This window comes from Cynocephalus volans, chromosome 1 (genome assembly GCF_027409185.1).
Source record: "Cynocephalus volans isolate mCynVol1 chromosome 1, mCynVol1.pri, whole genome shotgun sequence".
Taxonomy (NCBI): domain Eukaryota; kingdom Metazoa; phylum Chordata; class Mammalia; order Dermoptera; family Cynocephalidae; genus Cynocephalus; species Cynocephalus volans.
Genome location: NC_084460.1, coordinates 103,404,542 through 103,548,720, shown reverse-complemented (window position 1 = coordinate 103,548,720; position 144,179 = coordinate 103,404,542). Strand labels below are relative to the sequence as shown.

Sequence of the window (144,179 nt, the reverse complement as noted above, 5' to 3'; positions counted from 1 at the left end):
GGTTTGTGCAAGATATCCTGTTATTGAGTGAGTGGGATGGCAGGCACACAGAGGCCGTCCCTGAGCTGGGAGTCCTCCCATAACATCTGCGGCTGGTCTCGTGCAGCATTCCTGTGCGCTGGTCAGAGGAGGCTGTGGGCAGACTCCCAGACACAGAAAAACAGGAAGACTGTCCCTTGTCTTGCTTTCCCTAGAGTGCCCTTCTCTTTTTTCATTCAGGGCTTGACGGGTACTTTCCAGGTGGTAGCAATAAAGGCACAAGAGGGACCTAATTATTTGTTATTAATCACACATGTTACTTCTGAAATTAAAAATGTAATACAAAATCCTACTGAGAAATTGGAAAGAAAATTTGAAGTATGTTAAGTGTGCAATTTTAAGGTCTCAGATTTCATCTTTTGGGAAAACTTGAGATTTCAAGAATTGTTTTGGTTGAATTTCTCTCTCCACTGTTTCTTAATTAAGATTTTGGAAAATTACATAGGTCTCAGGTTAAGATAATCTAAACTGGTTTGCCCAATATCCCAAAGCATTATAATTTTTAAAATTAACATTTTTATTAACATTTTATTAACATTCCCTTCAACATTTGGTTTGTATATTATGGCATTGGCTCATCCTCTCTTGAGTTCTGTAGATGGAGAAGCAGTATAGCAGGTGTAAAGAGCATGGGCTTTGAGGTCAGACAATTAGACTCTAGCCTACAAGGTGTTTTTACCTTGGGGAAATTGCTTAATCTCTCAGTCTGTTTCCATGTCTGTAATTCTCCTTCAAAAGATTATTTACAAGAATTAAATGAGATAATAATGATTAACAATTTAGCATATAGTGCTTGGCACTTGGTTAAGTTTCAACAATTGAGAGCTAACTAGAGAAGTGTGTACAGATGTTTTCATCTTTACTCAATTACAAGCCCTTTCAGGATAGAAACCATGTCTTATTCAATTCCCACAATGCCTAATAGTAATAGAGGCTCAGTAAATGTTTGTTGAATGAATGAATGAGTGGGGGCTTATTGGATTCCCTGATATAAATGAATAACATGTAAATTTTTCAGCATTGAAATTTTTTCTGCATGGTTTCTTGTTTCCTGCAGTCATTCTGCTTGTTTGTTGTCATATAGCAAGATTTGAATAAAGCTTTAAATACTCTGGACGCTTCACATGCAAGCATTCCCTCCCTACCTTGGTGAGGAAGGCGATTACCATTTTCTCTTTCTGCTGAGTGATGGAGACTCAGAGAACACAGGGATTTATATGTCACAGACTTTGCAGTAAAATTAGCATTGGAATGTTTAGTCTTCACAGTAACAGAATTCTTTATTTTATTCTGCTGAGCCCTCTTTTCTTCTGCTTTTCTATTCAGGTGTAGGTAATCTATTACATAAAAATCACCTCTAAAGTTCTTACTCCTTCTCAAATAAAGCACTTCCCAGACAAAAAATGATATTCAAAATAAGAAGCATCAAAATAAATATCAAGGTGAGAGGCTGAGGGGGATGATAGATGGTGTTATTTAGCTTGCTCCACCTCCATCTTTTAAAACACTTTTTGTAAAACATTTCACATTTGTTTAGAAATGTGCATCAATTTATTTGCACAGTTTGATATTTGTAAGGCAAAAATCATGTAACTGGTACTCAGATTAAGAAACTGAACTTTGTGAACACTTCACTTTAATCCATGTAACAATTTCTTTTCGCCATCTCTATCCTCTTCCCAGAGGTAACATTATCCTTCTTTCACGTTAATCATTTTTCTTTTCTTTATAGTTTTACCACATCTGTGCGCATCATTAAACAATATTGCATAGCTTTTTGCCTGTTTTTGAACTTTATATAAATCATAAAGTATATATTCTTTTGTCTTTTTTTTTGCTCATTGGTTTGGTTGTTGAATGATATTCCTGCATGAATATAGTACAAATTTTTTATCTGTTCTACTGAAAACGGATTGCTTCTTATGTACATTTTCATACCTGTATTCTGGTGCATACGTATTCACATTTCTCTAGGCTATATGCCAGGAACATAATTGCTAGATCACTGGATACATACACATGCAGGAATATCTTCAACTTTACTGAATACTACCAATTGTTTTCCAAACGGCTTGTACCAGTTTACAACCTCACCAGCAGCATGTGAGAGTTCTGGTTGTCCTGAATCTTTATCAACACTTGGCATTTTCTTTTTTTCCTCTTCAATTATAGCTCTTCTGGTGCCAGTATAGTGTTATATCATCGTGGTTGTAATTGGCATTTCCATGATAACTAATGAGGTTTAGTATCTTTTCACTGGCAATTTGGGTTTCCTATTTTGTGAAGTATCAATCAGTTCAAGTCTTTTCTCATTTTTCTGTTGGATTGCATGCCGTTTTCTCAATAAATTTGTACTGTCTTTTAAGAGTTATGAAGATGGGCATTAACAGTCAGAGAGTGAAGCTCTGCAGTGATATCCAGCCTTTTTTTTTTTTTCTTGGCAGCTGGCCAGTATGGAGATCCAAATCCTTGACCTTAGTGTTATCAGTACTGTACTCTACCTAGTGAGCTAACTGACCGGCCCTGTATTCAACCTTTCAGAAAACTGCTAAGTGCAGTATGTTATTAGGGCGGAGGATGGGGTGGGAGGACTTGTGTTTAATGGGTTCTCCTTTTCAGATATTACTTCTAGGAAGTTCATGAGTTTTCTGTCTTGAGCCTGGTAAATGGCTCTCAGTAAGATTTGAGTAAGTGCCACCAAGGGGGAAGGCACAGGAAGATAAAAACCTGAAATCAGGAGATTATATAATAGGGATATCAAAGGATATCCATTGCTTGGGGAAGGTCTTCAGTTATGTACTCCCTAGAAGCAGAGAGCAGAGCATGGGCTGATCAATCCCCTAAACTGGTGAGTTCCCTTTAATCAGTGCTTTGACGATATTAAAATTCTCATTAGACCCATTAGCTCATCTGGAAGCTACTGTTTACTTGGAAGTGAGCCAAATGAGAAGGGGATTCTCTGGAACAATCCTCTGGAGAAATACATCTTCCCTTCCCTAAACAAAGCACATGAAGGTAAAGTGGAGGACAGAGAGGAAAGCAGGCGAAAGTTAATTGCAGTTTCTAATAAATAAGCTGCTAGAGCATCTCTGCATGTCTTTAAACATTTTAGGAGAGCTGATGGACTGACTCAAATATAATGACTGATAATTAATACTCTGAATACTTTTTCTAAACAGGGGATTTATCTTAAGAGTTTTTAAAAAATGTTTGAGCTGGTTGCAATTTAGCAAAGTATTATTTCTCAAACAAAACTAGAATTATAACTTTTTTTTTTAAAAGATGACCGGTAAGGGGATCTTAACCCTTGACTTGGTGTTGTCAGCACCACGCTCACCCAGTAAGCTAACTGGCCATCCCTATACAGGGTCCGAATCCATGGCCTTGGTGTTATCAGCACCACACTCTCCCGAGTGAGCCATGGGCCAGACCCTAGAATTACAACTTTTAATAAGCTGTGGAAGGGTAGAGATTTGGGTTTCTTATATTCACCATTGTTTTTTCAGAGGCTTGAGCAGTGCCTAGTACATGGTAGGCTCTCAAATATTAATTGAATAAATAATGAACAAATAATTTTTTGGCATTGATGGATATTGAATGCTAAGAGCCTAGTAACAGAAGGAAGCAAAGACAATAGTCAAAGGGTCCAAAGTTTCAATTGTGCAAGGTAGATAAGTTCTGGAGATCTACTATACAACATAGTGCCTATGGATAACAATACTGTATTATATACTTATAATGTGCTAAGAGGGTAGATCTTATGTTGTATTCTTACAATAATAATAATAATAATAATAATAATAATAATGGGTGGTAGGAAATCTTGGGAGGTGATGGATGTCTCTGTGGGCTTGATGGTGATAATGGTTTCACAGGTATATGCTTATTCCTAAACTCACCAGGTTGTACACATTAAATATGTACAACTTTTTGCATGTCAATCATACCTCAATAACGTTTTTTGTTTTTGTTTTTGTTTCTAAAGATAATGCTTGTTATTATGTGAACATATACACTACTTTAATTTGACCGTGTTTATGACTTTCTGAGGAAAAAGATGAACAATTTCTGCTCTTTAGAAGATAGTGTATATAAATAACTAATAAGCATGAAAATAGTTTTATAGCCATAATACACAGCAATAAACTTTAAGGTTAAGTCTTAGTTCTTGAGGGCAAAAACTGCTTCCCACCCCTTCTATTTCTTAAGGATCCTCTGGCTTAGAAATGTTTAAAATAGGCTCTGTACATAAAAGATTCTCAAAAAATATCCAGAGGATGAACATTGTTTCGAATAGTTTACCTGGAGTTGTAATTTAATTCATTGCACATCTTTTGCAGCATTTTTTGCCTGTGGGAAATAAGCTCCAAGGTGGGAAGTGTATGGGTGGGACAGCATCATAATTATCGTTGTATTCTAGGTGTATGGCACATCACCTGATATGTGGTAGGATTCAGTCATATTGATTGAATGTATGAATCAATCCCATAAAGAAGAGCTGAAGGAACTGTGAATAATTAACCTGCAGAAAGAGAAGTCTTTGGAGAGGAGACAAGATGCTATCTTTGAATATTTGAAAACCTAACATGGGGCAAAAGGAGAGCAGATTGGGGACACTATGTGGATACTTCCAGTCAGTGGATTTTTATTCATCACATATCAGCAGAGGAACAGCTTGATTTTTTTTTTTTTTTTTAAAGATACCCAGTAAGGGGCCGGCCCTTAAAATATTTTTCTTTTAAATACGACTTAAGGGCTGACCAGTTAGCTCAGTTGGTTAGAGCATGGTGCTGATAACACCAAGGTCCAGGGTTTGATGCCTGTACTGGCGGCTATGCACACACACGAGATGATAAACACAACTTAACTTTGGTGGAAAGGACTACATTTCACTTCAGCTATTGAAAATTCAGTGTCCTTACTGAGATGTGTTGGAAGTATAAAATATAAACCATATTTCAAAGACAGTATGAGAAGAAAACTGAACTATCTCAATGATTTTGGTATTGATTACATGTTTAAATGATAATAATTTGAATATACTGAATTAGATAAAATATATTAAAATTAATTTTACCTGTTTCTTTTTAACTTTTTAAAATCTGGCTACTAGAAAAATCTAGATTTTATATATGGCCCACATTGTATTCTGTTAGACAGTCATAAGCTAGATTCTCTCAATTACATCTTCCAACAGTAAAGACTATTATTACAGGAAGCTAGTGTGAAGGTTCAGCTCTGAGTGACTTTGATTATGAACTTTCAAAGTAGAGAGTCTGAATTATAACCCCCACTTGCTAGCTGTGATTTTGGGCAAGTTACTGAACCTCACTGGGCCTCAGTTTGCTCATCTGAGGAGTAGAGAGAAACACATCTACTTCATAGGGTTGTTGAGAGGATTAAATGAAAGAGCATGTGTAAAGTGCCAAACACATGCCTGTGACCATGTTGAAATAAGTTCTCCTCAACTCTCCCCATTTCTCTGATTGTGATTTTTAATACCCATGGGGACCAGAAGAGGCAACACGTACATGGGGGTTTTAGCACAAGCACCCATTCTTATAAAGGGCCAAGGTGAGAAGAGGTTTAAGAGATCATAGGCAGCCCATAGCTTCATTAATGCGAATCAGTCATGTTCAGGTTTGATCCTTGACTTGATCCAGATGCCCACTTTCTAGCCCTGCAGCTCATGTCTCTCCCTTCCTTTACCATTCCCCTTTTGCCCCTTTTATCTTTCCAATTATCTATATTCCAGGCTTTTGAAGTTTGCTGCTCTCAGGATGTAGAATTGCTGAAAGACAATTCAGACAGTTTGGGAAAGAAGACACGTTTCTTCTTCCTTCCTGGTTTCACTGATAACCATGGAAGTTCCTAGGATGCAGGTGAGAAAAAGCACTTCGTAGCAGGTGCTGATGTCATCTTACTCTGTGCAGGCTCCTCAAGTCCTCTCTGCTACCTCACGCCTCAACAGAGATCCCCAGATAGAATGATGAAAATCAAAAGGGTGAGGGACAGAACACTGTTTTTAGGAACTGGGACAACCCTAAGTGTTAAGGATAACAGATTTATGTCATGCTACATTTGACTTAATCAATATTTATTCATTGAAAATTTTGGTTTTATTTAATCAATATTGATTATTCATAGTGATATAAAGAATAAGCTCTGGGGTCAGAAAAATCTTGATTTGAATGTTAGTCACAACACTTATTTCCGTGTATTCTTAGACAAGCTACTAAACCGCTCTGAGCCCCGTTTCCTTGTCTGGCAATATATCTAATAGTGTCTACCTCACAGGACTGTTGAAAGGATTAAATGGGGCAATGCACAATGCCTAGGACATGGTGAGGGCTCCAGAAATGGTGGTTATGATTGTCATTGTTCTTATATTTATTTCCTTAAAATTTTTATTCAATTATTACTATTTTAAAAACATGTAAAACTAGTCCTTGTTTGAAGCAGCTTTTCATCTCTTGCCTGATTTCCGTTAAGGTTACTTCATTTCTTTGTTATCTGTGTAATCTATTTTCTTTGATACTTAAAACAAAGAATTATAAATCAGGAAAGAAAATATCCTCCCCTATGACTCGCAATGACCTTATCTCAGAGGGTACTAGTTTCACTTATGCTGCCCCTGTGGGTCATTGAAGGGGACTCTTCTGTGTGTCCCATAAGAGTCAACTAAGGCAACTGAACTCACGTGATGTCCTCAGCCCCCTCAGCAAGAATAGACAGGCTCAAAAAACCCTGATAAACTTGACACTAAGGTTTCCCCTCTAGAAAATGGAGAGAAATCACGAAAGAATTTAAAAAGAAAACTAAACGTGTAGCCACCTTTTAGTTTTACTCTTTAACACCAGCCAATCAACTGCAGGTTCCAAGGAAGAAAAAGCAAAGGGAATAATCAGTCGTGGATTCATGAGTCACCTGCACCATGGGCTCTGGTGCATCTGAGATCAGCGCCACATCTACCGCCTCACTACTGTCTGGGATCTGTGCTTTGGGAGCTGGCTTGGCAGCTAAGAAATCTCTCCTTGATCTGGTATTGCTTTCCAAAATTGCTTCCTGGTGCACAGGAACGCAGCATGTGGGAATGCCAGCAGGCATCTGAACCCTGGGCCTGCTGCTCCCTTCCCTTGAGGGAAGCTGTGAATGTTAAGCAGGATGGATAGAGCTGTTTTGTTACTTGACCAGGTTCCCATGGCCCCCCATACATACCTTTATTCCTGCACCTGTCTCACATAATTATTCCCGTATAGCTCTGTCACCAGCAGGAATTGGAATGCCTCTGCAGAGCCACCGTGTTGCACACTCCCAGGGGCACCATGTACATGGAAGTTTGTATGTTCATGTGGATAATGCCTTCTGCAGGTTGGCAGTGCACAGCCTGAGGAGCCCTCTGCAGTGGTTCTGCCTGGGGAGGGGCTAGAATGAGCGATTAGGAGATTGGCCTTGTACATCTTTTATCCTGGCTCTAGGTACATGGTAGGTGCTCAATGAATATTTTTGAATGTATGACACTAGCTTTACTATTTATTTTGAGTTGACTTGACCTATCTTTTTAATCTGTGGATCTTTCCATCTAGTCAATTATCCTATTATTATGAGATCTCCCCTCAGCCCCCTTCCATCCAAGAAGGTGCTTCGGCTCTAATAGATTTATGTTGTTGATGTTTCCTGTGCATGCAACAAAACTTCTGGAGAGGTGAGTTCACAGCAGCCCCTCATGTGGAGGGAGCGGAGAATATTCAGGCTGCTCACTGCTGGGGTCTTGCCGGTGGAGGTGACTGGGTCTAGAAGGTTGGTTTGGTCCACACTCTACTTGCTTTTGATGCTGGGGAATAACTCAGTGATCTTTCGGCCTCATTTTTGGTATCACAGATGTGGCTCTGAAAAATAAATCAAATTTATGTCTTCAGAATATATTATTGGATTTGGGTCACAGCTACAGCAAACCCAATCAGAATCAGATAAATAGTGTACATAAAGTGGGAAGAAATCAACCCATTTTCCTAATTTGGGATATGGAGCCTGACACTGAGGAATGACACTGTGGGTATGTTATCTGGCTTTCGTTCTTCTGATTCCTTGAATTCATACTTCAGTGAAGAGAAATTTAGCCCAGAATGCTAATGATACCAGAATAGGAAAGCCCCCTAATTGTGCCCTCACCTCTGAATTTTTCCTGTTCTGATGGACAAATTGTTTTTGGGCACTCACAATGTATCAAGCTTGAGGCTGCCTGGGATTTTCACTTCTTTCAGATATTTTCCCCTAAGGCGGCAGGGTAGAAGCCACATCCTCCTTCAGGTTCTGAAGAAATTGAGCTCCCCAGACTTGAGTTCTTTGATCTTCTTGAGTGTTAACAAACATAAAGCCATGTAGAAAATCCTTTTCTCTTGACAAAGCCTGGCTTTCAAACTCTATTGTGTTGCTGCAGACCCCAAAATCATATATTTGGGTGTCAGAGACTAAATATTGATATCCTATTGTAAAAATCCCCACTTCTTCCTGCCTAGGTGTCCCAGGGAGCTGTATGTCTCCATCTGACTAGAAAGAAGATCACACATGTGGAGATGCAAAAGAGGGAAGCCTCTTAGTATACTTCAGAGGTGTTACCCTGTAGTGCCAGAATTCATGTTGAGGCAAGAGGCTTCACAAACTCTCAGCTTCCCAGAGGTCAGAACATGTCTCATGGAGAAAACAGGAAGAGAGGCCCAGTCACAAGTGTTAGTCCGTGAGACCATGGTTCTCAGCTCAGGCGATCTGTGCTGTCGCCTTACACTTGACCCCTCACGCATAAGCAGAAGCAGTGGTCTAGACACAGAGCAGGGCACACACCAGGTCTGAGACATCAGCTTCTAGAGTTCTCTTCCTGAGGAGCAAGAGGAAATAAACTGGAGTTACTCATAAAGAGTTAGTAAGAATGACAGGCCATACTATAAAACATAATTTGGAAAACGGTAAATAGATCTGTGCACTTGGCACTTCGGATCCAGTTCAGGCTTATGACTTGTAGGATTTCTTTTGCTGCCTCTCTTTTTTAACTTGGCAGGGAAATATGGCGTAGATAGTTCAGCATGGATGAACCAGATGGGGTAATCCATGAAGTGGCAGATCGTTTTTTGCCCATGTGGTTACAAAGCTAGGCAAGTAATTGTGTGCTCTGGAAATAATCATGGTGTGACATGTCCTTAGAGGGAGGCCTGTTTCCTTGCTGCCAAAAGTTAACAAGTGTCTGATACTTTAACTTTGCCAATATTGGTAGGTTTTTTCAATTTATGATTAATAATTCATAATTAATTATGATTAATAATTCATATTCAGTTAGAACATTGGCTTTAATTTATGATCAATAGCACAAAGAGCAAATTTGATTTTCTAGCCTATTTATTCCTTCTCTAAATCATTTAAAGTGGGTAAATTGATGGGTACTTCTCTTTTTGTCATCTTCATGATGAGTATGTGACTAGATCATGTTTTCTGTACAAGGCAGAAAATAGGAATACTTACTTTAATATTTTTGTGAAACTTTCTTTTACCTAATTGGCTTTGGAATTGACTCTTTAAGAGACAGAGGACAGAAACCCAACTCCATCTAGCTTCAGCAAAAGGTGAATTTATTGACTCATGTAACAGGAAGTGCATCCAGCAGTGGATTCATGTCAAGCACCCTGGATGTAGGGTTCACCATCGTCATCCAGGCAACTTTTCTCTCTCTGCCTTTTAAAAAAAATATTATTAATTTTTATTAGCATATTCATTATTACACATTGTGATTTTATTTTATGCCCTTTACCCAACCTATCACTCCCCAAACCCCCTCCCTCCCTTCCCCCATTTCTGGTTTCCCTAGGTTTGTTCTCTCCCTCTGAAAGTTCAACGTATTGTTGTGGTCCTTCCTTCCTTCCTTCCTTCCTTCCTTCCTTCCTTCCTTCCTTCCTTCCCTCCCTCCCTCCCTCCCTCCCTCCCTCCCTCCCTCCCTCCCTCCCTCCTTCCCTCCTTCCCTCCTTCCCTCCTTCCTTCCTTCCTTCCTTCCTTCCTTCCTTCCTTCCTTCCTTCCTTCCTTCCTTCCTTCCTTCCTTCCTTCCTTCCCTCCTTCCCTCCCTCCCTCCCTCCCTCCCTCCTTCCTTCCTTCCTTCCTTTTCTTTCTCCCTTTCGCTCTCCCTCTCTCCCTCCCTCCCCCCCCCCCTCTCTCTCTCTCTGCCCTTGGCCTCTCATTGTTTGTCGTATAGGCAACTTGGGTTCATGTGGTAGGCAAGATGTGCAACTGTGCAACAACAGCCCTGGGCCAAATTCTCTAGTTTAGCAACCCTCAGTGAAAATAGAAGGTTTCTCCATTGTTCCTATATTGCCCTCAGAGAAAACTCATTTTTCCTGCTTGGGCCCTGTGTTCATCCTTGAACTATCTCAAGCTGGAGGGACAATACATGTGAAGTGGGTTATCTGGGTCAAGTACTCATCTCTGTGGTGGGGATGGCAAGGACGGCAATTGAGAGGCCCCTCGGGACACATGCGGTTAGGGAGGAGTTTCTCTAAAGGAATCCAAAGACGAGTGGAGGGATGGAACAAGCAGACAGAAGTCGTTACCAGAGTCTCGCCAATAGTCTTACAAAATAACTCCCTTCCTCTCATTCCACCGTATCCTGCCTTTTCTTCTGGAACAGTGTGCGTTTCTCTGGGAAGCTTTGTTTTATCCCCTCCCACCTCTAGTGTCTTCCCACACTCATGGGCCATACCACAAACTTAAAACTTAATCATGTGCTGCATCATATTGTTTTGAGTTAATACAAACATAAAAATTGTATAAATGATTTGATGATGCAGTTTACAGCAAAAAGTGACAACAAAATTAATACAAATAAAATCATATTTTTAAAAAGGAGGGTTGCTCACCATCTTTATAGAATAGGTATTTAATAATATTTATTGATTTGATTTGTGTTTTATTGTCTCTGAAAGATGGCCAGCTCCTGTAGGGCATGGATCTTGACCTCTCTGAATGCCTGGAGGGTCTGGAGCAGTGGCCCGCATGTGGTGTCTGTGTGCTGAATGCTTGAGGGATAACGCCAGGGCCTGCTGCCTGCATACTATCTGCTCTGGCATAAATTTTTCTGGTGCTCATATGACTTTATTCTGGTAGAATTTACTGAAACAGCATGTGGCAGGGATAGAAATAAAATACCTGAGTTCTATTCTTTTACTGACTTGTGCTATAAGGTCTTTGCAGTGCTAAGCCCAGGCCACCTCGCTGTGTAGATTGGTGTAACAGATAAGCAGGTCTGGAAAAAGTAAGGGATTTAAACTGGATTACATAAGCATGTGCATTGGTGGACTGGGAGAGGCCATTTAGAGAGCGAAGGCTGAAATATTTTGTTGGGGTCAGTGGACAAAAGAGAGAAGAGAGATTAAGAGTACCAATGGTACTATGTGAGATTGTATGGAAAGGGAAATGTAATAAGAATTTTTAGGACACATGCTGTGGACTATGATTTCCTTCCTCACCCCATCCCAACTCTGCTGGTAGTTCAAGTGAATCAGTTATAACTCACTTGTTAAAAGTAACAGAAAACACAAATGTTTAGAGCAAAAAAAGGGAATTTATGAACCTTGTAACTAAAATACTGTCAGGTAGCCTGATTATCTTGATTCAGGTATAGATGGATCGAGGATCTCAAGCAACATGGTCAAAATTCAATTTCTTTCCAGCTTATGACTCTGCCTTCTGCTGTGTTGGTTTCATTCTTGCTACTATGAGAAGGTACCAGATGTTCAGAGCTTCAATCTCAGTTTCAAATCTAGCGGAAAGAGTGTGTCTCTCTTTTAACAACTCCAGAAGAAGTTCCTTTATGTTCCATTGCTTCTGATTCAGTCACATGCTAACCCCTCATACACGTGACCAAGGGAACTGCTGTTCTGATTGGCTGGGCCTGAGCCACATGCTTCATTCACCCCTGGAGACAGAGATGTAAGATGAATGAAGGAGGGTGGCACCATAGGAAAGCTGGGCACTGGCAGGAGGGAGAAGCTGGCCAGCTGAAACAAAAATCATTAAGAGACTTTAATAAAAGTTTGTATTATTGTTTCAACCTTTTGAGTGTGGATTTGTTTTCTATTATATGTGACACTAAACCGAGACCTATGAAAACATAAGTTGATCCTGGTTACAAATACCTATATTTGTAGAGTGGTCTTGATTTTACAAAGTTCTTCCACAAGTCTTTATAATCCCATGAAGTTTGTGACTTTCCTCATTTTACAGGTGAGAAACAGAGAGGTATAGCTAAGGTACAGAGAGGTTCAATAGCTAACCCCACCCAACACAACTAGTAACTCAAGGAAGCAGCACTCAAACCCAGGCCATCTGACTACAGTCTTTGCCTCTTCCCGTCTGCCCTGTGACAATGAGAAAGAAGCCTCAGCTCAAGCAGTTCCAGTGTGAATGCAGGAGGGCAGAGATTCGAGAGAGAGTTCAGAAGAGTTATCAATAGACAGTGTGACTCATTGGCTGTGGGTGGAGGTGGTGGTGGTGAAGGAGACACATGTGACTCAGCCTTCCAGCCTGGGTGACTGATGGGTGCATGCTGCTGCCATTCATTAAGATAGAGAACACGGGCAGAGCTGATTCTCTGCTTCTCAGGTACATCCCTCCACCCTACTTCAGTTCCTGAGCCAGTCCTGTTGGAGTCCAAGCAATGACCACCCCCTCTGCTATGCTTTCCCCCATCTGGCGGGGCTCCTTTTTGTCTTCTTCTGTGTCTGCCTTCTTTGTCCTTCTTCAATGTCTTCTCTCAGAGTTCCTCTAGGACCTGGGCTTCTGGCTGCCAATTTGGACCCAGGGTTTTGTGTCCCTGTGAGTGAGTCTTGGTGCTTGGGTGGCCTGAGTTTCTGCACACCGTAAGCTGTTTCAGTTTTCCCTCCTTAGTCCTAGCATTCCGGTGCTGCTTTGAGGCCAGTGCAATGATTGGGCCCTGGTGTCCTACTCAAATCCTGCCATTTCCTTCTGTCTGGCTTTCTGGCATTTTGGTTAGGGCTGTACCTCACATGAACAAATATCCCTCAGTGATGAGCCATCATCCTGACTCCTGTTCACAGGCCACAGCTTGAAAACCCCAGAGCATTGCTCTGCTTGATGGCTTGCATGGCTGGGGGCTACCGAGCTGCCTCTTCCAAGACCCTGCTTTCCCAGCTTAGGTGGCCCTGCCATAGTTGCCAGGCCTACTCTTGTTCCCCTTGCTGACCAAACTTTTTCTCACCCAGAGTCTTTATTACTGGCCACAGCCTCTGCCTGCAATGAGCTGGTCTCTGGCTTGGCTAGCTTTTCCTTGCCATTCAGGTCCCAGCTTAAATGCCATGTTCCTATTAAATGTTGTCTGACCCCTTTCCATCTTCTTCTACATCATCACCTGTTTCTCTTTCTTCATCACACTAATATATTTGGATTTATTTTTGGGGGTTCTTGTTTGTTTTTTTTTTTCTTTTTAATTTAATTTAATTTAATTAATATATATTTTTACATTCTAGGATGTTGTTGCAGAGCAGTTGGGAGGGAGAGAGAGAGGGGAAAAGGGAAGGAGATATGATGGAAGGAGGAAGGAGAAGGGACAGGATTGAGGCCTGTGGCACTCCCCCCCTACACTCCCACAGGGGAGACCGGGGAGAGGGGGGCTTCCAGCAGTGGCTTGGTCATTGCTGGGCTGGTGCAGATGTCAGGGGGTGTGGCAAAAACCCTTGCCTCCCACCACCCCAGCTTGCAAACCTGGGGCCCTTCTTGCTGCAGCTTGGTGGTTGTCGCTGGGCTGGCTGCAGGTGTGGGCAGGGGCATGGCCGGGGCCCTCAGTGCCCCACCATCCCAGCTCAGGAGAGTCCAGGGCACTTCCCTCAGTGGCTCAGAGGTCGTCACTGGGCTGGTTGCTCGTGTTGGGGTGTGTGTGACTGGGTCCTTGTTTCCTATGTCTCCTCACTAGAATGAGAGCTCCTGGAAGGCAGTGACCTTCCTGCTTATGTTCACTGTTATATTTGAGGACCTACAAGAGTGCCTGCTACACAGTAGGTGCTCAAAAAAAACTATTTATAGAATGTCACTGAGTGATCTAGATTGCAGAGACCACATCATGTCTGGTCTCACCCAGCAAGGAGAAGGTGCGATGGATTTCGTGCTGGCTGATTTGGAGGGCTGTCTACCTGAAGCATTCCAGCTTTCTCCTTGTCCTCCTTGTCTGTCAGGCAGACTCCTAGATTCAGCACAAAAGATGTGTTCCCTCAAAAATCTTTCCTTTTCCTGACTCCCAAAGCAGTACCAAGCATCCCTTCTCTCTTGTAATACCTCTTTCCAACCAAGTATCCGCTTGTCACACAGCATTATATACTTGTTTGCTTATCTCTCTTCCTCCCCAATTAAACTGTGAGCTTTTTCCAGCAGAATTTTTTTTGGGCTTGTCTTTGGATCTCTGGTGTCTAGTACAGAGTTACAATTCAATTCCACAATTGTTTTTGTGGGGATATACAAGTTGAGTACATTCGTAAACTGAGGTATGAGTCTTGTATGCAAGACATAGATCAGGCTTAGTGATGCAATATAAAATGGATTGAACAGCCATTTATCCAAAAACCATGTCACTAAAGAAAGAAGCCTTTGAAACTTTGGCTAGGTATCTGCAAAAGAGTTCATGTCATCATTTTTGTGTCATGATCTTAAGTTCATCTGAGCCATTCTCCTATCCACAGACCATGTTTGCTAGGATAGAAATCCAAAGAGTTATGTGTCCTGAGCCACTCAGGATTACTCCAGATTCATAATTCTGACATTCTCAGCTCTTGAACAACTCTATTTTCATTTAAACTGAATTACAGTCATGAGCTCTTGTGAGACTAGCCTCATTAATCATAAAAGTGCTGTGCTGGGGTGGCCACCTACCTCATCTTGCCCATTTAATGACACACAACATGAAGGTTAACTCAGGCTCATTCCATTTGCTTTCAATTAATTAATGGTTTTATTCTGTGCATCCCTTGGCCTACTGTGTTATCACAGATTTGAAATCCAAAGACATAATTTATTCAGTAATTTTATATAATACTATCCCTGAGAGGAAATTTTAATTGTGAAAGAAAATTAGTTGTGTATTTAACGACCATTTATAAGTTGAGTATTACATTCCAGGCATTGTGTTAGGAGCTAAGGACAAGGATGAGTAAGATAATGTCTTTGAGGAGCTTATACACTAAAGGGTAATGCAAGACTAGAGGACAGAGGATTTCAGCCCAATTTGGGTTTTTTGTAAATTAAATTAAATTTTTATTGTTTTTAAGTTTATTTGTTAATTTTTTTTTACATTCTAAGATGTTGTGGAGCAGTTGAGGGGGAGGGGGACAAGGAAATGGGGAAGGAGAAGGGGGTGTGGGTGAGGCCTGTGGCACCCCCCTCATTCCTGCAGGGGAGACCAGGGGCTTCCAGTGGTGGCGTGGTCATTGCTGGGCTGGTTGTGGGTGTTTGCGGGAGGGTTGTATGTGGCTGAACCCTCGGCCCTCTCCCCTCCTGGTCTTGGGAGCCCAGGGGGCTTCTGGTCCTTCTAGGTTTTATAGGTTTTCTTTGGTGATATTAGACCTTTACTGGTTAATACCAAATGTTGTCTCTGGTCTATGGGAATTTTGTTTTTTCTTTCAGTTCTTTGTTGGATTATTCACTGTTCCTACCATTTAAACTCTGCACTGGAACTAATTTGTTGTCCTTTGCTTACTTCTAAAAATGAGAGAACTTCCTCTGGGGACCAGCACTTGAACCTTGTAGTTGAGCTAAATTGCTGCTTTGCTGCTAATTCTCTGGGGAAGGCTTTTTGTGATGCTCAGGTTTTAATGGTTGATTTTATAGCTACTTCCAAGTCTCATGATATCCGGTACATGTGGGTTGTGGAAAAACCTGGGTTGTGGTCTGGATCTGAGTCTTTTCAGCAAACTGCACCCCCTGCAGATTTGTATTCCTGACCAGTCTCCACTGAATGGTCCTGCACTGATTGGGTGGCAGATCAGCTGTCCATGCTGTGCCCCAGTATTTCCTTGGTGTCCCATCTCCCCCACTGCCCATGCTCCAAACATTTCCCATGAGACAGGCCATGTGCCGGTCTCTTGAGATGACTCACTGGACACTGAGTGGCTTCTTTTTTCAGTTGTTGTGGCTCCTTCCTCCTATGTGGGTCCGGGGAACCCTGTTAGTGGTCTTGCTGGCCTGAGGGCCACCAAGACCCTCTTCTCCTCTGCAGCCTCCAAGCAACTTCATACAAAGGGCACAGCTGTGGCTTTTGCCAGCTCCTGCTCCCCGTGCTCACCAGTTCCAGCCTTGAAGTGGCTGGGCCCGAAAGAGTCAGAGAGGTTCTTTCTTTCCCTCATCGTGGCTTCTCCTACCTTTATGAACTCTGTAGGTCTTTCCTCCTCTTTCCCTGAGCTCTAGCAGCCCCAGCTAGGCTGTTGTTGCTTTTTAATAGTTGTAAATTCATTGATTTGGGGGAGAGACTGATGCTAGGGACCATCTATTCCACCGTCTTCACTGGAAGCCCCAGCCCAATTTGATGAGGGCCATGTAGAGTGGAGTCTTGAAGAATAAACAGAAGTTGGTCAGACAAAGTGGGGAAGTGGGGAGGAAACAGCAAGAACTAAAGACAGGAAAGCGTGGATGAGCATGGTATCACAGGGAGTGGCATGAGACCACACCAGAGAGCTATCTGGGCCATGTAAGAAACTTGAATTTTAATCTATAGAGCAGTGTTATCTTTTCCTTTTTAAAAAATTTAAAAAATTTTTTGACTGGTAAGGGGATTACAACCCGCAGCATGGTGTTGTCTGCACCATGCTCAACAAGTGAGTGCACCAGCCATCCCTTTATAGGATCCGAACCCAAGGCCTTGGTGCTACCAGTGCCGCACTCTCCTGAGTGAGCCACGGGGACGGCTCTAGACCAGCGTTTTCCAACACACACACACACACACACACACACACACACACACACACACACACACACACACACAGACACACACACACGTATTTGTTTTTGGGATAAGAACACCTAACTTGATATCTACTCTCTTTACAAATTTGTAAATGCATGATCCAGTATTGTTAAGTGTAGATGCAATGCTGTACAGATCTCTAGAACTTGTCTTATCTAACTGAAACTCTATACACATTGAATTGCAACTCACTATTTCCCCCTCCCCCCGCACTTGGCAACAACAGTTTTACTCTCTGTTTCTATGAGTCTATTTTAGATACCTCATATAACTGGAATCATGCAGTATCTGTTCTTCTGTGAATGGCTTATTTCACTTCGCATAATGTCCTCCAGGTTCATCCATGTTGTTTCATATTGCAGCATTTCCTCCTTTTCAAAGGCTGAATAATATTCCATTGTATGTCTGTACCATGTTTTCTTTAATCATTCATCTGTCAAAGGACATTTAGGTTGTTTCCACATCTTGGTTATTGTAAATAGTGCTGCAGTGAGCATGGGAGTGCTAATACCTCTTTGATATCCTGATTTCAATTCTTTTGGGTAAAATACCCAGAGGAGAAATTGCTGGATCACATAGTAATTATATTTTTAATGTTTTGAGAAACCTCTGTGCTGTTTTCCATAGTGGCTGCACAAATTTACATTCCCACCAACAGAGTACAAAGGTTACAATTTCTCCACATCCTTGCCAACATGTGTTATCTTTGGTTTTTTTGATAATAGCCATTCTAACAAGTGTGATAAAATCTCATTGTGGTTTTGATTCACAGTTCCTTGATGATTAATAATGTTCAGCATCTTTTCATATACCTGTTGGCCATTCCAATGTCTTCTTTGAAAAAATGTCTATGCAATTCCATTGCTTATCCTAAAATCAGGTTATTTGTTTTTTTGCTATTGAGTTGTAGGAATTCCTTATATATTTGTTGAGTTGTAGGAATCCCTTATCAGACATATGGTTTGAAAATATTTTCTCCCATTTTGTAGGTTGACTTTTCACTCTGTTTGTTGATTGTTTTCTTTGCTGTGCAGAAGCTTTTTAGTTTGATGTAGTCCAAATTGTCTATTTTTGCTGTGCTTTTGTTGTTATATTCAAGAAACCATTGCCAAGACCAATGTCAAGATTTCCCCCTGTGTTTTCTTCAAGGGATTTCATAGTATCAGGTCTTATATTTAAATCTTAATCCATTTTGAGTTGATTTTTGTGTATGGTGTAAGATAAGGGTTTAATTTTATTCTTTTTGCATCTGGATATTCAGTTTTTCCAACACCACTTGTTGAAGAGACTCTCCTTTCCTAATTGTGTATTCTTGACACCCTTGTTGAAGATCAGTTGACCATATATACATGGGCTTATTTATGGGCTGTCTCTTCTGTCCCTGTGTATCTGTTTCTATGCCAGTACCATATTGTTTAAATTACTGTAGCTTTGTAATATTTTTTGATATCAGGAAAATGTGATGCTTCCAGCTTTTTTCTTCTTGCTCAACTTTCCTTTGGCTATTTGGGATCTTTTATGTTTCTATATAAATTTTATAACTCTTCTTTCTTTTTCTGTAAAAAATGACATTGGAATTTTGGTAGGGATTGCATTGACTCTTTAGATTGCTTTGAGTAATATGGACATTTTAACAATATTAAGTCTTCCAATCCATGAACATGGGATATCTTTCCATTTATTTGTGTCTTTAATTTCTTTCATCAATGTTTTGTAGTTTTCAATACACAAGTCTTTCACAAGTTTATTTTTAAATACCTTATTCTTTTTGATTCTACTGTAAATGGAATAGTTTTCTTAATTTCCTTTTTGGATAGTTTGTTGTTAGTGTATAGAAACACAACTGATTTTTGCATATTGATTTTGTATCCTGTAACTTTACTGAATTTGTTTTTTAGTTCTAACAGTTTTTCTATCCATTTCTTCTAGGTTATCCCATTTGTTGGCATGTAATTTTTCATAATAACCTAAGACCCTATTTATTCATTTATTTATTTATATAATAGTCTATGACCCTTTAGAATTTTCTATATATAAGTTCATGTCATCTGCAAACAGAGATGATTTAACTTCTTCCTTTCTGATTTTGTTGCCTTTTCTTTTTTTCTTTTGCTTAATTGCTCTGGCTAGGATTTCTAGTACTGTGTTTAATGGGAAAGAATGGGAATCCTTGATTTGTTCCTGATCTTAGAGGAAAACTTCCAGTTTTTCACTGTTGAGTATGATTTTAGCTGTGGGCTTTTCATATATGGCCTTTATTATGTTGAGGTAAATTCCTTTTATATCTAGTTTGTTGAGAGCTTAAGTTAGCAGAAGGAAGGAAATAAAAAAGATTAAGGAAAGAAATAAACAAAATAGAGCATAGAAAACAATAGAAAAAACCAATGAAATTAAGACTTGGTGTTTTGAAAAGTTAAACAAAACAGACAAATTCTTTGCTAGATTAACTAAGAAAAAAAGAGAGAAGACTCAAATAAAATGAGGAACAAAATAGAAGACATTAGAACTGATGCCACAGAAATAAAAAGGGTCATACACTACTATGAACAATTACATGCCAATAAATTGGATAACCTACAAGAAATGGATAAATTCCTAGTAACATACAGCCTACCAAGATTGAGTGATGAAGAAATAGAAAACCTGAACAGACCAATAGCAATGAAAGAGATTGAATCAATAATCAAAAACTAACCAACAAAGAAAAGCCAAGGGCCAGATGGCTTCACTGTTTAATTTTACCAAACATTTAAAGAAGAATAAACTTTTTCAAAAAATTGGAGAAGAAACACTTCCAAACTCATTTTATGAAGACAGAATTACCCTGATACAAAAGCCAGACCAAGACCCTACAGGCCAGTATCCCTGATGAACATAGATGCAAAAATCCTCAGCTAAATACTAGGAAATCAAGAGTGCATTAGAAAGATCATACACAATGACCAATGGGATTTATTCTTGGGATGCAAGAGTAGCTCAACATATGCAAATCAGTTAATATGATATACCACATTAACAGAATAAAGGATAAAAACTACATAATTATCTCAATAGATGCAGAGAAAGCATTTGACAAAATTCAACATCCAAAATATATTTTAAAGAATACTTGCTCTGTATGGTGATAATTGCTCTTGCGTGGAAAAAGGGTTTCATGGTTAAACAAATTTGGGAAACACTGATTTAGAAGGCGGTATTAATTCAGTTGATGCCTGTTTTTATTGACCACTGTGCACCATCCTCTGCTAGGCTGGAGGGATACCGTAGAGAACAAGTAGATACTGTCACATACTCCTAGGTCTTGCTGGCCAAAGAGGAAAGTAGGAATTAAACAAATTGTACACGTATTTGTTAAGTAATTACACATGAGTAAAGTCTCAGAAAGGACACTCAGGGTGTTATAGAATATAGGATAGAGTGGTTAATAAGAACAATTATTAACATTTTTTTGACCAGGCATTGGGACCAGGGCTTCACAAACATTATTACATCTAAACAAAGTCACGTGGGACATATGCTAATGTGCTTTTTGCATTTTCTAGTTTTGGACATAGTAATAGGGCATTTCCTAAATGGATTTGACCACAGGACCTTTTTTTCACAAAATATCCATTCAATTCTATGGTGGTTTTGGCAAGCCTGCTGTGAATCATGAGGAGCCATTAAAGGTCTCTGCTCATGAGAGAAATGGTGAAGTTTAATTTTCCAAATGCTAGAAAACATTTACTTTGTGGTCCTGGTGATTCAAAATGGCCAGAAACGTTAGAAAGAGTTTAGGGATCCTCAACTTTGCCAGTGCGTAAGAATTACCTTTACTTTTGAAAATACTGACCTGTTAAGTCTAAGTTTCCTGGAGAACATTCTGTATTTTCTCAAAAGCTCCAGATACATAGGAAAATGGTAACACTTGTTGTCTCTTGGGAATGGGACTTGGTGACTGGGTGACAGTGACAGGAAGACTCTTCACTATAAAACAGTAAACCACGGTTAAATATTACTTATTAAAAATAAATGTGTAAAAAAAAAATCGCCACGGGTGATCCGGAAGTAGCCAGGATTGAGAACCACTGGTAGAGTTAATTAGCAAATTTAAAAAAATGAGAAACAAGTAATTTAAATTTCTATTAAAAATAAGATGTGCTAGAATAGATTTGATCATTGGGAGGTTATTAACCTTAAAGAAGGCAACTTTCCAGTGATGGGGCAGAGAAGTCAGATCACAGTGGTTTTTAAGGAGACAGAAAAGGGGGAAGCAAAGGTCAGAGACCGTAAGCTGTTCTGCAGTGGGCAGTGGCAACGTGGGCTGTCTGGACACTGACCCCTCCACTCACTAGCTGTGGTACTTGGGAAAGTCTCTCAGTCCCCCAGATTCATCATTGTAACATAGAATAATATTATTTTTCTCAGACGATGGTTGGGAAAATCAAAGGATATAATACATGAAGAGTATAAACACACACACACGTGCAGCACATAGTATGGTGCTTAGTGCAAAGTGAGCAGATAGGGTAGATCTGGACATTTTTGTAGGGAGAGGGGAAGATGGACATTACAAAAGAGGACATAGATGAGGATTCTGCAGATGGTGGGTGGGGGAGGGGGAAAGTATAAAAAGTGTTTCTTGGAAATGGGGAGAAACCTTTCCTCTGGGAGAGAAAGGGGGGCGAGGATGGGCAGGTGCAGAGGTGATGTGACAGAATGAACATTTCAGGAGGGAGAGGGGAAGCTGAAGGAGCTCCGGTAAGAACCCTTACTCCTCTGTAAAGAAAGAGGCCAGGCTGACATTACATAAAATGTTTCAAATACTCATAATATTTGATGAACAAAAACATTTTTTGGTTAAGATAAATTGGTGCCAGTCTTAAATTTGGATAAAAATGCAGGCAGCCTCCTTACTTGTGCTATCTCTCTGCTTCTCTGCTTTTTTACTCCATTACCTCTGCAACAAATACCTTCAGGGCAACTTATTCATTTGAGACTGTATTTTGAGCCTATTATGTGGCAGGTACTAGAGACCAGGGAGGTCAACACACTACCGATGGTACAGGGTAGTGCAGAAGAAAAGCACAGCTTACCTCTTCTTATATACGAACTTAGAGACACAGAGAAGGTTGGTTGTTTTCAGAGCAGGAATTGTGTGGGTTTATCTGCACAGGCATGTCAAAACCTACTTAGTTCCCAAAATGAACCGATTGAGATGGGACTATGGATCCACTTGAGTAGACACGTCCCATTTGGCTTAAGAAAGATGCTGGCACACTGTGTCAAAAAGGCTGGAAAAGAAAATGTTGAGTCAAGCTGAAAAAACAAATCCTAAAACATAATTGTCCACTTTCTTAGCAAGGAGAAGAGTAGTGTTCGATGTCTTCAGCCCTAGTGTTCCCTTCATAGCAAATATTGAATAGTAATTCTGGAATGAAGTTCATAGATAGTATAACCTACCTACCTACCTACATATATATAAAATGCTCTAACTATAGGATATAGGAGAAATTAAAGTTAGGTAATTTATCACTTAATATGTAGTTCTCCACATGAAGACTTGAACATGGCTACATCAGTAGTACAATAAAGTACTCAGAAGCTGACATCTATCTGGACAAACACGGCAGATGCAACAGCTAAAAACAGGCCTATTTGGGTGTATTATTGTATTGGCAACTCAAATACCATAAATAACTTTGCTGTTGGAGATGTGGTTTTCTAAAATAGTGAAGAACTTATGATTCTTCTTATGATTTGTTCTGAACAAAATGTAGTACAAATTTCTCTCAATTTAAACAGTATATGCATTTTAGGAAAATTCATTGGATATTGAAAAAGTGCAAAAGATACTCAGACACAAGATACTTTGTGTTTATATGTAAAATGGAGTTGAGTTTTAGCTCAGATCATTATAAATAGCCTTTTCATCTACATGAATTTCCAGTGGGACATGGAATGTTCCATGGCACTTGGGGCAATTCTTCGCTGCTTGGGACTTCCCTGCAAACTGCAGGACATCTACTGCATCTGACTCCCATCTCCCTAAATGCAGGCAGTGCCCCTCCAGTGGTAGTGACAACCAAGAAGCACCCCACAGGTTTCCAAAAGGCCCACCAGGAGGTGGCACTGTCCCCTTTGAGAATCACTGAGATGGAATGTGAATAAAATTGAACTCTTACTAGGAGAGGCTCACTAAATGAACTAAGAATTAACAACTAAGAATCTTGCAGATCCTCACAGCCATCATTTGAATTTTAATTCAGAATGTGGAGAGGCTGTAGATGTAAATGGAAGATCTGGACAGGGACAGCCTGAAGTTTTAATCTTTCAGGCCTACCCCAATTAGTTAGAAGTGGCTGCCCTTAGTGACATATGCAGAATAATTTTTGAGGTAGTGTCCAGCTTATTCAATCATTCAGTAACTATTTACTGAGCATCTAGGCTAGGCAGTATTCTAGGAGCTGGTGATACAGTAATGAATAAAACAGACAGATCCAGGCCCTCACGGAGCTAAAATCTCAAGCCCAGTGGACCTGACAGAGGTGTATGCCAGGGGGTCAGGATCATACTAACCACAAATTTGTCTCACCTGAAACAAGAGAGTTACCTGAATCTCTACTGACCTCTAGGAACTCTCCTGGGATTTTATTTTTTAAAAATAAGTATCTGATATAGGCTCATTTTCCTATCTGTTGTCTTTTTTCTCCTCAGAAAGAGAAAAGGCAATAAATAAATAAATAAAACTTCTAGTTGGTTGAGAATTCAGATTATTTGGGTTCTTGTTAACAGGGGTTATTCTATAATTTTTAAGGATGCGTTAGATTTCATGACCAGATGTTACTTGCCAAGAGATGGAGACTTCCAAGTTAGGAACAAGATTTTATCTAAAAGTAATCAAGCCATTCAGACTTATCAAAAGTTATGAACGCCCTGTCTGTATGAAGACTTGGCCAGCCACATTCCTGGAACAAAGAGATAGGCTCCTTCAAGACTTGAAAATGAGACACATACCACAAGCCACTGATTGTGACAATTATACCTAAGACATAGCTAGGCTTGTCTAGGACCCAAAACAAATCTGTCTGGGCTTATCAGAATTCTTGAATTAAGACTAAAAGTAATTTAAAATAACCCACTTTCTTTCTTCATATGTTTTTTAAGATGAATTTTTGAAAATTATGCATGAATATTTTCTTTTAAGTGAAATTAGAATTGTAAGATTTCTGAGGCTGGATCAAACACATAAAAGTAGCAGCGAATCATTCACTTCTTCAAAGAGAGTTACATACCAAGTTGCAAAGGGAATTTATTAGCATGTCTAAGTCTAAAAGGAAAAGTTATCATATATTTACAAGGCTAAGTTGAAAGGAGTTGTCAGAAGGAAAAAATTTCTAGTTGCTGCCAGTTTTCATTCCAAATTGCATCAGTTCACTAAAAATGAATATTTTACAAAGGACCTAGTCCATAACTCTAACAGAAAAATGATACAAATCAGAAGTATATAAATATATATTTTATTAAACAATATTAAAGTGGCTGCAAGTAACAGTTTATGTAGCTATATGAGTATATACGTGGATATTTACAGATGAGATTATGCTTACATTCTTGCTCCCACCAACATTTTGTTAAATGTTAAGATAATACTGCCTTGACTAAAAATCATACGGTAAAAGTGGTCTCTATGACATTCTATAATCCACATTTCTGTAAAGTACAATATAATGGAAACTGATGTTTATAATTTGGGAATATCAAAAGACCCCCAAATGTTTTTTAGGTCATCAAATAAAGATAAAATGATATTTGATATAGTTTTTTTTTTTCAACTTTGAGATAGTTTTAATGGTGTTATTTTATGGCTTTTTGAGTTTTGAAAAATTGGAAAATCATTTGGTATTAAAGCTAATTCTCTTAATCAGAACATGCAATTAACCAGAAGAAAATCTTTTTCTAAGCTTGCACTGTAACAGTCAGTTTGTGAAAAAGGAAACGTGGCCAGGGCAAAACATTTCCTCTTCTTATAAACCCTGAACTGAGCATGTCCCTCACCAATTTATACAGGGTCCCTTGGGCCTCAGAACTTTCCACAAGCGTTTAGGTCTCTATGGCGATATACCAGGCTGCTGAAGCGGAAACACAGGTGATAAGGTGGCGGCAGGCACTGAGCAACGATAGAAGCTTTGGCTGCAGAAATCCATGCAGGTCCTTCTTGAGCATCTAGGACTGACTGCTCTGCCCTGCCGGGAATCTGAGAGCCACCAGCCGGCCTGCCCCAAATTTCCAGCTCTCCAGGAGCTTTCCTAGCAGGCTGGCAGCTCTGGTGCTTCTGATAGCTGCCTCTGCTCTGGGGGCTGGTGGCTCGCTCCCTGTGGGACTCCACTTCCACTGATGCTTAAGTTTCACCCTTCTCAGGCCTTCAGAGGGCAAGACTCAGGTGAAAGGAGTCCATTTTGCTCAGCCCCCTGGTCTCATGCAGCCCTTCAGCATTCCTGTTCAGATTACACTCCAGGGCAGCCGGAGGCGACAGGGCAGGTAAGTCGCCACCAGAATCTCCCAGCCTAGAGTGGGCTTCTTGCTGAATGAGGAGTTAGAAGAAGAGAGGCCATAAGGAGTTTGGGGGGTGAGTGTGGCCTTTGACTTCTGAGGATGTCTACTTGCTGTGCCTCCCAGGGTACCCTGGAGGCTTCCCCTGCAGCACCGACAGCGTGTGGCTGTGTCCTTTCTTGTTGGCTTCCTCCTCTAGGCTGCAAGTTCTAGGAACCAGGGACCTTTTTAAACTCTCCTCTGGATCCCCAGCACTAGAATGTGGCCCAGAATACAGTTGATGCTCAATAAATATCTCTCGGGTGACTGAAGGGATGAGGAAATTACATCAACATTTGACACCACTGTTGAAGATTTGGAGTCACAGTCCTGGATTCAAATGCCAGCTCCACCATTTCACTAGCTGTGTGACTCTGTGCAAGTCACTTAACCTCTTTTTGCCTCATCTCCTTATCTGATAAATGGAGATAGTAAGAGTCCGTATGTGCCATAACACAGTAGTATACTGTCTATGCACTCTATAGTATAAACTATACCTTTATACTCTGTATACATTTTAGCTATTGTTATTAATCACTCACCTCTAATCTGAGGGAGGGAAGTGAGATAGATGATCTTCAGGACCCCTTTCCTCCCCAGGGGAATGCAAAGCAGAGGAGCAGAGAAACTCTAGTGAAGCTGCACTCCTTCTGCCTGCCCCGGGTTTGGGGCAGTGGGACAGTCACAGTTGGCACCAAAATGGAGAGAAGAGCAATGACTGAACGTGTTTGAGAAATGAGATATTAAAAGCTTGCCAGCTTCTTCTTGGGAGGAGTATGTTTCACAGCCAAGTTCACTCACTATCTGGAAACTAGCATGATTTGCTCGTGGCTCAAGTGGAGTTGGGAGCTGAGACAGTGGAAACAATAAAGCTTGTAGTATTCATCATGTTATCCACTTCTATTATCATTTAACTACACTCGAGGATATGTGAAAGAGAGGACACAGGAGGAGAGTGAGATATAGGGGTTTGGATGGGGTAGGGGTTTGGAAAGGAAGAAATGGACTACAGAGGAAAGGAAGAGATTCTTCTTTTCTAGATATGAATTAATGCTTATGTGAGCAGACAATTAAAGTGAATCACTGTATGGCAAAAGATCAAATGACAAACATGCAAGCAAATAAGTTTTAATACCCTGTTCATCATATAATTAACTAGATATAAAGGCAGCTGTATTGTCCTCAAGCAACATAGTATCCCATTTTCATTTCTGAAATGCACAGTTGGATTATTGCTCTTCCCTCTTGCTGAACTTGATGAACCATGTTGACTTTACACTCTCATTTGCTGTTTCAAAAGAAGTTGTTTAATAATTTTGTAATTAAAAAATAGAAGGGTAATAAAAATAATTACCAAAGTCTCCTCCACAACAAAAACAAATTATAGGGAAATATTAACTCACTGTACCCAGTGCTCAGAAATTACATACACATGTGAAATAAGTGTCAGATGAATTATGAAGTTTTGATGAGCTGGAGCATCTTTCTAAGGAACACCTCTTGCACAAGTTTCGGTGCTGGAGGGAGAGGCTGCTGGCTTCTGCAGGGATCACACCCAGATGAGTGTGTTCAAACTCTGTGTACCTTCGGCTGAGCTGGAAGGAGCCTGTAGCAGTGTATTGTATTCAGGTCTAGTGAGAAAGTCAGTCCTATCTGCAGTGAAGACAACAGGGTGGATACTGCCTTGACTATGTATAAAACATCTCAGGGTAATACATTAGTTAGAAGTGGAGATGTCTTAGTGACAAAAAAGAATAAAAATGCTTTTATTCATCTCACTAACTAGAAAGCAAGTAAAATCATTCTTAAGTGCTTTGAGGTCCTTGGATGAAAGGTGCTTGTAAATACCACCATTAATTACAGGGCTGTTTAACATCTCAGAAAACTGGAAACAACCTAATAATATTCAACAATAAAGAAATGGTTAAGGAAATTATGGCATATCCAATTGATGGAACATTAATTGTAGCAAGTAGAAGGATTACAAAGAATTGTTAATGACATGGGAAAGTACTTATTATATTAAACGAAGAAAACAAGATTTAAAAAAACCCAGCAAAGCAAACTATGTCCGGTGTGATCTCATTCTATTTAAAACAATATAGACAAGGAGAGGAATAACCCAGCGGGAGAACAGGGCAGGCTCCTGGGCATCTTGGATTTGCCTAAAATTCCTCTCACTCTTTCCAGAGTCAGTCTGAAGACGTTGCTGAGGAAAAAGGGAGCTAGGAAGAGAAAGGGGGAAGGATGTTGGAAAAGTATGAAATCTGCTTTTGGAAAATAACAACTAACAATTCACTTGATAGTGTTTTTGCTTGGCTTCAAAATTTAGTAAGCTTTTTAGGCAGCTTGATGGAGCCTGAGTTTCTTCTATTAGAGATGCATTTGTTCAGCTTAAGATTTCGTTGAGCCTCTTAAAATGGAAATACCTCTGGGGCTCCGATGGCTACTGAGCAGGGAGCAGCAAATCGGTGACACTGACCATAGGAAGTGGTAGGACTGTGGCACACCAGTGAACCCATCCTTTTCCAGAGGAGCAGCCACTGTTCAGCTTGGCCAGCTGTTCATATGCAGGAATAGGGATCTTGTGATTTTTCCAAAAGTCAAAAATCAGCATTTTTATGAGAAATGTGATGATTTTTTTAAAGCGTTAGCAACTGATCCCACATGTAAAAAAATAAACCACAAAGAAGCGCAAACAAAACACAACTGTGGCCTGGATGCTGTCCATGGGCCACTAGTTTGCGACCTTTGTGTTGGACTTTACCATTCACGGGACACCCCATTGTGAAAGAATTTATCACATGTTCTGCTGGAGCAGGTTTTCAAGCTGAGCAGAAGGAGAGAGAGAAGAAATGAAGGGATCGTCATGCACAGCTGTGAGTGGACAGAGGAGGAGAAGTGGGGCGAGGGGAGAGAAGACAGCAGTGAAAACTTCATAATTCTGAGTGGACTGGGCCATGGGCCAAAAAGCCTGTGGCAGATATGCTGCCTTTCTAACAGGTCAATCTGAAAGAACAGGTCAAACCCAACTCTGACAGGATGCTGCTAATTCCAAAAGGGAACCTTCTTTTCATATGGAATTCATAAGAGAATGTAAAAAAGTATTTTCAGGAGGAATATACATTATCTCTGAAAGATAAAAAGTTCATAACACTTATTTACATAAAACTGATGAAAGCTACTTATAAGTAATTATTTTCCAGTCATTGATTTAAACAGATCTCTTAAGGACTTCTATCAGGCGACATTCCTTACTCTTATTTGTTACAATATCTTTAGGAATATTTGATGGAACATGATTTTAACGTGTTTAGATGGACTTTTCACCATGCTGTGAACATGGGCTCTCATTGTATTGCAGTGAACCTGCTCATGACCCTCAGGTGGGCGTCAAATGGGATCATCCTTCCAACCATCCCCGTGGATTGGTGAATGTTCCCACCTCTTTATGAACTTATCGCAATATCTCCTTCTCACTTCCCCAAAAGGACGGTTTTTTCTCGCTCGGAGAAGAAGAGGTATATAGACTACAGTGATGGAGACCCACCAGATGTGCACAAGAAGCTGCCATCCAGTGCTGGAGAGGACCGAGCCATGCTGCTAGGGTTTGCAATGATGGGCTTCTCAGTCCTAATGTTCTTCTTGCTTGGAACAACCATCCTAAAGCCTTTCATGCTCAGGTAAGAAACAGGGAAAGGAGACCTAGAGCTTCTAATTCAGATCAGATCCAGGTAAAATGGTAAAGGAGGGGATGCTGGCTTTGGTTTTTCCAACCTCAACTCTCCTGATTTAGTCTAGGACATGGAAGATATAATACCTGTTTCCCTCTCAGTGCTGGGTTTGGAGGAAGAGATGGTAAAAAAGTGGAAGATATTCCTTCGTGCATCCCCTCCACTCCCCTGCCCAGCTCATAATTCACATATACTTCCAACACAATCTACACATTTGATACTCACTTAGGTAACAAATCCTCCCTTTAAAATGTAGATATGCCAGGGAAATCTTATATGTGATCATAATAAAAGTTTTTTGAGTTTGAGTTTATTGAGTCTGACAATGTCTACTTGGCACATAATAGTTGCTTGGTAAATATCAGTTTCCTTCCTTTTCTTTTAATTAGTTTCTTTATTAAATATGTGCGGTAGTAGTAGTTGCCATTTATTAAGGATATACTATATGCCAAATACATATTATATTTTATTCCATTTAAACCCATAGCAGCCCATGATGGAAGTGTTATTTTTATTATTTATTATTGTTTTTTTTGGCGGCTGGCTGGCACAGGGATCAAACCCTTGACCCTGGTGTTATCAGAAACACACTTTAACCAGCTGAGCTAACTGGTCCGCCCCTATTTTTATTTTCATTTTATAAATGAAAAGCTGAGGCTCAGAAAGTCCAAGTCAATTGCCCAAGATCACATAGTCAGTAAATGGTGTGCCTGCCATTCTGACATAAGACTCCTTGCCTCTTAACACTTAAATGAAGTTTGGTGCAATGAAAGGGGTGGGAGGTTTGATTAGGGCAGGGAAGAAACTGTTTCATTTTGGAGGGTGGCTCTCACAACATGGGGTACTTTGGGAAAGGTAAGTACAGGGTAGGGGGAAAGCAAAGGATGCTTTTACTCTGGACAGCCGAAGAGCAACAGAAGGCCCAAGGGAAATGGGAAGATGAAGGCCTAGGAGTCCAGTGAGGGAAAGGGGTTAGAGAAAAGGAAGTGGGTTTCCTACTTTTGTTATTTATCAGATTTATCTTCTGCCATTCCTGCATTACCGTTGTTAGGGGAAAGATGTGGAGGTTACCATTCACTACAGCACACAGTGCCACTACTAGAAGGATCCCAGGGGAATTTTCTCTGTGGTATTAGCACCAGGAGAAACAGTGCTACTCCTGGTCAACCAGCTTTTATTCAATGGACACTAGGAAATCTTGTGTTTCCTTTATTGCTTTGACTTTTAGGAAGCTCAGAGCAAAATTTATATCTCAGTTCTCATAGCTATAAGGGATTTGATGATCTGCAGGTTACCTGTTTGTACCTTGCTCCTGACTTCATTCTAGCTTCTTCTCCTCATTTTTCTGTTACTCCATTTTCCTCATTGATTTTTTAAAAAATGTAGCTGCATTACATATATCTATATAAGTTGAGTAAATGTGTGTGTGTGTGCGTGTGCACAGGCAGGTCAGAGTATTTTTTTAAATGTAACATATTTGGGAGATGACTTGAGGATAACTTCTGTAAGCTGGCACCAAACTGTTGCTTATATTTGCATTTTACTTTTACAAACGTTTCTGGAAATGGTTTGGTTAAAGTAATTAAGTGAATGCTTAAGAGTAGTGAGTTCTCATCTCTCAGAAAGTAGTTTTGTTCCATAAAAGATGGTGGTTAAGAAGGCTTGGGTAGCTCATATCTATCCCCACTCTTTCAATCCCTCATCTTTCGATCAAATGGTGGATTTCGTCACAGGTGTAAACAAATAGACACACAATGCTATTAAAGGAATATGCTCAGTTTTTCAGCCCTAAAATACATTCATGGTTCCATCTGAAAGGCTCTGGCCTGGCTCTTGTGCATAGGACAGGATGTCTCACCCTCTATGTTGGAGCTTTCTGGAATCATCAAAGATTCAAATCATACTCAGTTCAATACTTGGTCAGAGGGTAGAAAGCATAAATTCTAACTGACAAATTACAGGCAACTCTAAAATATTAATTCAAAATGCCTACTATAAATAAGTATATAAATTAATTTAGTGAAAAAACAGGGCAGTGCTAAAGATATGAAAGAAACATTTTTTATTTTTATATTTTCACTTGCCCCAATTTTTTCTTGAGCCACATCCAGTCATCTTTATACCCTGGGCCTTGAGGTCATGTTAAACTGCACAGTGTGACTCAAGTTATATTAATAAAGAAAAATGGTCAAAGATATTAATAAGAGTGTGGTATGAACCCAGTTAAGCAAAGCCTTACAAACATCTGACTTTAGAGCTTGCTAACCTAACTTCTTGTGTTGTTAAGGAGCCAGGAAATGAACACAGGGATCACAGATGTGAGTGTGAGGGCCCTCAACGCACATTCAATAAAAACATCTTCTCTTACTCTCATTTACTTTATCCTGGACTTGTTCTCTGAAAATTTCATACATATATGGTCTTTCTCCTCACCACCACCACAAGGTCTTCATGGCAGGAATTTTGTCTACGACTTCTCATAGCACGTAGGCCATTCTGTGTACATAGTTCATGTACAGATTCTAAAGGAACGTTTTCCAAGTAAAATTTAATTCAGTACAACACTTATTGAACCTCTACTAAGTGAGAGGCATTGTGCTGTATGCTTTGAGGAACATAAACATGAATAGAAGTAGCTCCTGACCTCAAAAACTTACTGATAGCAAAAACGTGGTGAGTATTATAATGAGAGAGTCTTGTATGACTTGCATTTGCCTCTTTGGAAGTAGAGTGGGTATCTTGTTACCGGAACTTCTGTAGGCTGTGTTGACCAAAGGCCCTGTAGTTGGATTTCTCCCAAAGGCACATTTTCCTCACGCTAAGCCAGAGTGCATCTTGAGATGAGTGCATCTTGACATAATGAGGCATGAGAGATGATGGGATTTCTGAATGAGTGTGGATCTTGGTGGTGTTACAGTATTTAAGGTAACATTGCTTACAGTATGGGTCTTCAAATATCTGCATCTTAAATACTATTAAATATACAGGTTCCTGGGTCTCAACTCAGACCTACTGAACCAGAATCTCTGGGAGTGAAGTCCTGGAATCCACATTTTAACAAATTCTTCATTCTAACAAACTCATTCAAGTGATTTTGAAGTTGAAAACCATTGATCTAAAGGTTGGTATATTGTAGGCAACAGAATTCAGATGGAACTTGGCAATTTGCTGCTGTTTACCCTGTCTCTCTGTCCTCCATGCTCCCTGAACATTACGTGCCTTCTGTAATGCTCCTATATTACCTGGGAATAGTCAAATGCTTTGGGCTACCATATTAGAAATGTAGAACATTTATTTTTTCAAATTGAAGTACTCACAGAGAAGAATCGAACTGCACTACCATCCAAACACACATCATGGACGACTGGCTGGATTGTGCTTTCACCTGTGGTGTGGACTGCCAAGGTCAGGGGAAGTACCCATGTCTTCAGGTGTTTGTGAACCTCACCCATTCGGGTCAGAAAGCTCTCCTACATTATAACGAAGAGGCTGTCCAGTTAAATTCCAAGGTAATGTACAATTTATGTAATTACAGAGTTCTTATTACAGCAATGCTTCCATGCTGTCCTTAGCAGAATGCAGAACCCAGAGCAATCTCTAGGGATAAATCTGTTTCCTCTTAGTAAACATTTTTATAGTGATCAAATCAGGATAAATGAAGCTGAAAGCATTCCTGGAGGAGAAATAGGGTATACAGAAAGGAAGGGGATGATTCCACTTTCACAACTTGGTGTCTGGTATTTTTAGGCTGGGACAATGATCAGAGTCATTTGTGGGCAGCCTTAACTTTTAGAGATGCCACTCCCCATATATCAAAAATGTTAAAATGTACTCACAGTCTACCTTAAATCAAGCAACTAATTTTTCTTATCAAAGAAATTTAAAGGACTATTATAATTTTGATTTTCATAAGTTACACAAGTGGTTCATGTGATTTTAAGTTTATATTTACACCAAGCTATAAAAGTTAAGTTGTATTAGGTTAGTTGATGTGTTACTTTGTTGTCTTTAATTGAGCACTCATTTCAATCTGATGATTTCTGTTTTCTATTTTGGATGCAATAATTTTTAAGATCCTAAACATTTTTGTAGGCCCTTAGCACAGTACCTTAAGTGGCTAATGGGTAGGGTAATAAACCTCAACCTTTTTTGAAAAAAATCACCAGCTGATAGAGCTCCCTTCCTTTCCACTGGTTCTGCCTCCCAGGAACCACAGCCTAGGTGGGGTTCCCTCTCTGTGGGCCTAGGGCAAAAGCCCCACTGCACTCTCATTTAGGGAAAGGTTTTGACACAAGAGATCGAGACAGAGATAAATAATAGAGGCAATACTAGGTGTTGCAACTTGTAGTAGGATTTTTGTTGAATGGATAAATGGATTCATTGGGGGTATTGTCCAGGAAGAGACCAAGGACCTGCATTTGGGGAGGAGTCATTACGAAGTTGATTACTGCCTCTCCTGCAATGTCGTATAATCTAAGAATTCCTTCCCACATCCCTGCTTAGCACCTGGAAATGGCAATTTCACTCTGTGTCCTCCTGCCGATATTTCATCACCTTCTAAGACTGAAACTCCTCGCTAATATCTTCAGCTTGAAACTATTTCAGAATTAAAACTGTTATGTGGTTGGTATTGGTGATAGTGCCCTTATCTTTTCTCCTCCTCCATATTCCTAGTGCTTTTACACACCTAAGTGCCACCGAGATAGGAATGATTTGCTCAACAGTGCTCTGGATATAAAGGAATTCTTCGATCACAAAAATGGAACTCCTTTTTCATGCTTCTACAGTCCAGAAAGCCAATCTGAAGATATCATTCTTATAAAAAAGTATGACCAAATGGTTATCTTCCACTGTTTATTTTGGCCTTCATTGACTCTACTCGGTGGCGCCCTGATTGTTGGCATGGTGAGATTAACACAGCACCTGTCCCTACTGTGTGAAAAATATAGCACTGCAGTCAGAGATGAGGTAGGTGGCAAAGTACCCTATATAGAACGGCATCGATTCAAACTGTGGAGGATTGGGTGGAGCAGAGGAAGGAGGAGAGAAATCCTAAGAGGGTAGCCAAATTAAAGTGCTTGCCTTCAGATACCTGCACCTTCTGAAGTTTAGGATCGGAACATACCTACTTGCAAACTATCCATGTAAAGGGTAATTACGGTATCATATTTTCATGTGGGAAAATGTTTTTTTTTAAAAAACCTCCTTATGTATTCTACTTATTCTATACATACAAACTCACCATCTTTTCTACTCCAAATCTCTTTCCACATAAGCCAAGGAAGCACTTTTTGTTTCCACATGGCAAAATGAACTCAAAGTAGTTATTCTTTCTCAAATTTCAGCTCTAGCAAGAACCTGTCAATGTGGAAATAACAATGAGGGTATATAAACCATTGAGCACTGAACCATCAGCCTAACTCTGCAATATAGTTCACATTAAAACATTTCTCACAAAAAATTCTTAGTACAGTTCACTCACAGTAGAAAGATTAAAATCTGATAGAAAACTTAAGAAAACATGGACCTACCATATTTTAGTTTGTTCTTTCTTCACCATTCATGACGGTAAAGGGGAAAAGCTGCTGCCTAGAAAATTTACTAAGTTTAGAGCTATTTGTACTTAACCTTGCCATGTACTATGGAATTTTTCTTTCAGCAACATTTTTCTAGTTAATTGTGCTTTCCATAAGCTCATCTTGCTGTTTGTACACATTCTGGTGGGAGTGGGAGAAATGGCTAGAAATATAAAGTGAAGAAAAGCTGTCCTGGCTTTCAACATTGATCTCAGATGATCCACGTTGTAGAAAAGTCCCACATGAATAGTCAACAACTGTCAGGACTTTATTATTTTTATTGTCAGTACTTTAATTAATGAATCAACCATGGTTATTAAATAATGGTGTCACTAGACCCCCCCCAACAAGTGCTTTCCAGATTGATTAAGCCGAATATGAGTTGGAAGCTGAGGTTATTCTGATTTTCCAGTGCGCCTCAAAATATCTTTAACATTTTACTAAAAAATCTTAACTCGTAGACAATAGAAACTTTTGAGACAACCTTTGCATGTAGATGTAATGAAACCAAGAGCTTTGATTCTATGTCAGTTTAATGCCTTTTAGCAATTCAAGTCACAAATTACTAAACTGCATAATTAAGTAGAGCAATTTTTTTTTTTTTTTTTGTCTTTTTCGTGACCGGTACTCAGCCAGTGAGTGCACCGGCCATTCCTATGTAGGATCCAAACCCGTGGCGGGAGCGTCGCCGCGCTCCCCAGCGCCGCACTCTCCCGAGTGCGCCACGGACTCAGCCCTAAATAGAGCAATATTAACCCGATCAGTAATGGACAGTTTTGGTGTTTTACCCTTTTTCTAGGGTGGAATGGTGAAGAGAGCATGTGTGTCCGAGTAGGATTTATTTGACTTTGTAGGCCATGATTACAATTTTGTAGATATGTATCCTTGCGCAAATCAGCTAAACTGAGTCTCTTCTCATCTATAAAATGGGAACACTCTCTTATTTTATGAGGTTATTTCAAGGAATAAACAAGGTAGGGTATGTGAAACACCTAGTTTAGTTTCTGGCATCTAGCAGAGGTGCTCAAATTGTTAGTAGACTGAGAAAAACCTTGTGCTAAGTTGCAGTATTCTGTCAGCCATGGTACTTTTCATTGGACAGCTGGTAGAGAGGCTAGGGTAAGGAGCTGCAAGAGAGGATTCTCTCTGCCTGTTCCCCTCCCGCTGATTCTCTTGGCTAAATGTGATATTCATTTAGGGCCCAGAATCTGCTGTTTAAAAGGCTGTGGTAAATCATTTTGTACAACAAAGACTTCCCTGTTATAAAATATATGTATGGATGTACATTTTAAATCATTCTGCAAAGTGAGATTCTGTAGTTTATTCTTAAATGAAGGGCACATTTCTATTCCATTTCTTAGTAAATTTGACTTCCAACTAACAACATGCGATTCTTGGGATTTTTAACAAATTCAAAACCACTAATCTGAAATCCAGAGTGTTTACTACAGTTTTTCATTCAGACAGTGGCTACTTAGTTAAAGAGACATTACACTTGGAGAACAAAGTCAATTCAAAGTCACTCAAACCCTTTGGCAAATAAATAAAATGTAAGAAATGATTTGTTTAATTGCTCGGAAATACTAAGTATCAATGCCCATGTGCACTAGTGGTCAAAGAAAAGCTCAGACTGACCTTCTACAACATTTATGAAAACTGAAAGCAAAACCAGTTTGCTTCTAGTCTAACTTCACTTCTAGGTTCTGGTCTTCAACTGACTTGGGGGAAAAAGTTCATCTGCCTATACATATACATACATACGTTCATACATATATGCATATACATATATTTTTGCTTAAAATACAAGTATATAATTCATTATGCTTAAAGGAAGTTAATAGTAAAAGCTATATTTCTCTAATCTTGATCACTTAACTGGAGCAGAAAAATTGACTTTTAAGACATAATAGCTACAAGTTTTCAATCACACATTTAGTCATTATTGAAAAGAACTCAAATCTAAATTTTTGTTTTTTTGGTGGCTGGCCGGTATGGGGATCTGAACCCTTGACCTTGGTGTTACAGAAATCTAGTTAAATTTTGATATTAGCCACACTGATTTGCTTTTCAAAAGAAATGGCAAAATAGAATTATCAGTTTTTTTTGTTTATATAGTACAATAAGGATTGTTTGGACACAAGTCAAAATAATTTTTTTTTTTTTTAATAAACAGCGTGATGTTACAGACTGCAAAGTTAAAGAAAAGCAGACATTGACAGTTTTTGATGAGCACAAACAATAAGTGCAGTCACAGGCTAAAATTCTTGCTAATAATAGCAAGACTGGGAAAAAGGTCTTAAATTTAGTGATACTGTATTAGTCTATGTTCTCAATATAGTAACACATGCATCTTGCCGTGTCAAATACTTTTTGGGCCATCATTAAATGAACATTAAAAGCACTTTTCTTCTAACTTGTGCAGTATACCATAGGACTTCAATTCACTGAATGACAAAATATAGAGAAATAGACTTGCTACAATTAATGGGGCTAAAAAAAAGGTCATTTGATCTTCTTGTTGAAGCTTCCAAAGTAAACATTTGATGTGTTAGTAGTCTTCTTTTGGTATGTCACATTTCCCAAGATATTAAAGTATTATGTTATTTTCCAAAACGATTTTTTTTTAAAGAGTTTATTCAACTCAAATAAGTCTGAGGACTGAGTCACACTGAAACCATCAACTGAATTTGAAACTTCGGTTCCATAGTCAAAAACATTTCTAGAAATCAGATGAAGCTCAAATTCTTCAATCACTCTTAGGAACATAAATGAAATCTGATAAGGGACTTCTTATGAAATCAATAAATAATGACCACATTTGGAAATTCATACTAGAATTTAGTCTATTAAAGATATTTTAATGAAATAATGAAGGTTTTCTGCCTCCTTGCTAACCTAGAAAGATTAACAAAAATAAGAATACCTAAAAATATACATGGTTTTTAGCATAACCACAAAATTATTGTAGTGACAGATTAAGTAATGTTGCATATAGATTCACAGACTGAAATTGGCTTAAAAACCTTTTCTGTACTTAACAACCTGAGGAATGGAGTCTAATGTTGGTAGTGAAAATTAGTTACCTAATAATACTATACAAACAATGGATTAATTTTACTTTTTCTCCCCACTAAAACTCTTAAATGTAGTTGTGTAAAAATTAAGTCAGGAAATTTCCTTATGATTCACATCTGTCACTTTATGCTAACTAAGCATGGCTGGAATATTAACATACCTAATACCAAGCAAAACTAATTATTGCTGTACTAATGAAAAGGAAGTGCAAAATCATAAGCAAGTGGAATACTTGAATGAAATAAGTAAATTTATTTAAAGACTTAACATCCCAACTTGGGAGACTCCTAATAAATTTAGGAGTCTGAATTTTAGAACCTTGACATTTGTTTTCACTTTTTACAGAAGATGCCTCTTGACTACGGCTATCAAGCAGTGTGTATACAAATAAAAAGATGTGCAAATATACACACACCAAATGCCCTAATAATAAAGAACAGAGAACAAAATGAATTTCAAATGCCAAATTGAAGAACCTAGTACCATGAACCTCCTCACATGATAGCCTTTTGCAAATGGCTGGAACAATGATTAAATTTCAGCCAAAAATTTTCTTAATGTTGCCTATACCATTAAAAACAAGTCATGCCAACTCTATAAATCTAAAATATAATGCTCTGAAAAATTTCCGTAATACCAAAGCCTGAAGTATTGAATCGTGACTCATCTATTTTTCTCTGAGGTAGAGTTAGCAATCCAATTTTATCAGGGCCATAGTTACCTTGAGATAAACCCCATAATCTTTTCACAAAGTAAAAATAATTTTTAAGAGAAAAGAAAACAGGCTTTCCAGGCCATAGCACATAAGATATATTTACAATTTTTAATGTAATAATTAAAAATGATATTGCATTTTAAAAAACAGCCCAGCTGTATTATTGTCATGAAGAATTATCTGAGGATGCTGTCAATGCTGAATATCGTTCAGCCATTACAATCCCATCCTTGATGAAGAGTTAATTCTCTCATGGTATGCACAATATACTCTAACAACTTTCAGCCTACTCTTAGACATGCCCCATCTGAGCAGAATGGATATAAAGAATATAATTCATTCAATTGCTCCTCTCTGTTCTGCACCCCCCCTTCACATTCCTCTCTTCTCAAAAACATCTGAACATATGAAAATTGTCTTTATATAGTAGAAACACCACAATCTATTAACAACACATATTGTCTTTAACTTGAAATATTTTAGTGATGTCTTGGACATCAAAGTAATTTTTTATGGTAGACTCTTGACTGCGTGGGTCCAGCCCATGCCTGCAGTTTGTGCAGACACAGAAACAAGAGGAACTTACAATATTCAGAAAAAGTTAATGGGGTAGCTTTAAAATATTGCTGGAAATTAAGTTTCTTCAAAGAGTTGGCAAGAATGGTCTATTGATCTAAATATGAATTAAACGGATTTACAAAATCATCAAGAAAAGAAACAAATCCAAGTTTATGTGCTGTGAAATTTCTATGGTACCTTTAAAACAGACTGCCCACAATTTTTTATAATGCCAAATCAATTAATTTTTGATGGAAAAAAGAATACAGATGAACTGTATTTTACCTATGTGAAAATCACCAATCCATTAAAAATAAAATTCAAGAGGATGTATACAATCTAATCAAGTCATCATTTTCCTGATTAATAAGAACTACACTTTACACAAAATACTTTATCAGCAGCTGTTTTCATCAAAAAATCAATAGTCATAGTTTCACAGTTGAAAAAGTTACACATTAAAATATTTTACAATTCATTATATATTCACCAGGTTCCCATTTCCTAATGGGCTTGTAATATAAAGCAGAATAGAAGGGAAAACCTCGGAGTTGATAATTTGGACACTCAATTTTACAGAGGACACTAAGAACCACAAAAAGCTTAGTCTCTATCATTAAATAGCAACCAAATTCCATTCTTCTTTAAAAAATTCAATTAAAACATCTTTAAAAAGAAAAAAACCCAACAAATTCCACAACAAGATTAACAGATTTCAAATTAATAGCAGTCTAAAAATCTTCAAAATAAATGTTTTTGTATATCTGAAAAATATGGTATAAAGTTAAAGCATAAAACTATTTCAAACAGTTATTTCCTGCTATGTTTAAAATTAGGCTTTAGACATGTTATTTTTCCCAAAATAATTATTGAAGAAAATATCTCTCAAGTGGCCCAATGAAACTGTAGAGCTAATAGTCAGTTCCACCATATTCAGTGACAAGGATGGTCGGCTATAGAACTATCCAATTCTTGGGAACTGATCTCTGATACTGAAGTACCTGGAAGTGGCTATATTATTGCTGACTTGAAAGAGATCATAGTCACCCCATGTAGTATTCAACTTTTGGTTCTTTGCCTTTCTAAGTACCACCGGTCCCTCTTTTCTTAGTTAGATCACTTAACTTACATTCTTTATAGAATTTGTCTACACTCCTTCAAGTAGAATTAATGTGGTTGCAGTAACTCTTGAAAATAAACGTAAATGATGAAATAAGCTTTGTGGCTTGTGTGTTTTAATGAGGGAGAGGTCCTGGGGGAAGAAGGACAACTATCTGAACTGATGTGAAAAAAATGCAAAAACTGTATAAATTTTGTGCAAGGAGGCTCAAAGCTTTTTTGGCACTTGAGTAAAACTCTGCTAAATCTTCAGTTTCCACCATCAAAGTTTGATTTGTACCATTTCACTGAGTTTTCCTATAATCAATTCCTGATACAGAAAAGACTGGGATGTTAGTATGTATCATTTGCATATCTAAATGACATAAAATGTTAATCATGAAGTTTTACTAACTTATGAAATCTTTTATATCTGCAAAAGAGTCCATGTAGTTTCCTGCTTAAAACAGAATTTAAATTCTGCTTAATTACTCCAAGACAGTTTATAGAAATAAGTTCCTCTAACCTTCAAATTTATTTTTCTTGTTGGCAATATTATATACATGCTTCAGTGAAGTACCTAAATCTCCATTAATTATGCCCTTTAAGGGTTCTAAAATAGCCAGATATTAAGAGTATTTGTATTAGAGTCCCTTGCTCACTATTCAAGACTTCTACTATAAGTAACTGATTTCATAAATATTTTTAAAGTGATGCTGTTTTACTAGATTATACAATGTCCACTCTTCATTAAAGTTGTTTTCCAGTAATATGTTTAATCTAGAAACTGTCAGTAAATTATTGCACTTTTCTTGGTGTGGCACCTGGACATTTGCTAAAACTACTTCCTAGGGCATTAATCATTCATGTCAAATACTGAATAAAATATCAGATTCTAGAATGATGACTAGCATTAGCCCCTACATCTAGGGTTAATGTTTTTCAAAATATTTAAGAATGTATTCTGTGCTTGAATGGGATTTAATAAAGTTGGAGAGTAAGCCCTGACTACTTGGAAATGGGACATGGTTTAATGTCCTACTTTTGTTATTGACATATGGATAAACAGCTTAAAGGATAAAAAGTTCACGGTTTCTATTCCCCCATATTATAAAGTATTATGCATGAGCATACCTCAGTAGAAGAGTTTAAGCAATAAGGAAGACAGTCTAAATTGTGTTAATTTTGGTAACTAATTTCATATGATTGAGCCATTCTCAGTTATAAAAGACAAAGGAAGATGGGGGAATTCATGTGAAAACAGAAATAAAAGGAAAGAGGATGAAGTTGAATCTGTTTTCTTTAAGTGGTTACACACTGGTTATTGGTATAAACAGGATAGTGCTGAGCCTCATTTACAGACCAAGAGAAAAGCTGACCATGCTACTACAAACTAAAAAATTTGGGGTGCAAAACAATGCATGACTATGGGACAGATCATGTAAATAAAGAATATATATTAATGATAGTTTCTATAATATAAATAGCCTTTAATAAAAAAAATAATCTTCTTAATAACATTAATACTTCTATTTTCTGGAAAACATGCATGAAAAACGTATTCAGTTGAACTGCAAAAGGAGAAAAAAATCAACTTAAGGTAAATACTGTATAATTCTTGAACAAGAACTATTCCTGCTCATTCTTTTTTCTGTGATGATTTTTTTACTTTGTGGGAGCCTAGAATTTTCCTGGGAAATAAGAATCAGATCCTTGTAAATACTGTCCAGGAAAAAACCCTCAAATACCACCTTATATCAGGTCTCATTTGTGACTGCTTCCAAAACTTGCAGATAAGACCCCAAATAGTCAAAAGGTTTGGTTTATTAAAAAGAAAAAGTCTCTGGTGAAATCTCGAGTCCCTTCCACCCCAAGCATTTTTCTTCATTAATCAAGGAGTCAAAAAACCCACTTCAAACTATAAATTGAACAGCAATGGAAAAATAAGAAATTTTCATTTTTTTCCACTCTTATGTAGTTTAACATAAACTCCAGTTTACTTAGACCTAATGCAATAACAGCCTTTGTTGGGTCCACATTTCAAAACATAGAACATTTGCAAGACAAAAAAACCCATCATTCTTTTTCCTTCTCCATTATTTCTATATATTTTGGGGATTTTTTGTTTTGTTTTGTTTTTAAAAAAAGATACAAACAAAGTTCAAAGTTTACCTTTTGGACTTAAGGCATAACATGAAATTGCGCATTATTCTAAAGCTTAATTTTGAAATGAACTAGTTTAAGTGCTATCAAACCCTGTTTGCTTTTACATTATTTAAATTATACAGTATTTTCTTTCTGTCCTTGCTGTAAATTCTAATGCTGTTCATGGATTGTGCAATTCCTCTGCAATCAGTCTTTGCCTGTTGACAGTTATTAACAGTGCAGTGTAGAATCCAGATAATGAGCATTCAGTTTCTCAATTATCATTTCAGTTCAATGCATGCTGCTTAATTGTGTGGAAGATCCAATCCATTTTTGTTGTCCAGCCACCATGATGTGCATCGTTCATTTGTTTCATGAAATACTCCAAAGCCTCTTGCTCAGTTTTATCTAAGGCTAGGGTCTTTCGAATGTATGCAATGTCATCAAAAGATTGTAGTTCTGGCATTCCAGAGCCAAGCATCATTGAGAAAAGGTTTATGAAGAGATTAGCATGCTGCCGAATAGCTAGATAAGCTTTGTAACACATCTCCTGAAACCTATAAGTAATAAGAATAGTCTGGTCAGTATGGAGCAAATAGTGGTAAAACCTTCAGGTCTCTGCTCAAATGTCACATAATTACAGAGGCTTTCTTGGACGAAGCTATAAAAAACAGCATTCTCCTAGCTCTCCTTGCCAACACTTTTCTGTTTCCTTTACCACACTAGAATGTAAACTCCACAAGGATGAGGACTTTGTTTACTGTTTTATCCCTCATACCTAGAACAATCCCTGGCATATCAGGAGTATTTAATACGTGCTTTAATAAGTATATATTAAACACAAGGATTGGTCCATACTAAAGTTTTTAGGGCTTAGGCTAGGGTCAAGACTGAGTTATAGATAAAACAGAATTTTAAATGGTACTTTATCAAGGTCTAAGGTAGACTGATGATACACCACAAGGTGGTAAGAAAAATTATGAATAAACATGTAATTATAGTTGACCGACCTTCCTCAAATTATATGACTAAAAAATGTTTTTTTAAGTACTACGCATTATTTGTCAATATAGAGAAAGTGGAGTCCAATTACTTAAACAGCAGCAAATAAAAACTTTAAGTATGTTATAAAGTTTAAGGTTTACTTTCTTTTTAGTCCTTAATTAGCTCACTAAATTAAATTGGTTTCCCTTTCCATTTTCCTTCAAAGCATCACACAGATAAATAAACAGTAAAATGTTCAGTTTTTGCTAAAGTGGTAATCTAATATCCAATATTTAAATTGCTTGAAAGATATCAATTGCTTCTGATAGAACAGCAAGAATTATTTATTTTATGTTTTTGAGTTCTTGAGCTTACCTCTCAAATTCTCTTGTCTTTGTGCATTCTTGGGCTCCTTTACTAATCACTATTAAGAAATCTTGTGTCAAAACAAATGGCACACGTTCTCGCTTATAGCCAAATTTTTTCTTCTTGTGATCCAAAAAGTGCCCAAAATCTATATGAAATAGCTTTCAAAAATAAGAAATTATGTTATAGTTTGACACATGCAGACATATATATGTTGAATTTATAAATTTAGTTTATGAACATCAAAACATTTTAAAGAGAGAAAATGATTACTTGTCCATCATCTTTAACCATGATGTTACTATTGTGACGATCTCCAATTCCCAAAATGAAGGTAGCGACACAATATCCAGCACATGAACGTGTAAACAGGTCAATGGCTGCATCATATCTACAAGAAGAAATAAACACCTTATGAGCAGTGTGGAAATAGAGAACGACCCAGATTATGTTGGGAAAGATGGTCAAAGTTTCTGTTTAAATAACAAAAACAATCACTGACATTAAGGAAGAAAGAAATCATGTCCAAAGATCTGAGGAATTTTGAGATTCTGAAGTTCCCAAGGGTTTCTAAGGAAATTTCTAGATGTTCCCTGACCACAGAATAACTCTTATCAGAGTGAAAAAATACTTGTTAAAAATTAAAATTAAATTAAAATTGATTTTTTCCTAATCATTTTAACATTGAATTAGAACTAAAATTTTAAATGTGCAATGTTAGTTTTTTTAAAAAAAATAAGCAATAAGAATACATTTTAGATACATAAGTTGAATGTATAAAATTTTACCAAATTATAAGCAACTGTGATCATTTAAACACAATAACCTCAAATATTTCAAAAGTTGAGTATATTTTTTCCCATAGTAAGTACAATTGTTTTCTCTGGCCTAATTCAGAGCAATTAACAAACTCATCTAACAAAAACTTAGATTAACACAGGAAGAAAGAATAATAAAACTCACATTTCTCCTTTGTTCTTGTCTTTGAGCCACTGATGTAGTGTGTGGCTGTTGAACTGCAGTGCACCTTTCAGGCCACCTTTGCACTGAATTTGCATGATAGTGTGAGAATTTCTTACCACCTCAATAAGTCCCACACAATCACCAATTGACAGACAACCATAAGGTAACATTCTGAAAAAAGGGGCAACATGTTTATGGAATTTTAAAAGAGAAAATATTTTAATAGGCTAAAACATGAATATTCTATTTGTAAATTTGTCATGCATGACCTTCATTGCCTTAACCTAATTTTGATTTTCTTGTTTATAGAGTAACAAACATATTCCTAGAAAAATCCTCAAAATTACCTGCCAATATTTATTATAACCTTCAATTGAGAAAGCACTTAATTGTATATCAGAAAGGCATCATTGGGCCGACCCTGTGGCTCACTCGGGAGAGTGCGGCGCTGGGAGCGCCGAGGCCGTGGGTTCGGATCCTATACAGAGATGGCCGGTTCGCTCATTGGCTGAGCGCGGTGTGGGCGACACCAAGCCAAGGGTTACGATCCCCTTACCGGTCACAAAAAAAAAAAGAAAGGCATTATTAAGAAAATTATTGTGACAATTAAAATTTTATAAATGTTTATGGCTAAAAATATTGGTAAACTTAAAGATGTTTTAACTGACATCTAAATAAAAATTTAGGGCAGCAGTTCTCAATTTTTGGTCTCAGGACTCCTTTATACTTGTAAAAATTACTGAGGATCCCAAAGAGCTTCTTTTCATGTGTGTTACATCTACTAATATTAAAAGTTAAAACAGAAAAAATTAAAATTAAAATAGCAATTCAGTTAAAAACAGCAAACCATTATGTGTTAATATAAGTAACACTGTTTTATGAAACAAAAAAAGTTTAAAAAAATTTCAGTGAGAACGGTGACAATCTTTCACATTTAAGTTAAAAAATATTATAAATCTGAAAAACACTTAATATTTCCAATGTGTAACTTTAGATGCTTTTTTGCAATCACTAATTTACAATTAAATGTAATTACCAGGGTTGTATAGTTAAATCTTTCACTCTTTCTAGTTCTATAATCTTTTACACTCCACTCCTCTGGGGGATGTGGTGGTAATGGCATGTGGATCTCTCACAACACAGGAAATTATACCCGAAAAAGAAACTTGATTCATTACAACATTGTCTTTGGAAAGGGGCAGGGATTTAGCAATGAATCAGGAGTTAAGAATCTGAAGTTGATGACTCAATTTTGTGCCTTAGTAGGTTACTTGAAATGTCTATTTTCTTCTTTGCAATAAAAGGGTATTACTATTTGTCACCAACACATTTTTACATACTAGCTACTCTTAATTTACTCGTAATCTACAATAAGCCCTTGCCTGGTATTACTTTTGCTATTTCTACCTAATCTATCCTGTTGCTGCAGCTAGACTTGACTCTTGTGCCCACTTACAGACAAACAAAAGTACTTTCAGAGAGGGTGGCTTTTACCTAAATGACTATAAATTTGCAAAGAAACGAGCCAGAGAAGGAAAAATGGTTAGAAACAACAATGACTAGTAGAAGATGAAGCACAATGAAAAACTTAGAGATAATGCTGGTAATTGTGGAAAACTGGGCAGAAACTAACAGACTGGGTTAAAAAAAAAAAACAACTTTAAGATTAGTTGATTTCATAAATTTTGCTGCAAAACTGACTCAAAATGAGAGGATTTTATATTAGAAACTTTCTGTTGTGAAACTTTCTTTTAAACTCAACTTCTGAATGAAAACAGGGGCCTTGAGTGTCTCCTATGTACTGTTTCTAATGGTAATACCCCAGAAACAGTTCCAGAGTCTTTACTAGCTTATTAGAGAGAGAGCTCTTTTCACCTAGCTGAATCTCCTCAGCTATTCTAAGCCAAGTAAGAAGAGGACAAATAAAAGTATCATAGCATATTCAACTATTGTTAATCACTACTGCACGTGTTTCTTTGTAGATATATGCCTCTATATGCTATGATTAATATTTATTAATAGTTTACTTTTTCAGAATAAGTTTTAACATATAGGTTGCCTTATTAGTTACATACCGAAGATCAAGACCCTGATTTTGCCAGATATTTTCCATAATGCGAATAATCTGAAGTGTTAGCATATCTTGCCGTAAATCTGAAATTCAAATATGTATTACCACTTAATGCCACAAATGCAAAATTTATGCCATAAGTCATGCCATCACATTTTTTCAAATGGAAAACAAACAGAGCCATATCTCTTCAAGATAAAGAAAAAAAAAAAAGAGCAGTATTCTGATTCTTTAACACAATTCTAAAGTATATGCATAAACTTATCTGTATAAGAATGTAGGATAAGCGATCATGTATTCCAGAAACATTTTAATTTAAAATATTTAAAATATTTATTTTTCTGAATTCTTAAATTTGAACATGTGTTTATATTAAAATACTGGGATTAACAGGAGTCACAGCTAAAATGTCTTTCCTAATGGAAACCCTTCAATGATCATCCCCCTCTTTCCCACAGCCTGTTCTCCAAATAAATTAGGACCTTCTTAGCAGACTATACTTTTTCTTTGTATCATGGTTGTAATTTTATTTTTGTAATTATTTGTTTAATGTTCCTCTTTTCCCTCTTATGGACTAAGCTCCAAGAGGGCAGGGATTCCGTTTTGTTTATTGCTACAACCCTAGGACCTAGCACATAGAATATTTATGGAATGAATAGATGCTCACACAGCTATACAAATGACAGTTAAAAACTGATTTCAGGACTTCTGATTCTAAACCTTGTACTTTTCTTTTCAATGATTACACATGCATACTGCAAAGACATCTGTTTAATATTACATATTGTATTATATGTGTATTCCTTAAATGGCTTTCAATAGTTTTCATGGTTCATAAATATCCTGTGTATAAAAAGATAGCTAAATTCATACATCATAAGCTCATTAATACTCTCCCTTACCATCCCCATTTTTAAAGATGATCTCATTGTTCTGAAACAGCAACTCTGACATGATGTCTGGATTCTCCCAATTCAACCACAGTGGCCTTTTTGCAGAGGACATAATTCGACACTCTTCAAGCCTATAAAATAGTTAAAAACTAGTAAGCTAGGCACCTTAGCTTTGTTCTTTTTAATCTCAAATTAATTTGAAAATACACAGCACATTTTCAATAAATTGGAACATACGTTAGTTTTATAGATATTACATTTCATTTCTTATCCAATGATATCAGAAATTCCGGCCATACAAGGTTTTAAAATCTATTATTAAGGTAGTAAAAACTCATTCTGAATAAATGTGTTTCTCAGCTTAAGACAATTTTACTACTCCTATTTTGTAGGGTAGGAGAGGAGAATGAGAGAGGGAAGCAAATCTAATTGGACATTTTGATTATAATGAACATTTTAACTTTTCTCAAGATTTTATCCAGAAAAAGGTACTTATTTAAATATATCAATAAAACTCCCAAGAAAGTACCTTACCTGAGGTTTCCTAGTTGATGAGCAGGGTTTAGAGGAGATAGAAAGCCCTGTAGAGCATCCATGAAATCTGGTCGCCTCATTTGCTCAACTAAAAACTTCATCTGTACCTGATAAAAAAACATAATCACAATTAGAAACTGATTTCATAAAAGGTAACTGCTAATCTCTTTTGCACAACTGAAACCTCAGTATTGTGTAGTCTTTGAATCCATATCCTGGATTGGCTACATTCTAATTAGAAGTGTTGCTATAACACAGAGCAGTATAACTCAGAGAGAGAGGCAAGAGTGGTTGCACTATGCACTTTCCTGTGAGAAGATGAACTCTGCTGACAGAGGCAATGTTTTGGCTCTAGAGCAGGTTGGTCAACTATGGTCTGAAGGTTGGCTGTCAATTTTTGTAAATCAAATTGTATTAAAATATAGCCAAGCACATTCATTACATATTGGCTGCTTTCACAACAGCCGAGTTGAGTAGTTAAGACAGAGACCACAAAGCCTGCAAAGTCTAAAACATTTACTACCTGGCCCTTTAAGAAAAAATTTGCTGATCCTTTTTCTACAGGAAAAACTAGAGACCATGTTATCTTAGCTAAATAACCTTACTTTTAGGCTTCTCAGAAAACACATTCACTCTCTCTCTACTGGATAAGAAAAGTCTAGGGAGGCCAAAAGAAATTGTAGGGAAAAAACCTTGTAAAAACATTTGTTACATGAGTCTCACAGTATACTCAGTTTCTAGTACATAGTTACAAAGAAATATCCCTTTTTGATCGATTCAAACCAGAGCCTAGACTGCTAAGCTAACATGCAACGTCTGGCATTTTATTTTAGGAAATTTCCATCTATTGAAAATATAAAATGTGAGTGGGGGGAAAAAAGAGGTTAGGAGCTAAGAATTGATAATGAATTAATTTTCATGCTGGAATTTTAGGAATAATTTTTTTTCCTTCTTACTATGTAATTGAATAGCTCTAGTTATCACTGATTAGTAGCTCTTGCTCATGTAAAGGCATTTCTTTTTCTATTACTGTCAACCCTAATGTTATCACAGTGCTTCATATACTCTCTCATTCATTGTTATAACACAAAACCACTCAAAGTAACTCCTTTTGTTTCTATGACTGCAATTTTAGTTCCCTATAACAATCTTAAGGCAATAATGATCTGAGTAATGAATATCATGTTCCTAATTAATCCACTGTATCACAGCCAATTTGTGATATGAAAACTCCAGCCTATACAGATGGTCCCTAACTTAACAATGGACCTACTTATGATTTTTCATTCTCAACTTTGTGATGGTGCGAAAGCGATATGCATTCAATAGAAACCATACTTACAATTTTGAATTTTGATCTTTTCCTGGGCTAGAAATAAACTGTACGATTCTCTCTAGCAATGCTGGGCAGTGGCACTGACCTGCAGCTCCCAGTCAATCACGCAGTCACAAGGATAAACAACTGATAATCCACAGTGTACTGTGTTACCAGCATTTTCCGGATATTGTGTTTTGTATTTTCATACCCCATCATGTCTACAAAATGGCCATTTTTGACTTAACTATATTTTCAACTTATATTTCAACTCAATGGGTTTACTGGATGCAACCCCATGGTAAGTACATCTTATATTTACATGGTAAGGAGCATCTATATTTACAAATGTATCTAATATGTTTCTTTTTTCTTAGCTCAGTTACAATATAAATGTAAGTTTTGTTCTTTCAAGGCAGTCTAGTTCCCTCTTGCCAATAAATTCCAGCATCAGAAACAATACAATTATTTTCTAATATCCTATATTTAAACTTATATGCCACAACTTCAATAAAAGCAACTCAGTCACACACTATAGGACATTTATATTAATACAATAACTTTCTTTTAAAGTTTTTTTGCTCCAAATAATATTAATGAAGGTGTTGGAAAAATTCATTCAGTACTGCTAATTTATATTCTCTGTCCTTTGGGGACTCACCAATAAACTTTTTAAAAAAAATTTTTCCATTTCACTAGAGGTTAGGAAGATCTCAGTTTTTACTGTAGGATGTGGTGGATTGGATTGAATAAAGGATAGACAGTAGCAAAAGGTCATGAAAAACCTTTACGCTATATTTCATATTCCTTAGTTACACTGACCTAGATTGCAGATGACTAGAGTGTGTGATATATTTTCTGTGTGACTATAAGCCCATTTTAAACTTAGGTAAAAAAGAATTTCTTTCCACTCATTTTCAGGATCATTACTAAGAAATATAATAAATGACAGTAAGGAAAGAACCATTCTAAATACTTAGAGCTACATAAAAGAGAAAGGAAGGAAACGTAGAGGGAACTAACATTTGGGTACCACCCATGTTCTACGGACTGTGATAGCTGCTTTGCATAGCTCATGCAATTGAATTTTCATATAACCCTGTGAAGAAAGTATTATCCCCATTTTACAGATGAGAAAAATGAATCTTGAGAGCCTAAATAATGAGTCTAACATTACACAGCTAAGAGGCAGTAGAAATTGGATCCAAATTCTAATCTGCTGATTCTAAGGACAATGATCTGTACATATACTGGGCTTCTAAACAACCCTCCCCAACTTCAATGAAAAGAGTTTCAAAAACAAACTAAAGACTACATACCTTTTGTGTTTCATCCTTCTTCTCCTGTTTGAGAATGTCAGTTAAGTTAATGAGCTTTTCCATAGCCTCAACTTGCCTATTCAGGTGCTTCAAATACATTCCACATGCACGACAGTAGGACTCCAAAAGCAGGCCAAACCTCTGACTAACTGTTTTATTGTGCATCTCAGATCTAAAAGAATAGTGTGAGATTTATATATATATATATATATATATATATATATGGTCATAAATCAGGATATATATAATCTTTCTAAAAAAATAAGACCACCCATTTTCTAAATCCAATAAATGTTACAATCACACTAACAATAAAAAGATTCCAAACCCATCATTTAGAAGCAAAACAATCGAGAATCTCAGGTAGTTCCTGGACATGTAAATTTAGTAAACAATTAGTTTTTAGGTTTATTTCAATGACTTTTTATCCACTAATTTCAGCACAAGATACAAAAACATGGAAAAAGAAAATTGGGCACAAAAATAATAAAATGAGGGCTGGCCAGTTAGCTCAGCTGGTTAGTGTGTGCTGCTGATAACACCAAGGTCCAAGGTTTGATCCCCACTGACCCGCCAAAATAAAATGAATAGGAGGAAACAAACAGCTTGGTGAGAACTATTGGATTCTTGGATTCTTTTGGCACACATGTCTACACTTTTCTATACTGTCTTTAAATTTAAGTTATTTTAAACCTAGCTTCTAATTTTTATTTTTTATTTATTTATTTATTTTATTTTTTATTTTTATTTTATTTTATTTTTTTTGTTGTTGTTGTTGTTGGTTTTTCGTGACAGGTACTCAGCCAGTGAGTGCACCGGTCATTCCTATATAGGATCCGAACCCGCGGCGGGAGCGTCGCGGCGCTCCCAGCGCCGCACTCTACCGAGTGCGCCACAGGCTCGGCCCCTAATTTTTATTTTAACATTTAAAAATCATATTAGACACAAATTGATTCTAAATTTATAAAAACTATATGGTTTATAACCTCTAACTTTGAGTACTAGATATATCACATTCTGCAAAATATACATATATTTTCCTTTTTGGCAGCTGGCCAGTTTGGGGATATGAACCCTTGACCATGGTATTATAACACTGTGCTCAAACCAGCTGAGCTAACTGGCCAGCCCTATTTTTTATTCTTAATTAGCTTGCTTTGCTTTCTAGTAAGAAACATGGGATTTTGTTATTATTGTTCTGAATTTCAAGGTAAGATTTTTTCCTTTATTTTGGGATATTTTAATCCACATACACAGTGAAACATACAGCCACACTAATCTGTACCTAATAATTCTACTTGGCTTAAAGTAGAATCAAAATATTTAAAAAATATTTCAGCTCTCATTCATGTATAAAATTCAGTTTTGAATTTTACTGCTTATTTAATTTTGAAAAGAAAAAGTTGAGGAGGAGCTCATCCACTGGTACAGTATGCTACAATCATGGGAAACTCTTCTAGCCAAACAAAAACAAAAGTATGTTATTAATACATACTTATACATCTATTAAAAAAGCAAGTAACATACATTAAAGGATTTAATGAGGAGTCTGACTTACTTTAAATGCCAAAAGAAAAAGTGTCCAATCCTTTGATTAGTCAGTGCTTTCTTGAGTAAGAACCTCACAAGCAGGTTATCCAAATATTGTTCATATTTTAGGACCTACATGATAAAAAAACAAAAAACAAATTAGGGCCAGTTTCTGCATGGCTGGATTTAAAGAAAAATTTTCATAAAGAAAGTATATACTACTGGGAATAAAAGATTTTTTTTAAAAAAGCATAAAACTGGTTAATATGTTAGGTTTTGGAAGTGCATGGATTTATAATAAAATATTACTTTCTATTTTACATTATTTTACCTGTACTAGCTGAATTAGATACTGAGAAAGTTTGTCATCTGTTAAATATTTTTCCAAACATCGAACAGCAAAACTTCGAACCAGAGGATCTGGGTAATTACAATCCAGAAGCTCCATAGCCTGTTCAGGTTTGATTGGAGGCCAATCTTTTACCAAGCAGTACATCTGCATATGAGAAAGATAATAAATCATATTTAAAAAGCACAGATAGTTGTGAATAAACCCTCTAAAACATTGTCTTAACTTCTGACTCTAAAATTAGTTTATAAAATTAAAAACCCCCTTAAAATTTGCCTAAAATTTTCAGTTCTAATTAGTTTTATCTGTGAAAATGATGGCAACAGTATTTTCTCTACGATACTACCATTATTAATTAATTTTAAACATAGTCTATTTCACGTTTCATATTTATGCAGACTTACTTTTTTTTTTCTTTTTTTGGCAGCTGGCCGGTACGAGGATCCGAACCCTTGACCTTGGTGTTGTAACACCGTGCTGTAACCAACTGAGCTAACCGGCCAGCCCTATGCAGACTTTCTGAGAGAAAACAATTTGAGTGACATACCAAATCTGAGCAACAGTTATTCAGTAATCTCAAACATGCATTTACCTGGGCTACTTCATCTCTAGAATTCCATTTAACGGACAGAAGCAATTTGGGTAGAATTTCGGGGATAGTTACACAATAGTGTCTGTGTGGGAAAGACAAAACAAAATAAAAAACATTCTTCCATGTTATTCAAAAAGCTTAGATGTCTAACTCTTCAATTATGCAATCTTTAAGGAGTTTCAAACTTCTTACCATTACTAGCCTTTTTTAAAATCAAAAGGGATCAGTGTTTAACACTATAGTTGTATATATGTGCACATATATACTTAGGCATAGTTATAATGGCAAAGAAGAAAATCCAAATGGAGGATAAGTACTAAAATTTAGTTGATAGTTAAGAAAAATGATGAATATACATTATACCACTCTTTATATAGCTCATGTTATTCACTTACGTACACAATATGAATCACAGACTCACCACTTTTACGGTGGTCAATGAATAAAGTTTATGTTTTAATGGACTTTCTGCAGAAATGTACTGCAACTGCTTTATTTAAATATACCAAAGTCACTTACCAAGCAGCAAAATAATTTCTTCATAAGTTAAAATAAGACATTACACTATTACTTTGCAGAGGTGTAAGAAAAAAAGAAAAATGGAAAGGAATTCCTGAAAATTGTAATATTCAGACCATGTAAATTACAAATAAATTGATTTAAAACTTTAATTTTTTTTTAAAATCTTGAATTTTATTTTTAAAAATCCTTAGAGTCATATTAGGGACTCAGAATTTTAAAAAGCCTTAAATGTGCAAAGTAAGTAGCAATGCAGCATGATTTTCTAGAAATATTGATCCATATCCATAGTTTCAATTAAGACAATGTATATAAATTTAAAAATCATGTAAATTGTGCTTTATTTACTGTAATAGTTATGGCAAAAATATGGCAAGATCAGCCAAAGTCAGTTCTTCCTTCTGTAATAAAGAAAAAAAAACAGAGAATCTCTATTTTAATAAACACTTACCTGTGACTCCACAGAAAATCTTTCTCTTGCTCAGTGATTTCAGATAGAGGATCTCGTGTACAAATTGCCCGGAGCTGTTCTTTGTCATTTTCTCTTAATTCATTGTCTCTAGCTAGTCTGTTACTCTGTAAAATAAAGTAATATCTTATATATGTTTTCTTGGCCATATTTTCCCCCCAGGACAGAAGCAAATTAATTTGCAATAAACTTTGCATTGTTTATTAACTGCTGTAAAATAATTTATTCTCATTGCAAGACTTTATATTTAGGGACAGGAAAGAATCAATTTAAGACACAGTATTGGTGGAACAAATCCAATAACTTACTTGGTTAACATTACCACCAACCACAGTTAGAACAGTACCTGCAGATTTAGGGAGAAGACCAGATTGGGATACTAGAGGACAGTAGTGAGTAACTTACATCTCTTACTGATAAGGTTCCTTCCTAGTATCCTATTAACTAATCTGTTAATGTTTCTGGTATAATGGGATAAAAAACAGTAAAATTATAAAATAAAAATGCAAACTCTTTCATGTTCCTTGCCTGAACACATCCTTATAATTGCCGTAATTCTTTCAAATTTAAAAAGTAAAAATAAATAAGGGAAGAAATCTCATTAAAACACTGTGCACTGAATATTAGGAAACTAAAAAGAAAATAACATAACTTTTTACATAATTCCAAGTAATGTATTTATTCTCTTTAAATGTAAATATATAAACTATATAGTAAATAATTATGAATACATGCAAAACAAAAACACACCCCTCAGAATGGGTTACACATATTTCTAATGCTAAAAACCAAAGCAGACATCCACAGTACTTGGTTTTTGTACATTTACACTTTGTTCATTTATTCAACAGGATGAAGAAATATTGCAGGAACATATTCGTTCAACAAATATTTATTAAATATGTACCATGTGCCTTGTTGTGTACTTGTTGTTGGTGTTACAAAATACAGTAGTGGGCCGGCCCGTGGCTCACTCGGGAGAGCGTGGTGCTGATAACACCAAGGCTCCGGGTTCGGATCCCATATAGGGATGGCCGGTTTGCTCACTGGCTGAGCGTGTTGCTGACAAAATACAGTAGTAAAAAACCATGCACTAACAAATAAGAAACAAATAAGAAAAATATTGGAATAGTTGATATATGTACTCTGGGTGACTTACTCTCAGAGAATGACTAAGTGGCTACTTTAGACTGGGTATTTGAAAATGGACTCTCAGAACACAGTGTTTAATTTGTGATTCAGATTTTAAGTAGGCACTATACTTACTAAGACCATGGAAAGATTACTGTAGATGGAGGAAATACTTAGTACAGGACTCTAAGTGGAGAATAAGTTTAGTGTGAAGGAGAAATAGCAACAAAGCCAGTTGGCCTAACACCCAGTAGACAAGGAAAAGGGGAGAAGAGGTTGAGTTCAGAGCATATAAAATTTGCAGGTCAGGGTAAAAAAATTTGGATTTTATTTTTAATGAAAGCTAAAGAATGAATACCATGATTTGATTTATTTTTCATAAAGATTATTCTGGCTGCTCTGCAGAAGAAGAGAGACCAATTAGGAGGCTATTGTAATAGTGGAGGCATGAAATAATAAATATTTAACTCTCAATTTACCAGGAAAAGTAGTCACTACAATTTATCATCTGGGTCCAATGGACGCTTCTTTTATATTACTTTTTTTGTTTATATTTTTAATATAAAATAATTTGCAGAAGAATAAAGTGATGGTAAAAAAACAATTTTAACAAACGTTTTAATAAGAAATTAAACACAGTAAAACCAAATTTTTATGCACATTTTCCTGATTTTGAAGATAAATATATCTTTGTTAAACCGCAAACTACATTGTCAAAATGCAATACTTCTGAAAACTCTAATGGCTCATAAAGAGAAAATGGCCATCTTCTTTGCTCCATAATTGCAAAATATTTCCATTTTTATACTCATAGAGACCAATCAGAATGATCAATCCATGGATTTTTAGAATTTCTACATTACCTTTTTCTTTCTAGTCACCTTTGTATACATACCTGCCTTCAGCATTTGTCCATTTAGAAAGTGTATCAAGTACATTTTGGTACACATCATAAAAAATGGAAAGAATACTGTAAAACATGGAGCTGTTGAGGTTCTTCTCACAAAATATTGTGTGACAAAGTCATTCCTGTTGAATGACTAACTGAATGTGAATACCTTATTTCCTTTTTGTCCTTAGAAATGTATTGTTCACTGATTGTTATCTTGAGTTTGAGAAAATTCATTAGGATGTTGTCATCTGATATTTCATTTATATGATAAATTTCACCATCATCATTAGAGTCTGGAGCAGGGTTCTCAACTGGGGTGATAATGCCCCCTCTGCCTCCAAAGGGCCTTTGGTAATATCTGGAGACATATTTGATTGTCACAACTTGGTGTGATTGTACTACTGGCATCTAGTAGGGTAGAGGCCAGGGATGCTGCTAAACATCCTGTAATTCAGGATAGCCCCTATAACAAAGAATTATTTGGCCCAAAATATCAATAATGACAAGGTTGAGAAACTTCTCTAAAATGGTATTATTTATCTTTTTGCATTTGTATTGTGATTTGTCTAATAATTGCAAAATATCTTCCTCTGTCAATTTTCTTCCCTTTGGCATAATGGAAAGTGAAAAATTCTGAATTTCAATGTCCAATAAAAGACTAAAAAACCCCAAGAAACAAACAAACAAAATACAAGGATGATGTAATAGTGATGATTTATTTCACTACTGTATCATCCTTTTAGGTTATTCTATCCTTCTTCTACATATTCACATTATTTTAGTCTTTTTTTTTTTAGCATAGTTGGAAATAATTAATAAATCATGATGAAATAATTCCTAGGGTGATGAAATAGTAAGATATTTTAAGATACAGGAAAATTTAAATCCCATAAGGTATCTTAGATTTATAAAAGTTGCCAATATACCCAAATGGTAATTGAAAGATAAAATAGCTTTATTCTATTATAAAAATAAGCAACTTTTTTTCTTTGAAAGAAAGGAAAATTCTTTTTTTTTTTTTTTTTTAAAAAAGATGACCGGTAAGGGGATCTCAACCCTTGGCTTGGTGTTGTCAGCACCATGCTCAGCCAGTGAGCCAACCGGCCATCCCTATATAGGATCCGAACCTGTGGCCTTGGTGTTATCAGCACCGCACTCTCCTGATTGAGCCACGGGCCAGCCCAAAAGAAAGGAAAATTCTAAGAAAGAACACAAGTCAGAAAATATCAATCCTCACAAAGAGTTAGAACTGCTCAAAAAACCCCTCATATCTTTGAAATCACACATGCAGGAAAGATACTATCACTCAGTTTACAAAAGGGATTGGGGGCCGAACCCGTGGCGCACTCGGGAGAGTGCAGCGCTGGGAGTGCAGTAGCGCTCCCACCGCGGGTTCGGATCCTATATAAGGATGGCCGGTGAGCTCACTGGCTGAGCGCAGTGCGGCCGGTCACAAGAAAGACAAAAAAAAAAAAAAAAAAGGGATTGGTAAATTCCTTCCTGAGAATACAGCTGTAAACTAATAAAGTTCCTAAGTGCATCCTAAGTGCAGTATTTCAGGCTGCCTCTTGGTGCTGTTATTACTGTTATTGGGGTAGGCAAATTTTAGGACCTTTTGGCCCAATAGTCATTGGCTGGTCTATCTATAACAACCTACAACCAGCCCAAAGAAAAAGTGATAAATTTGGAAACTGGAGGAGAGACACCAAAGAAGAAAAATATCTTCTCTTAGTACTGACAGTTCTGCTCTTGAGAAATAAGGGAGAGTTAATGGTCCTGGAATCTAGTTATATTGTGGTTCCAAAGTTATGGCACCAAGATTAGACAATTAAATCAATATTTAAATTCCTTGAGGGGCTGGCCGATTAGCTCACTTGGGAGATTATGGTGTTGGTAATACCAAGGTCATGGGTTCGGATCACCATACTGGCTAGTCGCCAAAAAATCCAAAACAAAATAAACTCCATTTTATATATGAGTACAATTTTTTTCTGGGGGACCTAGACTAATGTGGTGAAGACTGCTATTTCCTCTGCTTCCGAGTTCAACTAACAACATATTTAATACTTAGTCTCAACTTCAAGGTTACTATTTCAGAGATATAATTTTCTGAACCCAATATATATTAGTCCTTCCTCCCCACCCTCAGTTAGTTATTATTAGCACACTATTATTTTTTCCTTCACGGCATTTACCATGATTTATAATATTATATTTCTGCTTTTATCTGTTTAATGTTTATTTTCACCATCAGACTGTATGTCAATGGAGGTCATTTTAGTTTACAACTTTATTATTTAGTCCATTCAATAAATATTTGTTAAATGAATGAAGGTAGGCTAGGGCTCTGAATAAACCAAGAGGAAGCAGAGCTGCAATAAAAATATTAGCATATAGAGAATTTTATTCTATTGCAATACTGTCCTATAGCTCACAGTATCTATGCCAGTGTAACTAAAATACATGAAAACTTTTCAATACAAAGAGTATTACAAAGAGTATGTACCCAAATCCACAGATTATAACAGATACTTAAGCAACTAAGTGATTTGCCTTACCAGTCCTGCATGGGAATAACTGAATCCTGCTTCTCGGGATACAGACCAGTTGGCATGCTCTTCAATCACCGACATATCTGGAAACTTTACCACACTGCTGAACCAGTCAAACTCTAACTCTAAGCATGGAGTTTCCTAAGAGACGGAAAAAAAGATATATATAAATATATATATATATAGTGCTTCACTGTCATAAAAAAAAAAAACCAAAGCAAAACAAAACAAACCTAATTTATGATAATAAAAAACTTACTTTATTTGGATTTGACCCAGTAACACCAATAGGGTTCAGTAAATCTTCTAATCCATGAGGTACCGGCCAAAGATTCAAAGCCATTTTTCCAGATACTAGAGTGTCTGTGTAATCAAACAAGTTTATATTTCCCCAGGCCAATGGACAGTGTTCCTACAAACACAAAGAAAAAAATCCAACTGTATGGATTAAATTATAAAATGCACTTCAAAACAATTTCCTTCCCAGAAAGGAGAATTCAACAACTGACTCTATAAAAGGATTATATCTACCAAAAGCCACATTGGTTTTTCAAAGTGTAAGCACTTTCTTTCCTTTTTCCCATTTTTTCTTTAATAATAAGTAGGAAATATGAACTGAAGCAAGCATGACAGATATTTGCGTGTAGTCACTGTTATGTAGTAACTTTGCATGTTTAAGAAATTATGTAAGTATGAACTCAGGATATACTCATTCATCATAAATTCCTGAAGCTCTCCCAAGATATTCTTCTATGATACCTTTGTCATACCTTTATTAAAAAATTTTTAAAGTTTTGATTTATTAATTTTTTTAAATGAAGAAAAAATACTATAAATTTTGTGAGAAAAATTCAATCAGCACTATAATTTGAAGTTTTTAGAGGTAAACATAATTGTTCTTTTTGAAATACTTTACCTCTTTAGCACCCTTTCGGCCTTTAACAGAGCAAATGGAGAGGCAAAGTCGAGCAGCACGAGGAAGATCAGGAATGTATATATCATAATTCAGCCATTCATTCCACCTATGTAAAATTTTAAAGAAAAAATGGATTTAACAACAACAAAAAGGCTTTATCCAGAATTTATACAGGACTTCTACAAATCATCAAGAAAATGATAAGCAAAATGAAGAACAGAAACTGACTGGAACAGGCACTTCATAAAGTCATATATAAATGGCCAATAAACATGAAAAAGTAGTCAATATTATCTGTCATACAGAAATGCAAATTAAAATCTCCATTTTAATGGAGAGATACCATTATATATGAGAATAGCTAAAAATATAAAAAACTGATGATACCAAGGGATGGTAAGTATATGAAATAATAGGAAATCTCATACACTATGAGTGGAGTTATAATTTCTTACAATCAATTTGCATAATCTACTAAAAGTGAACATATGTACACCCTATGACCCAACTCTACTTCTAGGAATAAAACCACAAAAATGTGTGCACAGAATGTTAATAGAAGAATTATATATAATCTTTCTAAATTGCAAACAACCCAAATGTCCAACAGTAGTATAGATAAATTGTGGTATATTCATATAATGGAAGAATATCACATAGCAATGAAAATAAACAACAGTTACTTACAAAGTGGATAAAATCTTACAAACGTAATATTGAGTAAAGGAAGCTAGACACAATCTGTACCTTTTTTTTTGGCAGCTTGCCAGTATGGGGATCTGATTCCATGACTTTGGTGCTGTAAAGCTGTGCTCTAACCAACTGAGCTAACAAGCCAGCCCTAGGAAGCTAGGCACAAAAGAATACCTTCTCTTTGAGTCCATTTATATGAAATTCAAAACAAGCAAGCAAAACTAACCAAGAGTGGTAGAAGTCAAGATCATGTTTACTTTTGGGGTGGAGAGAAGGTTAATGGATTGGGAACAGGCATGAGGAGGGGCTTTTGGACTGCTGGTAAATGTTCTACTTCTTGAATGGTGTAATGATTGCATGAGTATTCACTTTGCTATAATTCACTGAACTATACAATTATGATTTGTATGCTTTTATGCATGTGTGTTATATACATCACTAGAAAAACAAAAAACAATTTTGCTTATAACAAGTCAACTAGAAAAGGGAAATTAAAGATAAAATGAGATTTCCTATTATGATTCCAATTATATTTAATTACTTTTATACATAATGTAGTTTTATTTAGAATAACCCACTAATCTAAATAAGTCAGTATGAAAATAAAATGAAGGATACATAAGGGCAAAGTACTTGAATTTTAGAATAATTATTTCACAAGAGGTAATAAAATTTGACATTCATGATAAGGAAAGAGTAAAAAGTTACTACAAAAAAGTGGCAAGATAAAAAATTGAAATTTTTATGATAAATTCCCTCAGTTTACTAGATGTTACAGGTGAAATTGTCTATATTTGGACATATTTTTAATGAGCCATAGTTTTGTTTTTTAAAAAAACATTATAGCAGGGCCGGCCCGTGGCTCACTTGAGAGAGTGTGGTGTTGATAACACCAAGGCCAAGGGTTCGGATCCCTATATAGGGATGGCCGGTTAGCTCACTTGGGAAAGCGTGGTGCTGACAACACCAAGTCAAGGGTTAAGATCCCCTTAACCAGTCATCTTTTAGAAACAAAACAAAACTAAACAAAAAACCATTATAGCAATAGTTAAAGTGTATGAACTCAGAAGTCAGAGTGCCTGAAGTAGAATCTTATTTCCACTATTTCACTAAACATGTAACTCTGATTCTGTCTTTTGCCTTCTCTGTGAAATGGGACTAATAATAGTAGCTACCGTCGTAAGGTTGTTTCTGTCTCATAAAATTAAATGAGATACTTAAGTAAAAGTATTACAACAGTATGCGGCCCATGGTAAAAGCTCATGTGTTAATCATTAAATCTGAAAACTTTAACAAATGGCTTCTTCCTAATTCTGGTCTACTCTTTATAAATAAAACAAGTCTTAATCAACAATAAGAAGTTATAAAAATTCTATTTTTAATTAGTCAAACTAAGGTAAAAAATTTACCAGTAAAATAAATTCCATTTCTTTTAGTATCTTTGCTCAAGTATACACAAAGATTTTAAAAAATTAAAAAATATATGGACCATTAATAGAAGAAAGACATATCTAAAATGAGAAAATTTGGCAAGAATTTCAAAGATAAAAGAAACAATAAATACTATTATAGAAATGTAAGGGGAAGAAATGCTGTGGAATTTAATAAGTTCACAGTAATTTACGAAAAATTAAACATACGTCTACTTAAATGTACCTAAGACTTTATATTACTTCTAAATCTTTACAATTGCTCATAAATTAATGGGAAGTGTTCTACTACATACTTTCTAAGAGAGCTATGTCCTATGAATCTAGTTGTTCAGCACTATACTAACAGAATAAAGCATGTTTCTCTCTTCTTCTAAAGTCCATACATTCCACGACACCCACACCCACACACACCTCTAAAAAATTAAGTTCTTTATTTTTAGGAAATTGTTTTATATGTATAGTTCAAATTGATTCTGATTTTGGGAGATAACTGGTAACATTTATGAAGAAATCATAAAGTATCTAATTTATCTAGTATATAGCAAACAGATTTGGAACAATCTCAGTAAGAATTTTTAAAATCTACTTCTCTATCTTTCTAACTTCATATTCATTTATCTCTGATTCTTTGTTTTGTAAACACAAAAATGCTAGGAAAATTTACTTAAATCTTCATACTACTACCATAGGATTTCACTTTTTATATTAGAGAATTCTTGAAGAAAAGATAATCAAATACAGTCCTTTCTAAATAGCTACTTTAATTTACTAAAATTTCAACATTTTAATCATATATTATTAAATAAATTTACCTTTTACTTTTATAAAGCTAATTTACTTATGCTACTTGAAACAACAAGGATATATCTACCCAATATTATTTTGGGTTCTTTGCTTGGGGCTCACTGAATTGGTGGGCTTATAGTTTTCACCTAATTTGAAAAAATTCTGGCCATTATTTTCTTAAATATTGTTTTTTTGCTCTTCCCACAACCACCTCACCTAACACGTGACAGAGATACAGTATAAGTAAGAAATAAACTGTTGTTTTAGCAAAGATTTTAAAAGATCCCGGGGTTGTTTGTTGCCACGGCTTAAATTCTAATCTGAATTATATACTTTCTGATCTACAGTGGTTCAAGTAGGGTGAGAAACTCTCTCTTCCTCCTGGTGGAGAAGGCTGCCATCTCTTTGAACTTTACCTAAGTTCTAGAAGGGTGGCTGCTTCTAGCAGCTTAACTACAAGACCAGAACTTTTTCTTAACTCTCCTAGAACTCAGTCTAAATTCATTATGAGACTTACTTCTAGAAAATGGACTAGTGAGATCTATTGCTTGCTATTCTATAAACTCCATCTTCAATCTTCAATACCAATTTGAGTTCCCTTAAAATATCACTGCTATTTATATTCAGGGAGAGACTCTTATTCCCAAATGATTCTGTAGAGAGAGGCAAAGAAATAGCTGGATGGGAAGCTACTAGATTATACTGCCTTTTATTTCTTCATCACATCTAGGCAGTAATAATTTAAATTTAAAATGTTTCCAATAATCTCCTCCCCCTAAGAAATTGATTTGTTCCCAAAGATCGTTTATATGAGTGCCATAAATATCTATTCTTGGGAGTGATTTGAAGGAAAATGCCTCAAAGTAATTTGGCTCTGGAGTTTGCCAGCTCTTACTTCTCCTTCACGTAAATGAGGATAAGTAAATAATAAAATGCTAGGTTTCTGACCTAATGTGAGGAATCAGCAGCACAAAACTGTAACCATATTCTGTTCTCTCTTTGATAGAATGGGTAGAGAGAATCAGAAAAACTCATCTATTAAAATTCTAGAGAGAATCAATCGAATAATCTTGTGACAATCATTTGACAGAAAGTCCTTATGTTCTATATGTAAATGTCTGATAATTTATATAACTTGCACAAAACTAATAATGTAAAATATACTATTTTATTGATCACATTGCTACACACTAATATGACCTTTGGAAATATAAATCCATATACCTACTTACCTGGGATTGGAACAAGGTACTCTTTGAGTGTTCACATTGTCACATAAGGGTTCCCCTCCATGGTAGATACCTGTTCGAACATAGATCTTAAAAAAAAAAAAATTATGTGTATACAAATATATACACTCAGAAACACGCATATGTACATGCACACTAGACAGAACCAAACATGAATAAAGTAATGTAACTGATATGAATGAGAGAGCCAATAAAACATTTTTGTTCAGATACAGCTTTTCTATTCCCCTTTTCTTCACATATACAGTAAGTCAATAATGATGCAGATTCTTCACCAAAATCTGTTGCTCCCTTCATTCATTAATAATGATGGGGACATCAGACTACTAAAAAATTAACATAGGCCCCAAATGCCTTTAAACCAGGTATGTAATTCAGAGTTTCTCATATATTGGAAAGATACATTGATACATCTACTAAATATTCCTTAAAACTCTTAGAAGCTGAAGCAGTACCCCAGAAAGACATTAATATTTCTGTAACAAGACATATGACTGTTTACATTAAGTGGAATTAATAAAGATTATAAAAAGCCTCACTTCAGGTTTAGGTTTGCTACCAAATGAATTTTGTAAAAATTCTGGTTTTAAGAGTTTAGAATTATGGTTATTAGAATTACATGAATATTAGAATTACAGATATTAGAATTCACACAAAGGATTGTGAGCTGTGTAACAGCTGAGGCAAATGAAAACTCAACAGAATTCATATATATTTTTATTTTCTGAGATGTGGGTGTTTTTCTAGCCATCTGAAAACATACTACAGGTCAACAGATTGTTGTATAGTTCAATAAAAAAGGTTTATATTAGAATAATTTATATGAAATAATAAGCATCAGCATTTGATCTTACCTTATCAATGTCTCGAATATTTACATTCACGTAGGTTGCACAAAGAATTTTTATTCTCAGTGCACTATTTATAACCCAAAGGGATTTTGTAGATGTTTCTCCATTCATATATGGTGTAGCTGTGGAGATGCGTCTGGAATATGATGGCATTGTAAAACAATCCATTGGCAATTGAGAATAAAGGCTTTCTTTAGCCATCAGCATCAAATTGGGCATCCTCCCAAGCATTATACAGCTTCTTATATACTGTAAGAGATTAAGGAAGGAGAAGAGAAGCCATTTACTGTAAGGTTTTTCATATCAAAAGCAACATGTAAGAGTATTTTGAGAATTTACGTACTAATCTGCAAAGGTGATAAAAAATCAAACATTATAGACCACATTTCTTAACAGTTGCTATATTTATAACATTTAAAATACTGACATTTGAGAGTTAAGTTATAGCACAGGAACAACCAAATACCTCTGAAAGTAAATTGTATATATAAAAATAATATGGTCAGCTTTTAACATTACAGTTCTACTGTTTGACACTATAGTTCTACCCTTAACCAGAAGTAAACAGAAAAAAGAAAAAAAGGAATTAAAAACAAAGATCAGAGAATACTCAGTATGAAAAAATTAAACTTGTTAATAGAAAAGCAACATCATTTTAGTAAGCCTCTGTCATTCAATCTACTAAGTCATATTGATATCCCACCTAAGAGTTGCTGCCCACTTGCTCTTCTATCCAAACACTTCCTGAGAAACATTTGTTTTGTTAAAAAATAAACAAAACAAAACAAAAAAATAGAGAAGACTGATAAAATTATGGACATATTTTTAAAAAGTTAAAATGCATTGATCTGAATTTTGAAATGGTAGTTAGGATAGTTTTAATATAAATGCTACTGTATACAGATTATAATAGCCTATTTTCTTACCCATAAGCCCCATTAGACCATAAGCAACCTAAAGGCTAGGACCACGTTTTGGCTGGTAGTGTAAATCAATACTTGGCTTATGATTGGAACAAATATAGTTGCTTTCTATAGGTATTTATTTAATAAATAGAAAAAGAGTAGTAAAGTATCAATAGTACATCTTAACAGTAGATCCTGAATTTTTTGAAATGTCTACTTGAATTCCATTCCAATGCTATTGCTTGGAAAGGGATAAAAATCATAAAATACCCTATATTTTGGGGTTAGTGTAACTGCCAACATTTTAGCCTCTCAAATTAAATAATTACAGTATTAAAAACAAACTTACAAATGCTATTTATTAATATTATTTAATTTTCAAAAAGGATGTCCTAAAAATACAGATACTAGTCCTTAACATGATTACTTCGTAAATTTAAAATAAATGTTCTTGAAACTTGTCACTCACCTTATACTGACTCAGGGGATATTTTTCTAAGAAGTATTCATCACATCCACACACTTTTAAAATATACTTGCCCTGATATTCTAAAACACAGAGTTTTAGTTGTTCGGAGGACAGTAACATACTTCGAGTTTTTTTCCTGATTGCTTCAGCAATTACTTGTTCTGGCACACAATCATGGTTGATTTTCAGAGTATACTTCTGTTTGTCATTATTTGGAGAAACTATTACCCAAATTACCACTATTATTTGCCCTGTAACAGGAAAACATTATTAGATGCAATCACCATATCTGTTTCATCTTTCAAGAGACAAATTTCAAAAAGTATGCACTACCATTACTCTAAGCATAATCAGAAATGATTTATAATCAACCTAATTAAATATAGGTAAATATCAGGTTGAAATAGGAAATTTTCCTATCTGATAGGGTTGCCAGACCATGCCCAAATCTCATGTTTTATGGCAAGCATGCACACCTGTGACTAGTGGGTAACGAATACCTGAGACCAAGGGAATTTCCATTCTAAACTGCATGACATACTTCATGGGTACAGCCCCAGTGAAGAAGAGTGTCTCATAATAGTATCAGAGGTTCAGCAGTGCCTAAAGTGGAAGAGTTTTTGGTAACTACGGGAAGTAAAAAAAGAATCAATGGAGACTTACAGATGTTGAATTAGATGACAGAAAAGATGGGGAAGGAAGAGTGAGAAGATGAGGAGGGGAGAGAAAATGGATTTTCTAATTTTCTCCTTTTAAGATCAATTAAGGCAGGGGAACAACAACAACAAAAAGATGGCGAAAATGGAACAATTAAAACTATGTTAGAGTGATCTGGGTGTTCACAGTACAATTCTTTCAACTTTTCTATGTGTTGGAAAATTTTTATAAAAAATGTAGAAAAATGAGAAGAGCATTTTATTTAAAAAAATATGCTAGAGTAGAAAAGAATTTCAAATGAAGGCCTTATGTTATGCTGTATTAAGCTACTTTGAAAAATAGGGGTGAAATAAGATGTCTTAACTTATTCTGCTAACAGAATTTTATATTTAATAGTGCGTGTGAGTTAACCTATTCTGTAACTTCAAATTGAAACCTTCACTTTATCTTGAAAAATATAGATATTTATGATATAATGATATTTATTTCCAAAACAATGTAGTTGATATATTTTTATGTTCACTTAATCCTATAAATTGATACATTACATGTCAAAAGTCTACCTATCTATATTATAGATAATATATATATTATCACTCATTATGATTAGATTTACTGTATTTAATATTAAGAAAATTATTTTTTGTATATACATATAACAGAATTTCATGTTTCTATTTATACTTATTTTTATTTGTAAAAAGATAATCAGCTCTGTTAGTATCCTAAAATACAGTGAATTTCAAACTCAAAATTCTGTAGTTTTATTGCCATAAAACAATTCACCAAGGGATCAGCACTGTATACACACAATTCATTCAATCAATAAATACTTATTGCACACAAACTGTATATTCAGCGCTCAACTTTACATGTATCTTGTTGGTATAAGCAGTCCCTTCCTTCAAAAAGCTTATCATCCACCTGAGAAAAAAAGACTACAAAAATACAGGCACAGGTACAAGATTTCACTATAATAATGGTTACGGTAGACTGACAATTTTCTTACCTTTATCTAATTTATTATATATGTGCTTTGGCAGTTCTGCTGAAGATTCTACATTTGGAGGATAGACATACATTGCTCTACTATGAGGTGAATTGAGATCCCTAAGATCCACTGCTTCTTTACAAACATTCAGAATATTTCTTCGGAAGTCCTGTACTTCTGGATCTTTAACCATATCAAATTCACATACTGGCATGCCAATAGCAAAACCTTAAAAAAATTATATAAAGAATATAACAATCTATTAAACAGGCAGTATGAACACGTTTCTTACAAATAGGAAACTCTGTAGATATAGAAGATCACAATAGAGTCAAGAAGTTTCTCTGGTTTAAAAAATTTTTGATGAATACATGTATAGTAATGAGGTACCAAATATTTTTAATATATACAAGATAACATATTCAGCTATTTAGAGCAAAGGCAGAAAACATTATCCAGAACAATTATTTTTAAAAGAATAATGAAACGAAACTGGGATATAAAAATCTAAGTCATCTCGCAAATGACATTTCTTAAAGAAAAACTTATAGAATAATATCAAGATGTTAAAAATAGTTCCGCAGCTCAATACTCAAAAATACTTCAGGTTTATAATGATTTTCATTTAGAAAGCTATTTATTTAGGATTACAAAGGTACTGGTTCAGACAGAAATATTTTAGCAATGAGACAATAGTTAAGCTTCATTGGTGTTTGCATTTTAGAGTAGGATGACAATGCCATTTAGTTGAAAATTATATCATACCAATTTCTCGATTGAGGATCTTTTCTTCCCGGTTGCCTACTGGTTCAATAACTTTTAAAAAAGGCTGAAAAAGCCGAAGGTCACAAAGTCGTCTTGTTTCATCAAAAAATTCTTCCCTTTCTGCTTCTTGGGTAACACTTACGAAAATGTAAGAAGATTCATCTTGAAGAAGTTGATGGAGAGGGTATTTTCTTGCTTCTTTAAATAGTTCATGCTTTATAGTTATTAATGTAGCCTCACGGAGGCATTCTAAAGTCACTATCATTCCATTTGGTAGTAAACATTCTACTAGGATTCTTGGGGGCATCAAGTGGATGCCCCACAATTCACCTGATGATGGTCGTGGAGGCATTGTTCTGTTCCTTTACAAGTTTTACATATAAAACTACTTTAAGAAATTAGACGTATGGCTGTCCCAAAACAGAATCCTAAAATCAAAGGAGAAAAACATTTGTTAAAAGAGAAAAAATTATAGAAGAATACATTTATAGCATTGCTAAATGTAAAAATTCATTTTCTGTAGTTTGAATTGATTAAATAAGTAATAATAACTTATCTTAAATATTTTAATTGAGATGGTTGCTCTAAATCAGTCTGTGAAGAATTGATTTCAGCACAGATTAGAAAAACCACTTGTATTTACTTAAATTTAGCAAACACATTAAAAAAAAAACATTTTATTTGAGTGGATTTTCTAAGTCAGGTCTCATCAAGACAGAGCTGAGGCTACGGGAAGAACGAGAAGTTGTAATTCAAACCCAAATTCCCATCACATATCACCTTTATCATTCTCTTCTATTTTATGGAGCAACAGTATTGGGGCCAGAAAGGATCTTTTAGATCATGGGTCCATTGTTCCATAACTTAAAGATAAGTAAAGCAAAGTACAGAGAAGTCAAATCCTTTTCCTTTTTCACCCCTTACCCCCAACCCTCAGTAATAAGAAGGTATGTGGCTTAGTCTTTTTTCTCTTTCTTTTTCATTCTTGCCTTAAATCAATCTTTGTAATTTTCCCCCTTTTTGTATTGATTCTTCTCTAAGTGACATCTTAAGCCATTCTGTTCTCAAAGTATGACTTAGGTATGTATATTCACAATAATATAAAAGTGTCATCAGTGCATTTTCCTTGAAATGATGATGAACTTGCAATGATCCATCCACTTTCTCAAATACCCAGACCTAAAACTTCTGATTAAACTGAACTAATCTACACATGCACGGGACCCATGACTCTGTCAGTACAATGTTCCAACCACCTGTGATGAGAATGTGCAATATTTTAAAAACTATTAAGTGCTATTATGATTTGAAGGCCCTTAATTTTTTAGACTTTAACAATTTTAGGGGTTCTTTTGGAAGACACTATCAAAACCCACAAGTTTATTTCTTGCTGTTTATGTTTGTATTTTCTTTTATTCAGTAAGCTAGACTGTAAGGGTGTAACAAAAGGTAAACAGATACAAAATAAGAAAGAAATGAAAGTTAAACTAGAGAAATGAATCAAAAAGGCCCAGATAACCTGCTATATTTGATTACTCAATCGGGCACTGTAAACGACAGTTTGCTTATTCATCAAAAGTATATTGGTGTTGCCCCTAGGACTGTGTTAGGTGCTGGGAATAGAATGAACAAACATAGACAGGGCTCTTGCCCTCACAAGACAAAATCTAGAGTGTGAAGATTATATGTATGTTACGTGGGTGGTAATTAAACTCACAGTTACAAAACAGAATAAATGCTATCATGGATAAGTGCCAGGTTCTACAAAAGCATAGTGTGGTCATCTAACTCAATGGAGGTCGGGATGGGAAGGTTTCTCACAGAACATGACATATAAACTGAGTTCTTTAAAGATAAAGTTGAACAAACAAAAAGAGAAAGAGGTGAGTAGCATGATGCATCTCATCCCGAAACATGCCATGCTTACTCCTCTATCTCACACCCATCAATAAATTTCATTAATTCTCTCCTTAATCTGTCTACAGTCCTTCACCACCACTCTTAGTACCTTGGGTCAGGCTACCACTACCACTATTTCTTGTCTGGAGCACTCCAAAGGCCTTAATCGTCTCCTTCCATCTATGTTTGCCCCTATCCATCCTCTACCTTATAGCCAGTGAAACCTAAAGAGAACAATAGGGCCCAATACGATCAGACATTTCAGCTCTACCAATTCATGGTTGCAAACCAGTGATTGAGGTATGCTTCAGAGTTATAACACATGATGGAGGTAAGGAGCAGGAGAAGAAATTAGCAGCCCTCCTCCTACCACAGAAAATATAGAAATTAATTAGAAGACAATGAAGAATACAAGGAAATTATTTTTTAAGAGATTCACTGAAATTGTAGGATTTAAAATATAATTATCCTATTTCTTATATTCTTGAAAGAAACTTCATTGTCTAGTAAAAAGACCAGATGGATCAATCTGTGTGCACAATTATAGAAGTGACTTAAGTCAAGCTTTTTAAAACATACAAAAAAATTTGAAGAATGCAAGGGAAAATGCCAAATGACTACTTTTAAATGATGATCTGTCTGCATAAAAAGTTCAAATAAAAACAAAACCAAAACCACAAACTACACCAAAACAGCAGCTGTGTTTATGGTGCTCTTTACTGAATGGTACTAACAGGTCTATGTTATGGAACCACTGGGGCAAATTTTATATAATAAATAACAACCCACAGAGTCTCACAGGTTCCTTAAGAATTAGTAAGAGAGAAGTCTAATATAGTAGACAGATCACTGACTTTACTCCATATTCTCCTATAGTATATATGTGGGTAATTAACTATTAAATATTCAGGACATACCTTTCTCATAAAGAGAATAAATGCAATCATAGCCATAAAACACTTGATGATCCTGGAAGGCAGGCAATGGTTGACATTATGGTTGTACTAGATGGAAGGCAGAGAATGCTAACTTATTTGACTAATGGCTATTTGCCTTCCCGTGCCAGGCCTTACTCTGTAAAAACCATTACCCCAGAGCTCACATAAAGAGAAGTGTAGAAGAAGCAAATGGAACTAACATTTACTATTTAGTATGTATAACCCTCTTCGGGTAGGTATTACTATTTCACATATGAGAAAACGGAAGGTCAGAGAAGTAAAACTACTTGCCAGCAGTAAATGGACTTTGAATCCAGGTCTAGATGACTGTAAAGCGCACACTATAACCATGCTGTTATTTGGGCTTCAGTTATGGCCAGGCAACATTAATTGATGGTGAACAAGAGAATGGGCTTTAAAGTTTGTAGTGGATTGAATTATGTCTCCCCAAACTCCCTGAGGCTTGAATTGTGTCCCCAAATTTTATGTATTAGAAACTTAGCCCCCACTATGACTGTTAAGAGGGTGGGAAATCCTACTATGGTAAATGAAAGGTGGAGCCTTGAAGTGGTGATTGAATTGTAGGACAGTGCTATAGTGAACAGATTAAAAATGGTGGTCAGGGATGTGGTTCTGAGGGCTTTAAAAGAAGAGGAGAGTCTGTCTCTCTGCTCTCTCTGCTTCCACTGTCTTGCAATGTGAGACCCCTGGGTCACTGTCACCACCACCAGATGTGTTCCTTGGACTCTGGACTTCCCAGACTCAGAAACTGTAAGCAATAAATGTCGTTTTTCTTTATAAATCACCCAGTCTCAGGTATTCTGTTATAACAACACAAAACATATTAATACAAAGTTATAGTAGATTCAAATTCTGGCTCCGTCAGTCAATAGCTGTGTGGCCCTGGGCAGTTTAGTTCATCTTACTAGACCTCATTCCCTTCCCTCCCCCTCCCCCGTTTGTTAAATTGGGATAATAGCATCTATTATATTGGATTGTTGTGAGGATTAGATGAGGTAATATATAAGCAAAGATACCGAGCACACAGTAGGCACTCAGTAAATGCTAAATATTATTAATAAACCTGTGAAGTATTACCAACATTATCTTTCCAAGCTATTATGATTTATCCAGGACTGGCACCAGATGGGGATAAGAAAAGGGTTTTGGTTTCTTTTACCAAAGGAGGCAAGTAAATAAGGAGATTCATAACGTAGTGCCAGTTTCAAGTGCTAATACTTGAAGGTAGCATTGGTAATGCAAGGCTCACACACAAGCCTGGAAGAGTACTGAGTGAATCCAGTGCTGGTGCTTTTGCAGCTGCTTACAGTTTCCCAGATTCTCAAGATTCTTATTTATATAGTATAGTTATCTACAGCTTAGGTGTGAAGAATACCTTGCTATCTTTTTTTTTTTTAAGTACCTGCTTAATGCCAGCCTCTAGGCTCACTATGTTATGAAAACAAAGGTAAACAGAGTAACTTGCTTTCCCTTCTGTTGCTGAAGGACTCACAGTTTACTGGGGAAACAACTTTAATAATGTGATAACTGTTACAAGACAGAATATGAACTACGGAAAAGCTTGAAGAGGATAGGGAAAGCTTCAGAGAGGTAAAGTTTTCATAAAATATTATGGACTAGTATGGATTTCACAGAGAGAAAGGGTGTGCAAAGTTACAGACTATGAAAGAATGCAGTCTGTTACCAGCAATAGAAGCTGTTTATTACTCGAGTTTAAAGTGCATGGGAACAAGTAGAGTATGAGACAAGGAAGGAGGAGTGAAAGGTAGGTAGGGGCCAGATAATAAAACCATGTTAAAGAGTTTGAATTTTATGTTGTACACTGTGAGTAAAAAGGATTCTCTGAAGTATTTTGAGCTAAAAAAAAAAAAAGACATGACCTTTCTTTAATGATTTTTAAATTCTGTCAGACTTATAAAAACTGCTTTTTGAATACAGAATATAATCAAGTGAACTTTAAAGTATAAAATCTACATCTTCTCAATTCTCAAAATTTAGAGAAAAATCCCTAAAACTGAGAAAGCAGATATAACATTTTAAATAAAAGGGCCTTTATACAATAGAAAAAATTAAATGTTGATTTAAAAAAAATGGAATTATCAAATTTAAATGCATATTCTACTTACAAAGAAAAAACTTACTTGAAAAGCAACAGAGAGGAATAAATCATTATAAAATTAATTTGAAAATAGTAATCTCTGCAATTTGGAGGTCTGAGGTCACAGAATGAAAAATGTATTTACTAAAAACATTTTAAGAGTCAAGGAACCATGCTATTGAGTTCAGCATGCCAGGACTAAATATTCATATACTGACAATCACAACTATCCAGAACTCTTAGGAAAATTGGTTTTGCTTATCCTAATTTTCTGTATACCTAAATGATATAATTAGCATAGTCCTGTTTTCTTAGAAGAGTATATATAATTCCCAATTTTCCTTTTTTTTTTTTTGATGAGTTTCAGTCCTTATTATAAACACCAATTACTGTGCTATACTAAAGCACAATTTGGCAAAGCTCTTCATGATTACTGAGGAATTGGGGGGTAGGTATTTCTAAAATCGATGACCCCAGGTTAGAGATGGTGCTTTTTAAAATGCTCCACACTCACTTGTTTTCTAGGAGGCAATGGTCACTTCTCACCTGAAGCCAGCCTACCTGATTACAGCAGCATCACCTTCTTCTGTTACTTATCTCTGGTCAGCATCAACACTTGACCACCATTTTATAAATTAAAAACCAACAGATAAAATGATGATGAGAGGCTTTGCTGTATGCTCTTAGGATCATGAAATACATAACAGATATCTTGATAATCAGAGATTTTTGTTTCCTTCTTTATTCTGGTGTTGAAATTACTGTGTTTAGGCAGGAAGTACAGAAAATCTTTTGGTTCTTAGAAGGCCTGAACCTGCATTTATTTCTTGGTAAGGGCTGGGTCTGCATTAACAGTCGAAGTGGGATAGACGATACTGCTCAACAGGAGTAAAGATGATGCCTTTAAAGATAAAATAAGTAGCAGAAATGAAGAGAAGAAAATAGTCTCAGACTCTCCACTGCCACTTAACTTTTATAATGGAAGGTTTCTTAATTCACTAAGCAATCCATTATTTTGAACATGTGATGTGCACTCTTTCAATCCAAAAAGACAATGATAAAGACAACTAGTTTTTTAATCCCTAAATTGAAAGCCTTTCTCTATTTATGTTAGAACTTTTTCTAGATTTCAGCATTTAAGGCAAGGGTGACCAAAATATGGCCCACAGGCCAAATCCAGCTCACCATCTGTTTTTGTAAATAAAGTTTTATTAGAACACAGCTAACAGACTGTGTTTACATATTGTCAAGGATACTTTCTCACTACAACAGCAGAGTTGAGCTGATGCTACAGAAATCATATGGCCTTCAAAGTCTAAAATCTTACTGGCCTTTTACAGAAAAAAAGTTTGCTGATCCTTGATAAGGCATCAGAATTACCTGATATCAACCGGAGAATTTCCTAAATGCACATTGGCTAAGAAGTTTTCCCCAACCCCTCTGCCTCTTCAATCACAATCCTAGAGTTTCATCCTAAGTTCTTTGTGGAGGGGGCAGGGGTTAGCGGGCAGTTAAAATCTTGAAATAGCAAAGCATCTCGGAAGTCATTTAATTTGGTACTTTCATTGTTGGGAACTCACTACCTAATATGAAACTTTTTGTGGAGTACTTCTAAAGTTATGCCTAAATGTTGTTACTCCTAAATTATCTTCTTTATTCTCTCAGTTCTACTTTCTCTATCTTATCACTCACTTGATGACTATTAGAATTTCCCCTAGGTCTTTTTACTCCCAATTCCATCAACCATAATTCAAGCAAGATAGTTTACCATCATTGTCTTTACCATCACCAGATGTGCTTGTTTGCTAATACTCATTTTAAAATATGGCAACCAAAGTCTACTGCAATATTCTAGAGTCAATATTACCAAGGCAGAGTACAGAAAACTATTACTTGACTAAGGATTATGAGTCTCTATAAATAGCTTAAGAATGCAGAGAAGTTTTCCTTCTTTATCTTTTTTTTTTTTTTGGCGGCTGGCTGGTACAGGGATCTGAACCCCGCCCGGGACCTTGGTGTTGTAAGGCTGCGCTCTAAGCAACTAAGCTAAGCGGCCAGCCCGCAGAGACTTTTTCTAACTTCATTACTTCGAAATATACACAAAGTATATTTTATATATTTTTAATTCAGGTTTCAATTTCAGAAGTGTACTATGTCTAAAACAGTTATGCTTTTAAAACACCAATATTATATCTGCATCAAAGTCATTAAAAATAAGAAAGCTATTTTGAAGCATACCTCTGCAAGTTTAGGGGATATATCTATACTGATTCGACTGGCAGCCTAATCACCTCAAACAGCCACAATTTGGTAAAATAAGCAGCTTGTCTTTTCTAGATATTTACATTCCACAAATACAGAAGCTGCTTAAATGTTTGCTGAATGACTAATGGTTTTACAAATACTTGTTTCCGATTTTTAAGTGACATATTTACAAATGTGTATATTTAGATACAGTCTGTGTTCTTAATGAGAGGATTTATTCTGAGAAATGCATCATTAGGCATTTCACTTTATCATGGTGCAAACATGACAAAGTGTACTTATACAAATCTAGGTGGTATAGCTTACTACACACTTAGGCTATATGGTATAACCTATTACTCCAACATGAGTAATGTGTTGTGCTATGACACGAAGACTCTGGCATCACTAGACGATAGGAACTTTTCAGCTCCATTATAATCTCATGGGACCACTGTTGTATATGCGGTCTCTTGTTGATTGAAACATTATTATGCAGCACATGATTCTATATTTTATACAAGATATTTTACATATATCCTATATATTTATATATTTATTATCATATATATAACATACATATCATATATACAAGATATTTTCCAAACTCATTCTCAAACAAATCAACAAGAAAACATTAATATTTAGTTTTGTGGCTAACTCAGTTACATCTCTTTATTTGCTCAGAAAATGGGGCTCTAAAGTATGGCACTTTGACATGCTGAGTACTTTGAACTAAAGCAGCAGCCTCAGAATGAAGGTCTCTCTAACCTTTCTCCACCTCCCTGTCTCTTGATCCTCATTCTCTCCTGAAGTGCAAGAGGAGCTTTTTCTGGAGTTTCCCTTAGCTGACTAAGAGAAAATCCTCCAGAGGGAATGTGACAGTTGTGAATCCCCTCCCTAAAATCTAATTTACCAGAGAAGATCAACTCCTATTACAGGAGAGGTGACTAGCTGTCGCCATGCCCAGGACACCAAGCCCAGACAGACTGTTCACTTATTCTCGCTACTACGTGAGAGACTTTACCACATAATAAGACAACCTTTGTTCACAGTTCCTCCTTCTCACCTTCCCATAATTAATCGCCACCACCTTCCAGGAGTCTTTAAGACCCTATTTCTTTCTGTAGCTCAAATGCTATTTAAGCTACAACCATCCGGCCCTTCTTTGAGTCTCATACTTCGTGGGACACCCCTGTGCATATGCACATAATAAATATATATGCCTTTTCTGCTGTTAATCTGTCTACTGTCAAGTTTATTTCTCAGAGTCAATTATCAAACCTCCAGAGGGGAGAGGGAAGGTTCCTTTGCCCGTACACTCAGCTAGAAAATAAAAATAAGCTTTCCAATTTTTAAATTACCAAATTGATCTTTAGTTATGATTTTAAAAAGGAAAACCAAAATTTCACTCTACACTTGCTACAGAAACAACATGATTAAAATATGGGTTAATAATTTGATGGTCTGACTATTTGAAAGTTACTTTAAATATTTCCAGAGTCAATTATTCCCTTTCTTAATGTTACCATAGCCTCATATATATTTCTATGACTGTAACTTAACACATTCTTATTAAAATTATCTAAGTCCATATTTGACTTCCTACTAAACTGTGAATTTTTCCAGTATAGTGTCTTTTTGAGGGGGAGAGGGGATCACAATAATCCTAGACCATAAAAGACTAAGAAGAAAAACTAAATTGTTGAAATTATCCCAGGGAAAATATAACAAAGGCCTGAACAAAGAGAGGTAGCAGTAGGAACACCAAAAAATAGATGGATGAAGATACCTTGTAAAGGAAAAATCAAAAGCACTCAGAGAATGATTGGATTTAAGGGATGATAAAGATAATTTTAAACAAATTTCACTGCAGTGGAAATGCATGGTAAGCAAGCGTCCTTCAGTACAATTTTCTGAGCCCTGCTGGGCCTCTAAAATTCTCTTCCTCTAAGAGTCACTGAGCTGTTGCTGGAGTGAGTCCAAAAGGACAGCTGTAATATACACTAGCTCTGGAGGGATGCACATTATCCGTTTCTCTCAAAGTGCTGTCCTTCACTGACCTTTACAAGCTGACCATGAGAAAACAGACTTAAATCATGCTTTAAGTGAGACAGAAAGACCTTTATAACTTCAGGATGGAAAATCAAATTCCCACAACTAGAATGTAGAAAATTCAAATTCCTATAGGAAGGGCTACAATTCATTTTTGCTACTAAATTCATATTCATAGTGCTATGAAAGGTGTTATAAAAATACATTTCATAGACAATGTATTATGTAAGACAAGGACTCTGTAAAATGAGGCCAATGGATGGGCTTAGTGAAGGTCTAACGAATTTTTAAATATAAGATAATTAAGGACTAGGTGAGTAATGCCTATTAGCAATGCAGACTTTTGATTATCAGTAAATGTGAACAAGGTGGGCTAAAAGAATCCAGCACGAATAGCAGAATCAAATGTGTCAAACAACCATTAATGAAGTGAAGTATAGATTAATAAATACTTGACCTTAGATTATTAAACCATGAATTTTAAATTTCATTTTATACAGATACATAAAAAACTACACCAAATCTCAAAATGTATCATCACAAATTTTCTCAATTTGAACTTTAAAAATTCAAATTTTAGTGTGCAATAGGATAAATTAAAATTTCTTAAAATTTAAGCTCAGTGACTAGATATTAATAAAGGTAAAAATTAGAGAGAGAAGATTATAAGGAAAGGCAAATGTAAACAATGCAGAAAATACAACAAGAGATATTTCATAATTTCATACAATGTAATAGGATACAAATGATTCCACAGTGATAAAGAGTTTTCTGGTAAATATTTCTTTTCTCATCTTCCTGAGGGAGTCAAGACAGATTATCACAGTTTGCACATAAAACATGCAGCAGGCAGTCAGAATTAAACTGTATATCAGGCAACTCTAGAAACCTCATTTACATTTTCAGATCAAGGTGACAGAATTTGGTAAATTACAGTTACAAAATACACAACTAAAAGAATGACTAATATTTCAAATGAAAAAATACATTAACATTTTGCCTTTGTTCTTCTAGCAGTAGAATACTTTTGCTCTAATTCTTTGATTCTTCTCTATTAGCAAGTCCACCTTGTGACCAATGGCATGCACTGGTGTGACAGTTGAACAGGATTATGGGTGCCTCCTTCTGGCCAAAAAAAGGACAAAAGCTAGCCATTCCAGAGTCTAACCAGTGACTTGAGCTTTAACAACACCTGTAGCAAATGAATAACCAAGGAACCAAGGAACCAAGAAACATTTTAGAAACCTCTAGATTTTTTTCAAGTGTGGTATTATTTAGTATTTATTTGCAAAGAGAACAAAGTATATTAACCCAGTCTAGTCCTGAGCAGAAATGATGCAACCAGAGTGTTTTTGCTTTAGGGCAGATCAGTTCTCTATCATACTTACTTCCTCTGACCCTAGGGAGAACTCTGTATTTCTTGACTTACTCAGCAGGGGTAGAGTCATTTGAAGGCAGTTAATCTGTATTAGTCAGTGTTCTCCAGAGAGACAGAAATCAATAGGATAGGTTATAATTATATTAGAGCGATTTATTAGGGGAATTAGCTCATGTGGCTATGAAGAAAAGTCCCACAATAGGCTGTCCATAAACTGGATGCCGGTAGCGTGGCTCAGGCCAAGTCCAAAGGCCTCAAAACCAGGGAAGCTGATGGTGTCCTTAGTGTAAGTTCTGGAACCCAAAAGCTGAAGAGTCTCGAGCTCTGATGTCCACGGACAGGAGAGAAGAGTGTATCCCAGCTCCAGCAGATCGAGAGAGAGCTTCACCTCTTCCCTCTGTCTTTTGTTCTCTCTGGACCCCAGCAGATTGGATGGTTCCCACCCACACTGAGGGTGGGTCTTTCACACCCAGGCTACTCATACTAATCTCTGCTGGAAACACCGTCATGGACACACCTAAAAAGATTGCTTTACCAGGTTTCCCAGCATTCCTTCATCTAACCAAGTTGACATCTAGACTTAACCTTCACAAGTCCACCCCTTGTCAACTTGGTGTCCATACTATCTCCTTAAATCACACTTAATTTTCAAATGGTACAATAACATAATAGTTTCGCCTAACATGATACATTATCCTGCGTACAACTGGAAATGCATTAATCCCTTTCCAAGAAGAAAAAGGTGAATAAAAATAGTTACCTCATAGTGATGTTACAAGAATTTGAGACAATACATTTCTTTACATGAGATAATACGGGGTACTTCAAAAAGCTCATGGAAAAATGGAATTTTAAAGATAATATGAATATTTCCATGAACGTTTTGAATAACCTTCATATGTAAAGTCCTTAGTATCATGCTTGGAGCAGGGAATTCAATAAAGTTTCCCTCTTTACTACCTACTGGATCAATGTTATCTAGATCCATGTGACCACAAAGGGGTCAGAACTTTATTGTTTCAGGCTTGTTGTAAAAAGATGGCAGATGTTACCTTGCTAGATCTCTCACGTTTAGTAAGACACTTTGGTTAACTGAAGTGATACTTAAACGAAATTTGGTATAATATGCAAAGTAATTTTTTAATTAGAAAAAAGATACTTTGCTTATAAAAAGTATTGCATAGTAGTATCTTTTACATAAAGAGAGAAAACAATCCTAAGGTATTTAAGTTTGGTAGCTGTACCTCCATTTAAGGACCGAGTGTATATTTCTTTTAAAAGGAATTTATTTTTTAATTGAACCACATTAATTGTACATATTTATGGGATACAGAGTTATATCTGAATAATGTATACAATGTGTGATGATCAAATCAGGGTAGCTAGCAAGCTCATGATCACAAATAATGATTTCTTTGTTATGAGAATGCTTGAGTTCTTCTCTTCTAGCCACTGAGAACATACACAGTTATTAATTATAGGTGCCTAGCACTACTGTATACCACTAGAACTTATTTTTCCTGTTTAGCTGTAATTTTGCGTCCATTATCCAACCTGTCACTATCCCCCCTCACCTCCCCTTTCCAGCCTCTAGTAACCACTTCTACTCTCTACTTCTAAATGTACAAGTTTTTTTTAAGGTTTTTAATTTTTTAAATTTATTTTTTGCTCCCACATGAGAACGTGGTATTTATCATTCTGTGCCTTATTTCACTGAAACATGTCTTCCAGATTCATCCATGTTGATGCAAGTGACAGCATTTCATTCTTTTTCATGGCTGGGTAGTATTCCATTGTCTACACAGACCACCTTTTTCTCTATCCATTCTTCTGTCAATGAATACCTACATTGATTCCATTTCTTGGCTATTGTGAGTAGTGCTGCAATAAGGAAGTGCAGATATCTCTACGGTATGCTAATTTCTGTTCCTTTGGACAAATACCCAGCAATGGGATTGTTGGATCATATGGTAATTCTATTTTTAGTTTTTTGAGGAACCTCCATACAGTTCTCCATAATGGCTGTGCTAATTTACCAGTAGTGTATAAGAGTTCCTTCTTCTCCACATCCTTGCTGGCATTTATTTTTTTGTCTTTTTGATAACAGCCATTTTAACTGGGGTGTGATGATATCTCACTGTGGTTTTGGTTTGCATTTGTCTGATGAATAATGATGTTGAGCATTTTTTCATGTACCTTTTGGACATTTATATGTCTTCTTTTGAGAGATGTCTATTGAGTTCATTTGCCACTTATAAATTGGATTATTTATTTTTCCTAAGTCCCTTGTATATTCTGGATATTGATCCCTTGTCAGATAAATAGTTTGCAAATATTTTCTCCCTTGTGCTGGTTGCTTCTTTATTCTGTTGATTGTTTCTTTTGCTGTGCAGAAGCTTTCTTGTATGATGTAATCCCACTTGTCTATTTTTGCTTTTGCTGTCTGTGCTTTAGAAGTCTTCCCCATAAAATTTTTTCCCAGACCAATGCCTTGGGGTGTTTCCTCTATGTTTTCTTCTAATAGTTTTATAGTTTCATGTCTCATATTTAAGAGTTCAATCCATTTTGAGCTGATTTTGGTTTATGGTGAAATATAGGTGTCTAGTTTCTTTGTTTGCACATGGATATCTAGTTTTTCCAGCATCATTTATTCAAGAGGCTATCCTTTCCCCAATGTATGTTACTGGCACCCTTGTAAAGATCAGTTGGCTGTAGATACGTGGATTTATTTCTGGGTTCTCTATTCTGTTCCATTGGTCCATGTCTGTTTTTATGCCAGTACCATGCTGTTTTGATTACTATATCTTTATAGTATATTTCAAAGTCAGCTAGTGTAATGCTTCCAGCTTTGTGCCTTTTGCTTAGGAATGCTCTGGCTATTTGGAGTCTTTTGTGGTTCCATATGAATTTTAGGATTGCTTTTTCTATTTGTGAAGAATATCATTGGTATTTTGATAGGGATTGCACCAAATGTGTAGATTGCTTTGGGTAGTATGGTCATTCTGACAATATCAATTCTTCCAATCCATGAACATGGAATATCTTTACATGTTTTTGTGTCCTCTTTAATTTCTTCAATCAGTATTTTGTCATTTTCACTGCAGAGACCTTTCACCTCCTCAGTAAAATTTATTCCAAGGTATTTCTTTTTGGGGGTAGCTATTATAAATGGAGTTGCTTTCTTTATTTCTATTTTCACTAGTTCATTGTTGGTATGCAGAAATGCTACTGTTCAGATTTTCGATTCATCTTGGTTTAGCCTTGGTAGGTCGTATGTGTCCAGAAATTTATCTATTTCCTGCAGATAGTTAATCTTTTTTGGCATACAGTTGTTCATAATAGTCGGCAGTGATTTTTGAATTTTTGTGTTATCAGCTGTAATGTCTTTTTTGTGTGACTTTTTTTGTTAATTGATTATACATATTTATGGAGCACAGAGGTGACCATCACCCCCCCCCCCGTGTCCAACAGGTGGTGATCAGACCAATACTGTCAACATGCCCACCATCTCAAATTGCAAGTAATCTGTGTCCCCCACCCAACCTCTCTCTTACACCCCTCTCCCTCCCCCCACACCCCTTGGCAACCCTAGGTCTGTTCACACCCACTGTTAAGTCCAACAAACCACTGTGGTCTTTCTTCACTTCCTTCTTCCTCTCTTATCTCCCACTTATGAGTGAGGAAATGCAGTAGTTTTCCCTCTGTGCCTAGCTTATTTCATTTAACATAATTTTCTCTGCTCTCATCCATGTTACTGCAAATGGCAGAATTTCATTTTTTTATTGCTGAGTAGTACTCCATTGTGTACACATACCACATTTTCCTTATCCAGTCATATGTTGATGGACATTTGGGTTGGTTCCATATCTTGGCTATTGTACATAGAATTGCGATGAACACAGGAATGCATGTATCCCCTCAATGTGACGTCTTACACTCCTTTGGATATATATTCAGAAGTGGGATTGCTGGATCATATGGCTGTTCTATCTGTAGCTGTTTGAGAAACCTACATATTGTTTTTCACAATTACTGAACTAATTTACAGTTCCATCAACAGTGTAGAAGAGTTCTCTTTTCTCTACATCCTCACCACCATTTGTTATTCTCAGTCTTCTTGATAATAGCCAGTCCAGCTGGGGTAAAATGATATCTCAATATAGTTTTGATTTGCATTTCCCTGATAAATAGAGATGTTGAGGATTTTTTTCATGGACCTGTTGGCCATTGGTATGTCTTGCTTTGAAAAATGTCTATTCAGCTCCTTCGCTCACTTTTAAAATGGGTTATTTACTTTTTTACTGTGTAGCTGTTTGAGTTCCTTGCACATTCTGGATATTAATCTCTTGTTGGACGTATAATTTGAAAATATTTTCTCCATTTTCTATGTTATCTTTTCATTCTGTTGTTTCCTTTGCTGTATAGAAGCTTTTTAGTTTCACATAATCCCATTTGTTTATTTTTTATTTTGTTGCTTGTGCTTTGGGGGTCTTATCCATTCTATGCCCAGTCCTGCACTTTCTGAAGTGTTTCCCCTATGTTTTCCTTTAGTAGTTTTATCGTTTTGAGTCTTCTACCTAAGTCTTTAATCAATTTTGACTTGATACTGGTATATGGTGAGAGGTGCAGGTCTAGTTTCATTCTACATATGGATGTCCAATTTCTCCAGCACCATTTATTGAAGAAGTTGTCTTTTTCCCAATGTATGTTCTCATTGCCTTTGTCAAATATCAGCTGTGGGTTGATTTCTAGGTTCTCTATTCTGCTCCATTGGTCTGAGTGTCTATTTTTATGCTAGTACCATGCTGTTTTGGTAACTATAGCTTTGTAGTATAATTTCAAGTCAGGTAATGTTGTGCTTCCAGCTTCACTTATTTATTTTTTGCTCAGGATTGCTTTGGCTGTTTGAGATCTTTTGTTATTCCATATGAATGTTAGGATTATTGTTTCTATTTCTGTGAAGAATGCCATTGGTAATTCGATGGGGATTGCATTGAATCTGTAGATTGCTTTGGGTAGTATGAACATTTTCACAATGTTGATTACTCAAATACAAAAGGAGGGAATGTCTTTCTACCTTTTGTGTCTTCTTTAATTTCTTTCAGTAGTGATTTGTAGAGATCTTTCACCTCCTTGGTTAAATTGATTGTAGGTATTTTATTTTTTTGGTGGCTATTATAAATGGGCTTACCTTCTCGACTTTTTTTTTTCCTGCTAGTTTGTTATTGGGGTATAATAATGCTACTGACTTTTGGGTGCTGATTTTGTATCCTGCAACATTACTGAAAATGTTAATCATCTCTAAGAGTTTCCTGGTAGAGTTTTTAGGTTTTTCTATATATAGGATCATGCCATCTGCAAACAGGGACAGTTTGACTTCATCTTTTCCAATCTGGATGCTCTTTATTTCTTTCTCTTGCCTAACTGCACTGGCTAGTACTTCTAACACTATTTTCAATAGGACTCTCATTATAGGGAGCATCCTTGTCTTGTTCCTCTTCTCAAGGGAAAAACTTTCAGCTTTTCCCCATTCAGGATGATATTGGCAGTGAGTTTGTCATATATGGCTTTTATTGTGTTGAGATGTCTTCCTTCTCTACCTAATTTGCTGAGAGCCTTTATCATGAAGGGATGTTGAATTTTATTGAATGCTTTTTCTGAATCTATTGAGATAATCACATGGTTTTTGTACTTGATTTGGTTGATGTGGTGCATCACATTTATTGACTTGCATATGTTGAAACACACTTGTCCCTGGGATGAATCCCACTTGATCATGGTATATAATTTTTTTGATTTGTTGCTGTATTCCGATTGCTAGTATTTTGTTGAAGATTATTGTGTCTATGTTCATCAGAGATATTGGCCTGTAGTTTTCTTTCTTTCTTTTTTTCTTTTTTTTTTTGTATCTTTGTCTGGTTTTGGTTTCAAGATGGTGCTGGCCTCATAGAAGGAGTTTGGGAGAATGTCTTGTTTCAATTCCAAGGAATAGTTTGAAGAGAATTGGTATTAATTCCTCTTTAAAGATGTGGTAGATTTCAGCAGTAAAGCTATCCAGTCCTGGGCTTTTCTATGTTGGGAGACTGCTGATTACTGCTTCAATCTCACTGCTTGTTACTGGCCTGTTGAAGTTTTCTATTTCTTCTTGGTTCACTCTTGGTAGTTTGTATGTGTTCAGAAATTTATCCATTTTCTCCAGGTTTTCAAATTTGTTGGCATATAGTTGTCTGTAATAACCTCTAATGAGTCCCTGTATTTCTGTGGTATTGGCTGTAATGTGTCCTTTTCAATTTCTGATTTTTGTTATTTAGGTCTTTCCTCTTCTTTATTAACCTAGCTAATGATATGCCTATTTTGTTTATCTTCTCAAAAAAATCCCAACTTTTTGTTTCATTGCTCTTTTGTATTATTTTTGGGGTCTCTATGTCATTTAGTTCTGCTCTGATCTTAATTATTTCTTCCCATCTACTAACTTCGGGATTGGATTTTTCTTGTTTTTCTAGTTCTTTGAGGTGTAGCATTAGATCGTTTATTTGAAATCTACTTTATTTGATGTAAGCACTAACTGGAACAAACTTCTCTCTTAGTACTGCTTTTGCAGTATCTCACAGGTTTTGATGTGATGTGTCTTTCATTTCATTGGTTTCAATAAGTTTTTTAATTTCCTGTTTAATTTCTTCTTGAACTCATAGGTAAGTTAGGAGCTTGTTTAATTTCCATGTATTTGTATACTGCCTTGTGTTTCACCTGCCATTAATTTCCAGTTTTAATCCATGTGGTCTGAAAATATGCTTGAGATGATTTTGATTTTTAAAAAATTTGTTGAGACTTGATTTGTGATGTGATCTATCCTTGAAAATGTTCTATGTGCTGATGGGAAGAATGTATATTCTGTAGTCATTGGATGAAATGTTCATAGATATCTGCCAACTCCATTTGGTCTAAAGTACAGTTTAAGTCCTGTGTTTCTCTGCTGATTTGTTTCCTGGATGATCTGCCCAGTGCTGAAAGAGGGTTGTTCAGACCCCCCCACTAATATCATATTAGGATGTATCTCTTTCTTTAGGTGTTATAGTGTTTGCTTTATATTTCTGGGTGCTCTGGTGGTATATACATTTATGATTGTTACATCTTCTTGCTGGATAGATCTTTTTATCACTATATAGTGGCCTTGTCTCTTTTTACGGTTTTTGGTTTAAAGTCTGTTTAATCTGATATAAGAATAGCTACTCCTCGTTTTTGGTTTCCATTTGTGTGGTGTATCTTTTTCCACCCCTTCACGATTAGCCTGTGTGTGTCTTTACAGGTGAAGTGAGTCTCTTGAAGACAGCATATTGTTGGGTCTAGCTTTTTAATCCAATCTGTTGGTCTGTGTCTTTTGAGTGGGGAGTTTAATCCATTTATATTTAGGATTGACATGAAGATGTCTTACTCCTGCCATTTTATTGCATTCTTTTTTTCTTTTTACACGGTTTGAATATCTTTGTTCCTTTTTTCCCCTTTTATTATTTCTATTCAACATCCACTGGTTTTTTGAGGTGGTGGTACTTAGTTTCTTTCTTCTTTCTCATTTGCATTTGTGTTTTACCAGTGGGTTTTGTTCTTTCTTGCGTATCTGTGGTAGTGATTATTGTTTTTCAGATTCCAAATGCAGAACTCACTGAGAATTTCTTGTAGGACTGGTCATGTGGAGATGAACTCCTGCAGTTTTTGTTTGTCTAGGAAACACACTATTTCTCCCTCGTTTCTTAAAGATAGCCTTGCTGAGTATAATATTCTTGGCTGGCAGGTTTTTCTTTTAGTATTTTGAATATTTCATCCCAGTTTCTTCACACCTACAAAGTTTTAGTTGAGAAGTCCACTGTTAGACTGATGAGGGCTCCCTTATAAGTGACTTGATGCTTTTCTTTTGCTGCTTTTAGTATTCTCTTTGAGCTTTGCCAATTTGATTATAATGTATCTCAGAGAGGATCTTTTTGGACTGAATCTGTTCGGGGATCTGTGAGCCTCCTGGATCTGAAGGTCCATATCTGTCTCTATACCTGGGAAATTTTCCATTATTATCTCTGAATAGATTTTCAATTCCTTTTCCTTTCTTCTCCCCTTCTGGAACATCCATGATTCAGACGTTTGTATGCTTAAGGTTATTGCCTCTCTTAGACTTTCTTCATTTAAAAATTTTTTTTCCTTTTTGTTGTCCACCTGGGTATATTTGGTAAGGACCACCTTTGAGATCAGAGATTCTTTCTTTTGCTTGCTCTATTCTGCTGCTTAATCTCTTGGTTGTGTTTTTTATTTCAATGAATGAATCCTTCATTTTTCATCCTTCTGATGACTTCTGCTACATTCCTTTTTAAGGTAGTAATCTCTTTGTAAATTTCCTCCTTCATATCCTGGATATTTTTCCTCACTTCTTTGTGTTGTCTGAGTTTTCTCTAATCTCATGGAGCTTCCTTAAAAATTGTTACTGGGAGTTCCTTTTCAGTGATTTCAAGAGTTTTTTATTCTGTAGGGTCATGTACTTGAGAATTACTATATTCCTTTGGTGGTGCTGTATTTTCTTGGTTTTTTGTATTTCTAATATCTCTATGTTGATTTCTGGTCATGTGGTAGATCAGAGGGCTGTTGGGGCTTTTCCCTGCCTGGGCCTTCCTGGTCACAGAGTAGTACTCTGTCCTACCTTCTGTCTCATTTTTCACTTTTGATTTTTGTTATTTGGGTCTTTTCTCTTTTTTTTCTTAATATAGCTAATGGTTTGGCAATTTTACATATCTTTTGAAAAAAACCAACTTTTCATTCTGTCAATCTTTTGGGTTTTTTTTTTTTTTGTATTATTTCATTTAGTTCTGCTCTCCTCTTAATTATTTCTTTCCATCTACTAATTTTGAGATAGGATTGTTTTTGCTCTTCTAGTTCCTTAAGGTGTTTATTTGAGCTCTTTCTACTTTCATTATGCAAGCACTTATCACAATAAACTTCCCTCTTAATACTGATTTTGCAGTATCCCATAGGCTTTGGTATGGTGTGGTTCTATTTTCATTCGTTTCAAATAATTTTTTGATTTCCTGATTAATTTCTTCTTTGACCCATTGGTTGTTCAAGAGCATGTTGTTGAATTTCCATGATTTGTAAAGTTTCTAAAGTTTCACTTGTTATTAATTTCTTGTTTTATTCTGTTGTGGTCTGAAAAGATACTTGATATAATTTCAATTTTTAAGATCTTTTAAAGACTTGATTTGTGGCCTAACATGTTGTCTATTCTGGAGAATGATCCCTGTGCTGATGAGAAGCATGTATATTCTGCAGTTGTCAGATAAAATGTTCTATAAATATCTGTCAAGTCCATTTTGTGTATGGTGGAATTTAAATCCAATGTTTCTTTCTTGATTTTTTGTCTAGATGATCTGTGCAATCTTGAGAGGGGGGTGTTGAGGTCCCCAACTATACTGTATTGCGGTCTATATCATCCTTTACATCCAATATTTGCTCTACATATCTGGCTGCTCTGATGTTTGGTCCATATATATTTATAATTATTATATCCTCTTGCCCAATTGATCCCTTTTTTTAGTTTTTAGAAATTTATTTTATTTAATTGAAATGTACTGATTGTACATATTTATGGAGCACAGTTATATTTCAATACAGCCCTGTATCATTTTATAATATCCTTGTCTCTTTTTACAGTTTTTGATTTAAAGTCTACTTTAACTTAGTATAGGTACTCCTGCTCATTTTTGGTTTCCATTTGTGTGGAATATCTTATTCCATCCCTTCACTATTAGTCTATGTGTGTCTTTACAGGTGATGTGAGTTTCTGGTAGGCAGCATATATAGCAGGGTCTTGTTTATGAACTTATTCAGCCAGTCTATATCTTTTAAATGGGGAATTTAATCCATTTATATTCAAGGTTGTTATTGAAAGGTACTGCCTTACTCCTGACATTTAAAAAAATTTTACAGTTGTTTTATATATCTTTTGCTCCTTTCTTTCTCTATTATTGTTTGTGTTTGCTATTTGGTAGTTTTTTTGTAGTGTTAAGATATAGTTTCTTTCTCTTTCTCATTTGTGTATCTGCTCTATTAGTGAGTTTTATTCTTTCACGTTTTATGATGATGGTAGTTATTATTATTATTATTGTTATTTTTTGCAGTTATTGTTCTTTTGCTTGCAGATGTAGGACTTTCTTAAGGATTTCTTGCAGGCCCATCTGGTGGTGATGAATTCCTTGTTTGTCATAAAAAGATATTATTTCTCCTTCATTCCTGAAGGTTAGCTTTGCTGGGTATAGTATTCTCGGCTGGCAGTTTTTTCTTTCAGCACTTTATATACCTCATCCCACTCTCTCCTGGCCTGTAAGCTTTCTTCTGAGAAATCCATTGTTAGTCTGGTAGGAGATTCCCATATAGGTGACTTGATGCTTTCCTCTTGCTATTTTTAGAATTTTCTCTGTCTTTGACTGCCGACAATTTGACTACAATGTGTCTCAGAGAGGACCATTTTGGCTTAAGTTTCTTTAGGGAACTTGGAAACTCTCAGATCTGGAAGTCCACATCACTCTTAACACTTGGGAAGTTTTCAGCTTTATTTTGTTAAATAGGTTTCTGACAGCTTTTTTCATTTTTTTAAACTATTTTTTCTTTTTGTCTAACTGGGTTATTTCAAAAAACCTGTCTTCAAGTTCCGAAATTCTTTCTTCTGCTTGATCTAGCCCATTGTTTAAGGGCTTGGTTGTATTTTTTATTTCATTTAACATAGTCTTCTGTTCCAAGATTTTTACTTGATTCTTTCTAAAAATCTTTCTAGCTCTTTCTTGATTTTCTCTTTCAGAACACAAATTGTTTTTCTGATTTCATTGTGCTGTCTATCTGCATTTTCTTGCATCTCATTGAGTTTCCTTAAGATTATTATTTGGAATTCTTTTTCTGGCATTTCACAGATTTTCTTTTCTTTGGGGTATGGAACTGGAGAATTATTGTAATGCTTTGGGGTGTCATATTTCCTCATTTTTTCATGTTTCCCATAACCTATGCTGATGTCTGGGCATGTGGTGCAATTGTCACTTCTAATTCTCTGGAGTAGAAGAGACTCTTTCCCGTAACTGTGTTCTATAGTGTTATTAGGGTAGGGAGTTTTAGGTTTGGTTTGGGGTGAACACAGTAGTGTAGTCTCCATGTGATTTCTTCAACTGTATAGAGTGTTGGAGTTGTCTGTGTATGCCTCTGTGGCCTAGGCACTTGAGCTCTCAGGGGCTCCTTGCTGGAGTGGGTGACACCTGGCTGGGCTACTGAGGTAACAGATGAGGTTTTGGCCTCTCAGGGGAAGTATTGGGGTGTTCTGAAGCTCCTTAGCTGGAGTGGGTGACATTGGGTGGCCTTGCTGGTGCCCCGGCCAGGATCCTGTTCCCCAACAGAGGGGGTGCTCTGCAGCTCCTAAACTCAAGATCTGAGTGACACTAGGCAAGGTTGCTGGGCCCATGGGTAGGACCCTGTGCTCAAATGAGCGACACTTGGGCACTTCGTAGCTCCTCAGCCAGAGTGGGCCACTGTGGGTGAGGTTGCCTGGGTTTGAAAAATATGGAAGACTTCATAAATTTGTGTGTCATCCTTGCACAGGTACCATGCTAATCTCTGTATTGTTCCAATTTTAGTATATGTGCTGCAGAAACAAGAACCAAGTATATACTTAAGACAGTGAAAACAGAAATCTATATGCCTGATTGCTTCAATGAAAATTTAACAAATGAGATCAATGAAGAGACCAGCCCAGTAAGGAACTGTGATCTAATATTTTAAAAAATGCAAAATATGGAGGGGTTCTTGGAATTTTACACCAGTTTCCTACTAAGCAAAAATTTTAACTTCTGTGGAAGAAAAAGAAAACCAAACCTATGACTGATGAAAACTAAAAAATGGGGCTCATGGTCCTTTGTAATTTCCCTTTACAAATGAGACTCACGTCCCACATACTTCAGGAAGAAAATTCCTCTATTACAACAGTTGGTACTTTAAAGATGATGCCAACCACACATCACTCCATTTTTGATTGATGAACTCCTTTAAGAAAAAAGTATAAAAGTCCTCTACTTTTCAACTTAAAGTCAGTATTAAAACCAACTCTCCCTTCTTTTTCTTTCAAAAGTCTAGGGGTTTCACCAAAAGTAACTTCACTCTTTTTTGTCATAATAAAGCTAACAATATGCTAGACTTAGCTGACTTGTAAAATAGTTGTTTCCTGGCTGCTACCTGATCTAAGGAAAAAGAAGAAACAAAAGAGTACCTCATTCAGGGCACAGCTAGATGAGTCACTAAGAGTTTAAGAATACCTAGATCAAACACTTGAATTGAATTAAGAACATCTATGTGATATTGTGATATACAATCATGCATCACTTAATGACAGGGAGACATTCTGAGAAATGTGTTGTTCGGCATTTGATTTTGTCATTGTGCAAACATACCTAAACATAGAAAAGGAACATTAAAATATACAGTATAAAAGATTAAAAAAATGTTATACCTGTATGAGGCACTTACCATGAATGGAACTTACAAGAGTAGAAGCTGCTCTGGGTGAGTCAGTGAGTGAGTGGTGTTAATGTGAAGGCCAGGATATTACTGCACACTACTGTAGACTTTATAAACACTGTACCCTTAGACTACACTAAATTTATAAAAATAAAGTAATTGCACTATAATGTTACAATAGCTACAGTGTCACTAGGCAATAGGAATTTTTCAGCTCCCTTATAATCCTATAGGACCACTGTTGGCTGAAAACTCATTATGTGGCACATGACTGTATATTTTTGGTCTTTGTCCCATTTCCTAGCATACGACTCATAAAATCCTTGGAATCTCCAATGTGGTGTGTCTTTTTGTATGATGATGAGTTTGTGGCTGACAGACTCTACCTAGTTTCAGGATGGGGGCTGGTCACTGGAAAGACTAAGGCAAGATTAGAGGGATGGGACTTTCAGCCCCACCTTCCCCAACCTCTGGGGAGGGGAGAGGGGCTGAACATTAAGTTGACCACCAATGGCCAACGATTTAATTAATCAGACCTACGTTATTCATGACTGAATGGGATTCTAAAAAATGTGGCAGCATCTTTTGAGTTGTATATCCTTTTGATGTAAGGGATCTGTGTGTGAAGATCAGGGGTGAACTGTGATACTGTGAAATATATATTTGGTCTTTGTTCCCATCTCCTGGCATAAAACTCCTAAGATTCTTGGATAGCAAGGTGTGTGTGCATGCTAATGAGTTGACTGGTGCCTTGCAGTCCCAAGGTAGCTTCAGGATGGGGGCTGATCACAGCTATGACCAAGAAAGGATTAGAGGATTGGCACTTTCATCCCCACCCACCCCCTCAATCTCTGGGAAGGTTGTTGAAGGTTAAATTGATTATCAATGCCCAATGATTTAATCAATCATGCCTATGTAATGAAGTTTCCATAAAAATCCCAAAAGGACTGGATTCAGGGAGCTTCCAATAGCTGACCACATGGAGGATCCTGGTGGGTGGCATGCCCAGAGGGGGCATGGTGGTTCCATGTCCCTTGTTGCATGCCTTTCCATACGCATCTCTTCATCTGCAATCTTTGTAATAGCCTTTATAATAAAAACTGGTAAAAGTGTTTTCTTGAGTTCTGTGAGCTGCTCTTGGAAATTAACCAAACCCAAGGAGGGGGTCATGAGAACCCCAATTTACAGCTAGTAAGTCAGAAGCACAAGTAAAATAACCTAGTGCTTGTGACTGGCATTGGAAGTAGGGAGTAGTCTTCTGGTATTGAGCCCTCAACTTGTGGGATCTGATGCTATCTCCAGGTAGATAGTGTCAGAATTGAATTGAATTTGGGTATTCTCTGAAGAAGCCACTGCAGAACTCATTAACTGGTTGTTGGTAGGAAGAAATTCCCAAACACTTCTTGGGTGTAGAAGTTCTCTTTACTTTGAACTATTTTCATTTTTGACTAACAACATTCCAAATTTAACAGTCTTATCTGTACCGTCTGTCAAAAGGCCAAGTTAATGTTGGGGGAGAGAATCAAGGACCAATCATAAAACTCCATCACAGTCTACTGTCTCCAATAGAGTTCCCTATTTCGTGAGGTCAAATGTCATAGAACTGCAGCTACAGTGTCTTTGCCTATGATTACATACAACTAGCCACAAATAATAAGCAAAGCAGATATTCATGTATCACTGCCCTAATTGGCTGTTGCAAAGACAGTATTTTCAAAACTGAATGACAAGGTCTGGACTATGCTGCTATGATCACAGTGGTGATTCTGCTAATACTGACAGGCTAAGGAGGAGGTGTAAATGGACTCCACTAATTTGCTATGCAGCAGAAATACAGCACGCTGGTAAGTAAATCAAATAAAAAGATTATCTTAAATATGTGGAGTACTTCTTGAATGTGTGTATCAACTTCGCACAGGGAGGGGAAATGTTAATTTTCTGCTGTCATTCTTGTTTTAGTAGTATGTGCTATGGAAACAGGCACCAGCCAATGGTGCCAAATTTTACCAAAAATACTAGGAGAACTTTGCTTTTAATTTCATTCATCCCAAGGCGTATGCAATGGCTTGCATTACATAATTAAGCATCATTAGATTATACACTGGAAAAAATCTGGCTTTAGATGTACACAGTATCCTTGTTTATCGTGTCAATACTTAGGTCCTTGACATTTTTGTGTAGTTATTTATCTACACTTGCTATTATCTTTTTGCCCCATATCACAATCTCAGCCTATGTCCTTGAACTGATTTCTTTTCTTAAAAGCTATTATTGTAATGTCTTAAACTATTCTTTCCTCTCATACCATATCTATTGATGTATTATTGTCATTCTTACAAATATATCCAAAATACAGAAAGTATAGTACACTGAAATTTTATTTCACTTAAGATGATCACTTAATATCTATTCTTAACTTGCTCATTTCACATACCTAATTTATTGGCCCAAACAAGTTTTTCCCAGTTATACTTAATCTGATAAACCCACACAGAGCTACTCCCCAAAATGTTCCATTCTCTTCAAACTACACTGTAAGGATCATAAGATGTTCTTATTATTTGTTCAGGGACTACTACTCAAGTCTATGCAGAATATTACAACATTGGATGATACATATACAGTAGAAACTAGATTTTAAAAACATTGTTTTTTTCATGATAAAGATCAAACAATAACATTATATTCTGATGTAATTGCTTTCCATCTGCCCCATTTCCTGTCAACAATGGAATACTCTAGTGTTATGTTAGTAATAACAAAAACTCCATTGCAAGCAATTATTGGCCAACTTTAATAGTGATTAAAGTAAAGTAAATTAAATAGTGATCCTCCAGTATTTGATCTCTAGTCGAAGGGTTATTCCATTAAAGAAAAACCTGAAGTAATGCAGGATAGCTGTTTCGCAAAGAAAGGAACATAGATTGCCCAAAACTGCAATCAAAGAGGGTAACTTAATTTCAGCACAAGTGTCACTCAGCCAAGATGTGAAAAGTAGTTCTACAAACGATAGCAACAACATGGAATCATGTGAACAGATATTTAAAAGAAAACAAAAAAATCAGTATTTATAAACAATATAATACAAGCAAGGTACTTCAGAATCCATTTAATGATGGGAGAAAAATATTAGTAGTTGGTCTTTACTATGCCCTTTCAAACATTTATTGTTTTCTTACACTTGGTATAGTACAATGTACCATGTATCTTGGAAATTATAGTTACTATATCTTATAAAAAGAGAACCGATAATGACAAACTGAAATGGGTATAATTGTAAAAACAGCAACATTAGTGACCAGTAAGTAGAATATTTCTATTTTTATTCACTGATGCTCTATATGTCATCAGTTGACCACCCAAGGCATAGGTAAACAATAAATTACTCATGATAATTTAATAAGTTAAAGTTGTTCTTTATAAAATTTATCAACTGACTAAAACTTTTGAATTGGTTATTTAACATAAGTCATTAAGCTACTTATTATTCCAACAACTGCTTCACACATTATGATTCATTAGCTAATTTTTGATGAAATTAAAATAAAGGCACAGAGGGAGATGTAAGAAAGTATGAAAAAGGGACTTCAAGCTAAAATTCTAAGTCTTCACTAGGAGGTGGTTAAAGAGGAACCTCAAGAAAGGGAATGATTGCAAAGATTAAAGTGAAGAGATAAGGGAAAGTCCCTAGGTTGAAGACTGTGAGGGACATTTAAAAGACTTTTGTGTATGCGCCCAGTAACAGTAATTGCAGAGATTAATAGATGATATACATGATACAGTAACCTCATGTGGTAAAAATTCAGAGAGCATCCATAACAGTACATAAAAAGCACACTCAAACCTCTAGTTCTTAAATTATAAGATTAAGGTTAAATAAAACTATAACATACTTTCAACTTCATCTAGCCAATACTAATAATCTCTATTATTTGATAGATGTTTTATGGTCTATGTGATTATAATTTGAGAGTCTCATACCAATTTTGAGAGACGTAACAAAAGAAGACAAAAATATTTCATATTATCTCTACTGTCAATATTGCTAGTTAGAAATTTATCTTCTGACACTAACCCCTGAAAATGAATTGCTCAAAAAATGAAATTGTGTCATATTTAATTGCATAATCTACAAAATTACTGTCATTAGCTTACTAATTTTTAAAAAATCTACTTTCATATCTCCTAGAATCAGCTAATTAAAATGTACTTGGTTTCTTTGTTACAACTGGGTTTACAATACTAGTGTTCTTACCCACGACTCATCTATTCACAAAAGTATCATTAGCACTAAGATCCAAATAACAGTGCAGTACTTATGACTACACTTTAGTTTCCACAAAAGCAAAATTATGAGAAGAGCATGAGTCATTATGCCCAGGGTAAAAAAATAATGTTTCTTTGGTCAGAATATGAAACTTATTACTGACACCAGTAATATAGCCTAGAAATTCCTTTTCTAAATAAAAGGAACAGAATGTTTCTTTTCTCGATTCACATTCTCCAAAACTAACAGAACTGTCCATCTGTCTGCTTTTACTACTCTCCATGTCTGGTGTGTGGTGACAGAAAAACAACTTTTAGTCTAGCTATTTTCAGTACTGCGCTTTTGTTCTTCTGTCCTGTCAGGATGTCATTTTCCCAGGATAAAACACATGTGCGCGCACATGCACGTGCGCACACACACACACACACACACACACACACACACACCTTTCCCTCCCTACTTCCTTATTTGAGGATCTATTACAAAGTCACTTCAATATACATAGACAAAATTCTAAAAGTGGGTATTTACTTCCATAATGTTAAAAAGTTCATTTTCTTTCTCCAGTCAAGATGGTGGAATAGAGGTCCCTGGCACCACTCTCTCCCAAAAGTCAACCAATTTACAACTATTAAAAAGCAATGACAGCCAAGCTGGGGCTGCTAGAGCTCAAGAGAAGAAGAGAAGGAGAGACCTATGGAGTTCATGAAAGCAGGAGAAACCATGGTAAGAGAAAGAAAGAACCACTCCCACCATTTCGAATACTGGCTGCTTCATGGATGGAGCTGGTGAGCACATGGAGCAAGAGCTGGCAAAAGCCGCAGCTGTGCCCTTTGTATGAAGTTGCGTGGAGGCTGTAGGGGAGAGGAGGGCCTTAGTGGTCCTCAGGCCAACAAAACCACTAACAGGGTTCCTGTGGACCCATATAGGAGTGAGGAGCGACAACAACTGAAAAAAGGAGCCACCAGAGGCTGGTGAGTCATCTCAAGAGACTGGCACATGGCCCATCTCATAGGAAGTGTTTGGCATACAGGTGGTGGGGGAGATGGGCCACCAGGGGAACACTGGGGCACAGCATGGACCCATCAGCACAGGACTACTCAGTGGAGATTGGTCAGGAATACAGATCTGCAGGGGGTGCAGTTCACTCAAAAGTCTCAGGCCCAGACCAGAGTTTCCATACAACCCATGTGTTCCAGAACTCATAAGACCTGGAAGTATATAGAAGGTCAACAATTAAAACCTGAGCTGCACAAAAAGCCTTCCCCAGGGAAACAGCAGCAAAACTGCAATTTAGCTCAACTACAGGGCTCAAGTGCTGGTCCCCACATTAAGTTCCCCCATTTTCAGAGGTAAGCAAAGGACAACAAATTAGTTTCAGTGCAGAGTTTAAATGGTAGGAACAGTGAATAATCCAACATAAAACTGAAAGAAAAAAACAAAATACCCACAGACCAAAGTTTGGTATTAACTAGTAAAGGTCTCCTCACATCACCAAAGAACATCTATAAAACCTAGAAGGACCAGAAGCCCCCTGGGCTCCCAAGCCAGGGAGTGGGGAGGGACATGGACCTCAGCCATGCTCCCCCTCCCCATTTGCAACCAGCCTAGTGATGACCACCAAACTGCTGCAGGAAGTGCCTCAGGTTCCCAAGCCAGGGCAGTGGGGGACTGAGGGCTTCAGCCACACCCCCCCCCTGACATCTGCATCCAGCCCAGCAATGACCAAGCCACTGCTGGAAACCCCCTTTTCTTCCCTACAGGAATGAGGGGGGTGCCACAGGCCTCAACCATGCCCTTCCTCCTCCTTCTTCCTTCTCCCACCCTATTTCCTTACCCTTACCCCTCTACCCCTCCCCCCAACTGCTCTTCAACATCTTAGAATGTGAAGAATATACATATTAATAAATAAACGTTAAAAAATAATAAAGTTCGACGAGGTTTCAAGATGGCGGCGGCTGCGGCGGTTGGCGTGGAGTAGCTGAGGTGGAAAAGGTGGCCACTGGGCCTCAGGCAGCCGGGAAAATTGTGGACCTTCCTCTTGCCATCTCTTAAGGGAGGACCACTGCTGGTGGCTGGTTGTGGGGGCTGACCACCACTTTGCCCTTGGCAGGAGAGGCTGCCTCATTTACAGGCAACAGCTTTGAAGTATGGAGCAGTAAAAGAACTGTTTCTTAGCTGCAAAAGTGAGTCTCTAACCAGGGAACATGGTGCCAGGGCTGCTGTAGATGCAGATAGGATCCCAGAAGCCTGGGCCGCGCTGAAGGCGGCCAGCTGCCCTATTCAGGATTCGAGGTTTCAGGCCGGCATAAAAGAAGATTCCTGGGAGCGCCCGAGCTGCGCCGCGGGACCGACTGAACAACCCGAGGTGGCAGCAGCTGAGAACGGGGAAGGAGACAAACCAGAGGCAGAGAGTGAGCGCCCGACCTGGCACAGCCCTGTGAGTGACCCCTGGCCCAGCCCGGCTCGGGGGGCTGACGCCCACGCGGCTTCCGCCTGCATCACTGGGTCACTCACCGCCCCGGGGCTGCCTCCATCTTCTCAGGTGCTGGCAGCTCCGGCCCGGCTCGGCTAGGCTCCTCACTGAGGTTTCCCACTTGCTTGCCCCGGCGCGGAGCTTCCCGGGGCCTGCGGGCCGGGCTCCCCTCCTACTCCCTCCGCGGTTCTCTGGTGGGGCTGGTGGCGTGGGGCACCCCCGGCCAGTGTTGGGAGGGCAAGGAAGTACGGGCGGGGCCGACTGTCACTCCACCACACCCTGAACTCCAGCCCCCGGTAAACTTCCTGTTACTGGGAGGCTGATACCATCTCTGCGGCCACCAGTTCAGATAAATGCCTAACCAATTTCTGGTTGGGAATAGTGTGGTAGGAGAGTTCCCATGCCGCTTGAGCCTGCCGGAGAGCTGTCTGCTGGCAGGCGCTAGACTCGGTACATGTCGGGGGGATACAAAGGTGAACAAGTCCCTAGAAAGATCTACACAGTGTTACAAAGGCACCCAGAGCGACTGGTCATCTGTGCCTACCAGAAACCTGGTAGACTTCCTGGGCGAGACGGTGCCGAGCAGGGTCTTGAAGGCCCAGCTGATAGACAAGGGTTGCAGAAGACACGTCCCAGCCCAGCACAGTGCGCAGAGAGTGGGGAGACGTGCGGCCAGAGAGGCGGAGACTCGACAGAAACCACACACCCTGTGGGATAGCCACTGCACCATCCAACAACATGGGCCAGAGCACACGGAACAGGGAGAAGTCCTGCACGGGAAGTGAAAGCTCAACAGAGATCACACACCCTGTGGTACATGATCCACGAGCCCAGCAGAATCGAAGCTGACCAGAAAGGTGGCTCCCCGGAGAGGCCCAAGACCCGAGGCAACCATACACACAAGGCACTAAAGGCAAACTGAGCAGTCACGGAGGTAGCCATACCAAATTGGCAACCACAGCAACATCTTAGTTAGTAAATAGTCTCAAACCGGTGGACTGTGAAACCCCCTGCCACAATGAATAAACATCAAAAAAAAGATACCAGAAATACAAAAAATCAAGAAAGTACACCACCAAAAGTTAAGAAATCTCACACTCTAGATCCTTTAGAACAAGAAGCCCTTGAAATGACTGACAAGGAATTTTGAGTGATAATTCTAAGGAAACTGAATGAGATACAAGAAAACTCAGCTAGACATCATGATGAAATGAGGAAAAGTATACAGGATCTGAAAGAGGAAATGTACAAAGAAATCAATGTCCTGAAAAAAAATGCAGCAGAACTTGCTGAACTGAAGAAGTTATTCAGCGAAATAAAAAACACAACGGAGAGTTTAACCAGCAGGCTTGTTGAAGTTGAAGAGAGAACCTCTGAACTTGAAGATGGGCTGTTTGAAATAACACAAGCAGACAAAAAGAAAGAAAAGAGGATCAAAGACATTGAAGATAATCTGAGAGAGATATCAGACAACCTTAAGCGCTCAAATATCCAAGTCATGGGTATTCCAGAAAGGGAGGAAAATGGAGATTCCATTGAAAACATATTCAACAAAATAGTGGCAGAAAACTTCCCCAGGTATAGGAAAAATCACAGATCTTCAGATCCAGGAAGCTCAATGATCTCCAAACGTATTCAACCCAAAAAGGCCTTCTCCAAGACATGTTATAGTCAAACTGGCAAAACTCAGAGACAAAGAGAGAATCTTAAAAACTGCAAGAGAGAAGCGTCAAATCACCTATAAGGGAGCCCCAATCAGGCGAACATCAGACTTTTCATCACAAACCCTAAAAGCTAGAAAGGAATGGGATGATATATTCAAAATACTAAAAGACAAAGATTGCCAGCCAAGAATACTCTACCCTGCAATGCTATCCTTCCAAAATGAAGGGCAAATAGTATATTTCTAGGACAAACAAAAACTGCGGGAGTTCACTACCACACGACCACCCTTACAAGAAATCCTCAAGGGAGTACTGGGTTTGGTTCCTGAAAAATAACTACCACTGCCATAAAAACCCAAGAAAAATCAAAACCCACTAGTATAATAAAAATGGCATTCATGAAGAGAAAACAAGCAAACAAAAACGCTATCTACAACCTAAGGAACCAACAAACACAGAAACCAAACAGTAAATCAGAAAGCAAGGAACAAAAGACACCTAAGACAACCAAACAACCAATAAAATGCTAGGAATAAATCAACACTTTTCAATAACAACTCTTAATGTAAAAGGCTTAAATTCCCCAATCAAAAGACACAGACTGGCTGACTGGATCAAAAAGGAGGACCTAACTATATGCTGCCTACAAGAGACCCACCTCACCCATAAAGATTCACATAGACTAAGAGTGAAAGGATGGAAAAAGATTTACCATGCAAACAGAAAAGAAAAACGAGCTGGAGTAGCTATTCTTATATCTGACAAAATAGACTTTAAACTAAAAACCATAAAAAGAGACAATGAGGGACACTACTTAATGATAAAAGGACTGATCCATCAAGAAGACATAACAATCATAAATATGTATGCACCCAATGTCGGAGCAGCCAGATTCATAAAACAAACTGTATTAGACCTAAAGAAGGAAATAGACACTAATACCATAATAGCAGGGGACCTGAACACCCCACTGCCAATATTAGACAGATCATCTAGGCAAAGAATCAGTAGAGAAACACAAGATCTAAACAATACTCTAGACCAATTGGAATTGGCAGATATCTACAGAACATTCCATCCAACAACCTCAGAATATTCATTCTTCTCATCAGCAGATGGATCATTCTCCAGGATAGATCACATATTAGGTCACAAATCAAGTCTCAATAAATTCAAAAAAATTGGAATTATCCCATGTATTTTCTCAGACCACAATGGATTAAAACTAGAAATTAATAACAAACGAAACTCTGGAAACTATACAAACACATGGAAATTAAACAGCATTCTACTTAATGACATATGGGTCCAAGAAGAAATCAAGCAGGAAATCAAAAAATTTATTTAAACTAATGAAAACAATGATACATCATACCAAAACCTGTGGGATACTGCAAAAGCAGTATTAAGCGGGAAATTTATTGCATTAATTGCTCACCTCAGAAGAATGGAAGATGGCAAGTGAACAACCTAACACTTCACCTTAAAGAACTAGAAAAACAAGAACAATCCAAACCTAAAGTTAGCAGACAGAAAGAAATCATTAAGATCAGAGCATAACTGAATGAAATTGAAACCCAAAAAACAATTCAAAAGATCAATGAATCAAAAAGTTGGTTTTTTGAAAAGATAAATAAAATTGACAAACCATTAGCATGGCTAACAAAAAAGAGAAGAGAGAAGACTCAAATAACAAAAATTAGAAATGAAAAAGGCGATATTACAACTGATTCATCTGAAATACAAGGAATCATTCGAGACTACTATAAACAACTATACGCCAACAAATTTGAAAATCTGGAGGAAATGGATAAATTTCTGGACACACACAAGCTCCCAAAACTGAACCGTGAAGACGTAGAAAACTTGAACAGACCAATAACAATAAAGGAGATTGAACTTGTTATCAGAAGGCTCCCAACAAAGAAAAGCCCAGGACCAGATGGATTCACACCAGAATTTTACCAAACATTCAAAGAGGAATTGACACCGATTCTTTACAAACTAGTGTTGGAAGTACTAGCCAGAGCAATCAGACAAGAGAAGGAAATAAAGGGCATTCAGATTGGAAAAGATGAAGTCAAACTGTCCCTGTTTGCAGATGACATGATCCTATATATCGAACAGCCTAAAACCTCTACAAAAAAACTCTTGGAATTGATGAATGATTTCAGCACAGTAGCAGGATACAAAATCAACACGCAAAAATCAGTAGCATTTCTTTTCTCCAATAGTGAACATGCAGAACGAGAAATCAAGAAAGCCTGCCCATTTACAATAGCCACCAAAAAAATAAAATACTTAGGAATTGAGTTAACCAAGGAGGTGAAAAATCTCTATAATGAGAACTACAAACCACTGCTGAGAGAAATTAGAGAGGATACAAGAAGATGGAAAGATATCCCATGCTCTTGGATTGGAAGAATCAACATAGTGAAAATGTCCATACTACCCAAAGTGATATACAAATTCAATGCAATCCCCATCAAAATTCCAAAGACATTTTTCTCAGAAATGGAAAGAACTATCCACACATTTATATGGAATAATAAAAGACCATGCATAGCCAAAGCAATGCTGAGCAAAAAAAAATAAAGCTGGAGGCATAACACTACCCGATTTTAAGCTATACTGCAAAGCTATAATAACCAAAACAGTATGGTACTGGCATAAAAACAGAAACACTGATCAATGGAATAGAGAATCCAGAAATCAACCCACACACTTACTGCCATCTGGTCTTTGACAAAGGCACCAAGCCTATTCACTGGGGAAGGGACTGCCTCTTCAGCAAATGGTGCTGGGATAACTGGATATCCATATGCAGGAGAATGAAACTAGATCCATACCTCTCACCGTATACTAAAATCAACTCAAAATGGATTAAGGATTTAAATATACACCCTGAAACAATAAAACTTCTTAAAGAAAACATAGGAGAAACACTTCAGGAAATAGGTCTGGACACAGACTTCATGAATACGACCCCAAAAGCACAGGCAACCAAAGGAAAAATAAACAAATGAGATTATATCAAACTAAAAAGCTTCTGCACAGCAAAAGAAACAATTAACAGAGTTAAAAGACAACCAACAGAGTGGGAGAAAATATTTGCAAAATATACATCTGACAAAGGATTAATATCCATAATATATAAGGAACTCAAACAACTTTACAAGAAGAAAACAAGCAACCCATATAAAAAATGGGCAAAAGAGCTAAGTAGGCATTTCTCTAAGGAAGATACACAAATGGCCAATAGACATATGAAAAAATGCTCAACATCACTCAGCATCCGGGAAATGCAAATCAAAACCACACTGAGATACCATCTAACCCCAGTTAGGATGGCTAAAATCCAAAAGACCCTGAATGATAAATGCTGGCGAGGTTGCGGAGAAAAAGGAACTCTCATACATTGTTGGTGGGACTGCAAAATGGTGCAGCCTCTATGGAAAATGGTATGGAGGTTCCTCAAACAATTGCAGATAGATCTACCATACGACCCAGCTATCCCACTGTTGGGAATATACCCAGAGGAATGGAAATCATCAAGTCGAAGGTATACCTGTTCCCCAATGTTCATCGCAGCACTCTTTACAATAGCCAAGAGTTGGACCCAGCCCAAACGTCCATCATCAGATGAGTGGATACGGAAAATGTGGTACATCTACACAATGGAATACTACTCAGCTATAAAAACGAATGAAATACTGCCATTTGCAACAACATGGATGGACCTTGAGAGAATTATATTAAGTGAAACAAGTCAGGCACAGAAAGAGAAATACCACATGTTCTCACTTATTGGTGGGAGCTAAAAATTCATATATAAATTCACACACACACACACACACACACACACACAAAAAAAAAAAAAACCGGGGGGGGGAAGAAGATATAACAACCACAATTAGTTGAAGTTGATACGACAAGCAAACAGAAAGGACATTGTTTGGGGGGAGGGGGGAGGGAGGAGGGAGGAAGGTTTTGATGATGGGGAGCAATAATCAGCCACAATGTACATTGACAAAATAAAATTAAAATAATAATAATAATAATAATAAAGTTCATATTTTACATTTCACCTTAAAATATCTTCATAAATGAAAAGATAAAAGTTATAAAGGTAAGGAAATATTAATGTAATAAGTGATTTAATTAAAACTTTACTCCCCAGATTTCCCCAATAGTCAAAATAATCTATGTTATTTTTATTACCTCCTTCAATTGCTTCTTTTGTTGGTACCTCTTACTCTACTTATGAATGTGGGCATTGTTCATAATATCAACACTTTCTCAATCTCCAAGGTTAGAACCTTTAGAGTCATCCATTCTTCTCTTGCATGATATCATTTCTGCCCATTAAATTGCCCTCAAATTCATCACCATTTTTTTCCCAATCTTCTCTATCACTATCAGACCCTAAAGAGTCCTCATATGGAGCACTGCATTCAACAAGCATTCATTAAGCAATTGCTATTTGTAAGACATTGGCAGTTGAAGTGAATGGATGGGTGATGGAAAAGAAAGGGGAAAAAACATTCATATGTGTAAATAAATGAAAGTGAAAAGGACGGAGTTCCAGCCTTTACTACCTTACAATCTACAAGGCAGAATGCAGTAATTATGTAGGAGAGAGAGAGAGAGAGAGAGAGAGAGAGAGTGTGTGTGTGTGTGTGTGTGTGTGTGTGTGAGTTTAAGGGAGAGGCACATAATGAATGAAAAGGATTTCTGATAGGTAGAGAATGAGAAGGGCACAGCAGGTTAAGTGGGTGATATGAACTAAGGCAAAAAGCCCTGAAAGCACAGGGTATTCAATTTCTCCCCTCCCCCATTCATTATCCACACTGTCACTAGAACTGGCTGCCTAAAATACATACGTAATTATACCATTACTTAATTAAAACAATATGGTGAATCTCCAGTATCTACAGAATACAGCTCAGTCTCAAGCCTCACCAACCATTACAACTATGCTCTGCCCTTACTCTCTTTTTCCCACATTCCAAACTCTAATTTAACTGAATCAATCTTTTCCCTTTACAATTTTCTTTGCCTCTGGTAAGCACATCCATGATCTTTTACCTCTATTCGCATTCATTGACATTTCAACCATATTCATCCTTTAAATTCAGCCCAAATATCTTCTCTAAAGTTCCTTCACAGTCTCATTGAAATTGGCTTATAATTCCAGATGAGCTTTTGAACCACTTTAAGTTCAAAAACCTGTTGGTGTTTTCACTGAAAACACTTTTATACTAATTTAGGGAGAACTGATATCTTTAGAAGATACTTTTCCTATTTAAGTATGAATTTCCAATTATCTAGTTTTCAATGTTCCTCAGTATTTTTTAAATTTAACTATAATTAACATACAATGAACTGCACATATCTTAACCGTTAAGTTTGATGACTTCTGACAACTTACTATACCCATGTAACTACCATGCAAAACAGGATTATAACATTTCTATTACCCTAGAACATTCCCTCGTGCTCTTTTCCAATTAACCTCTCTCTCTGCTCCCAGGATATGAGATTTTAGTTTCTGTAATTATAAATTAGTTTTGCTAATTTCTAACTATATATATTGAATCACACAGTATATATTCTTTTGCATTTGGCTCCTTTTGCTTAACATTTTGTTTTTGATTCTTCCATGCTGTTAATGTACAGTAGTTTTCTTTAATCAATAAATAGTATTCCTAAATATACTACAACATGTTTATCTATTCTCCAGTTGTGGAATATCTAGGCTGTTTCCAGCTTTGGCTAACATTCTTACACTAAGTTTGTTGTCTTTTTTTTTTTTTTTTTTTTTAGTGGACATATGCCTTTATTTTTCTTGGTAAATACTTAGGGAGTGAAATATTAGGTTGTATGGTGTGCAGAAAAGAGTTAACATTCCTATGCTTATCCTTAAAAAGGCCTGTTTGCAAGGCTGGCCCTTGGTTGTTGTCTGAGAACTTGGATCTTGGATTTAGGGAGGATTCCAACCCAACTATCTGATAAGAGTGGCTCAGTGTACTTAAACTGTTTATGACAACAATAAAGTTTACACTGAATACCTGCTTTCCTTCTGGGAGTCTGGAATTTGGGCTGGGCAGAGGGTATAATCAGAGCTCAGAGGGAAATCTCTGAGCACTACATCTCTAATGAGCTTCCCTGGTGGTAACATTTTAGAGGTGCTGTCACAGCTCCTTGCTGGGGGAATTGAGTCATTCCATGGGAGAGGACCCTTGGAAGTTTGTACGTTGTCTCCCCTGGATTTTGCCCCATTCACCTTTTCCCTTTGCTGACTGTACTTCGTATCCTTTCCCTGTAATAAGTCATAGAGCCATGAATAGGACTACATGCTGAATCCTTTAAGTCCTCCTAGCAAACCATCAAACCCAAGGATGGCCTTGGGGACCTCCAGACACATAAAATAAATATTTTGTTTAACTTTATAAGAAACAGCTCTCCAAAGAGGTCAACTATTCTGTATTCTCACCAGTAATAAATAAAAGTTCCAGTTGCTCTAAATCCTCATAACTATTTAGTGGTAGCTCATTTTTAAAATGTTGATTTCAGAGGTTCTTTTTAAAAATTCCTCCATCTGGATATCCAGTGCTATTCTTTCCCCATTGAATTATCTTGGCACCTTTGTCAAAACCAATTTCCAGGGCTGGCATGTTAGCTCACTCTGTTAGAGCATGGTGTTTTAACACTAAGGTCAAGGGTTCAGATCCTCCTACTGGCTGAACAATTTCCATATAAATATGAGGGTATTTCAAAAAGTTTGTAGAAAAATAAAATTAAAAGATAATGCCAATCTTTCCATGAACTTTTTGAAGTATCTTCATAATACTTAACCTAGTTTACTCACTTATTAGCAAATAACATATAATATACAAAATAAAAATGTTCAATGAAAAGAAAATTATTATAAATGTTATATTCATTAATATCATAGGAAAAAGATATATGGAATGTACCAATTATCCAAAAGAAGAAATAAACTGAAAAAAAAATCAATTACTATATTAAGTATTGGTCTAGTCCCAGACTCTCAAATCTCTTCCATTCATCTATATGTCTATCCTTATGATAATACTGTATTATTTTGGTTACTGTAGCTTTATAGCAAGTCTAAAAATCAGGTACTATAAGTCCTCAGATTTTGTAGTTTAACTTGTGTGGTTATTTTACGTCTTTGTGCTTTCACATAAATTTTAGCACCAGCTTGTCAATTTCTATGAAAAAGACTGACAAGATTTTGATTGGGATTGCAATGAATTTTTAGATCAATTTCATGAGAACTGCCATCCTAACAATATTCGTTCTTCCAATTTAAGAACATGGTGTACTTCTCAATTAATTTAGGTTTTTAATTTCTGTCAGCAATATTTTGTAATTTTTGGTGTACAGGTTTTGCACATCTTTTGTTAAATTTATTATCTAAGTAACTGCAATGCTATCGTGAATGATTTTGTTTTTTAATTTCATTTTTGAATTGTTTATTACTAGTATATATTAATATAATAAATTATTGTTTATTATCTTTTATCCCACAGCCTTGCTAATAAATTCACTTGCTTTTTCTAGTTTTATTTTTTATTTTTTGGTAGATTCTTTGGAACTTTCTATATACATGCCATCTGTTCAGTTTTACTTCTTTCCATTCTATGTCCTTTAATTTCTTTTTCTTGCCTTATTGCACTGGCTAGGACCTCCAGCATAATGTTGAATAAAAGCAGTAAGAGCAAACATCCCTGCTTTGTTCTTGATCTTAATGGAAAAGCATAAAATCATTCACTATGAAGTATGATGTTAGTTATTTTTTTCATAGACATCCTTTACCAGGTTGAGGAGGTTGCCTTCAATTCCTAGTTTGCTGAGAGTTCTTATTATGAATTTGTGTTGAATTTTGTCAAATACTTTCTCTGCACCTTTTGAGATGATCATATGGTTTTTCTACTTTGTCTTATTATAGTTTGATGTACTGCACTAAATTTATTTTTGAAAGTTAAATTAGCCTTACATTGCTGGGGTAAAGATATTTCAAATCAATAGAGAAAAGACCATTTGGAAACTAGCTAGACATTTGAAAAAAAAAAATAAGGGTGAGTTTCCAATTTATACCTTACATTAAAATAAAATCCTACTTAGAATAACAAACACAATATAAAAATAAAATCATAAAAGTACTATTAAAATATGATAATTTTTTAATATGTATAAGAAAGTCTTTTCTAAGACTAAATGAAATAAAAACAAAAAATTGATAAATGCAACTACATAAGAAACAAAAATTCCTGTATGTAGAAGAAAGTACCACAGGAAAGACCAAAGATATACCAGTAAAAACAATTTGCTAACTCATATAACTGACAAAGGGAGAAATCCCTACTGTATAAATAGGAACAACTTACTAAAAAGTAGGCAAAAGGATATTGAGACTTCATAGAAAGAGTAATGCAAATGGCCAATAAAGCAAAAGCTGCTTCTCTTTAGTAATAATAAAAATGCAAATTAAATGACAACATTTCATCTGTTAGATTTGTAAAAAATTTTTAAAACTGCTAGAATACAGAGCCAAAAGACACATAATGAAAATAAGGGGGGAAAAGATATTGACGAGTCAAAGAGATTCAACAACCAAATACTTGTTATTCCAAAAGTTCTCAAATAAGAGAAAAATGGAAGAAAGGAAATTAAAGAAAAGTAAGAAGAACATTCATGAGCTAGAGAGACTTACACGGTCACATTAAAAGGGACCACTGAGCTGAATAAACGTAAAAATAAAAATCTATACTAGACAATAAAAGATAAAGATAAGAGCTTAAAAAGCTTTCGGGGGGAAACAGATAACCTACAAGGGAAAAATTATCTGACTGGCAACACTGTTCTCATCAGTAACCATAGAAGTGAAAAACTATGCAATGATTTAAAGCTGTTGGAAAATAACTCACCAGGAATTCTATACCCAGCAAACTACCACGCGAAAAGAAAAATAAAGGTATTTCCAGATAATTAAGTTCTCAAAGTTTTACTTCTCCTAAACCAATTCTAAGGCACTCAATTGAGTAAATTACTCAGCCGACTAAAGGCTGAGGTCAAAAAAGAGGAAGACACCATATGTCAGAAATGGTGGAACTGACCCAGTGGCCAAATAATATAAGTAAATGATAAAGTAAAAGCAATCTTGGGATAAAGTTTTACATTAATCATGGGAAGTAATAAGCACAAATTAAAAGATTAAATCTGTGTGGCCTAAGTAAAAAGTATTCAGAAAAAAAATACAATAGGTTCTAAGCAACAGATAAAAGAATGGAGGAGACACGCAGCATCAATGACATAGTGAAGAATACACACTTATTTCCACAGTAGGAAAAAAAGGAAGGTAATTGAATATTTCAGGGAAAAACCAAAAAATGTATTAGAAAATCATGCTTGGAAATAAGCAAAACAGCACAATTTTGGGCAATATGTGGAATACTTGAAAAGATAAACCATGTGATCTGAATACTAAATATATTCTCAGTGTAGTTCATGATGTTGAACATAGATTCAGAGAAAGAAATCTAACACCAGCACTCTAGTTGGTCAAAAACTGAAGTATTTTCACATAATCATATTAATGTAAATATTATTAGTTGCAACTATTAAAATCTACCTATATAATCAAAACATAAGAGGATTTAAGCATGGTTATAAAACAGAATGTAAATGTTATCATTACTTGACAACGTAAAGTAATTGTATATTATGAGTATAACATTTTGTGAAAGGGTGGGAGAAGACTTCAAAGGAAGAATGGGGTACTATTATTATTGTCTAACACAGTGAGGAATCAGGAATATTACTGAAACTGAGTGGAGATTTAATCATAAAAGTAGAAAGATAACCAACAAAAGCTAAAGAAAAGGGAGAATAAAAGGAGGAAAGTGAGATGCTGATTAAACATGGTAACAAAATTAAGAAACAGTAGCACAAAATTTTAAAAATGAAATTCTCAAATTTACTTAATAATCACATTGAGAGGCAATTCTTCCATTTCTCATATGCTATTATTTACTAAAGTATATCTTTCAGCTTAATATCAGGGAAGATTATTACAGATATTTGCTTTTTATAATTTTTTGAGGCTTTGACGAACTCTTTTTGTAAATCTTATTAGATATAATAGTTTTCAAAGTGTTTAGTGTATTTCAAAGTGTGGTACCCTAATTTCCACTTTTTTGGTTTTGGTTCCAGGAATATTGGCAGAAAAAGTAAAAAGCTGACAGCTGGGTATAAGGATATTACAAGATGACTTTAATTATCTAAAATGTTTCTTTTAAAAGAACAGTTGCTACTAAATATTTCATTGCTAACATTTGGTTTAAACCATAGCTACTTGTATTCTATGGCATACTGGATCTGAACTTTGCAGCTGGCCGTTGATTTCCATCAACACCTAAGACTGAAGTCTACAGCAAGGCTAAACACATCTAAACTTCGGAAATCGAGCTTTCAAATCCACAGTGAAAACCCACTTGAATACTTACACAGCTTTTTTGCTTTAATTGTTGCAGAATAAAATTTTTCCTACATAAATATCAACTCAATTTAATTAAGCAAGTATTTATGAACATCTCATTGGGCACTATAATTTACTTTCTGTGAGGGACACAAATAAGCATCACAAAGCAGAGTATAGGAGGTAAATAACCAGCAATCAGTTCTTGCCCTGGAAGAATAGGCATTATTTTATAAAGTGTGAATATGATGAAAAAGTCATTTTCTCCCCAAACATGATAAAAGGTCAACTAACAAGTGAGCCAAAAGAAAAATGCTTTAAAAAGGAGGGAGTAATTTTGGTCTTTCCTGTAAAGGCCAAAACCAAAAAAGCAGCCAGATATCTTGAGTGTGAGTCCCAAATCTATACACGCAACCTGGGTAACCATAAGCAAATATCTAATTTCTCAAGATCCCATGCGACTCACTGAAATATGGAATTAATCACTCCTTCCCTGCCTTATTTATTGGATTTTTAATCATTTGACAAATATTTGCTATGTAATTATTATGTGCCAGGCTTATGCTAAAGATATAACATAAATAAAATGGCATCTCTGACCTCAAGACACTCACAGTCTGGAGAGGGAAATAAGTAAATAAGTAAGCATAATTCAGTATGTTTGTGATGTAATAAATAGAAGCTATGGAAATACATAGGAGGGAGAGATCAATCCTGCCAAAAAGAGTGAATCCAGGAATACTTTACACAAATTACATAAAAACCGAAGATAGTGTGCCAGGTCAAGTCACTAGGTAGTAGTAGCCATAGCAAAAGGGGCTCTAAGCCTCAGGAACACATGAACATATATGCACAGGAGTTCACAAAGGCCTAGGTGAGTTTGGAACAGTTCAGACTGTCTAGATTGTAAGGTGTTCCATGAGGGAAAGTATAGAAAAGAGCACAGAAAAGTGGACTGATGCCAAATTGTTAGGAGAATTATAGTAAATTAACGAAATTGTACTTTATCCCAAGGTCACTGTTCCCTAACATCTTGTCCTGCGATCACATGCATGAGGAGGGAAGGTTTATTAAAATTCAGATTCCCAGGACAATAGATTCACTGAATCAGAACTTCTTCAGTCTGGGTAATTTTCAATTCAACATGTTCCCTAGGTAATTCTTATACACCCCAAGTTTGAGAAGCAGCAATACAGGTCATAAGGAATTGCTAAACTTTAAGCAGACCAATTTTGTATTTTAGGAGATCATTTTAGCAGCAGTGTGAAAGCAATGTCAATCACTCCCCTGCTCTCTTCCATAAAATCTATTTATTATAACACACACACAAAATTCTGCTAGTTATTTACACGTCTGATAATTTTGCAGCAGTGTGGAAAGTAAAAGAGAGTAGAAAAGTAGAGACTGGTTGGGATACTTCAGTGATAAAGGAAAGGACTAAACTAAGGCAATGATTATGAGAAAAGATGGCAATAAAATCAAGATACTTTTCAAAGAAAGACTATCCAAGATTTGGTAATCAGTTGGATTTGGCAGGTCAGAGAAGATAAAGTCAAGTTAGCAGAAATTTCTAACTTGGGCAAATAATGATGTTATTAAATCAGAACACAAAATGATCATGTAAAACTGAGATGTGAAAATATTCTGAAAACAAAATCTAGTGTAAGGTATTATTAATCAGGTTCTTTTCTAGAGTGCTTCCCACATGTCTCCTTTTCGTAACTTAGATGTGGATTGTATTTGTTCTTTCAATATAAAAGTAACCCATGCTTATTAGAGAAATTCATTCACTTAAGTACAGACTGAAGTGTCTATTATGGGCTTGGGACTGTGCTCTGTATGTAATGGCAAAAAAGTGGTGCACAAATGAGTGACGAAAATAAAACTGAAAAAGTGCGACTAAGACAACCATTAGTTGAGCATTTTTGATGTATTCTCTTACAGCTTTTTTCCATGCATATTTTTTGGCTTATTTCTATGTTTTGTATGGTTGTATACATAATTTTGTATCTTTTTTTCACTTCAAAAACATTTCTTCCAATTATTATAGATTCTTCATAAACACATTTTCTATGATTAGAAAGGAGGTGGGAGAAAGAGATAGAATGAATGCCAATGTTTTATTAAGAGTCAAATGTAATGAATTTTCCCCTCATAAGTACTTCCAGTTCTTTAAAGTTTGATAGGTATTTCCCCATCCAGATAAATATCTTTTAAAAATGAGACTATCATAGGGATATGTACTCTTTTTCATTTAATTATTCAATTTACCTGGACTTTATTTTGGTATGTAAGATGAGATAAAAATTCAAATGACTTTGTTTTCCTAAATATTTCTATTTCTACGGGAGATATAACACAGTTTATGTGTTGAATACTTAAGCTGTTGTAAATTATTATATATAATGCTGCAAATGGAATTATTAGTTCAAAAGGTATGTTAATTTTTTAAAGGCATAGGCATTGCCAACTTGCTTTCCAAAGGGGTTGAACCAATTTAGACTGCCAATACAAATAAATGAGTGAGCACATTTCATGGCATCTTCACTAGCAAAAGCAGCATTAGAAAAATATTCCTGCCAACTCAAAAAGTAAAAATATCTTAACACTGCAACTTAAAATTTCATTTTGATTACCTATCAGGGAAAAACATTTCCCATATGCTTGTATTTGCTCTTTAGTAAATGAGCTCATCTTCTCAAGTTCTTTGTTCATTTATGGGTCTTAGTGACTCTGAAAGTGTTTATAAAAATTTAAAGGTCTGTCAAATTTTTGCAGAATTCTAATCCTGGTTTACCCATCTTTTAATTTCTTCATTTGTGCTGTAGGGGACAGGAGGTGGGAGGAAGAGATAGAATAAACGCCAATGTTTTATTAAGAGTCAAATGTAATGAACTTTCCCTTCATGAGTACTTCCGATTTTTTAAAGTATGAAAGGTACTTCCACATCCAGATAAATATCTTTTAAAAATGAGACTATCATAGGGATATTTACTCTTTTTCATTTAACTGTTCAATTTACCTGGATTTTATTTTGGTATGTAAGATGAGATAAAGATTCAAATGACTTTGTTTTCTTAAATATTCAACACCCTCAAAAACATTTATTAAGTCTTCTTTTTTCTGATTTCTGATGACTCCTTTATCATAGAGTGTCTGTTTCTGTGATCTCTATTGCCTTTTACCAATTTTGCTATCGATGCTTATGCCAGTATCCAACTCTTTTATTTACCCTAATTTTTTAGTATGTTTTGATATCTCATAGGGCTATAGGACTGTTCTTGGTTTTTCACTTAAATGTTGTCTCACTTTTACTTGTTTATGGTCTCTGAGGCAAAATTAAGAATTACTTTGTTAATTTCTCAAACACATTTTTGAAAAAGAGAATTATGCTAAACCTGTAAGTTAATGAGAAAAACTGATATTTGTAATAGTTGGACTTCCCATTCAGAAACATGATATTCCTCTCTCCATGCCCCCATATATCCCAATAGGATTTTTTCATTTTCTTCACATGGGCTCATATATAATTTTATATTTTCTGTTACAGTTATAGATGATTTTTTCCTATTATATTTTGTAAACAATTACTGGTATCATAAAGGCAAACTATTGATTTTTAGATACTTGTCTTATATCTAGTTACTCTACTTGTATATTCTTATTCTAATAATTTTTCAGCTGACTCTCAGTTTTCCTAGAAATGCAATCATATGACACCAAAAAAGGGAGTTGTGCAGCTTGTTTTTCAGTACTTATTCTTTTTAAATTCATGTCTTATTGTATTGGTGCAAACAGACTTAAGTAAGTAGAAGTCAAAATAGCAACTCTAAATAAAACAAGAGTGAGAATAATGCAACAGTATATTAAGTGTATTTTATGATTATCAAGTAGAAATTACCCTAAGAATGCAAAGATGGCTTAATACGGTCCCAACGAACTACCATTTGTGCGTGCGAATTCTCTTTGATACATACATCTGCATGCACACAAATCCACACCCTTTTAATTACATGTATTTCATACATTACATATATGACTTTATCATGTATTTTAGATTGTTGTATATACATTAAATCTTTGTACAAAACACCTTTCTGTACAAAATGGTATACAAAAACCATATATATCATAATTTATGGGTGATTTAAGAGATTTTTCAAGGAAAATGTTGACTCTGTACATCCACAGACTATACCTATGTTGTTCACCATTAAATATCCAGAGTCCAGCACATTGCGAAGCACCGTGTTTATTTAATAAACAGGAAATAGTGTTTAACCACTCAGTTACTTATTTTTAAAAATATGAGTATACATATGGTGATATTTTCTCAGCCCAAATTTTGAAGGCACTTTTGAAAAACCTACTTCATTCCCCAGATGGGTTACTTTTGAGTCATAATAGAATATGGAAACAGAATATTAGGAATTACAACTATCTTACATCTGGTCCTATGATGATTGGATTTAACCGTTATTTACATTTCTTTCTCCTATCTGTTCTTTTATGTCTATAGATTTGCTAAAGGAAATTCAACCATACTAGGTAGACTTTATTTTATGAAAACATTGAGTGGGTTTCTGCTAACCCCCTTGCCTAGAGAAATAGAAAGACTAAAAGGTAGAAAATGTAAAGGTGACAAATCCATGTTAACTCTCTCTTATGTGTTATTCATTCTCTTTGAAAAAATGCCCAATTTATGTTTTATGTGATCTGTGTGGGGAAGGAGCACTTCTCCTGGAGCCTTGTAAGGAGAAAAGTGTACACTGAGCCACCATGTGTACACTTGCTAGCTGGTCAGAAGACACGGCTACTGGGCCAAGGAGACACAGTCTCTCTCACACCACAGACAGAAGGGAAGGTTTGATGCAGTGAAATGGGATATTTGCTTATAATTCTAGATAACTACCAGAATACTAACCTGCTTGCTGACTATGTGACACAGAACAAATCATTTATGTTTTATGAGCCTGAAAAGTTGTACCGAATGGCTAGTGACTGAAAGAGATGTTTCCAGGGTGCTATGTTCCGGAAATGAGCTTGTGCAAAACACACATTCTGTGGATGTACAGAGTCAACATTTTCCTTGAAAAATCTCTCCTTTTTTTTAAAAAGAGTGCAATTAGTTTATTTGGGGGACAATCCTAGGAAACACTATTAAGAGAGTGTTTAAACAGATCTTAAAGAAGGAAAAATCTCTTAAATCACCCATGAAGTACAATGCATGTGGTTTTCATATACCATCTTGTACAGAAATGTTTTGTACAAAGATATAATGTACATACAGCAATCTAAAACACATGATAAAGTTATATATGTTACATAAAATACATATAGTATTTTAAAGGATGTGGATTTATGGGTGTGCACGCACATGTGTGTATCAGAGAATATACATGCACAGATGTAGTGGTCATATCTACATGCCACCTTGGAGACTAACACAATTGCTCAGCAAGTCTAAACAGGAGCTTCTCTTCCAGCACTGAAACAAATTGCTGTTTCTTTGGTTGAGCACTAGAGGCTGGGTATTAAAGGCCATGTTGTAATTAACATTATATGTCTGAATAACAGAATCACACTCAACACAGTGAGATGTTCATACCTAGGCACTGAGACCAAATAAAGGTATTGCCAATTCATATCTTTCATCTCATGTCTACTTTGAAGCAAAAGCTCAATAGTGGAATATGACTGCAATATTAAAATTATTATTTTTGTCATGTTTTTCTGTTTGATTGAGTATAGCTGATTTCATGTAAATCAAGTGTGACGAGATGCCACTGTACTGATCGGATGTGGGACTTCAGTTTCCTAATTTTTGAAATGGAGAAACTACAAATGTATCGAACTGTTAATGTGAGGATTAAGGAAGATAATATTTAAAAAGTCCATAATATTCTTCTTCCTCAGATTCATGATATTAAAGTTTGGATTAGAAGAAACTCAAAATATACACACTCATGTGTACATTTAGAAAATCAAGAAAACTTTCTTCCACAGCTTTTCACCCATAATTCTTTGTGATGCCATTTAAAAATAGATAATTGATTCTTAACTTCAATGCCTACATTAGTCATAATCCCAAAGCATGGAAACAAACTCTTGGTCAATATTAAGACGGTTTAATGTCATGCTATTTTTTCATTGTGCATACCACCCCCCAAAAGAGACTAAATTCTATACAGTTTACATGCATTTAAAAAATGTTTGGAAGTATGCTTAATAAAAATCATTCTTTAAAAGCAAGTTAACAATAAAATTATTAACAACAATAATAATAAATAACAATGAACAATTATGCCAAAAATTGCAGCTACTTTCTGAAGTAATCTCCATATAAATTAGTAATTTTTTAAAATGTAGTTTTTTAAAGTTGCAGATGTGTTATTATTATCCTGGCTTATGAGAGATGCAGACTATGGGATCACCAACTTGAGAAGAATAAGTTACCTTGTGGGACCATCAAGAATAGTCTAGCCAAGACAGCTAAAAAGTGAAAGGTAAGAAAACCATACGAATGTTTACCATAAATATGAGCTAATAGTCTCATTTATATATGGTACCAACAACAGTACTGAAACAAAGTAGATGATGCCACAGAAACTTGTATCAGTGGCACTGGGTAGCTATCTTAGTAATTAAAGGCAAAGACTTACAGATTAAACTGATGGAAATAACCTAAACACATGGTTGCTTTCCTTAATCTCACATAAATGACTTATAAGGTTTATAAAATGTCTAGTCAGTGTACATGAGGTAACAAACAGAATGATACACAAAAAAGTTAACTTTTTTTTATATGTTATTCAATAAAGACTTCATAGCAAGTAGAATGGGCAAGTGAGACACAAGCACTTTAAAACTGGACGTGAGAATTTTTTAAAAGCCATGTAGCACAGAGAATATGTGACAGTATGACACAACTATTGTCTGCAGCACATGAAGAAAGACAGGGAAAGGAAATACATAGTAGCACAAAGCAAGTACTGCTTCAGTGGCAAAGTGTCATTAAGCTATCTGCTGGGGATTCTGAGATTCCAAGAACGGACGGAGAAAATCAATCCATAGGAAGCTCAGACTAGATGTGAAAAATGTACATTCATTTTTTTCATCCACTTATTTAATACCTTCAATCCATCAATTCCTCATTCCTATCAAGCGAAATTTCCATATGCTAATTTCTCTAAGGATTAGATATGAAACTGAATTCAGATTCCTAGAGCTAGAATGAAATTTTAAAAGTTTTACTAGAACAAAAAGCAAGCAGTAATGTAAAGAACTGAGAACTACTCTAAGCTTGTTAGAAAGCAATCTTATTGTTCATTATCCAGGGATTGAATCCACTAGCAAATTCTCAGAATGGATGGAATTAAATTCACTACATAATGTTAAAGTCCCAAAATAAATTGATGAATACAACACGATTTTTATTCTCAAGTGTTCACAGATCTTTACTGAGTGTTTACTATGTGCTAGGCACTTTTCTAAATGCTTCCATGTATTATCTATTTAATTCCCATTACAATATCATGATGTAGGTAGCTATTATCCTTCCACAAATAAAAAATTATGTATTATCACCAAAATATTTAACCCAAACAAGTTATATAACTTGCCCAAAGTTACAAAACTAGTAATCTTGATAGTCTGGCTCCAGAGCACATGGTCTTAACCATTTTGACATATATATGGAAAAGAAAAGAAAAATTATAGAAGGCTAAGTACAGTGGCCATATTTTGTGGATTTTCTAAGACTGTCCTGACTTTAAATATTCTGTCTTGTTGACCAATTACTTCCCCAATTTTGGATGGAAAAAAAAATTATTTGCAGGAGGCATGTACTAACTTACATGTCTCATATTTAGCCTCAACAAAAAAGACCATAGCATGATACATTTAGCTGTGCTTTAGTAATTGTACATTAGATTTATTAAAAATGATTTTAAGGAAATCTGGCATCCCACAATATCACTAAGAAAGTTTAAAGTTGGTCATTTCTAGTGGAAAACAAAACAAGTAGCCAGTACCCACACTACAAAATTACTAATATTCTAAATTATTTTGAGTTTTACTACCATTGTTATTATCAAGACAAGTATAGAAACTGCTTTGAAAAAGTCATGTTCAACTTTTAGAAAAAGAATACAAGAATTGGTTGGAAAAAGAATACAAATATTACTTTCATAAAAACTTTAAGATGCAACCTACCAGGGTCTCAAATGCAAGTAATAGCCATTAGATTTTAAGGAAATCTTCATAAGGAAAATTAAAAGATGTTACTATTAATATTTATACATATAAAGATGACGGTATCAAAATATAATTCTTTCCTTTCCCTGCTGTCATGCATGGTTTCATTTCAGATTGGAGTTTATAAGTAATACCTAATTTTTATATTTTTCTCACGATTTTTCCCATTAATGTTACTTTACATTTGATGACATGCTCCATAAATCTATACTCACAGAATAATAGTTGATTTGGCAAAAAAACTCCAAGGTTTTTAAAATTGCCAAGAAGTTAACCTCCTAAGGAAAAACATACAATTCACTCTTTAGGTTAAAGGCAGTCAGTTGTTTTGAAATGGAATACTGCTTTCAGGTCTAGACCTGCAATAAGTCCATCATAAAAAGTACTTCGAAAAGTAAGATCTCCAAAAGAAAAATAAGCCACAGAAATCTGCTTAGCTTGTTCAAAAATCAGTAAATACTCAAACTAACTAAATAATAATATCTCATTACCCAAGCAGTTTGCTGGTTAAAAAATATTCAAAAATTGAAGGTAATTTGAACATTAATAGAAAGAAAAAATCAATAGCTTAAACATCACTGCTTTCTGATCAAAGACAATGATTTTTGTCATCTTTCCATATATTTGTCTGCACAACCGAGGATAGACCTAGAAAAAAAGAGGCTTACTATGCCACTGCAATTACGTTTCTAAGATTAGAACACATTTTTTGAAAACCATCTAGTGGGATGGGTTACCTAGAGAAATTATGGAACATACTTTCCTAGAAGTCTTTAGCAAGTAAGGATGATGGACAGTGGCTATTAAAGGTGCTGTGACAGGTCTGCTGGCCTTCATAACCCTGGCAACTGGTGTGCAGTAGATGACCTACTCTCCATGCCTGTCAAACTGTTCCCAGTGCCAGTAACCAAAATGACCACGTCTGCAGTGTTTGATTCTCCAAAGTCACTGATGGTTTCAGAAAGAAAGAAAGAAAAAAAAAAAAAAATCCTTCCACCCCATTCTTTCCAATGGCAGCTTTTCTCTGCCACAGAATTTCACAAGAACTTTCAAAAGTGCAAATTTATAAACAGGCAGACAAAAATATTTGAGCTTCTGAAAGTATGACAAACCTGAGATAGACTGTCCTCCCTCTGGGGAGTAGCTTGCTTACTCCTCCCTGAAATCAGAAATAGACTTTAAAATACTAGGAATTTCAGGGAATTTGAGAATTATAAAGAACCTTAGAAATTTTGCAGGTGAAGAAATAAGCCCTGGAAGGTTAAGACCTAAGGCTATATAGCTAGTTAATAGTTGAATGTAGAACCCATATTTTCTGATTCCTGATCCAATGTTCTTTTCACCATCACACACAGTCTTTCCTTAACCTATCAATCTTTTAAAAAATGTCTCCAAATATCAAAAGAAATGTGCAATTGGTTAACTTATACAAAAATGTTTCTTACATACTCCAAATCTATGCTCTCAGTAAGTGATCAACTAAGACCGGCACATAGCAATTTACGTACTTTTTACACAGTTCAAAATTATATAGCTACTAATTGACAGACATATAAGAAAAGTATTTTTATTTCTAAATATGATTCTATTTCAAAAATATCAATGCTTACTTATCACCTACATTTGGGCACTATGCTAGGTGCTCAGAGTACAAGAATAAACACAACATGGTCTCCTCCTGCTCAAAAATCTATGCCTAAAATCCTCTTCATAATATTGCTTTATATTTCTGTAGTACTTTATGAGATGTATTTCTCTGTAGAGCCTTACTAATTCCTGGTGAGTTAGGAAACAGAGTTATGATCAGAGCAGAATGTACAGCTTTATTCATATCACAACACTGACTTCTTTGGCTTCTACTACACAAATATTTAAAATCTGAAGTATACCTGATAAGCATTGTTAATAATTCTGACAGATTTCTTTTAATCTCACATTTATTTCAAATGTGGCCCTGATATAAAAGACTCCTTTGTAACAATTGTAATCATATGCTAAAAGATACTAAAAACTTAACTTCTTATAAATGAATACAATTTAGATAAATTATCAAGATAACTACCAAAATGATACAGAATAAATGAGTATTTGTCAGGCCAAATAAAAAACATGTTATTCTTGTACTAGATATAAACTTAAAATAATAATTAGTATGTACACATTTTTTCCTAAACAGTTTAGTGCTATTTGGGATCATTTAAATTATCTCATTAATTAATTGTATGAGCTACATAATGAACAACACATTATAATTCCTACTGTATCAATGCAGAAAAACACACAAAAATGTGATACACATATACAAAGTAGCAGTCTGGGGTTGGAATTTAGTACTTTAGGCATCTAGACCAGAGGAGGTCTCTGATACATACTAAAAACAGCTTCACTTTAAACTTACAAACTCTTTATTGGAACATTTTAACTTTAAACTCCCTAACCTGTATAGGTGGGGAAGGGAAGAAGGAGCACCTAATCAGAATCAATTGAATCAGATAATAAAGAATTAAATGTGGATAAGGTACATAGCTATGAAACATTACCATTTTTTCTAAAGTTGAATAACCTTTTTGAATGATGGAAATGGCCAGCCTTCAAGATGAATCCTCAAACTTCACTGTATGTTGCCCCATATTTCTCTTTTACATCCTAACATTTCAGTTTTTAATTTTTAAATTTTTATTACATAGTTTTTAATTTTTATTACAGTATCTTCCCCAGAAAGGTCGTTTATAAAGTTTCCTTTTCACATAAACTTAAGGGGAAACTCAGGCAAGTAAATTTGATTTATACAAAAATAAGTTTCTTGGTAACAAGAAACTTCAATAGAGCAACATTATTACATTATGTGTAAGGTTTCTCTCAATCTTACCAAATAAATAAAGGCTAAAATCACTACATAAAGTTGAGAAATACGGCTCCCAAATAGAGAAAAATATCAACAACTTCTGTCTGCTAACTGATTATCTGTAACTGTTAATCTGACATTGGGAAGACTCTTTGTGCCTATCTTCTGGAATCTGTCCTGACCAGAAGACCAATTTTTCCTATATTTCTTATATCACCTATTAATTACTAAATAATGCTCCCTGAATTTTAAGGTTTAATGAAGAGATTTCACTTAAATCTCTGGGTCTTCTTTTGTAAATCATCCTTAATTTTAACTTGTTTCTTTCTTTTAGGGAATCAAGTCTGATTTTACTTACCTTTGGAGATGGTGTAAGGTCATCAGTTTAGACTCCCCCCCCCCATTATGTATTATACATATATGTGTTTATAGCTTGGCATGTGCTATCCTGTCAGGGTTCAAACTTCCAGGCATAATTATTTCCCAAGCAGGCTGACTAACACCTGTGTGTTTGGCAGTGGAATGGGATTCTAAGAAAACGAAACCAAAAGTTACAATGGTTTTTGGTCCCTAGTCACACCTGCAGTGCTACCAGTCAGCAAAGTGAAAAATAAGACTTATTACATAAACTGTCCTTTTGTTATCTCAGATAAGTCCACTCATGAGATCTAACAACTCCTTAGGGAAAACGAAATGAACATGTATTAAGCACCTTATTCAGATCAAGAAGTCTCTTGGATCTATATTATCTCATTTAATTCAACAACAACTCAATTCAGTAATTACTCCCCATTATACAGATTAGAAAATCTGTCCAAAGTAATCCTGCCAGTATGCTTAAGAACCAGTTTTTGAACCTAGGTATGTCAGATTCCAAAGCCAATACTGTTAAAAGGCTAGATCACTGAGTACCATGTAGAGCTTCTAGTACAATCCTTCTATGTTATAGATGAGGATAAGGCCCAAATAGATTGAGACTTGCCCAAAGACACAATGTCTGTGGTGAAATGGGGATTTGAATTCAAGGCTTCTGATTTCCAGTGCAGTACTGTATATACAGTGATCCTTATTTTTGCCTGTGTATGTGTGTTTGGGGTGGAGTGTCACTCTTGATACAATTTATGTATAATTTATAATATCACAACTGTCTTCAAATGAAATTCATATATGTGGCAATTTCAGGGATGTACATTTTTAGTGGCCAAAAATATTAAATGTATTTGGTAAGAATAAAAACTTCTTTTGAATTACATGTTATAAAAAAGTCTGTCTCCAATGTATCTAGTCAGTCAAGTGCCTATAATGTACTGGCTACTGAAATGGGCAATAAGAATACAACTGCATATAAGATAAAAAGAGTCCCTATCCTCATTGAATTTACATCCTAGTGGAGGATACAGACAAATAAATGGGCAATTACAATGCTATGAGGTCAATGCTATGAAAGTGGGAGTATAAGATGCTATGTGAAGAGGAAGCAGAGACATCTAACTCAGACTAGAATTTTCGAAGGATTTGATGTGAAAGATGAGTAGGGATCAGCTAATTAAGGAAGGGGAATGGAGTGTGCAAATGTCTTAGGAAGTACTATGTCTTACAGCATTTGCACATGAGAACATGGAAAGGCCCGGGGAGCTGTAGGAACAGGGAGGAGAAATGAACTAGGGAGAGAAACAAGGACCAAATCATACAGGTCCTTGAACGCCAGTGCTTTACAATCTTATCTATTAGAATTACCTGGTGAGATTTAAAACTAGCAAGCAAACAAAACACAGTTGTCTGGGCTCCATCTCAGACCAATTAAATCAGAATCTCTGGGATGAGACCCTGGCATATTTTTAAAAGGCTCCCTAAGATGATTCTAATGTGTAGCCAGGACTGAAAACTACTGTTAAGCTGTAAAGGGAATTAAATATACATATTTATTACTGTAAATATGGAAAAAGGTAACCGTAACTCATAAAACCTCTCTGGGCCCTAGTTTCTTTAATTCTATTTTAAAAATGGTCTAGAGCAGATTAGAGCAAGCATGATATACTGAAAGGAGTCAGAAAATGTTAGTTTTGTAATGAGTCTCTTACCTGCCTGCCGCCTGTCTGAACTTAGATTAGAATATCATTTCCCAGGGACAGTAATACTGCTCTGTCTACAGGATTGTTATGTAGCGCAAGATAACTAATACTTAAGAAAAACTGATAACTGTTCTAATAAAATATAAACCATTATGTTCTGAGACTTGTGCTTCTACAGTTGAATAATTTTTAAGATCATAAACATTTTCACTGCAGAAGGAATCTGTTATGATGCTTAAGAAACACATTTCATTTAAAAAATCATCGCTATCTTGGAATTTAAGGTATAAAAATAATAAAATAGAAAACTGTTTTTTTTTAATGCTACTCTAGCTGCTAAAGAGATCAACTGGGATTAAGTTAGCTCTCTTCAAAATAAACAGATCAACAAAGCAAATGTCCTTTAAAACTGTTTTTAAATCTTTACTCAGGAAAGGGCGCTAATAAGAAATAAGAGAAACACAAAGTAAACTGTTTAAGAAAAAAGTTGTTATGACTATTTTACATAATATATTATTTGTAGACTTAGGTTTTGTTGGTTTTTTTTAAAAGAGAACACTGATTTGGGATGGAGAGGATCTTATCCTGACAGGAAGGAAGCTCTGCCTCCAGAAGGACTGTTCCATGCATAGAGCCAGTCAAAGCCAGTGCTTCTTTAGTCTCCCTTTTACATATATCTAGCTTCATAAGAATATACACTTTCATGCAGTAATTTTCAGTTTGATTTAGTAACATCTCTTTAAAGCTGTTATCCAATTTACTTAAAATTTTTAAAAATTTTAGATAAATAAAACACTGTTTTACATTTATATGTAGTTCATTTTTAATTATTTAACTAACACTGACAGGAATGCTTTTCAAACTCTATACTCATAGTCAATGATAAAATATTATTAAGTTAATATTCACTTACTTTCTTATTTCCCACATGATGCTATTACTACTACAATGTACTATCATTTCTTTCAATTACCTATTTTGTGATTGTAATAGGAAAGCACTTTATTTTGAAAAACGCACAAGAAACTTTTGAAAAAATTTCTTGATGAAACTGTATTTAATTTTGACCCAAAACATGAGACAAGAAATCTTAAAAAACAAAACACCAACACACACACACACACACACACACACACACACACACACACACACACACACACACACACACACACACACACACACACACACACACACCCTCTCCAGATAATTTTGGCTGATGACACTGCAGAACAGTTAATCTGATAATTAAAATTTTCCAAAACACGTGATGTTTAGATGGAGATCTATGCTGTCAACCAAAATTCAATTCTTCGGTTCAATAATCTTTAAACGTGAATACAAAGACATGCTAACAAATTCTTACACTGCAATTGCTTTGAGAGCCCATTAATAAAAACAAGAAGTGTTTTGATTTATCCAAACTGAATTAGCAACACGGTATCATAAGTATTTTTCAGGACTGTTCTTACAACACACAATACAGCACATAAACAAATTTTGTACGGTGCAATGTAAGCAAATATCCAGAGAATCTAGTTTCTAAGGAGGAAAACATGCGACTAATATTGCCCGCAGTGGTTCAAAAGTGGCAGTAGCAATCACTCCTTGAGTTACCTGGAATTTACCTATCCAAGTTTTCTAAGTGTTCTTCCTGGCCTCACAAACTACGATTCAAAACATCGTACCGCAAACCCTTGTCTTTCCTGTGCACAAAGGCGCAGTCTTGGAATGAGGAAGCTTCACCAAGATGAAATCACAACTCTAATTCATTAAAGAATATGCATACTGTTTTCTACAAAGCCCCCTCTCGTGGCGCTCCCCTTACGATTTATATAACTACATAAACAGCTCCCCAATTACTGACATCTAAGAAAATAGCTTTCGATTCCCAAGACTGGTTAATACTGTTGGCCACCATCACTATTTCTTTAGCATCCTAAAATAAACCCCTCAATCCGCGGTCAAAACCCAGGCTGAACGTCTGGTGTTTACACAGCCCAATCGCGGGCGCTATCCTACCTTTCTGAGCCACTTAAAAGCTATGAAACAGGCATCACATAATAGACTTAGTAGACACAAGTCACATGAGACAATGTCTCAGGTATATGAATGAAAGACTCAAACGTTTGATTATCTCGGTTAAAAGGAAAAAACAACCTCGAAAGGAAGGGTGGGAGGGTAGCTGTAGGGTGGGGGGAGCGGTTTTCCTTCCATAGCCCTGCCGGGCGATTTAAACCTAGTAAGAGGGAAGCGCAGGGCTGCCGGGCTGGCGGGGTAGGAGTCCTAGAGCGTGACAAGCCCCTCAGGAACGGGTCGCGGCTCCGCGCCCGGATCCCTCACTCCGCGGTGCTCGCGGCAGCCGAGCCACCCGCGGGCCGGGTGGGCGTGCAGGGCGCGGGAGACTGAGCCCCCGCGGCCGGGGCGGTGGCCCTGAGTGCACTTCCTCAGCCTCCAGCACCCCATCCCCAAAAATGGGAGGAAAGGAAGGAAACGAAGAGTGAGGCGGCAGCTAGAGGGAAGAAGGAGAGGGGACGGCGAGCCCTCGCCTCTGCAGCTGGGAGAGGCCAGAAGCAAGCGAGGGAGACGGAGCGGCGATCGCTGGTGAACTCCGACGCGGGTCGGGCCGACGCTGGGAGACGACCGGCCGGTAGCCCCCGCCCAACACGACGGGTGCGCCCGGGAGTCTCCGGCACCCACCCCGTTCCCATCCCCACCGCGCCCGCTCCCAGCCAGTCCGCGCTCTACTCACGCTTGGGGCTCCTCCAGGCTCCACGGCTGTAACCGCATCGGGTCCCAGCCCCGCGGGCGGCGGCGGCGCCGAGGGAGAGGAGAGCGGGCGGCCCGGCCCCTGCCTCCCGGCCCCTCTCCCCCGCCGCTCCGGAGCTGCCCGGCCGGGCACGAGCCCTGCCTCGCCAGCGGCCCCAGCCCCAGCGGCCGTGGCAGCAGCGGCAGCCCAAGACCTCAGCGGCCGCAGTAGCGGCACCGGAACTGCCGCTTTCTCCTTCTCGCTCCCTCTGCTCGCTAGCCCCCGCCGCACGCCCCCGCCCCCGTCTCCTTTCTCTGTCGCCCCTGCTTTTTTTTCCTTTTGTTTCCAGAATAAACTTTATTGGTCTCTTTTTCCGCTCACATCGTGTAAACAAACAACGAACTCTTCCCCACCCCCTCGACTATCCCCTCCCCTCCTCAGGCAGAGGAGGGTAAAAGCTGAGGAGGGGCCGAGCCTACAATGCTCCGGAAGCAGATGTGCAAAAAAGAGGAAGTGAAATTGAGGAGAGGAGGAGGGGGAAGTGGGCAAGTCGGGTAACAATGTGCCACTGCGCCTGCGCCTTGCTTTTCCGCCCGAAGTTGGTGTGTGGTTGGGTCGGCTTCCCTGGCTTGCATCTGTTTAATGCTCCGTCTTCTGCAGTAGTGAGGGTGTCGTGTCGCATATTTGCTTCTACGAGCAGCAGGTGGACTAGGGTAGAAATATAGAAAGGAATATTGGGAACAAGTGAGTTCATTCACTTTTACGACCAAAGAGGAAACGAACTCAGTTTGAGAGCGAGAGGAGACGCGGAGGCTAACCGCCCCTGTCAGTGGCTAATCAGAAGTGGTTATTGATTCTAGAGAAAAGGTCTTTGCAAAGAGTTGCTGCTCTTCCTTCTGCCGACGTTAGTTGAAGTTGTAGTCCATCCCCAAAGGCGGAATGCACTGCTATAGCCCTCCGCATTCCTTTGAGTCACTTTGAAGAGATTTTTTGCTGGACCCCGTTTTTGTTTTTCTGATTTGAATCAGCTTGTAGGACTGCAATTCTGACTATTCAGAAAACATGCGTTTTTCCTGTAAAGGCAACGGAGACTTCAGAAATCCCCTCTTGGCTCTAGATTATATTCAAGGTGGTGTCTTGGTGCTGCGTCTCCTTTTGCTTGAGAGTAATGGGATCTGTTGACTTTGAGGTCCAGTACTTTGCGTCCTTCTCCCCCTAGTGGACTTACACTGTATTGAAAAAGCGTAGAGCATTGATTAGAAGTCAGTTACAAGTCCAGTAGCATCAGGTCCACCTTGAATTTTTAAGGAATAGAGGACTTGGAAGTGACCCTACACATGTTATATACCAATTTATTTTACAGAGCAAAAACCTGACAGATGCCAGTCTTCTCAAACACCACACATCCAAAACCCAATTATGAATGGGATCCACTCCTCTGTGTGGACATAATTTCACTTGACTGTATTTCAATATTTTCTTGTGTTTTCTTTTTCTTCTTTTTCTTTTATTTATTTTTTTAAAAATTTTATTTTGTCGATATACATTGTAGTTGATTATTGTTGCCCCTTACCAAAACATTCCTCCCTCCTCCCTCTCCTCCCTCCGCCCCAACAATGTCCTTTCTGTTTGCTTGTCGCATCAACATCAACTAATTGTGGTTGTTATATCTTGCCCCCCCCTGGGTTTTGTTTGTGTGTGTGTGTGTGTGTGTGTGTGTGTGTGTGTGTGTGTGTGTGTGTGTGTGTGTGTGTGCATTTATTTATTTATTTTTAGCTCCCACCAATAAGTGAGAACATGTGGTATTTCTCTTTCTGTGCCTGACTCGTTTCACTTAATATAATTCTCTCAAGGTCCATCCATGTTGTTGCAAATGGCAGTATTTCATTCGTTTTTATAGCTGAGTAGTATTCCATTGTGTAGATGTACCCCATTTTCCGTATCCACTCATCCGATGATGGACATTTGGGCTGGTTCCAACTCTTGGCTATTGTAAAGAGTGCTGCAATGAAGGGGAACAGGTATACCTTCGACTTGATGATTTCCATTCCTCTGGGTGTATTCCCAGCAGTGGGATAGCTGGGTCGTATGGTAGATCTATCTGCAATTGTTTGAGGAACCTCCATACCATTTTCCATAGAGGCTGCACCATTTTGCAGTCCCACCAACAATGTATGAGAGTTCCTTTTTCTCTGCAACCTCGCCAGCATTTATCGTTCAGAGTCTTTTGGATTTCAGCCATCCTAACTGGGGTTAGATGGTATCTCAGTGTGGTTTTGATTTGCATTTCCCGGATGCTGAGTGATGTTGAGCATTTTTTCATATGTCTGTTGGCCATTTGGATATCTTCCTTAGAGAAATGCCTACTTAGCTCTTTTGCCCATTTTTTAATTGGGTTGCTTGTTTTCATCTTGTAAAGTTGTTTGAGTTCCTTATATATTCTGGATATTAATCCTTTGTCAGATGTATATTTTGCAAATATTTTTCTCCCACTCTGTTGGTTGTCTTTTAACTCTGTTAATTGTTTCTTTTGCTGTGCAGAAGCTTTTTAGTTTGATATAAACCCATTTGTTTATTTTTCCTTTGGTTGCCCATGCTTTTGAGGTCGTATTCATGAAGTGTGTGTCCAGTCCTATTTCCTCAAGAGTTTCTCCTATGTTTTCTTTAAGAAGTTTTATTGTCTCAGGGTGTATATTTAAATCCTTCATCCATTTTGAGTTGATTTTAGTATACGGTGAGAGGTATGGGTCTAGTTTCACTCTCCTGCATATGGATATCCAGTTATCCCAGCACAATTTGCTGAAGAGGCAGTCCATTCCCCAGTGAATAGGCTTGGTGCCTTTGTCAAAGACCAGATGGCAGTAAGTGTGTGGGTTGATTTCTGGATTCTCTATTCTATTCCATTGATCAGTGTGTCTATTTTTATGCCAGTACCATACTGTTTTGGTTATTATAGCTTTGCAGTATAGCTTAAAATCGGGTAGTGTTATGCCTCCAGCATTATTTTCTTTTTGCTCAGCATTGCTTTGGCTATGCATGGTCTTTTATTATTCCATAAAAATGTGTGGATAGTTCTTTCCATTTCTGAGAAAAATGTCTTTGGAATTTTGATGGGGATTGCATTGAATTTGTATATCACTTTGGGTAGTATGGACATTTTCACTATGTTGATTCTTCCAATCCAAGAGCATGGGATATCTTTCCATCTTCTTGTATCCTCTCTAATTTCTCTCAGCAGTGGTTTGTAGTTCTCATTATAGAGATTTTTCACCTCCTTGGTTAACTCAATTCCTAAGTATTTTATATTTTTGGTGGCTATTGTAAATGGGCAGGCTTTCTTGATTTCTCGTTCTGCATGTTCACTATTGGAGAAAAGAAATGGTACTGATTTTTGTGTGTTGATTTTGTATCCTGCTACTGTGCTGAAATCATTGATCAATTCCAAGAGTTTTTTTGTAGAGGTTTTAGGCTGTTCGATATATAGGATCATGTCATCTGCAAACAGGGACAGTTTGACTTCATCTTTTCCAATCTGGATGCCCTTTATTTCCTTCTCTTCTCTGATTGCTCTGGCTAGTACTTCCAACACTATGTTGAATAGGAGTGGTGAGAGTGGGCATCCTTGTCTAGTTCCTGTTCTTAAAGGAAAAGCTTTCAGCTTTTCCCCATTCAGGATGATATTGGCAGTGGGTTTGTCATATATGGCTTTAATTATGTTGAGATACTTTCCCTCTATATCTAACTTATAGAGGGTCTTTGTCACGAATGAGTGCTGAATTTTATCAAATGCTTTTTCAGCATCTATAGAGATGATCATATGGTCCTTGTGTTTGAGTTTATTAATATGGTGTATCACATTTATTGATTTGCGTATGTTGAACCAACCTTGCATCCCTGGGATGAATCCCACTTGATCGTGGTGAATAATTTTACGTATGTGTTGCTGTATTCTGTTTGCTAGTATGTTAGTGAGGATTTTTGCATCTATATTCATCAAGGATATCGGCCTGTAGTTTTCTTTTTCGGTTATATCTTTACCTGGTTTTAGTATCAGGATGATGTTTGCTTCACAGAATGAGTTTGGGAGATTTGCGTCTGTTTCAATCTTTTGGAATAGTTTGTAAAGACTCGGTGTCAATTCCTCTTTGAATGTTTGGTAAAATTCTGCTGTGAATCCATCTGGTCCTGGGCTTTTCTTTGTTGGGAGCCTTCTGATAACAGCTTCAATCTCCTTTATTGTTATTGGTCTGTTCAAATTTTCTACGTCTTCATGGTTCAGTTTTGGGAGCTTGTGTGTGTCCAGAAACTTATCCATTTCCTCCAGATTTTCAAATTTATTGGCGTATAGTTGTTTATAGTAGTCTCGAATGATTCCTTGTATTTCAGATGAATCAGTTGTAATATCGCCTTTTTCATTTCTGATTTTTGTTATTTGAGTCTTCTCTCTTCTTTTTTTTGTTAGCCATGCTAATGGTCTGTCTATTGTATTTATCTTTTCAAAAAACCAACTTTTTGATTCGTTGATCTTTTGAATTGTTTTTTGGGTTTCAATTTCATTCAGTTCTGCTCTGATCTTAATGATTTCTTTCCGTCTGCTAACTTTAGGTTTGGATTGTTCTTGTTTTTCTAGTTCTTTAAGGTGAAGTGTTAGGTTGTTCACTTGCCATCTTTCCATTATTCTGAGGTGAGCATTTAATGCAATAAATTTCCCCCTTAATACTGCTTTTACAGTATCCCACAGGTTTTGGTATGATGTATCATTGTTTTCAATAAAGTTTTTGATTTCCTGCTTGATTTCTTCTTGGACCCATATGTAATTAAGTAGAATGCTGTTTAATTTCCATGTGTTTGTATAGTTTCCAGAGTTTCGTTTGTTATTAATTTCTAGTTTTAATCCATTGTGGTCTGAGAAAATACATGGGATAATTCCAATTTTTTTGAATTTATTGAGACTTGATTTGTGACCTAATATGTGATCTATCCTGGAGAATGATCCATCTGCTGATGAGAAGAATGAATATTCTGAGGTTGTTGGATGGAATGTTCTGTAGATATCTGCCAATTCCAATTGGTCTAGAGTATTGTTTAGATCTTGTGTTTCTCTACTGATTCTTTGCCTAGATGATCTGTCTAATATTGGCAGTGGGGTGTTCAGGTCCCCTGCTATTCTGGTATTAGTGTCTATTTCCTTCTTTAGTTCTAATACAGTTTGTTTTATGAATCTGGCTGCTCCGACATTGGGTGCGTACATATTTGATTGTTATGTCTTCTTGATGGATCAGTACTTTTATCATTAAGTAGTGTCCCTCATTGTCTCTTTTTATGGTTTTTAGTTTAAAGTCTATTTTGTCAGATATAAGAATAGCTACTCCAGCTCGTTTTTCTTTTCTGTTTGCATGGTAAATCTTTTTCCGTCCTTTCACTCTTAGTCTATGTGAATCTTTATGGGTGAGGTGGGTCTCTTGTAGGCAGCATATAGTTGGGTCCTCCTTTTTGATCCAGTCAGCCAGTGTGTCTTTTGATTGGGGAATTTAAGCCTTTTACATTAAGAGTTGTTATTGAAAAGTGTTGATTTATTCCTAGCATTTTATTGGTTGTTTGTTTGTCTTAGGTGTCTTTTGTTCCTTGCTTTCTGATTTACTGTTTGGTTTCTGTGTTTGTTGGTTCCTTAGGTTGTAGATAGCGTTTTTGTTTGCTTGTTTTCTCTTCATGAATGCCATTTTTATTATACTAGTGGGTTTTGATTTTCCTTGGGTTTTTATGGCAGTGGTAGTTATTTTTCAGGAACCAAACCCAATACTCCCTTGAGGATTTCTTGTAAGGGTGGTCGTGTGGTAGTGAACTCCCGCAGTTTTTGTTTGTCTGAGAAATATACTATTTGCCCTTCATTTCGGAAGGATAGCCTTGCAGGGTAGAGTATTCTTGGCTGGCAATCTTTATCTTTTAGTATTTTGAATATATCATCCCATTTCTTTCTAGCTTTTAGGGTTTGTGATGAAAAGTCTGATGTTCGCCTGATTGGGGCTCCCTTATAGGTGATTTGACGCTTCTCTCTTGCAGTTTTTAAGATTCTCTCTTTGTCTCTGAGTTTTGCCAGTTTGACTATAACATGTCTTGGAGAAGGCCTTTTTGGGTTGAATACATTTGGAGATCGTTGAGCTTCCTGGATCTGAAGATCTGTGATTTTTCCTATACCTGGGAAGTTTTCTGCCACTATTTTGTTGAATATGTTTTCAATGGAATCTCCATTTTCCTCCCCTTCTGGAATACCCATGACTCGGATATTTGAGCGCTTAAGGTTGTCTGATATCTCTCTCAGATTTTCTTCAATGTCTTTGATTCTCTTTTCTTTCTTTTTGTCTGCTTGTGTTATTTCAAACAGCCCATCTTCAAGTTCAGAGGTTCTCTCTTCAACTTCGACAAGCCTGCTGGTTAAACTCTCTGTTGTGTTTTTTATTTCACTGAATAACTTCTTCAGTTCATCAAGTTCTGCTACATTTTTTTTCAGGACATTGATTTCCTTGTACATTTCCTCTTTCAGATCCTGTATACTTTTCCTCATTTCATCAGGATATCTAGCTGAGTTTTCTTGTATCTCATTCAGTTTCCTTAGAATTATCACTCAAAATTCCTTGTCAGTCATTTCAAGGGCTTCTTGTTCTATAGGATCTAGAGTTTGAGATTTCTTAACTTTTGGTGGTGTACTTTCTTGATTTTTTGTATTTCTGGTATCTTTTTTTTGATGTTTATTCATTGTGGCAGGGGGTTTCACAGTCCACTGGTTTGAGACTATTGACTAATTAAGATGTTGCTGTGGTTGCCATTTGGTATGGCTACCTCCATGACTGCTCAGTTGGCCTCTAGTGCCTTGTGTGTGTGGTTGCCTCGGGTCTTGGGCCTCTCTGGGGGCCACCTCTCTGGTCAGCTTGGACTGTGCTGGGCTGTTGGATCATGGGGCAGTAGGGCAGGGTGTGTGGTTTCTGCTGAGCTTCCACTTCCCGTGCAGGACTTCTCCCTGTTCCGTGCACTCTGGCCCGGGCTGTTGGATCACGCAGTGGTGACCCCACAGGGTGTGTGGTTTCTGTCGAGTCTCCGCCTCCCTAGCCAGATATCTCCCCTCTCTGTGCGTACTCGGCTGGGCTGGGACGTGTCTTCTGCAACCCTCGTCTATCAGCTGGGCCTTCAAGACCCTGCTCGGCACTGCCTTGCCCACAAAGTCTACCAGGTTTCTCCTAGGTGCAGACGACTGGTCACTCTGCGTGCCTTTGTAGCACTCTGTAGATCTTTCTCAGGACTTATCACCTTCCTCCTGGTATCGCGGTTATTTGTGTACTTGTCTTATCTCCCACACCAGAGCGTGAGCTCTTCGGGGGAGCCCGCAGCACACAGTTCACCTTTGAATCACCCCAAGTGCAGACTGAGTCCAGTGCCCGTCAGCTCTCTGGCAGGTTCAAGTGAACTCAGGAATTCTCTGACCACACTATTCCTAAGCAGAAATCGGTTAGGCGTTTTTCCGAACTGGTGGCCACAGAGATGGTATCTGCCTCCCGGTTTACCGGGGGCCGGAGCCCAGGGTGCGGTGGAGTGACAGTTGGCCCAGCCCGTACTTCCTTGCCCTCCCAACACTGGCCGAGGATACCCCACGCCACCAACCCTGCCAGAGCACCGCAGAGGGAGTGGAAGGGGAGGCCAGCCCGCAGGCCCCGGGAAGCCCTGCACTGTGGCAAGCAAGTGGGAAGGCTCAGTGAGGAGCCGAGCTGGGCGAGGAGGACAGGCTTGGCCGAGCCAGGCTGGAGCCGCCACCACCTGAGAAAATGGAAGCAGCCCCAGGGCTGCTGAGTGGCCCGGTCGGGCAGGTGGAAGCTGGGCGGGCATCCGACCCCCGAGCAGGGCCGGTCCGGGAGTCACTCACGGGGCTGTGCCAGGTCGGGCGTCTCCCTCTCTGCCTCTGCGTAGTCACCGTCTCTGTTCTAGGCCGCCGCCGCAGCCTCGGGCTGCTCACTCGGTCCTGCAGCCTGGCTCGGGCCCTCCCAGGAATCTTCTTTTATGTTGGCCTGAAACCTCGAATCCTGAATAGGGCAGCTGGCCGCCTTCAGCGTGGCTCCGGCCTCCGGGATCCTGGCAGTGTCAACAGTGGCCCCGGGGCCGTGTTCCCTGTTTAGAGACTCGCTTTTGCAGCTAAGAAACAGTTCTTTTCCTTCTCCATACTTCAAAGCTGTTGCCTGTAAATGAGGCAGCCTCTCCTGCCAAGGGCAAAGTGGCGGTCAGCCCCCACGTCTGGCCACCAGCAGCGGTCCTCCCTTAAGAGATGGCAAGAGGAAGGTCCACAAGTTTCCCAGCTGCCTAAGGTCCAGTGGCTGCCTTTTCCACCTCAGCTACTCCGTGCCAACTGCCGCAGCCACCGCCATCTTAGGATCTACTTCCTGTGTTTTCTTTCTTTCTTTCCCCCCTTAAGCTCTGGTTTTTATCTCACATCCCAGTAGTCCATGTTTCTAAATATTTTTCTTGAACATGTTTTTTCAGCAGTTTCAGAACAGTTACTCCAGAGCAGGGAATTAAAAAAAGAAAGAAAGAAAAAAGAAAGCAACAACATCGACTTGCTTGTCAAAGTAAACCTTAAGGTGGTATTTCCCAAATTGTGTTTTCAAACACAGAGTTCTGTGAGATTTAAATAGGTAGTCCTTGGTGGGGTAAAATTATGCTAGAGATATTTTTCCTTCTAAAATTTATTTTTTAAAAATTATTAAGAAAAAAAAGGAAAAAAAAAATAAAAATAAAAATTATTAAGTAAATGCTAATTACATTATATGATTTTTATTATGTGATAATTTACCTTTAAGAAATCATTTGTCATAGCAGAAAATGCCCTACCTGGTACTTGAATGCATGACACTATTCATTGGTGCAGGACTAGCATTTACTACCTTTTTCACAATTGATGCATTTGGCTTATTTGATGGCCACTGTTCTTATGAATCTTATCTTTCAAACATATTTGCAATATTATTCAATATTTAAAATATGTTAGACATCTATTTGACAAAACTCTGCTCAAGGACTGGTTACTGAAAGAAGAACGTTTTAAAGGAAAAGCAAAAATAGTGATTCTCAGACTGCAAATCAGACAAAAAATGGAATGCTTCAGAATTAAATAATTGCATTCTAAAGGTTCTAAAGTCAGGAGATGACATGTCCAAGGTGAAACTATTGTTCCATTCTAATATATTGGAATTATGATGCCAGTTACTTGCCTTTTGGATTTATTTCCATTGAAAATAAAGATAACTGATACTCAAATGTGCATTGTACACCAAAACATTACCTACTACTGAGATAGCAGGTGCTTAGTCTCTCCGGGTTTGGGTTTCAGAACACACCTCTGGGTTTCAAGCCACTCCTCAAGGTCTCGGGCCTCTCCCATCAGCTTTCCCTTAGAGGAGAGTTACTGTTGCTTATTGCACCTATTTTTGGTACCAACAGGGGAGATTGAGACCATGAGGGGCAGACTTATGCAAATTCAGTAGCTGAGCATGCTCAGTGGAAGGGTCTGTATCCTTTGAACGACCTTCCACTGGAGGCACCAAAGAGAACAGAATATTCTTGAAAATGTTTGGTGTATGTGATAGAATTGACCAATGAACATGGTCTAAAAGGAGTGCAACCGAGCACGTGCAAGACTATGTATATATAACAGGGAACCACCACCTAAGTTGAATATTCATTAGCTAACAGGAATAGCTATTAGATACCAGAGCTATGAAAGTTGAATCTTGGGTGAAGGCAGGTTTGTTACCCACTTTTCCTAGGGCCAATCCGCACTTCACTGGCAAGGTGTGTATGCTTTACTTTCGTGTTAAACTTCTAATGACCAGCTGCAACTCTCTTGAGCCAGCCTACACTTTGTACTAAACTCTAAGTATGTATTCCTTACTTTTGTATTAAACTTTGTGAGGGCCCTGTTCAGTCTCTGGAGCTAGGCCACACTTTTCTCTGTGAAGTCTGTGTTCCTTACATTAAACCTGCTTTCACTTTCCACTGTGACGTTGCTCTTGAATTCTTTCCTGTGGTGGAGTCAAGAACCTGCTAGAAGACAGGGTGGGTTGAGGCCAGCTATCAGGCCTCCCCAGACCATCTCCTCCAGTAACAATAGCACTTAAGTCACTACTAAGTTGTGAAATCATTTGTAAACAAGGGTCAACTTAATTATGTAGCAATATACTCAGGATATATAAAATTGCTAAGTCAAACAGTGAAAATACACCAAGAGATAACAATGTGAGCTTCTATATAGCACTTTTTAATTCTATTGGTCAGAAAACATACTTTTAAGATTTCAGTTTTCAATTTAAGTGTTGTTTTGAATATCTTGGTGAATGTCTCATGTGCACTTATGAAAATATTTCATGCAAATCAAAACTACATTGAGATATCATTTCACCCCAATTAGACTGGCCAGTACTAAAAAGACAGAATAACAAATGATGGCAAGGATGAGGAGAAAGGGGATCCCTCATAAACTGTTGGTGTCACTGTAAATTAGTGCAGCCATTATGGAAAATAGTATGGAGGTTCCTCAAGCAACTACAGAGAGAACTGCCATACAATCCAGCAATCTCACTACTGGGTGTATGTCCAAAGGAATGGGAAGCATTATGTCAAAGGGATACCTGCACTCCCATGTTTACCACAGCTCTATTTCCAATAGCCAAGAGTTGGAATCAACCTAAATGTCCTTCTACAGATAACCAGAAAAGGAAAATGTGGTATATACACATAATGGAATACTACTCAGCCATAAAAAAGAGTGAAATGCTGCCATTCACAGCAGCACGGATGAGCTTAGAGAAAATTATGTTATGTGAAATAAGGCAGGCACAGAAAGAGAAATACTGCATGTCCTCAGTCATAAGTGGGAGCTAAAAAAAAAAAAATGAAGACACAACAATCAATATCTGTTTAACTTTAAAAGGAGCAAACAGAACTGAGGTTACTAGAGGTGGGAAAAGGGGAGGGGAAGGGTTAGTGAGAAATTGGTAGAGGGCCACAAAAATTTATTACATTGTGTAATGTCAAAAGTACTAATTATTCTGATTTGAGTATCACATATTGCACACAGGTATTGATATTCAATGGTATACCTCACAGATATGTACAATGAATTATGTTTCAATTAAAATAAAAAGATATTTCAGGTGTTACTATTGGATGGAATGTTCTAGAAATGTGAATTATATCAAGTTGATGATAACATTAGATCTTTATCATTTCTGGTTTCTCTATTGTTTGCTGGGAAAGAGACATTGATGTCTCCAAATTTAATTTTGGATTTGTCTATGTCTCCTTTCACTTGTGTGTATATTTGCTACATGAGTTTTGAAGCATTGTTTTTAGATACATGCACATTTAGAATTATGTATTTTCATGAATTGATTTTTTATCATTATGTACTCTCCTTATCCCTGGTAATATTCTTGTTCTGAAACCTATTTTGTCTAATATTAATATAGCCACTCCAGGTTGTTGTTTTTTTTTAATTAGTCTTTGTATTGTTACCAGAGGAGAGGGACAGGGGAAGCCCAAAAGCTGGCCTTGACACACCCCATCCTCTAGCAGGTTCTTGACTTCACCACAGGAGAGAATTCAAGAGTAGAGTCATAGTAGAAAGTGAAGCAGATTTAATGTAGCAAAGTAAGGAACACAGACTTCACAGAGAAAAATGTGGCCTAGCTCCAGAGACTGAACAGGGCCCTCACAAAGCTTAATACAAAATACACACTTAGAATTTAGTACAAAGTGTAGGCTGGCTCAAGAGAGTTAGCAAATGCCCATTAGAAGTAAGTTTAATACAAAAGAAAAGCATACACAGCTTGCCAGTGAAGTGCAGGTTGGCCCTAGGAAAAGTGGGTAACAACCTTGCCTTCTGCCAGGATTCAACTTTCATAGCTCTGATATCTAATACCTATTCCTGCTATCTAATGAATATTCAGCTATGGCAATGGTTCCCAGTTATATATACATAGTCTTGCACATGCTCAGTTGGTCTCCTTTTACAGCATGTTCATTGGTCAAATTCTATCACATGCACCAAACATCTTCAAGAATATTCTGTGCTTTTGGTGACTCCAGTGGAAGGTCGTTCAAAGGATACAGTCCCTCCACTGAGCATGCTCAGCTATTGGATTTGCATAAGTCTGCCCCTCGTGGTCTCAATCTCCCCTGTTGGTACCGAAAATAAGTGCAATAAGCAACAGTAACTCTCCTTCTAGGGGAGGGCTGATGGGAGGGGACTGAGACCTTAGGGAATGGCTTGAAACCCAGAGGTGTGTCCTGAAATCCTAATCCAGGGAAACTTAGGTTTAATGAAGGGTGAGGTTCCTAATCTTAAGGTTTAATGAAGGGTGAGGGTCCGATTTCTGTAGCTGCTTCAAGCTGATCAGAACTGTAGACCATGCCTATGTGGGAACAGAAATATCTGAATACCTGATCTAGGGGCCTTAGCTCGGTCCCAGGTGGCTGGGTTGGAATAGGGTAGAAGCTGTGCAAGGTCATCATCTTCACATGAAACTGCTGGAGCCTGGAAGAGACAAATTTAGCAAGAAGTTTAAAGAGACATGGACCCCAAATCGAAAACAATAGGACGGCCACTAATGGTCTTAACAAGGCTAAAAACGAAGTGACTGAGGGCAGGTAATTCTTTATAGATTCTCAAATACTTTGAGAGTTAGGATTGTAAAATTTGTGTAACCAGGTGGCTTGCTCACATATTCTTTTTACATCTTCTTCTATTGGCTGAAAGTGTTTATATACATACAACAAGTTTTATTTATCACAGCACATACTCCCCCTTGTCTAGCTACAAGGTAGTCCAGGCCAGACAATTGTCTAGGATACCAGCTAGAAAGTTCAGGGATGCTTGTAGTTTTGTATGGCCTCACCAGTCATCTGGGCTAAGTTGGCTATGGTGTTAGTCAACTTCTGTAAATTGACTTCATGATAGGAAAATCCTCCCCAGGGAGCAACTAATCTAATAACTGCCCCAATGCCTTCTAACATTTGGCCTATGGCCCATTTCTTTCTGCGTGTTCTGTTATAGATCTTGATATAGACAAATACACCATCAGGAGCCAGGTGTCCCAGTGTACATTGTCCTGTAAATACTACATTGTGTGGTACATGGATAGGCCCTTGCTTTAAAAGGTAAGGAAAATCTTCTGTTTCAGTATATGGAATCTGGAGGCCAATTTGAGGGGTCTGCACATAAGAAGATGTATCCTAATGGAGCCCAGGCCCTTCTGGGTGTAGCCATGTTAAATTCTCTATGAATTTCTGATACCCAACCAGGGGAATTAGATATGTTACAATCTTGAGAAAGCAGCCTTCCTGATTAGGGAATGACATTCTTCCTACATCCTGCCTTGGGGATGTCAAAATCCACTTTCCAGCGACCTAGGGGCTTGTTATACCCTTCCCACAGGCTATGTTTATTTTTGGTACTTGTGGTTCCCTTGTCCTTAGTATTGTTAACAGGATACCAATGCATGTTGTTTGGGGTACAAGGACTTGAAAAAGTGTTAGGGTATATTTTTTAGGCAGTCCAGACCATGGGACTTCCACAGGGGTGTTAGGCTGTATCTAAAGTGGTGCAAATTAACCTTTGTTTCACCTTCATGGATGTAATATTATGTAGAGGTATCAGGCACATGCATGTCATAGGTTTAGAGTTGTCTAGAGGGACTTCAATAGCTGGTGGGCTCGGTTCTCGATCTAGAAGTGTAATATTGAAGTCTCCTTCATGAGGGAATGCCGTTATCATGTTTGACTGGACATGAGGATTTTAATGACATATCCAGCATTTAGAAAGATTTTCCCTTCTAGGTATAATGGAAGACATATTGACTATAGCACTGCTTTCCCATTCTGCATTATCCATTGCAAATGTTAAAAGGAGGATAGTGAGGTAAAGTAAGCGGTAACTGTTGTTCATTCTCATCATTATGACAAAAGTCTCCAGACCCAGCATGGGCAGAACAGACCTTTACCAAAAGGAGGGGGCCTGGCAAAATAGCAGAGTGACAGACAGTACAATAGTCAGTATCACTAGGAAAACCACTAGACCTAGAATTATCTGCCACAACATCACTTATCTGGTTATAAGTTGACCTCTCAGGACTTTTCTCTTCTGAAAAGGTATTTGAGACCTTCTACGAATTTACAAGAATAAGTAGAGTTGTATTCATCCTCCTTGGATTCCTGTAAGGACTTATAAGGAACTGGTTTTAGTTGAGAAAGGTGGATCCAACTAGTCCTGCCTTTAGTTCCCATTCAAAGGCAATTGATCTTAAGATACCATAAGTGATATTAATTTCCCTATTTGAAATATATAAGTTGTGCTGTAACAAATCATCCTGTCAAGTGTAACCACTGTTCACGTAGTTGAACTTCTGGTGTCAAGAAAGTATATTCCCACAATACGTGGTGGGACACATCTAACTCAACTATGAAAAGACACATCACTCATCACCTTACTGCTGATTACATGGCCTGGGGTCTCTGCTTTCTCCCCGATCCTCTCCCTGCAATAGTGAGTATTCCTTTGAGTTTTCCTGGTTTTGGAACTGATTATAAGGCTGCTTCCGGCTCCCTTCATAAGACAGCTGTACATATGAAGCAATGTATAACACACAGTCCTGGTCGCCATCTGTCATCAAAAACAGCATCTTTGGTGAAGGGAATTTGGCTTCAGCCCATGCCCACACTGGCCATAAGGAATCAGAGTATCTATTGCTCTTGAAGGAGGACTTTATTGAGCCTGACATGGAATGTGGGAAATGAAAAGGAGGAGGGAGGGGACCATGAGCTGCAAGAGCTTCATGCAAGGTCTCAGGCACAAAGTCTCACCAGGATTCTGTCTGGTCCCATCTGCACCTCAAGGTCCTGCTGGCAGGGTGGAATCAGCATAGCTTTATTGATGTCTTTCTTGGTTTCCCAGGGTCTGCAAGTTTGCAGCTTCAGGCTGGCTGGAAAACAAATTTACATTCATGTAAATACTGTCATCTTGCCTTGGGAAAGAGGCAACTCAGAGAAATGCATGCCAAGGAAAAAACTGTGTCCTTTTAAAAATTTGCTTATAGCTCATGTGGTTTTAGGCCCCAACGTGGGTTCAGTCCCGCTCACTCCAACAATTTCCTGTTGTCAATAGTTCCTTTCATTTCAGATGACTCATCTTACTGCATTGAGCTGAGCCAGGGCGATGAAAGGGTTAATTTGGAATGGAACTATTCAACATGATGGAGGACAAACCTTTTGGTACCTGGCCTGAGTGGCAGAGGAACCAAGGGCATTTGTTTACCTATTGTCTTAACAATTGACAACAGGTGCCTTACTTAGAGTTAACAAGCCAAACATTAATTGATATATCAGTAATTTTAAGAACTTACACCAATCCTTTTGTTTAGGAATAGGATATCTCATCTAAGTCATGAGCCCCCCGTCTCCACCTCTTCAAAGCTGTGAACAGTTTGGGAACTGCTCATGTAGAGAATCAGCAACAAGACATTATTTCCCTCTTTTTGGTCAAAACATTTCTCATGAAAGCATTGGTGATCAATTTTCTGATTGAAAAGGTCTTATTTTTCTTTGTACTGATCAATCAATCCCTAGGTCTGGGAAGGCTCATTCCCCGGCAAATAGATCACACATCAGGGGGAGAGAAAGATAAAGCAGCAATTAGGTCAAATTAAGGTAACATGCAGTGGGGTCAGGAACTTAGAAGAGACATACTGTTTTATAACCAATGTTTCCAATGGTATCCTGTTTTAAAGAGAGAGCAGATCCTTATTGATCTTATGGAGATAACCATATTGTCATAAAAATCATAAAGATGCAAGAAGTTTTCAAATTTTGGAGAAATCAAATAGGGAGAAAACAAATGCTTCCATCTTTGTTCATAAATCATATTTTACCAAATTGCTGTAAGTTATAGATAGCTTAAGAGAGAGTTTCCTTAAATCTGGAAAACAAGACATTTAAGTAAAGGACAAACAATGAAAGTTACAAAATATTATGTTTATTAGTTATTTAACTTCATGTAATTAATTTTCACTTTGCTTGATCTTGATTAGCAGTTTTATAAACCCATCAGATTTCTTATTAGAGTTCTGAAAAACTTTTTACTTTGTCTTTGAACTTAAAGTTATTTGAAACCTCTATGTAAGAGTTCTTTTCATTTTCACTGCCTGTGGACAACAAGACTTAAAATGATCATGACAAGAAAATTTGGCTATTTATGTGGCATACAACAATTTAAAATTAAAATTATGAGTGATAGATTTATGCCTAGACACATCAGTTTTTTAGGAACCTTATAAAATTTTGGAGCACATATTAGTAACATATCAGCATGACACAAAGAAGGTCAAATGTCATTTCTTGTTTTGCTGTTGCTTCCCATATATTTTAATTTATCAGATAAGCCAATAGTTTTTAATACCTCTCATATATTTGTCTCGGTGTGTGTGTGTGTGTGTGTGTGTGTGTGTGTGTGTGTGTGTGTGTGTGTGTGTGTGTGTGTGTGTGTGTGTGTGTATCTATATACATATCTCTGTTGACAAGTTCTGGGGCCTTTGGAACATCTCAGAGTTAGTTCAAGTCAAAAAGATTAAAGTTTCTTTAGAATTTGGCTATGGGAAGTTTGTCAAATACAAAGATTTGAAATACCTAATTAAATAAGATCACAAATCATTACAAAATTATTTCATAAACTCACCCTTCCCAAATCATTATTGTGACTTACTCAGAGGTTTTGCAACATGCTTAGAGTTTTCCTTTTTATCCCCGTACTTCTTCCCATTCTGGAACAACCCAGCCATCCTATTTTAGGACGAAATTTACTACAAAAGATGCTTTCTCACACAAAAGTATTCTCTTTTCCTTTTAACATCCCTAACCACAAATACATTTTCATATTCATAGCTTTCTCCACATCTCTTCTTCTCCTACAAACTTGTTTCTTTTCTATCAATGCTAAATTGACCTTCTAGCTGAGACAAATATAATCCTGTTTGATCAGTAAACCCAGGCAAAAAATGTATGCTGATAATTCTAAAAACATTTCTCATAGCAGTATGATTTTCAAAAAGCCTTTTGCCTTTTTTTTTTTTTTTTTTTTCTAGTAGGCTTCTGCTTTAACACTTGTAGAACTCTGTCAACAGATAGGCACATTTCATTCAGAGACATTAGCAACTGTAACTTTCTGTAGCAGTTTGTTTCTCAAGCTTGCCTAGAGAACTCAGAGTGAGAGGGGAAAAAAAAACATTTTCTTTTTGGTCATCAGGTCTTTAATGACCAAAAGGCACAAACTTTGTTACTCGAACCCAAACAGGCAGGCCTGTCCTAAACAAGCTAAATGCTGGCTTTTTGTCTTTTTTTTTTTTTTTGTCCTTTGTTGTGACCGCGCTCAGCCAGTGAGCGAACCAGC

At 36.8% G+C, this 144,179-nt stretch overlaps 2 protein-coding genes and 1 non-coding gene across 3 annotated transcripts; 1 reads left to right on the top strand and 2 right to left on the bottom strand.

The window, feature by feature from the left end:
- Window positions 1-25,500: 25,500 nt before the first annotated feature.
- KCNMB3 (potassium calcium-activated channel subfamily M regulatory beta subunit 3) lies at window positions 25,501-37,165 on the top strand. Its single transcript, XM_063093292.1, has 4 exons — window positions 25,501-25,562; window positions 29,105-29,296; window positions 32,658-32,856; window positions 37,097-37,165. The coding sequence occupies exons 1-4, from the start codon at window positions 25,501-25,503 to the stop codon at window positions 37,163-37,165; spliced, it is 522 nt and encodes a 173-aa protein (XP_062949362.1).
- A 2,496-nt stretch (window positions 37,166-39,661) lies between these two features.
- PIK3CA (phosphatidylinositol-4,5-bisphosphate 3-kinase catalytic subunit alpha) lies at window positions 39,662-126,964 on the bottom strand. Its single transcript, XM_063093280.1, has 21 exons — window positions 126,707-126,964; window positions 68,710-69,137; window positions 67,963-68,172; window positions 66,297-66,547; window positions 64,926-65,171; window positions 64,054-64,139; window positions 59,910-60,015; window positions 59,253-59,405; window positions 59,000-59,134; window positions 54,401-54,525; window positions 53,431-53,512; window positions 52,821-52,985; window positions 52,518-52,621; window positions 50,960-51,131; window positions 48,326-48,432; window positions 47,801-47,922; window positions 46,903-46,981; window positions 44,828-44,998; window positions 44,138-44,255; window positions 43,874-44,025; window positions 39,662-43,071 (listed from the first exon to the last, which is right to left on the bottom strand). Exons 2-21 carry the CDS (start codon window positions 69,059-69,061, stop codon window positions 42,801-42,803), a joined length of 3,207 nt encoding a protein of 1,068 aa, XP_062949350.1. The 5' UTR covers window positions 69,062-69,137; window positions 126,707-126,964; the 3' UTR covers window positions 39,662-42,800.
- LOC134365224 (U6 spliceosomal RNA) lies at window positions 90,914-91,017 on the bottom strand. Its single transcript, XR_010021964.1, has one exon. It is a non-coding gene; the product is annotated as a U6 spliceosomal RNA (small nuclear RNA).
- Window positions 126,965-144,179: the final 17,215 nt, after the last annotated feature.

Bases quoted from the DNA above. Each gene is read 5' to 3' on its own strand.
- KCNMB3 (XM_063093292.1), top strand. From the start codon at position 25,501: ATGCAGCCCTTCAGCATTCCTGTTCAGATTACACTCCAGGGCAGCCGG. The intron at 29,297-32,657 runs GTAAGAAACAGG...TTCAAATTGAAG, and splicing joins CTAAAGCCTTTCATGCTCAG to TACTCACAGAGAAGAATCGA. The intron at 32,857-37,096 runs GTAATGTACAAT...TTTAATAAACAG, and splicing joins CTGTCCAGTTAAATTCCAAG to CGTGATGTTACAGACTGCAA.
- PIK3CA (XM_063093280.1), bottom strand. From the start codon at position 69,061: ATGCCTCCACGACCATCATCAGGTGAATTGTGGGGCATCCACTTGATG. The intron at 66,548-67,962 runs GTAAGAAAATTG...TTCCTGTTACAG, and splicing joins ATATAATAAATTAGATAAAG to GGCAAATAATAGTGGTAATT. The intron at 44,999-46,902 runs GTATGTAACTAA...CCCTTTTTTCAG, and splicing joins AATCAGGGTCTTGATCTTCG to AATGTTACCTTATGGTTGTC.